This window comes from Alexandromys fortis, unplaced genomic scaffold, assembly GCF_014885135.2.
Source record: "Alexandromys fortis isolate MF-2015 unplaced genomic scaffold, M_Fortis_MF-2015_v1.1 scaffold_1, whole genome shotgun sequence".
Classification (NCBI taxonomy): Eukaryota; Metazoa; Chordata; class Mammalia; order Rodentia; family Cricetidae; genus Alexandromys; species Alexandromys fortis.
Window position 1 is genome coordinate 38847844 of NW_026067927.1, and position 106324 is coordinate 38954167.

Here is a 106324-nt window from a genome sequence, read left to right on the forward strand (position 1 = left end):
CAACACCCTATCTTAAAAAAAAAAAAGAAAGAAAGAAAAAAAAAAAAAAAGAAAGAAAGAAGGAAAGAAAAAAGAAAACAAAAACAGCAAAAAACTAAGAGTCCAGGGAACCAGGCCACCTCTCAGAGGAACATGGGAGCGGGGAGCCGGGGCGGGCACTTGTGTATGGTGACCGTTGAATTAACCCAGGCTTTCTCGGAACACAAGCCCCGTGTCACCTGCAGTCTACACCATCCACAGCACACACACTGCACACAAAGGACACTACTTCATCAGAACGTTTATTGGGGGCGATCAATACCATTAATAAGAGACAGATTATTTCTGGGGAAGAAAACCTTTTCCATTGAAATTCTGAGCCAGGATTTTCTGTTCACATAATCGGGACAAGTCTGCCAACACAGTTCCTACAGCAAAGGGCGGTGCCGTCTGAGGAAGTTGCCCAGCTCTCCTTGAAATGACGTTTCGGTGCAGCTCTGGACCCCTGTAGGGTGCGGGCGGGTTAGGCTGTAAAAACACACTTTTCTGGGACTGGCTGACCCTGTCTTCGACCCATCTCTTTTGACCAACAACGGCAGTGGCTTGGTTGTAGGGCCTGGGGCTCGGCGCTTTAGGGTAGGTTGCTTGGTGCTGTAACGGATGCCCCTGGGCTGGCTCTGCCGGGACCCAAGACTGACTCTTTGGCTTCGTTATCACAGGTTTGGTAAGAGGAGAGAAGGGCACAGGATGGCGCATGGTGTCCGCAGCACTTTGCCTGTGCCCCAGTTGCTCCTTGGAGACCTTCCCTGGATCTCTCATGGCTCTCTGAGCTATAGTAGTCCCAGGAGAGGTAGCTCTCCCTTTAAATAGTGCTGGGTCCTGCCCTGGTGATGGTGGGGAAGAGCCTTTTTGTGGGAACGTTTCCTGCACTTTGCCTTTTCTGTCGGGAGAAAGCCACTGCAGGAAGTGTTTGACGTGCTTCCTGAACTGGTGTTCAGGAGGGGTCAGTGCCTTCCCCGGCAGGGGCTGGGTGGGCTTTTCCCCATGACGCCCCTGGGTTGGACTGTCCTGTGCATGGCAGCTCTTCCCACTGGCCTGGAACATCCCAGGCCTGGGAACCCCTGCCCCAAGCTCCTCCATTTTCCTTGGAGCAGGCCACACTCTCTTGACAGATGGAGAGATGTCCTTGTTCTGGTCTTTGCCCAAGATGTGAGGAAGCATCCGGGGCACCTGTCGCTGCACCTGAGAGGCCATCATGGGGCCCCTGGAAGGGCTCCAGTCAGACATGGGGAAATGTCTGTAAGCAAATTCATCTGAGGCAGGGAGCTTGTCACGTGGGGGCCCTAGAGCTTGATTGGGCAGCCTGCTTTCTGGTTTAAATTTCCCTTCCCTGGATACCTGACGATTACTGTCAGATGTCTGACTTTCCTGGGGACCTGTTATTTCTTTCAGGGCCCTTCCAGTTACCAGAGTATTTTGTGTTTTTGTTGTGTTCCCATCTGCCCCTTGAGTACTCTTGCCCTGGTTGGTGTTCAAGATCTTGGTAGGTTGTGGTTGAAGAACACTGAGCTGCCCTCCCTTGACTATGTTACTGATCTTGTCAGATACAAATATGTTTTTGCCATTCGCCTTTGCTCCTTGAAGCCCCAAGACTGTTTTTCCTGAATCCAGGTGCTTCCCCAATGGCGCAGGGGTAGCCTCAGTGGATATTCTGGGCACATCTGGGCTGTGTTTACTGCCCTCTGACTCTTTCATGCTGGTGTTGTGTAAGACCATGGATGCCTGGTGCAGAACAGGCTTTGTCATTGTGTGTGTGCTCTTGGCATGTCTGTCCTTGTCATCAGAACGTGACTGTCTCTGAGCCTCGTGTTCTTCATTTTCCACACGTGAAGTAAAAGGGAGAGGACAGTGCCCTGCTCTGGACGCTGTGCCAGCTCTCTGACCCTTATTGGTTTCATTGAGATGACTCACCAAAGGCTTTTGCAGCGCATTTTTAAGTTTTTCCCGACATTGGCTCACTTGTGAGGTCCCTGAAGGTTTACCTGACAGACTGCCTGGGTGGCATTGTAGGACTGTCTCAGAGTCAGATGGCAGGCCATTATCTGGAGCGTCCTTGGAGTTACCCCATGGATATCTTTGGACAACCTCTGAACTCTGTCCTTGTGCCTCTACCATTTTTCCATCTAGTGAGAGACTCTCTTGGGAGCTTCCAGGCTGGTTCAAGACAGTGTCCTGCCAGTCTTTGCTATCCTGGGGCTGAAAGAGAGAGACCGCTGAGAGCCCAGCGCTGCTCATGGATGACTGCGCGAGGTCAGGATGCACCCACGGCTGAGCCTTGAAAATCCTCTGGGGCAGGTCGTGGTGCTGTAGGATGAGCCTCTTCCGAAGGTGATACTCAAGTTTTTTCCGGAATGAGTCACTCAGGGGGAAGTCTTTAGGAGGAACAGACCTGGCAGCGCACACCTTGGAAGACTGCCTGACTAGTGAGGGCGTGGAAGGTAGGAGACAAACTTTTGTCTGAGATGTTTGGACCTTCATGGGTAAAGCCCACACCCTCTCCTCCTCTGTCGTGACATTCCATTCCAGGTGGCGGATCTCAGATTGCAGCAGAGCCTTTGTCTTGTCGTGGGATGCATGAAAATACACCTTGCAGATCCTAAGCTGAGACTGAGAGGAAGCCGGTGTCACTGGGACTGGAGGCTGAAGACAGACGATCTGGGACTGCGATTGGGCCAAGGTCCGGGATTGGTTTTCAGGCAGGGACAGAGGTGTTGGGTGAGTCAGGACTGAGGAGTGTGGGGTGCTGTTGAACCAGATGCACGTTGAGGAACGAGTCGACAGCGTAGTAACAGTGTTCACAGACTCGCTGTGGAGGTACGGGAGCCCCCAGAAGTGCTGTATAACCCTGGGTTCTAATTGGTCTTCAGAGGTTTGCGTCTGAACGAGCCCCTGATGCACCATCAGCTCCTGGAGCACGCCTTCCCTGCCCCTCAGAGGTAGGGAGACACCTGAGCTCCGCAACCGGGAGGCTGACTCTGAGTTTTCCTTCCAAGTCTTAAGTGTTTCTTTGAATTGAAAAGTTTCTGCTTTTTCTTTCTCATCCCTCAGCTTAAGGAAGTCAGACTGGCTTTGGTCCGGTCTCTCTAGCAGTGCCAGGACTTTGGGTTTGGGAAAAGAGGGTTTTCCAGGCATTGGGAAATAGACGGTGGGTTGTCCCCCCAAAAAAGCTTCAGAAGAGTGACGGTTCACCAAGCATTCCGACTGTGATGGGGGGAACTCTGACACGCCACCACAAGCTTCCTTGTTTGTTGTGGCATTGACGATCTGCTCGCTTGGGCTGCCCACCAGGAATGGAGAGATTTCTAGTTGTAAAGGCTCTTCCGTTTGAGGAAGTGTGGAAAGTGGATGAGGTGGGATGTGGTCCAGCTGCGGCGGCGGTGGCAGTGGTGGCAGAGGCAGAGGCTGCAGGAAGTCCACGCTTGTGAGAAGAACGGGCTCTGATGGCAGGGAGTCACCTTGTGGTGTGCACAAGTGTGTGTCTTCCAAGGGAGCGACCTTGTGAGTTGAGGTAACGGAGGGGGGAGGAGGAGGAGGTGAAAGTGATGAAATCTGACATCCCAGAGGGCTTGGTGAGAGGGGAGGGGACAGAGTAAAGGAGGTCTCAGTCACAGAGGCCGTGGAAGCCACGCTGGATGCAGAGGCAGCGCCATCTTCGGGAATGGCCCCTGAAAGCAGATGACTGACCTTGGCCATGACCCCGTTGCACACGTCACAGCGGGGATCTGGACAAAGCGCTTGTCGGAAGTGGGAGGCGTCATACAGCTGTCCGAAGGGGCTGAGGACAGAGTTCAGAGCTGCGGTCAGGACCTGCGTTCTAGTTAGCGTCAACTGTCAGCTGACACAACCTAGCGTCATCTGAGAGAGCAGCCTCAGCGAGGGATCGCCTAGATGAGTCCTGCCTGTAGAGGGTTGTCTTGGTTGTTAATTCAGCTAGGAAGGCCTAACCCATCGTGAGCAGCACCATCCCTAGGCAGATGGGTACTGACATGGATAAGAAAACTAACGAAACATAAGCGTAGCTACATACTAGCTACCAAACAGCGTTGCTCACAGTTACCACTTCTTGGCTATGAAGCGAGTTCCCTGGTTGCAGACAATGAACTGGCCTGCCTTCAAGTTCCTGCCTTGATTTCCCTCCCCAGCTGACTGTGATCTGGATCTATAGGCTGAAATGAAACTTGTTCCTTAAAGCTACTTTTGGTTGTGGTGTTCATTACAGCAAGGGCAGCGGAATAAGGACATGCAGTCCACATAGAAAGAGGGCACTAGGCCCCCGCAAGGTGTGGACCCCGGAGCCTGTGTGCCTATTCCTTTTGCTCTGTCCTTGGCTACCAGAGAGGCAGCAGCCTCTTCCCACGCCTCCAGTTTACACACTTATCCCTTTGGGTATCCCTGCCATGACAAGAACAGGCTGTGCTAAGTTCCTGGGATGCATTGACCTTGGGGTGGGGATGGGCCCTGAGAGGAAGGGAAGATTGTTACCTTTGCACAACAGACAGCAGCTTCCGCCTCTCCTGGGTTTCTCTGTGTAAGATTCTAAATTCTGGAAAGTATCGGGTGTGGGTTGGATGGAAGAAGAGACGGAGACGTGAGCATCACACGGTCCCTCTGAGGGAAACACCTAGGCTATTGCAGTCTGAACTCATTGAGAGCAGACACGGCGGAGCTGGCACCCACAATGCTAGCGACGCTCAGCTGGGTCGCTTTGTTTACAAGGTCCCTTTGCGGGCATCATCTCACTGTGTACACCGCAGAAGCTCACAAGTCTGAGCCCCACGTGTGAAGTGTACGCATGATAGGAGGCAGGAACTGTGCCTCTGAAACAAACTGTAGTCCTCCCTGGACTCCCCCTGTGCTCACTGTGTGCGCAGCGCCCACTGCCCAGGTCAGGCATCACTGCCTTGTGCCCGTGGGTGAGCAGAGCAGGGCGCATGGCTGGTTCTCAGTCTCCTCGGAGGGAGACAGTGTGTCTAGTAAATTATACCCCCAGATCATGGACCCAGGCTCTCGTGGAAATGACAGTAAGGGAAGACGGGGGTGATACAACCCTCGAGGAAAGAGCCTACCTTTAAAGGATATTCTCCTTCTTTTCCTAGCTTCTCCCTGTTGCTGTGAACAAAAAGAAAAATAACTTTTTTTCTGTTGTTTTTCCTAGAATGCCCAAGAACTCATTAACCAAGAATATTGTAACTTCCAGTCAAGTAAGATTGATTCCAATTTTTTAAAGAACTCACTCTGTAGACCAGGCTGGCCTCAAACTCACAGAGATCCACCTGCCTCTGCCTCCTGAGTGCTGGGATTAAAGGCGTGCACCACCACTGCCTGGTTCCAACTTTTATTATATATTTTCACAAGTGAGAAAAGACTATCAGTTCTTCCTTCTTCGAGAAACCAAAAGAGGATTTTTGTCTGCAAGAGTTGCAGCTGGGGATATCATACGAAGTCCCATGTTGAGCAGCACAGACTGAGACCCTCTGAGATTCTTTGTCCTGGGGACAGGTCTCAAGCTCCAGGCCACATGTGGCCACTACTTGTCTCCCGCAGCACAACTTGGAAGTGAAGGTGAAGGAGCTGAAGAGGCGTTGGACGGGGGATAGGGCCTGGGCGCAAGTGTCAGGAGACACAGTTCTCCTTCAGAAAACCTGACATCTGGAACTAAGCAAGGAAGACCAGGATGGGTGCTTAACGCTGAACCGCGAACACCCAGGGAGGTAGGCTGTGGATTCTCATAGAAACTTGAATTCCTTCCACCCCAGGGTCCGTGCTTTCCCACGGGTCCTAGCTCAGGCACTGCCCCGAGGCAGCCACTCTCCTCCAACAACAGGGGAGCAGAACGACAAAGGAAGACACCCCCCCAGGAGCTCACCCCCTGCCCCAGGAGCACACCACACCCCCTAGGAGCTCACCCCCCCCCCAGGAGCTCATCACACCCCTCTAGGAGCTCACCACATCCCCCTAGGAGCTCACCACACCCCCCAGGAGCTCACCACATCCCCCTAGGAGCTCACCACACCCCCCTAGGAGCTCACCACATCCCCCTAGGAGCTCACCACACCCCACACCGCCTCACCTTTCTGAAGGCTGGATTGCTCCGTGTGGGTAAGGATGGTTTCAGCAGCAGGTACCTCAGGAACAAAAGCAGCACCCCTACTGCACTCAGAAAGATGCACTTGGGGTAAGTGTCCGGGAAGGCTGACGGTAAATGTCCAAGCCTCAACCATGGCTCAGTAGTGCTATTCAGAAAGGAGAGGACCTTCTCCATCCTGTGACTCACAGGCTGCCGAGGCAGCTGAGAGCTGAGGCTGCCTGGGCCTAGCTCTAGTCAGGTCTGCATCACAGAGCAGGGCAGAGTCATAGAGGGTTTGTGAGGGCGGGAAGGAGGGTGAGCCCTCAGCCCCACCCTGCTCCCCTGCCCACCCCGTTCCCCACCCTGACCCCCAGCCCAGCAGAGCCCTCTGCCCCAGCCTTTTGCTCCATTCTTTCTCACAGCTTTCCTCACAGTTTCTTTCTTCTGTGACCCGGACGTCACCTCAGTCCCCTTTACTGCTTGCAGCTCTTGAGCTGGACCCTTGCAATTCTCCTGCCTGGAGAACTGAGGTGGCATCTTCCTGAAAGTGTTTGCTGGGGGTTAGTCTGTCTCTCCAGGACCAATGTCCTTCAGCATATCATATCTACAGGATCATTTTCTCTCACCAAATGAGCTACAAGATAAAATTTCCTTCCCACACATTTAGTTTCTGAATGCCCAATGACTGACTTGTGTTTGAGTCAACTTGACACAACTCCCTTTCTGTCTTCTGAGGGACAGACTAAAATCATAATGCTATCATAAATATAGGGGTGTATATAATTAAAGCTTCAAGCTTCCTTCTGTGTGTGATTATACAGGTTTTTTTTTTTTTTCTTTTTGGTGGTGAGGTAGTAGGAAACCAGATCAGGAAGGAGAAGGGCTAGGCATAGAATGGGGGGGGAGGAGCTTGGTGGTATAGGATAAAGTGGGTAACAGTATCAGATGGCAGGCCAGCCAGCCGCAGAGTCTTAAGGAACCCAGTAAGCTGGGTCTGTGGTTAGCTGGATGGTATCCTGTGTAGACCAGGGTGAGGTGGGGATCCTGGTAGGCAAGCTGAAAAGAAACCGGAGAACTTGCATGAGCTGGGGGATGGAGTTTGGGCAAACAAATGGTTTTTGTGGTTGGTTGCACCGTGTAGAGTGGGACTGAAACTGGGTAGGTAGAAGGAAGCTGAGGGGCAGGACAGTACTTGTCAGATCCTGGGAAACCGCAGGATTGCCGTCATGGCAGTCCACTGTGAACTAAAACTGGGTTGAGGGTCTGCTTGAACAGGGTGAGAGAGAAGCCAAGGCTGCTGTCAAGAGCAGGCTACTATGCAGACTGCCAGGACAGGGACGCACGATACGTTGGTAATGGTATACCTAGTGTGGAATAGGAGCATAGCAGGCTGGCGACCTCGGATGTGACTGGGGTCAGGTGGCACATGTTTAGGGGCAAGGCAGGGTGGCATGCTAGGGAGATGTAGAATAGGGCCTGTAAGCATGCGGGGTCAGCACATGGTCTCCTAAGTCGGCCAGTGAAGTTTGGGGATTGGCTTTCCTGGAAGGTTAGGCAGAGGCTCAGCAGGATGGAGGATGGGATGCAGGTGAGGTGAGGTTCTCGGTGTGAACTGGTGGGCAGATTGGGGCGAGTAGGGTAGCAGGTCAGGCTAGTGCCCACTGTGCGACACTCTAAAGTGTGTCAGGGAACAGGGGACCACCGTGAGCTTGGGCATAGCGGGAGCCCCCTACCCATTCAGTGGGGGCACATACAGACAGAGATGAGGGTGGGCTGGCCATGGTGGGATGGGGTGGTCTGCGGAAGCAGGCGCCCTAGTGGCTCTATTGTGACATTGGGGAAGGGGAGGTTGGCGGGCCGTGTGACATCATAATGAAGGGACTTGGGGGAGAGCTCCATGGTGGACTGAGCTGAGGGGAGAATAGGAGACAGGCTAGTGGTAGCAGACTAGGGTGAGCTGGGGAAGCTGGCTGGCTGGCAGCTCAGGAGATGGGGAGCAGTGGAGGCTGGGTGAGCTGGGAAGCACAAACCACTGGGGGCATCTTGGAAAGGGGGCGATGGGATCATGTGAGCCTGGACAGCAGACAGACTCACCGATCACAGATGAGCCTACGGGGTGCACTGGGATGACTGAGAGCAGTGTGCAGCTTTGGACTAAGCTAGTCAGGCTGCTGTGGGGTCCGGCAGGCTAGGCAGTTGAACTCACTGAGTCTGGGAACACACCAGGCTGGGTGGACCAGGGAAAGATCTGTCAGGGCAGGCAGGGTGGCCACGAATGTCTGGTCGGTATGGTGGCGGCATGTAGGGGCTGCAGTTGGGTGAGATTATTAATGCCTTTTCTCTCCCAACAGCCTGCACAACGCTTTCCTATTTAGAAAATCCTTCCCATTGCCTGGCATGTTGAGATTCTCTTTTTTCTTTTCCATATTTTTTTAATTAAAAAAATTTACTAGCCGGGCAGTGGTGGCGCATCCCTTTAATCCCAGCACTCAGGAGGCAGAAGCAGGTGGATTTCTGTGAGTTTGAGGCCAGCCTGGTCTACAAAAGCTAGTTCCAGGACAGGCTTCAAAACCACAAAGAAACCCTGTCTTGAAAAACCAAAAAAAAAAAAAAAAATTTACTTTTCATTTTACATACCAACCCCAGTTCCTCCTCTCTCGCCCTCCACCTCTCCCCTTCCTAACCCCCATCCACTCCTCAGAGGGAGTAAGGCCTTTCTTGGGGAGTCAACAAGGTCTGGGACACCAACTTGAGGCAGGAACAAGCCCCTTCCCCTCCACCCCCAGTATCAAGGCTGAGCAAGATTTTCTACCATAGAAAATGGGCAAAAAAAAAAAAAAAAGCCAGTTCATGCACTGGGATAGGTCCTGGTGCAACTGCCAGCCCTGCCCCCGCCTCTCCCCCACACAACAGATCAAGCCACATAACTCTCACCCATATTCAGAGGGTATAGTTCGATCTTCTGCAGGCTCCCTCCCTCCTCTCCCTCTATCTCCTCTCTCTCTCTCCCTCTCCCTCCCTCCCCTCCTTTCTCCCTCCCTCCCCTTCTCTCTTCCTCTCTCTCTCTCTCTCTCTCTCTCTCTCTCTCCCCTCTCTCAGATTCATTTATTTATTCTATGTGTATGGGTGCCTCCTCGTCCATGCTGGGTTTTGATTGGTTGATCTTGTGCACACAGTCACAGCCATTGGGAGCTCAACTGTGCTGTCTGGCCTGGCAAATGTTCTCGCTCTGGGGACCTCTGCTCCCTCTGACTTTCTGCTCCTCTTTTGAAATGATCTTGGTGGGGAGGACTGTGCTAAACGCCCCGCAGTCTTGTGTTCTTTGCATGTTGGTCAGTCCTACCTCATTTGTTGTTGTTTTGGGACAGGGATGCACTGTGTGGCTCTGGCTGTCCTAAAATTCACTATGTAGCCCAGGATGGCCCTCTACCTCATTTTTTGAGACAGTCTCTCTCCCCGAACCTGGAGCTCACCTTCAGATACATTAGAACCACTGGGGATCTGGGGAGCCCTGTATACTGTGCACCTCAACGCTTCTGCTGGGACGTGAGAACCACAGATAACCTCTGAGATGGAAAGTGAAAAGTTCTCTAGGTGGCAGAAGTGGACAGCTACCTTGGTTCGCTTTGGAGTCCACACTGCAGGAAGAAGAAACATCCGGCTGGCCACAAGTAAACATTACTGGAAATTATATAAGTGGCGCAGGGCTCGCTAGGGAGGGGGTTTTCCTCTGTCAGCTTGAATACAACCTCCCTGTCACAGTGAAGTCTGGGGCATGGCAGATCATTAGATGGGCGTCTCTGAAGATGATTCAGATAGTGTACTTCCTAGATGTTCTGTGAGTGAGGGTTGTGTCTCATTGCGACCTCTGGTGTTTTCCTGAATGGCAACAAGTAGCTGTGTTTTAAGAACAGCTTGCTTCCTCACCTCAAGCAGCCACTCTTCAGGCATGCGAAAAGCATCCCAGAGTTGGCGGCACAGGCCCTGGAATCCCCTGGAGATGCCTTCCCGCCCGCGGTGAGACCCCTCTCTCTGGTGCTCACACCATGACCGTGATCTCTGAGGTGATGGGCACACCACACTGAATATAGTAGTAAGAGAAGCTAAGCCCGTGTTGACTGCCCTGCTCCTATCGGATCGGCCATCTGTGCAGAAGGGCTTTGCCATTTAGTCCTGTGTCTGCCATATAGAGATGGTTGGGGTTTGAATGAGCCTGCTTCCTAGTGGGTGTGCTGGTGGCAGTGGGACACCAGGTGGCGCTATGAGCTACTTTACCCTTTCCTACATCCACAGAGCAACTCCGGGATCCACTGCACTTGTGTTTAAACACGTCAACATTGCTGACGTATAGTGGGTGAGGATGAGGGTTCCCTGTCACTGGTAACAGAGTTCCCAAGAAGAGCATAAAGTGATGAAAACAATTCTACAAAGGTGCCAACAATCCTGCCTCTGGTATCCACACGCGTGTGTCACGTCATTCCATCATGCATCGGACAAATCTCAGATTTCCTTCTAGCTGGCACGGCAGTGGGAAAGGTTGGCACATCACCTGCATTTCCAGCGTGCAACAAATGGGCATTTCTGCGCATCTAGTAACACACTGACATTTCCATTGTGCAAGCAAAAATCTTCCCTGACCTGGCTTTGATGAAGCAAACTGCCACACGGGGTCCACCCACCTGCCAGGTAGAGGAGGGCTTCGGCCAACAGGTGGCACACGATGGCTTACAATCGACAGCCTCAGCCAGGTGGCCTCAAGGAACCGAACCTGCCAGCAGTTACAGAGCAGACATGGAAATGGGTTGTTCCCCTGTCAAGCGGTTCCAATTCCACCAATGTCAAAGACCCCAAGGCAGAGAATGCAGGTAGAAGTGGCCTGGACTCTCGATTCACAGAGACTCAGGCAATAAATTAGGTTCCTAACCATTGAAATTTAAAGTACCCGTAACACCAATAGGTGATCAATACATTCTGGAATCTCTGTGGCTTTGGGTGAGGAGCAGAGCTGCCCTGAGGAAGGGGAGAAGAGATCCATCCTCCAAGAGTAACAGAGTCAGGCAGCACCCTCAGGCTGTCTGCTTGCTGGAAGAGGTTTCATGGCGAAGCAACAACACCCTGGGCTGGACAGTCCACCTTGTCCTCTGGGGGTCCGGACTGTCACACAGGAGCCGTTGAGAGGATGAGGGAGTGGTGCCCCCTCCTGTTTTCTTCCTTTTCTCCTTCCAATTCTGAGTTTTTGACTCTCCTCAAAACTAGTTTTCTTTATTCTCAAATACTGTATGGCCGTGCAGGCCCTTTTTTTTGAAGCCAGCATCCTAGAGCATTCTCTGGGGTGGGGAAGGCTCTTCTTCCATGTGTCAAGATACCTCCTCTTCAAGTGAAGAATAGGAACAGTGTCATTGCCAGGGAGAGCAGCGTGCCACCATAAAAGCTAGTTCCTGGACCCTGAGCTGGCCCCAAAGCACACAATCTACAAACACACACCTCACACAGGGACCATGACGGTCTGCGGACACACACCTCACACAGGGACCATGACAGTCTGCGGACACACACCTCACACATTGCACACAGTGTCTATTCAGCTCTATGGATACCTCACACAGTGAGTACTCAGCTGTGGAACATTCAAGACAGTATTCTTTAAGAACAGAAGGGTTGGAGGGATGGCTCAGCCATTAAAGGCTAGGCTCACTGCCAAAAATAAAAGAGTTCAGTTCCCAGAACCCACAGCTGTTCCTCCAGCTACCAGGAGAAAAAAAAATAATCCTTTTTTCCAGAAAAATCTTCTTAGCTCTGGGCCCCTTTACAGCAGCAAGTTCTGTCTTCCCTGCGTCTGCGAACAGCAGATAAGGAACGCCTGCCAAACGTCACCCTTCCATTAGTGTTAGATAAAAGCGGGAGCAGGGTTCTCACCGCACCCTTCGTGAAGACAGACAGATGGCTCTCTGAGGTGACTCTCAGTCCTCATGAAGATGACATCAGAGAAGCTGACCTCTGAGCCTTGACTCCACGCTTCCTGGGGCTGCAGGGGACATCTCTGTCTTGAGTGTATCAGAAGGTGCCCTGGGGCTGTAGGGGACATCTCTGTCTTGAGTGTATCAGAAGGTGCCCTGCTCCGAAGCTCTGTTGTGCGCGACAGCAAGGGAGCGAGGTTTCATGTCTGGGTTTTGTAGGGTTTTCTTCACCTGGAATTGCTTGGAGAGACCTCAGAGAATGAGTGTTGCCTCTTACAGAGGTTCCCAGCACCCCGCAGCCATCTGCAGCTCCCTTATAAGGCAGCCTGATGCCCTCCTTGGCCTCCGTGGGCACCCACACATAAACACACACACATAAATAAAGTTTTTAATTTAAAAAAGGCAAGCAGCTATCTGTGAGTTTGATCCTGACCTAGTCTACATAGCAAATTCCATTCCCGTCTTAATGGGGCCATATATGAGACCCTACCTGAAAATAACCAAGTTTTTTAAAAAAATCTGGAAATTTTCGGAATAAGTCTCTGTGTTAAAAACACAAAATGGGTACAAGCATAGATGTTTACAAGGCAATCTCCCAGCTGACCATTGAGCAGAATAAAACAGTATCCTCCAGCCATGGGCTCTTGAACAGCATTACAGTACCAGGCATGAAATTCCCTTCCGTGGGTCACACCTCACAATCCAGCCAGATGTGCGCCAGACCGGACAGCTTGCCTGGCAGGTCCACACTGCAGCACGCAAGCCCAGCGCTGAGACCGTTGGTTCGTTTTCTCCCCCAGCAACCTGCTTAGCCCCTTCCAGCACCGTGAAAGCTGGCCAGCTGCAAGTTTCCCAGTGGTTTTAGACTGATTTCTCCAGGTCCGGTGGTCTGTTACGTGGTGGCTTTAGCAACAGGGTCTTGGCATGTATTTACAGTGGGTAACCGCAGCCGTGGCAACGGCACGTGTGGTTTTGGAGACCTCTGGAGCAAGAACTTGTAAGGAGGTTTCCCAAACCTCCTGCTTCTCTCTGTAGACCTGGGCTGCTCTCAGTCCTGTCAGAGAAACCTCTTTCTGCAGTGGGCAGCATCAGGTGCCGACAGAACCAGGTGAAGTGGTGAGAACAAGAGACAGGTGCTCAGCCCTCAGTGGGTACATCGACACCAGCGCCAAGGCTCGGGTAACAGCGGGGAAGAGGGGCTGGGCAGGCGTGTGCAGAACACAGCCTTGAACTCGTGGTGGCGCACCTGTGACCTGCACAAGGCCCGTACAAGATCCAGCCAGCCACGAGCCCGAGCTGGGTGGGACAGAAAATACCCAGGCCCCACCCCTTACTGAGGAGCAGGGGCCAATTGCTGGGGAGGAAGAGGTGTCCTTTAGGAGACTCAACTATTTACATGTGGTGGGGGGCACAGAGGCCAGAGGACGCCATTTCCCCTGAAGCTGGAGTCACGTGTGTTTTAAGCTAAACTGATGTTACCATGGGAACCAAACCATACTTTGAGCCACTGAGTCACCCCTTTTGAAGATGCAGTTTTCCCACGCCCCAGTGGGTGTCCACTCTTACGCATACGTGGGTAGCGCTATCTGAACCAAGTGAGTTATATATAAAAGCCACGAAGTTGGGAGTGTGTTGGGGGAGACATTTTGGGGAGGATGGGAGTAGATTTCGTTAAATACTGTTTGATAAACCAGTGAAACCAAAAGTTCCAGAATGAAGCTGAAAGGCCACTGTCGAGCACCCTACAAGAACTAGACATCCATTTTAATAGAGCCGTTCTCACTAGGCATGTGGCAAGGAGGCCCACAAAACTCTCAGAAGTTTCGGTAAATAGATTATTCTCATCACAGTGTTTTGCTCTGAAAATATTTTAATTTTTTAAACAAAGACTGGGTTCTATAGCCGAAACTTTCCCCTCACATGTTCCAGTTCTGAGGAAGAGTTGGGTCTCAGGGACACCACCTTTAGCAGATGTGAGGATGGGGGGCGCACAGGACACATCTTCATACACGGAGGGCTTACCTGGGACTAGGGATCCCTGGCCTCCGGGGAAGGTGTATAACTCAAGAATTGTGGCTGCTGCTCAAAAGATACCTGAGGATGTCTCTGTTCAAGACCGAGTGTCTGACTTGGACCTGAAGAGAGGTCTGTCTGGGGACAGCAGCAGCTACTTTCCCCTTCTCCATGGTGGGCGGAAGCAGCCCCATGGGTGGAAGGCTGTCCCTTGGTGGGCTTGAGCGGAGCCTGTAGCCGCTTCTTCTGGGCCCACTCCAAGAATTCCGATTTCTGCCCACACAAGAGCTTATCCTCCAGGAGCTTCCCGAGGGACGCCATGAGCTCGTGGGCTTCGGGAGGTCCATAGCTCATAGAGAGAGCCCTGTCTTTCTCTGATCTGTGTCTTGCGCTGTCTTTGCTGGAATGAAGCCACTGGAAGAATTGTCCTATCTTTTTTCTGAAGTAACCTTCGGGAGGATGTGGCTTGTGGTCTGATTTTCCTTTAACCGGTTGGCTCTTCCTTCCTGCTTTGGATGTCTCTAACCCTGGGGTCTCACTGCTACTGTTTTCTCCTCGGGGTACTGGTGAGGCCAGTCTGTTCTCAGCTGGTGTTAAATTCCTTAATGTATGTTTGAAGGCCCTGGGCTTCTGCCATAGATCCAAACTGATCCCTGGGTTATGTAGGTGGGCGTGGAAGTCCCTGGAAACCGAGACGTCCACACTGGACACACTGTCGGAAGAAGATGGCGAGTAGCCAGTCAGACTGCCCGAGGTTAAGGACACCTTGCTTTCAGAGCTTATAGTCCGGCTCTGGGACTGATTCTCCAACTTCAGCTTCAGTTCCCTAACCAACAGCCTCTTAAAGTCCAGCACTATTGGATCTTCAGGAAGTTGTGCCCTTGATGGGTTGTGCTCTGTGGCCAGACTGGAGGCTACTTTATTCCTGTCTTCATCCCCCTCTGTGGAGCTTCCGAACTTGCTGCTAGAAGCAGACCCCGACAGGGGCGTGCTCACCTCTGGGGCCCTGAGGATCTCGCTGAGCACGCTCCGTGTTATCTTGTACATTGGGTTCCTCTCCACCTTCTGGTCGCCTTTGGGGATTTCTGGGTGAGAAGACGAGCCTGCCATTTCATTCTTCGATTCAGACTCAGCCACTTGGTCCTTCACGGGCGGCTCCTGTCTAGGTCTACTGTGTGGTTCAGCGTCGTCCCGACCTGTGCTGCCCACATTGCTGGGTCTGTCTCCCTCGGCTGTCTGGACCGTGTCTGTAACCTCATACGCAGGGCTGGAGTGTGACTGTCTGAGGGGCTCCCCTCCTTCCCCGTCTGCATGTGGGATGGAGAGGGGAAGGAGGTCTGTGATGGAGGCTAAGTTTGCTGAGTCTCTTTCTATCTTGTCTTCATGAAAAAGGTTAGAGCTTCCTCCGAGGGGAGGGGGGGAGGTATTTTTCAAATCCAGCTCAGAAGTACTGTTGGAAGGGGAGGGGCAATCCGACTGAGGAAGGGGCCATGTTTTGGCTTCTCTCAACATATAGCACTTTATGGATTCAATGACTTTGAGGGGGAGGTCCCACTTCTGACTCATTCGGAACCTGATAAGATGGGTTTCCAGCACCTTCTGAGTCTTGTCGTTGAGAAAAGGTATGCTGGGAATCGCGGTATTGCAGGAAACATTTCTTAGTGCGTCCCAGGGAGGCAAATCTTCAGCCAGCCACGAACAGCACACTTGGAGTGGGATCCGACCCATTGTGATCTGCCAGAGCTTTCTGTTCATGTGTGACCTAAGAAGGCTTCTCAGTTGCCTTTGGTCCAAGCACTTCCTTAAGATGAGGAACCGCTGGCGTTTCGAGCCAGTCCTGGAGTGGCACTCATGATTCTGCTCTGTCTTGGGTACAGCGCTGAGATTTTTCAGGACATAACACTCCGAGATCACTTGTGGGTTGTCTAGGGGGCACCTTCCTAGGATTTGGCTGAGATTCTTGGCTACATCCTTTCTCAGCTGAGGCTGCATTGAGGCCTGCTCACAGAAACTCTCTGACTGGCTTGGTTCTCCAGTCCTGATGTCGCTGCAGTTCTGGCTCCAGTGTACGGAATGTTGAGGTTTAGCACATCTGCAGCCATGGGGAGATGTTCCTGTTGGCTTGGACTGAGGGTTCACCACTTCCGGGACGCCTGTCCTAATGCAGGGCTTATAGCGCCATGATGGGATGGGGCTGTGTGGTCCATAAGGCTCCAGGTTGTTCTGAGGTTCACTGTTGAAATGAAAATGGCCAGTCCTGGGGATGGAGACGTAGGCCTGTGAAGGCTGGCTGACCGAGGGAAAGCTGGGAACTAGAAGACCAAAGACATGTTCATACTGACATTCAGGGACCATGTGCCATAAGCTAGCTGGATGATTCTGCAACAAATGGTATTGAGGATGTCCACTTCCGCTTAAGACTTCAGAGACAGTCCTGGTCTGCGGTGTTTGGAGAGGACTTCCATGGGGCACAGATGATTGCGTGGGAGAGAGTGGAGATTGCATAGGAGCCTGAGGATGGACAGGAGAGAAAGGGACAGTCTGTGGCTGAGGATGTACAAAGGTGAGGGGCACCGGGAGGGGCTGGGGAAGGGCTGGAGATCCGTGGTCCAGTACTGGGGCTGGGCCAGCCTTACAGACCCCGTTGAACAACACAAGGTGAGGTTTTAGGGGCACCAGGAGATTGGCCATGATGGACTCGCTGTGCAGGGAGGGGAGACCCCAGAAGTGTAGACTGTGCTGCGGTTGCCCCAAGTCTTCCCCTGGGGCCTTCACATACAGAGGCTCTTCAGAGACCCCCAAATGTCCTGCTTCCCCTGTGAGATTCCAGTGAGTTTTCGGGCCTGGGGTGTCCTGCCCCAGTGTCTTCCACGGGGGTGTGAATTGACATTCTGACCCCTCGGAGTCCGAAAATGTGTCACCCTGCTCTTCTGTCGTTGCCATTTCATTTGTCTCTACGATTCCTGTATGTGAAGGACAGAGAAAGAAATCGGGCCTGGTCCTGTTTCCAATCCCCAACCCAGGGAAACTTCTTCTGTGAAGAGCCACAGTCTCGTGTGGTGTGCTCCGGGGAGGAGCGTGGGGTACGGCGGGGAACAACAAGAAGAGACAAAGTGGTCCGGTCCAATAACTGAATCACCTTTTTGAGTGTGAAGGACTTTCAGGGAGGGAGGGTGTGCAGTCGGGGTAAGGAATGCTCACTGGAAAGGTCAAACTCCAGGGAGGAGTGGGCTCTAGTGTCGGAGAGCTACTCGGTGGTCAGAGTGGAAGCGTTTCCCGAGGAGGTCCCCTGGTTAGGGGACAGGATGGAGGAGAAAGTAGGAAAAGACGCAGGCAGAGGGCCTAGCGCTGGGGTTCCAAGAAGGGCCAGGGAGGTTGTGCACAGCCACAAGAGCTAAGGAAGCCAAAGGGACCAGAGATGGGGCATTTGTGCTGGTCAGGCACAGCAGGTGACTGACCTTAGCAGGACACCTTAGTTCCTGCAAGTAGCTGCTGTCACGATGCCCACCCACAAAGTGCACATGGAAGGACCAACACAAGGGACGGAAGGCCATGGTGGCCCATCTTAGGTGGGATGACCTGACGCCTATCATGGTCTGTCACATCTCTGACCGACCCAGCGACTATCCCTCCCAGGACCAGGACCGGCTACCCTGAGCACCTACGGCACACAGCTGTGTTACAAGGGGAACAAGGATAAAGACAAATACTTCAGTTATCTTCCAGAGCAGACAGCCTCTCCCCTTCTTCTGTTTCTCTCTGGAAAGCTCTCCAATCTGGGAAATAAAAAGAGTAGTTTCTCTGTAATTGTAAATCTCAGTCGTCGATGTGGTGGGATTTACCATCCTTAAACAAATCCCTGTCATGTCTTCAAGGCACTTTCTACATTAGGCTAGTGACACTGGAGGAGCCACACTACACGGCGGCACTGGTGGAATGGTGTTATATATGTTTTAATAAATAAGGCTTGCCTGAGGATCAGAGAGCAAAGCAGCCACACTAGTCGGCCATAGAGGCCAGGCAGTGGAGGCACACACCTCTAATCCCAGGACTCTGGAGACAGAGGCAGGCAAACATCTGTGAGTTCAAGGCCACCCTGGGCTACACAAAATTGAATCTATCTAAAAGAGAAACAGAGCTCACACAAAGGTGATCCTAGCACTTGGGATCACACACCTTTAATCCCAGCACTGGGGAGGTGGAGACAGGAGCCATATGGCTGGGCAGAGAGGAGAACACATAGGGGAGAAGACAGGAACTTAGTGAAATGTTGAGTTTGAGGATTCATGGAGACAGGTTCTCACCCTTTCGGTCTGAAGATTTGGTACAGGTAAAAGTTCTCTAGTGGCTGACTGCTTTGCTTTTCTGATCTTCAGCTTGAACCCCAACATCTGTCTCTGGGTTTTTATTATTCCTGCTCACTCTGGCTGACGGGCTGGGATCCTGGACTGCACACAGAGGAGAGAGTACGCCGACAGCTCTCATGTATCAGTGCTTCAGATGTGTTGAGAGATATTTGACTACACTGTGAAACTCTGAGACTGTGTCAATCAGACTAACCTTGGATCAGGCTAATCTCCTGATCCAGTGACTGGTCGACAAGAATTAGCCATAAAGAGTACGAAGGACCTGGGAAGACAGGAAGGAGAAGGAAATTTGCAGGCCTTTTTGGTTTGGGACAGCGTGGAAAGAGGTTCTCTTGCAGGGTCTATGGCCAAAAGGGAAGGTCAGCAGGTTGCTTCTCAGCTTCTCTGACCCAGCAGGTTTTCAGCCCAATGTCTGACTCTTGAGGCTTTACTGGTAAATGGGACAACTTAGGTAAAAATCCAGAGTCCTGGGATTAGAGGTGTGTGCCTCCACTGCCTGGCCTCTGTGGCCGGCTAGTGTGGCTGCTTTGCAATAAGTCACACCGAGCCCCTGCTGCCATGATTTCCCCTCCAGGATAGAGTGGACCTTTGAACTATAAACCAAAACAAACTCTTCCTCCAAGTGGCTTTGGTCAGGGCATATTTCATTGTGGCAACATCAAAAGTAAGTAACACAGAAATGAAGATTGAGACATAGACTCCACAGGAGTCCTTTGATGGCAAGCACAGATATTTGAGTACTCGGGAACAAAGCGCTGCACATGATGTCAGGAGATGGATGTCGTGACTCCAAGCAGCCAACAGACCTGGTTAAACCTCTCCCGACCAGAAAGGAGAAGGACCCAGTGCTGAGGTACATTGTTCCAACGACTGCATTTGTTCCTGTTCTGTTGACGTGATAAAACGCCATGACCCAAGCAGCTTGGGGCTTACAGTTCCAGAGAGTTAAGAGCTCACTGGCCACAAGAGCAGCTGACAACTCACATCTGGAGCTTCTGGCAGGAAGCAGAGGGAACAAACTTGAAATGAGGTGGGTCTGAGATCTCATAGCCTGTCCCCAGTGACACCCCCCAACAAGGCCACACCCCCTAAGCCTCCCAAACACCACTACCACCTAGGAACCAAGCACTCAAATGCCTGCGACTACGGGGGTCACCGGGGCTCTGAGGTGTGCTCAGATGTGAACCTGTAAGCATTTTCTCTGAAAATTCCTCCTTAAGAGGCACTGTGTCTAGCAAGTGACATTATCAGATCATGGGCCTGGAAACTCATGGAAGAACAGGAAGGGGCACCTTGAGGGGCTCAGGTTGGACAGGAAGAACCTTGGCTTTAAGTATTAATGTTTTTTTTTTCTTTTTTTTTTGGTCTTCTCTTGGTTCTGCTCTGGGCAGCATTAACTTTTTTTTGTTTTGTTTTGTTTTGTTTTTGCTTTTCAAAACAGGGTTTCTCTGTGTAACAGTAACAGTCCTGGAACTAGCTTTTTTAAAAAATATTTATTTATTTGTTTATTATGTATACAGTATTCTTCCTGCGGGCCTCATTACAGATGGTTGTGAGCCACCATGTGGTTGCTGGGAATTGAACTCAGGACCTTTGGAAGAGCAGACAATACTCTTAACCGCGAGCCATCTCTCCAGTCCCCTAGAACTAGCTCTTGTAGATCAGGCTGGCCTCGAACTCACAGAGATCCGCCTGCCTCTGCCTCCCGAGTGCTGGGATTAAAGGCGTGCACCACCACCTGGCAACTTGTTTCTCTTCTACATCTATTATCCATGAATACTGACCTCAAGTACCAGTTTCCTTCTTATTAACTTTGAAAGACAGTCATTTTTAACTGTTCTTTTTTTGGGAAACTAAAGGAGTTTGCGCGGTCACATTCCAGGCTCTTAGCTCCTGGTCCTCTACTCCAGGCATGGTTCAGGCCAGCAGCCACAGCTCAGGACCTCTGGAGGTCCTATATTTTGGGGACACAGGTTTTGCTCAGAGGCCCTTAGGGACCTCATCCGCTGCCCAGATTAGGAAAGGCCTGGTGAAGGGCAATGAGAGTGAGCAGGGCAGATTAAAGGATTGGGGACACTGCTCTTCAGGGAACTCACCATCTGGAAAGAAGTCAGTGAGACCCCAAATCAGTGCTTGACCCTAGACTATCATGGGACTTCAACTCAGAGAGGTAGGCTGTGGGTCCAGATAAGAACCTTGGTTCTCCTTGAATCCCAGCCCTACCAGGCCTCATGCCCTAGGGCAGCCGAGTTCTCTCCTCTCCTGGGCATCCCCCTTCAGACATCTCTCTGCAACAGCCAAACTCTTTACAGCCCTCCAATAATACGAGGACAGAAATGGGACACATGAGTAGAGAATAATCTATAGGGCTCACCTTTCTGAGGTCTTGGCGTTTCCACAGTGATAAAACGACGTCAGTGTTCCATACACCAGGCACAGGAGAAGCAGCCCCTGCGCTCAGGAAGGTACGGTGGATCAGCATCCAAGAGAGCCCAACCGCGGCCCAGCGGCGGTATTCAGAAAGGAGAAGAGTTTTTCCATCGTGTGAGTCACTAGGCTGGCTGCCTGAGGCAGCTGAGAGCTGAGGCTGCCTGGGCCTTGCTCTAGTCAGGTCTGCATCACAGAGCAGGGCAGAGTCACAGAGGGTTTGTGAGGGCGGGGAGGAGGGTGAGCCCTCAGCCCCTCCCTACTCCCGAAATCCCAGCTTGAGAAGAGCCCAAGCTTGCTGTTCTCTTTCCCACCCCATATTCCTCACTTTGGGCTCCACATGGAGCTTTTCTGTTGGTTCCTTCTGTCTCCAGGGCTCTACCTCAGCCGGCTTTAGGTTTCGCAGCTCTCAATCTACGTGCGATCGGTTTTACAGCTTTGGACTCCAGCAGCCTGCCTGGGCTTCTTGCTTTGGGTTGGATTTTTAATCTCAACAGCACAAATGTCGTCCAGTACATCTTATCTATGGAACGGTTCTATTTTCACTCGGATTAGGAAGAAAAGTTCTCTTGTACTTAGGTCTATAAATGTTGACTAGAACATTCTCATGTTCCAGTCCGTACTTTAACCAGGGGTCGACTCAAATCACCAAACTCAAAGAAATATAAAAAACACTCCGCTAACTGCACACAATCACACCTTCCAGCGTTCTTGCATATAGTTTTATCCCGTTTATTTTTCTGAAACTAGTGAAGCTTCAAGTGGACCAAGACTTTTAAGTCACACACACACACACATGCGCTGTTCGCACGTCTGGGACGAGCTGGTCTTCTCGCCTTCATTTCTCCAACATCATCTTTTGACCCTGACTTCCCCCAACTCTACCTAGAGGGTAGAATCCCGGCCACGCCAGCAACTGCATTGGCATTCCACGATTCAGACTGGGCTGACTGACCATAGGCCCTTGGGATGAGTCCCCAAGTCCTTGGTGACAGGGTGGGACCCAGGCAGAACCTGGGGTCAGGGCTCTCTCTGATTATCCCTGAACTAAACTTGCTATAACCACCTGGTCCCCAAGCTGGAGCCTGCCATTAGTATTTCTTCTCAGGTTTAAATAAATCCAATTCATACCCCACTGTCACCTACAGTGTTCTAGACTTGTCCTCCATCTGCTCATTTCTCACGACTCCCTTCAATGCTAAACCCCATCACTTCCTACTACAGCCCATGCTCATGAGCTGTCCTGTCCTGCTGCGGGACTGACTTGAAGCTAGGCGGAGCCTGTCAGTTAAGCAGGACACGCCCCTGCCCAGAGGACAAGCTCCTCTTCATTGGCTTGCAGCCTCGGGCAGGTCTTCCTTTATTTGTCCGTCCCTGCTGCTTGACTAGGCTTCCCCGCCTGTTTCATTCGGCCTTAAACTAATGGACCTTTGGGAAAGGTGGATAAATAACACTTGGCACCAGTGCCTAGATATTCTCCTGTATAGGCTCGTGCCAAGAGCTCAAGCCTACATGAAGTTTCAGTAACAATTCTTTTCCCAGATCCTACTTTGGTCCATTTTCAGTGTCTCCCAGATGTCCCCGCAAAGCTGAAAGAACGGCTGAGGACTGTGTTCTCCCCAACAAGGGAAACTTCACGAAGGTGCAGCTGCGTCTGTGAGGACATATTTTGGATTGCTAGCAGTGACCTCCACTGATGTCAAGTGATAGAGCGTCCTAACATGCATCCTTCTTACACCAACTGAACTATTGCAAACACAGTTGCTAGCTGACTTGTGGACTCTCAGCAACCCAGTGAAGGAAGCAGGGCAGGTCCTGGGAGTATTTTCCCAATGGATACAACCAAGCAAGCGCAGAGAAGTGAAGTAACCTCTAGGTGGCAGTCAGTCACAAACCTCACAAATTCCTATGTTCTCAATGCATCACTTAAAAAGTGATTTCTTAATAATTAGGTCTGACTGACTGGTTTTGTGTGTCAGTGCGACACTAGAGTCATCAGAGAGGAGGGAGAGATCCAGCTGTAAGGCATTTTCTTAGTGATTGTGGTGGCTTGAATGTCACTGAGCCTCATCATCTCAGGGAGGTGCACTAGTAGGAGGAAGTGTGTCACTGTGGGGGTGTGCTCTGAGGTCTCCTATGCTCAGGATCCTGCCCAAGGTCTCAGTCAACTTCCTGTTGCCTGAAAGATGGAAGAACTCTCAGCTGCTCCTCCAGCACCATGTCTGCTTGCGTACTGCTATGATCCCCACTGTGATGATAATGAATAATTATGGACTGAACCTCAGAAACTGCCAGCTCCCTCAATTAAATGTTTTCCTTATAGGAGTTGCCAATGGTCGTGGCGTCTCTTTGTGGCAATAGAAACCCTAACTAAGGCAGTGATCAACGGTGGACAGCCCGGTCCACGGTGGGTGGGGCCATCCCTGGGCTGGTGGCCCTGGGCTCTAGAAGACAGCAGGCGGGAAGCTATGCGAGTAGCCGGTAAGCAGCTCCCTCCACGGCCTCTGCATCCGCTCCTGCCTCCAGGTTCCTGCTGTTTGAGTTCCTGTCCTGACTTCCTTCAGTGATGGACAGAGCTGTGGGTGTGAAAATGTAAGCTGAACAAACCTTTCCTCCCCAGCCTGCCTTTTGGTCATGGTGCTTCACACAGCAATAGAAACTCTAATGAAGACAAGGTCCTAGTTTTAAAAGGAAAGCAATCTCAAAGCCGAGAATATGACCTAAAACATTGGCCAATTTGTGAGTAGAGTTGTTCTGTGTGCTTGGTCGTCTACTAGGCTCACAGCTCCAGCACCCTCTGCATTCCTGCCTCCTCTCCTGGGAGTAACAGTGTGACATTCTTCTAAACTGAGAGCCAGGTAATGAGAATGGGGTGTGTGAGAACTTTCTGAATGCCTGTCATTCCAACATCAATAAAGGCGGTTTGTAGAAAACAGTACTTTCAAGGTTTGTATGAGTTAAAAAGTGGTGGCTCACGCCTTTAATCCCAGCACTCGGGAGGCAGAGGCAGGCGGATCTCTGTGAGTTCGAGACCAGCCTGGTCTACAGAGCTAGTTCCAGGACAGGCTCCAAAGCTACAGAGAAACCCAGTCTCGGAAAAAAAAAAAAAAAAGCAAATGTACGTTAGCCTCTTCCCTCAAGGCTGGGGATCTACTTGGAAGAGGAAGCAGAAGAAGAGGAAGCAGAAGATTGTAAGAGACAGAGTGACGACCAGAAAACCGTGTCTTCTGGAGACAACAAGATTGATGCACACGTGAACTCAGGAACTGTGACATCATGCGTAAGACCTGCACAGGCTCAGTCAAATCAGAGAAAACCCAGCACAGCTGAGAAGATGGGGCTGCAGGCGAGCCTGTGGGGCATTTCTTTAATTAGAGATTGCTGTGGGAGGGGCCAGCCCACTGTGGGTGGTGCCGCCCCCGGCACGTGGTCCTGGGTTCTCTAAGAAAGCAGGCTGAGCAAGCCACGGGAGCAGACCAGTTCCACGGCCCAGTAAGCCAGCATTCCTCGAGGCATTTGTACCAGCTCCTTGTTGTTTATCACAGCGACGACCCTAAGACAGGAATTGGTGACAGGTTTGTGGGCTATTGCTGTGACAAACCTGGCCATGTTTGGGGAGGGTTGTAGAAGGACTTTGGAACGTTGTCCTAGAGAAGCTGAGTTTTCAAAGCTCAGTTGTGAAACCTGGAAAACGAGAGGATAATGCTGGGAGCAACACAGTCGAGGGGAACCCGGCCTGTGATGTTGCAGGGGAAGCGAAGATGTCTATCAGGGCCATTTGCTACTTTGAATTAAGACTCTGTGGTTCTGGTCAGCCAGCTCAGGCTAAAGAATCAGCTGTGAGTAGTAACAAGATTCCAGAACCCCTGAGGTAGAAGCTTTGTGGTTCTGGGACACTTCTGCTGCTTAGTTAAGAAATTATCGGTGCTTAAGGAGAGACCAACATCACCGAGGTCAAATCTTCTGGGGGTGTTTTCGCAGGGTCAGCACACAGAAGCTGTGTTCCAGGGGGCCTGAAGTTGCACCTCGCGCTGGCGGCTTGAAGTTGCACCTCGCGCTGGCGGCTGCACTTGGGAGTGTAAGCTCCATCCAGGTGGTGCTGGTTTGGAGGCAGAACAGGGTCAGGAAGAACTGCTGAGTCACGGCACTGCGGGCACTGTGTGGCGGAACCAGAGTCCCTGAAGGGGATTAGAACAGGGGCATCGGTGAAAGGACAGGTCAGTTGCGGCAGAGACTCCAGCGTTTCGGAGATGCCGGTACCAGGAATGATCCCCAGGGACAGCAGCAGTGGGGAGTGGAGCGAGCCGGAGCCTAGAAGACAAGCTGTGTGCTGCAGAGGGCAGAGGGGAGAAGCAGCAACCCGAGCCCTCAGGAGGAGCCCTGAGCATTTGAGTTAATCGCAGCCTCCCGGACGCTGAGGTATTCACACCGTTAGAGCTGCTTTTGCTCTGTTCAGATTGTGACCGTGCCCTGGTTCTTCCCCTTGAAGTAAGAGAGTATTTAACTTAATTTTTATTTTTCTAGGAGGCCACAGTTGGGAGACTTTGAACTTTTAAGGACATTTTGGAGTTTTGCAGAGACTTTGAATGTTTTTGAAGGAGATTTAACGTCTAAAGTGATTAACTTTATAAAGATGGCTGGACACTTAAGTTTTCAATGTACTTTTATAATATATTAATATTCATGAGATCCTGGGGACAAATGATAAACAAAAGTTCTAGTTGAAAAGTGACAGGTTGGGCTGGAGAGATGGCTCAGTGGTTAAGAGTGTTGCCTGCTCTTCCAAAGGTCCTGAGTTCAATTCCCAGCAACCACATGGTGGCTCACAACCATCTGTAATGAGATCTGGTGCCCTCTTCTGGCCTGCAGGCATATACACAGAATATTGTATCCATAATAAATAAATAAATTAAAAAAAAAGAAAAGTGACAGGTTGTCTATCAAGTTGATGACAGAGATTATCATCTTGACACAAGCTAGAGCCACCTGAGAGGTGGGAACCTCAGCTGAAAAAAAAAAACCATCAGATTGGCCTATAGGGAAGTTTGTAAGGCATTTTATTAATAATTGATGTGGGAGGGCCCAGGCCCGTGGGAGGTACTACCTCTGGGCAGGTGTTCATGACAGAAAAACTCTCCCTCAATAACTGTCCGGGAGTTTTGATGGGGATGTGTAGCTTTCTTGTCAGATTTTCTTTGGTCTGCCGGCCCGCAAATAATGATATGGAGATTTACTGTTAATGTTTGGTCTTAGCTTAGGTTTATCCCACTGCCTCTTAGAACTTAAATTAACCCATTCCTATTAATCTACATCCTGCTACGTGGCTCTTCACCTCCCCCATTAACGCATGTCTGACTTCCTTTGTGTCTCACTGGTGTTTCTTGATGTGCCAGATTCACCCCCCTGATCCTCTCTCTGCCTGGAAGTCCCACCTAACCTCTTCCTGCTTTGGAACTGAATAGTTCCTTTGGACTAGTCCACTCTTTATCAATCACAAGACTCATCTTTACACAGTGCACAATAAGAATATCCCCCAACAGGACCGCTTGGGATTTCTAGACCACTGGGGATAGGATGGTCATTGTCACGATATTGATTCCTCTTGCCCGAGGGCATGGGATCTTTCCCTTTAGTGTCTTCAACATTAATGTTTTTATTGAAGAGGTCCTTGATTTTCCCAGTTCGGTTTATTCCAGGACATATTTTTGTGGCTATCATGATTGAGATTGCTTCCTTGACGTTGGTTATGTTTGGTGTGTTTGTAGGAGTGGAGGAAGCTGACCCTGTCAGCACATTCCTGACTGAGCTCTAGAAACTCCATCACTGTACTAAGCACACCATGGCCCAGCACACCCCTCACCTCATGAAGAAATTGGCTCTGGGAAGTTGATTCGTGGAGCCCACTGAAACTCCAAAGACAGGTGAACATCGCACAGTCTGCAGGATGGAGGCTTCCCAACACACTGAGGCTTTCCTCAGGAGATCATGAGGTCCTAGGGATTAGGGAGGAAGGTGCCCTCTTGTTCACCGATAGACTATTATGTGAGAGTCACTAATATAGTCTCTGCAAACATGAAAGGATGCCTGTTCCTGAGGACACATCAGGGTGATCTACTCCTTGGCAGTATATCAGAGCTGCCTTGGTCCTGACTCCAGCATGTGAGTGTATGTGATTGTGCGACCATGTGTGCACGTGCCTGTGTATGTGTGTATGTATGTGCATGCCTGTGCACGTGTGTTTGTGTGTGCTTGCCCCGTGAACTACTTTAAAGATGTAGTTGATAAAGTTCTTGAACATTTTGCCTCCCATTAGGTATTTGTATGCTCAGAGGGCAACTTTAGAGTTCAGAGTCCCTTAAAACCCGAGTCACGATTCTCTAAAAGCAAAACTTGAGACACGATGCGTGATGACCCAACTTTACGGAGCACAGGACGTCAGTTCTGCAATTAACCTGGACCTCTTCCCAAACGCTCGGGAAATTGCTGTTCCAGTTCCGAGAGTTGTGGACACCAGCTGCCATGTCTATTTCTGTTTTACAATTTCGGTTGCTCTGAGCTTTGCAATGATGAGGTTGAGGCAGTTTCTAAGTGCGTCTACTCACAGCCTCTCCAGCCTCAGCTGGAGGGTGATGGAGCTCTCCTGTGCTCACATTCGAGAATCTGCAAAGCAAGTGTCACTTTCTGTGGTGGTTTGAATGAGACTGGCCCCCATGGGTGGACAGATTTGCAGGCATCGTCCCCAGCTGATGAAGTGTCAGGGGCGGAGTCGGAGGTGTGGCCTTGCTGGTGGAGGTGTGGCCGCATTGGAGGAGATGTGGTTTGTTCAAAGAGGTGCGTCACTGTGGGTGCACACTGAAGTTTCAAAAGCCCCCAGCAGGCCCAGTGTCTCCCGCTCCGTGGATCAGGATGTAGCTCAGCCGCTCTCCAGCCCCATGCCTGCCTGCCACAGTAATGACAATGGACTAAACCTCTGAAACTTTAAGAAAGCCCCCAACTAAATGCTGTATAAGAGTCATCTTGGTCATCGTGATATCGCTTCCCAGCAATAGAACAGCGACCAAGACATCATTTCATGGCCTGAGGATCCTGCACAGCCTAAGCCAAAGCAAACAGTGGAGCCGGCTATGGTTGGCCTGCGTGTTCCCTAAAGAACGTAAACTCACTGAACTGCTCTGCGTGTCACTAACTTCTGGGTGCTACACGGAGGGTGAAGGCGGCACCCTGAGAGGGCCTGCGGGACTCCCGGCTGCTCTCCACCACAGCAGATCTTTCACTCACCAGGTAACGATTTTCTCTGTTCACAGGCCTCGTATATAATAGGGGTTGCCTAGGTATTTTTCTAATTGAATAGATCAATGGATAACCAGTTTCCATGCAATGAATGGGGCTGGAAAAACTGCATATGCCCAAGAGGCAAGGCGATGTTGAGAGAAGCATGCTATGATCATAATTATTATATGATATTGAAAATATGTAGCAACTAATAATAATAATAGAATAACAGTCCTAAATGGCATTTCCTTGCAGAGCAGAGTTCCTCAAAGTGTGGCCTCTTGTATCCAGTCATTTGGGTGAAAGTTGATGTCTACTTCCCGAGGCTCGTTTGAGTTTTGGTAAGTGAACCCTGAGGTATAGTTTTATACTGTTGTTTTCTTAAGTCAGGGTTGGTTTAGCCCTGGTTAGTCTGGAATTCTGACCCTGAATTCACAGAGATCCGCCTGCCTCAGCCTCCCAAGTACTAGGATAAAAGTATGTCCCATCATGCCTTGCCAGGATATGCATTTTATCAAATTTCTTTGGGTAATTAAAAAACTTTTTAAAAAATTTATTTATGTGTATAAGTGTTTGGCCTGCACATCTGTCTGTGCATGTGTGTGCAGTGTCTTTGGAGGCCAGAAGAGGGGGTCAGTTCCTCTGGAAATGGGATTACAGATGGCTGTGAGCTGTCAGGTGAGCTCGCTGGAGGAGCAGCCAGGACTCTCAGCTGCTGAGCCACCTCTGTAGCGCCACGCCTTAGGTGACTTTAATTCACTGAAGTTTGGAGATCGCTGGCATGGTGCTTTTGCCTTAGGAAAACCACACTAGACCTCAAGTCCCCCACTTATGGACAGACTGCCTGAATCTGCAATGTTCCTCAGGGGCACGTGTCTTACTGTAGGCTGACTCTCAGTTGAAAGGCGGTATACAGCTTAAGAGGCAGGGACTAATGAAGTCGTCTGTCACTGGGGCCTTTGAAGGTCATTTAGCCCATGGTCTCCTTTTCTCTTTCATTCTGTGACACCAACTGAATGGGCCCCCACTGACGCTTTTTTAATTTCCTTCCTGTTTTAACTTTGTTTGTTTGCCTCCCGAGTGCTGGGATTAAAGGCGTGTGCCACCACTGCCCAGCCTCGAGTCTATCTTATATTATGTTTTATAGAAACCAGACATGGCATCCATGTTTACTTATCAGGGAAGGGGCAACACTGTACTGAGTTGGTTGTGACGCTGTGATTTACTGTGGACAGGGCTTAGTGTAACACTGGCTCTAAGTATTTGGTCTGGGGATGTAGCTCAGTAGTGCGCTGGGGTCGAGTGCCCGCCCAATGGGCATAGGGCTTGCTCTTCAAAGCTTGGTGATTAAGTTAGGAAGCGCCCAGTAAATGTTGGGATTAACTCATAGGGAACGGAGCATTTTACATTACTTAGGAAAATCTTCAACTGTGGAAGTGTTTTGAATCTTTTTATCTTTGGCAATTTCATACATTAACCCCTTGATAACGCTTCATAACTACCTCCCACTGACACCCTCCCTCCCTCCTTCCCCCTCCTCTGAGTCCAGTAAGGGCCGCCTTCCGCAGTCAGTGTTCTCAGCTTCGTCCCCTGCGGGTCTTGTAATGAGTTCCTGGGCACCACAGCCACACCCAGAAGATGGTATTTACACTGCGTCTCCTCTGGCTTTTACATTCTGTTTGCTCTTAGGCTTGTGTCCCTGAGCCTTGGGCAGGGCTTACTGGTGTTGATAAAGATGTCTCAGACAGGACAGAGCATCCAACAGTCACTTCTTGTAAGCCCTTGACCAGTTAAAGTCACTCTTGAGGAACCAGGGAGGTTTGGAGGTCCGTTCCAGCTGTAGTGTGTGTGCCTTTAGTCAGTCTCATCATCTAGTTCTGGTTGTCAGCCGAGAGCAATGGCAGGCAACAATAGCTTGTCTTGTTTTAGGGGCCCTTTCTGATTAGTTCCTCGTGGAACTAGCACTGAAAATTTCATTTAATTACTCATGTCTCTAGGGAAGAACCTTCTGTCTATCCGTGTAGGGTACCTGTTTTTGAACCTTTACAAAATTCTACTTTTAATCAGATGCAGAGGTGAATTTTTATAAAGGAATTTTGTATATGGTTAACCCACACTCAATTCCTTTCCTCCATCCCCTGCCTCACTTAAACCTTCAACCCCCAGTACTTCCCAATTTTCACAGCATCTGAGTTCTAATCCTTCAGCCCTTAAGGCCTCATCCCTCTGCTCCTCTTGGACCGTTTCTGGTTTTGTAAACACACAGTCTGAAAGCTCAAAGCCAGGATCCACATTAGAACACAGCACAATGTCATTTGGTCCACTTTCCTGCGGTTGCTTAACTTCATTTTTCTTTGATTGAGTAAAACTCGACCACATTTCCATTGTCTGTCAGGCTGATTCCAGGAGCGAAGGCCACGGATGAGCAGGCGTTTTTGTAGGACGGTACTGAATCCTTTTGTATATGCCCAAGTTCTATTGCAGGTTTTTGAGAGACCTCCCCGCTGATTTCCACAGTGGCTACACCAATTCACGCTCACACCAACAGCGAACAAGTGTTCTTTCCTTGCCAGCATCACTGTGGTGTTCTTGACTGTCATTGGTATCAGGGGGACATGGAATCCCAAAGTCGTTTAAATTTGCATCTTCCTGATAGCTAATAATTTGAACCCTTTAAAAGATGTTTATTAACCATTTATTTCTTCTTTTGGTAATTCTGTGTACAGCTCCAGGGCCTATTTTCTAATTGGGTTATTTTTATTTTCTTGACATTTAGTCTGAGTTCTCTGTATAGATACTAACCCTATGTTGGATAAACTCCTGGCCAAGATTTTCCCCCACTCTTAAAACTGTCTCTTCATTGGATGTCTTTGTGAAGACACTTTCATGAGATCCCATGTGCCAGTTACTGGTTTTCTTTCACGTGGGATTTGAACCCTATCAGAAAGCATTCGGTTCTGAGAACCTATCTGAAGACTTAAGAATTGATTCATGCTATTTCACTGAAGAAATCAGTTTCATTCAAGAGTCAGTTAGGGTTTGTGCACAGGATGCAATGGCTGACGTCAGCCTAGTGATGGATACTAAATACAGGAGCTGATGCTGTGGTAATTTGTGTTATTTCCATAGACAGAATCGAGACTCGCCCATGAGCTAGGCCTCTGTGTGTGCCTGTATGGGGTTTCTCATGTGGAGGTGGGAAACCTGCTTACTGTGATGGTGCCTCCCCAGGTTGGCTCCTGGGCGGTGTAAGTGGAGAATGGGAGCCTGGCAGCCACTGCATCCATCCCTCTCTCTGCTGCTTTACTGCAAATGCATTGCGCCTAGCTGCCTCAACTTCCAACCATTGGGACTGCTCCATAAAAATGAACATGTGACCTTGAACTGAGCTGAAGGAAACCCCATCCCCCTAAGTTGCTTTTGCAGAGTTATTTTTATCACAGGGTCAGAAAAGAGACCAAGATGGATGCAACAGCAGATGAATTCCGCCAGCATTTCTCAGTGACATGCAAGGCAAAGACGACCACATGGCCCTTCCAGAATCAGGACATGGTTACGACATCTTATTTGCATGCACCGTGTTTCTCAACAGTGTTCTTCTTAGGCACAAAACTGGACAATCCTGGACCTATGCGGATCATTCTTGCTGTTTCCTGTCGGCCGGAGCTGTGGGGTGTCCAGTACGCGCACCTGGCTTGTTCTCCCTGTTGTTGAGACCTGCACTGCTAGGTGAGATGCAGAGGTGAGGTCACTACGGGGAGGGCCGTGGGCTACAGCAGCCACCCTTTCTCTATACAGAGTTCAGCTTGCTCTGCAGCGCGGTGGGACTAAGTGTATTGCAAAGTAGAGAGCAAGCCCCAAAAGGTAAGGGGTTTAGGGGCACAGGCTCAATTGTGCTACGATAGCCCAAGATTCTCATATTTGGCAGTCAGCATGTACTACACTGATGTCACAAACCTCCCCAAGCCAGGCACCTTAAAACAACAGAAATCTAGTCTATGTGTCTGGAAAGTAGACATTCAAGATGAAGGTTGTCGGTAAGCCCACGTGTCCCCCCCTCCCCCCTCCGAAGGCTGCAGGAAAGACCTTCTGTATGCTTCTCCTAGCAAACCCCGGCATTTTGGGCTACTGGCTCAGGACCTCAACATGCCTGTGCAGTCACAAGGCTGTCTGTGCTCCTCTTCTGAGAACACTGGCTAAGGTCAGGAGTAGATGGATCTTCCTCCTTTCTTCCAAGGGATCAAAACCGGGTTAGTTTTCATTTCTAGACCACCATGCCCGAGGCTGCTTGTGTTTGTGCTGATTCTGGGCTAAGCCTGTCACTGATACCCCAGGGTTTAAATGAGTGCTCACAGCTTAGACGAACATCACAGACGTTTCCTGATGGCTCACACATCAAAACATGACAAGAAAGGCTATTTTTGAGGTATTTCCTGCTGAATCAATCCTAGGAAGTAGTATCTTAGGGATCCCCCCAATCTTGTTCCTCCTCCCTCCCCAATCTCCTATCCCATTTCCTGTTTGAGGAAAAAAAAAAAGCCATTCTAGTAGGTGCAGGGGTGGGGATGTTCAGAACAATGAGGCCCACAGGCTGGCCTTCTGAAACGCATTAAGGAGTGTGTAACCACAGTGGCCTGAACCACTCAACTCAGAGCTTCCTAACCGGGACAGGGACGTTTTTAACTGGTTATATGAAGAAAGAGATTTGCCACCTCGTGAGGCTGCTGGCTCGTCACTTGGCGATGCCACAGGGCTGGAGTGGGTGAGAACCTCTGGGTTGCGCTCCCTCTCTACCTCTTCTAGGCCACTTTGTTGCGGGAGCACTGGACTGACACCTCTGCATGCTCTTCTCTGGCAGTCTTCCGTTTGTAACTTTTCAGGTGGGGTCTTGTCACCTACCTCCCCTCCCCTCCCCTCCCCCCCACTCCCACCCCCCAGCCCGTGCAGGGCTCACAGATTTGTGTCAAGGTCTCCCACCTTGTCTTTTTCAGGGCATAGCTTCCTCTACAGTTTTCAAACCAATTAGTTTTGTTCTTTCTCCCCTTTTCTCTACATTTCTTGTCCTTAAAAACTCAGCTCAGGGCTGGAGAGGTGGCTCAGAGGGTAAGAGCACTGGCTGCTCTTCCAGAGGTCCTGAGTTCAATTCCCAGCAACCACATGGTGGCTCACAACCATCTGTAATGAGACCTGGTGCCTTCCATGCCAGCAGTACATTGTATGCTTAATAAATAATTAAATATTAAAAAAAAAAAAAACTCAGCTCAGAGGACATAACCTTGAGGCCACTTTCCGCTGGCCTCCCACCCCTAGAGGTCATCAAAATATGCAGTATTTGCTGTACCTGTTCAGAGCACAGGGGTTATCTGGACCAGGCCATGTGTAATTTAATTAGATAAAGTACTGTACTCAAGTCATGTTTTAGATTCTCACGTATGAAAAGGATGCAGTCAGAACAGTTCTGGCGCGCACCCCACACACAGCAGTTACAGTGCCGACAGCCTTCAGTGCGTTCATCTCACTGGATCTGAACTGCAAAGACCCTTCTGGAAGGAGAGAAGCTGAAGCTCAGACAAGGGAAAAGCATCCGGAGAGCAGATGACACTCTCTCCTGAGGAGGACTGGAGGCATCTATGTCAGATGAGGGATGGTGTGCACACACACCTGTGTCAAATGAGATGGTGTGGTGACATACACACACGCGAGAGACACACTACAGTCCACACACACACGAGACACACTACAGTCCACACACGAGACACACTACAGTCTACACACACACATATCACACACACAGTCAGCTGGAGAGATGGTATGGACACATACAGTACACACACACACACACAGTCAGCTGGAGAGATGGTATGGACACATACAGTACACACACACACACACACACTACAGTCTACACATACACACACACAGTCAGCTGGAGAGATGGTATGGACACATACAGTACACACACACACTACAGTCTACACATACACACACACACTCAGCTGGAGAGACAGCGTGATGGGCTATGTGTGCGGCACACACAGGCAGCATCTCCAGTGTGCGCTCAGGCTTCTGGAGACAGCAGCATAACCGACGGTGGTTTAGTAGCTAACTACCCAAAATCCTCTCCCCCAACAAGAAAAGACAATATTAGGATCACAGAGAGGTGAGTTTTTTAATTGATACTCAATCTCTACATACAATATTGCACAAATTAAAGATGTATCAACAATTCTATTCATGATAAACTTATAACAATCATATAAAACTACAAGGTGGTGCATTTTGGTGGTAGGAATTTTAGTAAATAGCGCAAATATGAAACTCAGCTACTTTGTGAAAAACAGCCTTCCACAAAAGAACTCACAGGTTACTTAAGATGACAAACACAGGTCAAGTTAAGATCACTTTTAAGAAAAACTTGGGATTCAGGTATGGTGGCTCATATCTCAGAAGGCTGAAGCAGGAGGGTCGCCAGTCAGGATGGCCTACACTATACAGCAAAATGATGACTCAAAAAACTGGTGTTAAAAAATATTAAAACTTCAGCAATTTCATTTAGGAACCAGGAAATATATGAGTATTGGGAACTAAGAAGACACCTCCATGTCTGCTCCATAGGCACTGTGCTCCAAGAGTAAATTCTTCTGCTGCAGGATCTCTGTAAGAAACTATGGTTTCAAAGCTCTGAACAAGCAAGATGGCCATTCAAACAAAAGAGCTTAAATAGGACTCTTCCATTCAGAGGAAAACAAATGCAGTCTATAAATTAAGGTCTTATCAAAATGCTGCCCAGGAATGGAAGGCAGGCACCACTCACCTCCTGAGTGTCTCATACAGTACTGGGGTCACCTGTGAGGAAGGGAGAGCTGGGTACGGTCCTAGCTCTCTAACTTACCAGGGTTAAGTGTGGTGAGCTAGCTGGCTGATTGTCACAGCTTCCAATGGAAAGGTCTAAACCAACCATCTCGAAGCATGCCCTAGGGGATGGGTCGAGACCAGGTCTGGCAGCTCCCACCTTCTGACACCATCACTCAGAAATCTGGAACTACTGAAGGGCGGGAAGAAGGCGTCCGATGATCATATTTCTAATAAAGTGTAAAAGGCCATGGCAAATGTGAGGGAAATGAGGGACCACTATGCTGTTACCCACAGCTGTCCTGCCTGGGAGATGAGAAGGGGGCGAGGAGATGACGTCTCAATCCACTCACTAGGATTTTTGGGTGCACACCTGTTACCCATTCCCTCAGCTCCCGGCAAAGCAATGGCCACGAAGTTGGTCCTAGAACAAAGAACAAAGCTACAGAGTTAAGAGCAGCGCAGGGGTTTTCTGTACAGAACAGGAGAATGACCTAAAGAAAACAATGTTTTCCCAGTTTCTGGGCTTTACAGACAACACAGATACCAGCTTTTCGGGATTAGCACAGTGCCTGCATCACTTTATTCCCCCCTGAGGTGGCCGCACATCATAAACTCTGAAACATGACAGTCACATTTCTTCAGTAAGCTCCCAGGTAGATCCCGGCTCTCCCGGAGCTTGGAGTCCTGAGGTTTCAAATGTTAAAGCTTTCACCACAGCCACAAGTTCCTTTGATGTTGGGGTTATTGAAAACAAACTCACTGGATAGTTTGTCTTCCACATAGTCCATTTCTGTTCCTAAAAGTGTTAACTGTGCTTTCTTTTCGATGAACACTCTGACTCCTTGGGAAAAAGAAACACATGTCACATAAAGCCTGTGGTATGCAGAACCTGCAGTGAATTTCCAGTCTGTGCCACCAGCACCCACAGCTTCTGGGCAAGTCCAGGGCTCCCTTAGAGGAAGCACACCACTTCCCACCAGTCCAGCCCGTGCCTAACCCCAACCAATTATAACAAGGAAGACTTTACATATGGAAATTCCACGGCATTTCTGCAAAACTGGTTTGCCTTTCACTCATCCCTCACCCCAATCTTTTATGGGAAAACGTGCAATTCTGTGAGCTTTTAATGACGGCATTCACGAGATTCTGGGAACATCTGTCCTGACCCTGTCAGCTACAAGCGCCCACAGTACTGTTCCATGGTACATTCTAACCAGACCATATAAACCAAGACCACACAATGAGACATGGAATTCAGAGAATGCCCATGGGACCCAGAGCTGTAATCTGCTGCTAGCCTTATAAATGAGTACCATTCCCTAGTCACTGGGAAGGAGAGACCAACCTCTCGAAAATGCAAAACGTGCTTTTCCTCAAAAGACATCACTTGAACATGAACATACTCTATAGGCCTTTCCTTTGTAGGGGGCAACTGCAGCTTATACTTCTGAATTGATGTTATTTTTTAAGATTTTTCATGTGCATGGTGTTTTCCCTGTAGATACGTGTGCAATGCCTGTGGCAGCCAGAAGATGGTGTTGAAACAAAAGTTACAGATGGCTGTGAGCCACCATGTGGGTGCTGGGAACTGAGCCCAGGTCCTCTGGAAGAGTTGAAAGTACTTAACCTCTAAACATCTCTCCAGCTCCATTTTTTTTATAACTTAAGAAGGCTTTTATCGGTTAATTATTTCAGCTAAATATGATGGAAGCTGGGAATACAACTTCCTGCTTGTCTCACGCCAGAATGGCTCCAATATACTAACAATATCTAGTGGTGGTTATTACCTTACGTAGGATCTTATTAGCCCAGGCTGGCCTGACCTGATCTTGAACCCAACACTTAAGATTCCAATCCCAGTATTAAGCCTGAGCCAGTGTACCTCAGTCTTTGGTAGATTTTGCAAGATGACAGGGGCTGGTATCAAATGCAGGAGCTGGGTCTGGAGAGCTTGTACTGCTCTTGCAGAGGACCCCGCCTGGTTCCCAGAAGCCATCTTAGGCAGCTTACAACTGCCTGTCCTTCCTGCTACAGAGGACCCAACCCCTCTGTCTCCACAGAACTAAGAATGTGCACTAATACACCCACATAAAACTGGTTCAGCAGAAATGGCTGGATGGTTCAACTGATGGTCTTAAAATCTGTGTGTGGTGAGTAGATGCCTGACTACCCAGAACCCACGGACTCAGGAGAGAACCAACTCTCAAAAGCTGTACTCTGACTTCACACACTAATACAGCTTTTAAAACCTGCGAGGATGAGCTTGATCCTCAGCCACTGTCTAATTCCAGCACCAGGATGTGTGGGAAGGAAGAATCATAGTGAAGCTCTGGCCTCAAAACAAACCAAACCAGGACCAGGAAAAACAAGCCAACAAGCCTAAACTGTTGGCTGTGATGACCATTTAGAGCTGAGACAAAACGTAACTCCCCGAACCCTTAGAATGGATTGGGTTCAAAGCTTCACTAGGTCCTTTGACTGTGAGCCCCTGGGCTTCCCAGCTACTGAGTCTCTCCTTGCACCAGGTTCTCCAACAGAAGCCAGGGAACTGTCGCCTCTCTCCATTCAGTGGAGCACATGGCAAAGCCTGTCTGCCAGTGCTGGGGTAACAAGCACCACTCAGAGGATCCCTAACCCAGCAGTCTTACATCAGTTTCCACAAGTTTTCATCAGGAAAAAGTGACCACAAAATGTTAACAACGACAAAACCTGTCCATTGCTCACCAGAGCCAAGTGTGGGTGCTTACTCATACCCCAACCCCACCACTGGGGGGCAGAGCAGGAATTAATGTCATCCCTACATCCAGCTACATAAGAGTTCAGGGCTAGCCTGGGCTACAAAAGGATCTGTCTCAAAAAGACAAGGGAGCTTACCATCTTGAATAACTTCTTCATCAGAATCTCCTTTTGTCTTTGAATACTCCAGGGTGTAAGAGAGGCCATTACAGCCCCTGGTTCGCACGCCAACTTTCAGACCCACCTGAAAAGAATTGAGAAGATAAACTGTGATGACCTACACCTTGAATCCCAGCACCGACATGAAATTCTCCTCTGTATGCTGTGAATAAGTTTTATTACCATTGGTTAATAAAGAAGCTGCTTTGGGCCTATGGCAGCCCAGAATAGAGCAAGGTGGGAACTCCAAGCAGAGAAAGGAGAAAATAAGGCGGAGTCAGGGAGACACTATGTAGCCATTGAAGGAGACCGACACTGGACGGAACCTTACTGGTAGGCCACAGCTCCATGGCAATACACAGATTAATAGAAATGGGTTAATTTAAGATATAAGAGTTAGCCAGAAACATGTCTAAGTCATTGGCCAAGCACTGTTGTAATTAATATAGTTCTGTGTGATTATTTTGGGTCTGGGCGGCCAGGAAATGAACAGGGAGCCTCCGCCCACACAGTACCTGCTTGGGAGGTTGAAGTACAAGGACTGTGATATAGCAGTATATTATTTGTGTTTTAATAAATAAAGCTTGCCTGAAGATCAGAGAGCAAAGCAGTCATACTAGACAGCCATAAAGGACTGGGACACCTTTAATCCCAGAAGTGGGAAGGCAGAGGGGTCTGTTAGTTCAAGGTCACCCTGGGCTATAAGATTGAATCTAAAAGAGAAACGGAGCTCACACAAAGGTGATTCCAGCACTAGGGAGGTGGAGACAGGAGTGATATGGCTGGGATGTAAGGGGAAGAGAGGAACTCAGTGGAGAGTGGAGTGTGTGGTGCAAAGTTTCAGGATTCATGGAGACAGGATCTTGCCCATTTTTGGTCTGAAGTAGAGGTAAGAGCCAGTGGCTGGTTGCTTTGCTTTTCTGATCTTCAGGATGAACCCCAACATCTGTCGCTGGGTTTCTATTATTCATGCTACACTGGCAGGCTGGAGCCAGCCCAGGTAAGGTGCACATGGTCTTGTGACAGTCAGTGCGGGTTCCACTAGTAAAGGGCACAAGAGCCTGCAGCAGATTCCTAGAGTCCAGATGAAAAGGCCCGGCACAGTGACACATGTCTGTACCCACTCTGGGGAGGGGCGCAGATGGGCCACTTCTGCACCTTGCTGACCAGTCTAGTCCACCTCCTCAAGTCCAGACCTGTGAGAAACTGTGTCTCCAGTCAGGATGGGTGACCCCTGAGGTTGACCTCGGCCTCAGACACATGCACACAAACACGAAGGTACTAATAGAAATGCATGCTTACATACAGGATAGCAAGCAAATTAAAAGACAGAAAGCAACCTTTGATATTACCACTATTCATTTTCTCGTAAACTCAGTGGTAAGCAACAGGTTCCTTGTTATAAGATGCCCCTATAGGAAGAACAAATGTCACGGAACAAGCACTTAGGACAACACAGAAAAAGTGCACAGGAAGGACTGCACAAGCCCCGCAGTGCAGGAAGGTGGCTTTTCTGTCTCTCCAGTCCTGGCTGTGTCTGCAGTTTTACTCTATCTAGGCCTTTGCACAGTGACAGTGTTTGCTTTCTTAACTATAGTTTGGAAGTAATGGGAGCACAGTGCTCTCTCCTTAGCCATCAATATTCCTTTTTTTGAAGTACAGGAGGGCCACAAACCCACCTGTTTCATCTTTCAAAGTGCTGGGATTGCAAGGGCACTGCCATAACTGGCTTTTCCTTTACTTCTTAAACACAGGGTCCACAAATGGCGCCAACCTGCTGTGTAGCCAGCTTCTACCTCCAAAGGCTGAGGCGATGAGCTCAGGCACCACCACATCTGGCTTTGTCTTTTCTCCTTTTGGTTTTTTGAGACAGGGTTTCTCTTTGTAGCCCTGGCTGTCCTGGAACTCGATCTGTAGACCAGGCTGGCCTAGAAATCAGAGACTCACCTGCCTCTACCTCTAAAATGCTGGGTCACCTTTTTTTTTTTTTTTTTTTTTTTTTTTAAAGGGCATTTGATGGTAGATTGCCTTTAAAACCTGGGATTCCTTTAAGAGGTTTTGCTCCACTTTGTTTGTTCTGTGAGGTACTTTCTGGAGGCTTCCATGGTTAGTGAGCACTGAGGTTCGTCTTCTCACCTGGTTCCAGTTCAGGAGCTTCCTTTCTAAGGCAATCTGGACCCAAAAGACCAGGAAGCCAAAGATCATAGGAGTTTAAAATGTGTGTGTAGTGGGGGAGGGGGGTGAGAGGGGATAGAAGGGCGGCAGGAGCTGATGCAGAGGCTGTACAGGGTGCTGCTTACTGTCTTGCTTTGGTCCTTACTTTCTTATAGTACTTATGACAACCAGGCTGGGGATACAACCACCAAAATTGGCTACCCTGCCCCTCAACTAATCACCAATGAAGAAAATGCCTCACTGGCCTGCCTATAGCCAGATCTTATGGAGGCATTTTCTCAACTGAGGCTCCCTCCACTCAGATGACTCCAGCTTGAGTCAAGTTGATGTGGAACTAGCCAACACAGCGCATGACTGGTTTTCTAACATTATCTACTACACTCGCAGTCTTGGCCCCTGCCCTTTAAGTGAACAATCAAGCCCTACTACCCTCAGTCCTGTCCCACCAGGGCACTGCAATCCTGAGAAACCCTGTCAGGTGTGCTTGCTTCATGAGCTTGATTGCAAAGCTTAGACTGAGGGGATTCCATTACTCTGAATGCATGAATTTCTGGGGTGCAGGTTTAGTTTGTCTCTGTGATCAGGAAGTCCTTAAGAGAACAGGAGCCCACACATTAGAGTGTGCAGATAGGGCGCGGGGTGCAGCTCCGCATCAGGTTTGCCTAGCATGTCTGAAGTCCTGAAACTCCCAGAAACACAAAAAGCAAAAGCAAACAGAAACCCTCTCCAGTCTCTGAAATCCAGTTTTCAGCAGGCATGGCAGCTCACACCTGCAACCCCCAGCACTCACAAGGAAGAGAGGGTGGATTACCCATGAATTCAAAAGTAGCCTAGTTTCCATAGGGATTGTTAATGCTGTAAATTACACTTATACACCAATGAGAACAAATATCTTACAATCCTACAAGGCTAATTTTAGTTTTTGGTCAATTTATGTGCTAGAAAGTTCAGAGTCAGAACACTGACACCTGGCAGCATTTAACAGCCTTTAGGATGGAGTATAAAAAGTCTGGTCATGAAGTATAAGAGAATCCGGAAAACAGTACCAGGACCACCATCCACAGGCCACAGCCAGAAGCGACTGCATGCAGGGATGACCCCGTGGGCATGGTAACCCAGGCTTCCAGGTCTGACACTGGGCCTGACTCACTTCACCGACAGCTGGTAAACTATGTCTGCGGCTGACAGCAAAACCTAGATAGCTTTCACACAGAGGATCAGTTGAACACATCAAACCTGCTCAGGGGAATACATGCAGTCATGAAAGAGGGAGGGGACCTTTACCAAATGATCCGGAGACTGAATTATTAGGTAAAACCAAGTGTAACCAAGCACGTGCTGCATGCTGTCATCTACGGAAGAAGCGAGAGAGATAGACCATGCAGGCCAGTGGTTCCCGAGGAGAACTCCAGAACATCCTCCAGCCACCTTAAGGCATGCAGTAGAGGCAGGGGAATGCCCAGCTAGTGAGCACACAGCCGACCTCAGGCTGCATCTGGCTTAAGAGTGACAACGTGGAATCTTAGATGTCTAGAGCTTTGAGCAGTGAGAAGCTGCTTTCTATGGAAAAACTCCCTGCGTGATTTAAGAATTTGGGTGCAGCTCCCTGTACTTGCCTGGCATGAGTGAGGCCAGGAAGTTGACACCTTAGCAATGTAAAAACTAACAAAAAATGATTTAATTAATGAAAGTATACTATTTGCAACAAAATACATTTGACCTGAGACTACAACTTTTAGTTCTGCTAACCCTTCTGTAAGCTTACATGTTACTTACATGCTCTGGCTTGTCTTTAAGAAGTTGTTTTATCTTGTTCACAGCTGAGGGGGTCTGGAATAAAGAAACAGCTGTTAGGCTCATCCTCTGACGCACAGATGGGCAGATGCCCCCTCCAGAGGCTGGTGTAGTGCATGCCTGCAAGTCTTCCCAGAGAACCAGGTGGGTTCCATCCCATAAAGGCACCACCGCGAAAACACACTCCCGCCCTGACAGAAGCCCACCTTTTCTTGTGAGACCATATTCTGTGTGCATCTACTGAATGGCCTGTAACAAGGACAGTGCCAGGCACAAATGCTCATGAATAGCCCATCAGCGGAAAAGTCAACTTTTGGGTGTTCCCCTGTTGGTTCAATCCCTTCAAACCCATCTGAATGCACGGCTGGAGAGTTGCTCCTGGGCACAGATTTGCACTGTGGGTAACACATACCTGGACAACTAGGTGAGCAGCCATGCCCCTCAGTGACAGCTGAGGATGCAATTCAACCTAGCCTAGTGTCTTCAGCAGGAGAAGTGTCCCTATGTAGGTGTTCTCAGGCCGGTGTCACCAGTCCCACCGTCCTGTAGAGGGCGCTGGGAACCTATTCTGATCTGCACTGCTCCTGGACTGCTTCCTGGCTATGTCCCAAAGGCAGACACTTTAAACAGTTTTTCCTAACGTTTAGGAGGGATAATGCCCTTTCCTAGGATTCCTGTGAAGACTAATACTGAATACAGGGAGGGCGGCCTGGAGAGGGTGGGGCACAGGGTGGGGAACCATGTTCTCCATACTTGTGTTTATTGCTGAGACGACAGATCACAGGCCTGGCCCGAGACCAGATCTGACTTAGAGGCCTGGACAGATGATGAAGTACAAACACAGTGTGGAACCAAATCCAGAGTCACAGAAACAATGCAGAAAGTACAGAACCAACAATGAAGGAAGAAGCTGTGCACTGCAGGCCGGGAAGGCGGCTCAGCTGGTAAAGAGCTTGCTTTGCAGCCACGAGGACGCGAGTTCAATCTCCATAAAACAAAACAACAAGTAGGGATAAGGAGGGGAGTGGGCAGGCAGCCATGTCCACTTGGGAAGTTTCCCGTCAGTGGGAGACCCTTTCTCAAGACTAAGAAAGGTGGAAAGCTCCTGAGGAATGGAGAATACTGGAGATGCCCTTCAGCCTCCACACATGCGCATACATGAAACATGTACCAGCACCCCGCACATACGAAAAGAAAGCAACACGGCATGCTTAAAACAAAAAGATGCTGTTTAGGGAACTATTGTAAGTCAGTGTGGGCTGTAAAGTCCTGACTCTCAGTTAAGTGCAGACAGACTGAACTGGCACACAGACACAATGTGAAGGGTAGAAGAAAGGAATGCCAACCTCAGGGAGTTAACAAAAACACTCATTAAAATCAACCACAAGCGGGGAGTGGTCCATCCTTTAATCCCAGCACTTAAGAGGCAGAGACAGGTGGATCCCTAAGTTAAAAGCCAGCCTGACCTACAAAAATGAGTTCCAGGACAGCCAGGACCACATCTGTCTCAAAAACAAACAGCCAGGCGGTGGTGGTTCACAAGCCTCAGGAGGCAGAGGCTGGTGGATGTCTGAGTTCAAGGCCAGCCTGGTCTACAAGAGCTAGTTCCAGGACAGGCTCCAAAGTTACAGAGAAAGCCATCTCAAAAAAACAAAACAAGAAAACGAACACACACTCCTAACTGTAATGCCCAGCAGACTGAGCTATAAGACTTTGAACTTCTGTCTGGTTATTTGGCAGCTTCTAATTACCACAAAGCAAGCTAATTACAGGTGATTTTATTACATCTTGCCATTACTTGTATTTCTCATAAAGTAAGGCTACACGAATAAGACATTTAGAGAGAAAGCCAAATAAAAGCTACTAAAATAATAAGGAGCATAAGGCAACAAGAGAAACTGATAGGCAAGCCCATGCTTCTAAATCCCTGAGATTTGAGTATTGGTGAAACGAAGCTCCATGAACTTCAATGGAGCAAGAGGAAGGAGAGACCTTGCCTTTGCTCCATAACTGTCAGGCTGCTTTTCTCAGGAAAAGCCACTGTGCACAAGGGACCAACTCAGGGTACTGCTATCCAGTGACAGCGTATGTCAGAATACACCAATATTCGCTGTTTCACATTTGAAGTGGTTGCTCTACAATATGGCCCCAGAAAAGAATTTTTATTTTTTCTATTTTTCTAATATTTATTTATTTATTATGTATACAATATTCTGTCTGTGTGTGTGTCTGCAGACCAGAAGAGGGCACCAGACCTATTTAAAGATGGTTGTGAGCCACCATGTGGTAGATGGGAATTGAACTCAGGACCTTTGGAAGAGCAGGCAATGCTCTTAACCACTGAGCCATCTCTCCAGCCCCCAGAAAAGAATTTTTAAATGTGAACTTATTTGGGAATTAAATAGTTACGCAGATTTTAAAGATGCTAATACATTTTTAAATTATCTAAACTTAATTTCAGAAAGAAAACCATTTTAGTAAAAGTAAAAGGTTTATCAAAGATAAATAGAACTTTAAAAATATGCTTATTTATTACACTTCCAGGCAGCTGCCCACAGCCCTTACTTCCCAGTCTTCCAGCCGTACACTTTCACAGGCACATTTTCTATGAAAGTGCTGAGGGGACAAACCTAGTCTTTGTCAACACAACAGGACTTAGAGGACTCACTAGCTGTCCTTGCAGAGGACCTGACTTTGATTCCCAGCAACCACACGGGGGACCAGCACCATGTAACTTCAGTTTCAGGGAATCCATTGCCCTCTTCTGACCCCTGGGGACACCAGGTACTCATGGCACATATACATATATACACATATACATACAAACACAGACATTAAACAAAAAGCTTAGGAAATGCATGGCCTAGAAAGAAGCATTTGTTGGAGCAAGAACGTGAAGGAGAGCCTGAATTTCAAGCGCACAGGCCAAGGTGACAAGAAAGCCTATACTATACTGCGTGATGTGAGCATGCACATTCTTTTTGATTAACTGGACCTGAGTTTTATTCCCATAAAGATTTCTAAGTTACCTAGATTGGTTTTATAAATTAGTAGGTTTTCCTCTCTTCTCACGTCTTAGAAAACATTTAAACAGTAGCTGCTTATACTCCTGGCTAATGGGAAGCTGAGGCAGGAGGATCATGAATTTGAGATCAGCTTGATCCACACTGCTAGGTTTTCCTCAAAACAAGTTCAACATAGCAAGTAAAAGCAAGGCATGTAGAACCACACGGGCATTGGGCTGCTAACACGCAAGGGAGAAAAGACATTAAAAGGACCCAAATGTTTTTGAGCCGCTATCAAAGGACCAAAACAGATCCTAACTTTGCTGTCCCTCCTTGGGGAGCTATTACTAAGGAGTTCTCAGCTAAGAGGGACGGACAGCTGAAACTGGCAAGTGACTATCCTGACTTTGCCTTGTTTTGGAGACAGACACTCAACTATGTATTCCAGGCTGGTCTTAACACTCGACCCTCACGCCCCTGCCTGAGTGGGGCGAACAGCCATTGTTCAGCTGAAGGAACTATTCTGGTCAGTTAAAAGAACTGAATGGGGCTGACTGTTGCTGGGGTGGAGCTGCCCCTTTCTGTTCTAGATATAGCACTGTATTTGGCCCTAGATAGAAGGTAAGTGACTCCCTTGACTCTCGTCCTGGCAATGATGAGGTCTCTCCTGAAGCCCACTGCAAAACTGGCAGTTCCCTACTGAGTCTGCACCCCCTAGACCAGCTCAACCTGACCTCCCCAAGAAATTCCCCAACAAGTAAGGACTCAGAATTCAGATTACTGAAATACCCTAAAATCTAGCAATGTCTCTGGTCAGCTCCCGTGTACACCATAGGAACATGGTTACTTACAGGGACAACATCTTGAAGATGTTTACCAGGTAAAAGAGCGTGCCTCCACATTGAGGACCACACGATGGGAGACTAGAAATGTCTGTCTGACCACACAATCCCCAAGGCGCACCTGCCCACATACACCTTAAATAAGTCTAACTTTAAAATATTCAAAACCACAAACCAAAAATTGTTTCAAGGCCGCCTTTGCCGTCAGAATGCTGGGAAATCCATCCAAGTGCCGTCTCAGCTCAGCTCCACAGGAGGGAGCCCAGACCATCCTGCTCCCAGCCCAGCACTGGGAGTACAAGCGCACACCACCCCCAACCCTAGCTGTTTCTATCAGGAACTGGAGAGGAAACTCTGGCCCTCATGCTTCAGAGCTGTCTGCCAGCTGACCCGCCTCCCCCACCCCGGGGTTTGTTACCCATCATGCATTTAGTCTTACAGTTCTGTAGTTTAGGTATAAATATTTGCAGGGGCTGCTAAATTAATGATGCGAGAATTAACGACTGAAAATTTTCAAAAAAATCACTTTGCATGGAGTATATAATCCTTTGGTAAAAGGCTCTCTTCCTTCTCTGACCCTAGCAGCTGCTCTGCCGCTGGACGCTGTAGTTCTCCTGGTAAGCTTCTGACAGCATGCACGCGCCAGCTGCTGTCCCAAAGGTCTCTGGGTCCTACTCCAGAGAAGTAACAGGTCCATACATGTGTCCCTCAGGCCCTCAGTCAGGCAGCACCTGGGAGCTAACGGTGAACGAGCTTCTCTGCACACACTGATCCGGCCCCATCATTTACTCGCAAGTTGAGCGTTGGGCGGCACGAGGCTCTGGTCATAAGAGAGCTGCACTAGCTCTGTCTTGTGCACCGACGGAGATCGGGCTGCCTGTCAGCCAGCACGTGTTTAAGTCACAGCTCACTCTGGTCCCTACAAACTCAAGTCTACTTAGTAACCCCTGGAAATACGGGGTGGAAGGAGCCCATGCTCCCTGGATGTCCTCTGCAAGCACCCAAGGGTCCTTGCACTAACCGGCGAGCTGGAGCTCGTTTGTAGATAGTAGCCGTCACCAGCCTCACCCCACCCCATGCCAGCCCATCAATTCCCTCCGTGGTTAACAACTGCAAGAGCTAAGTGGTGCCCACATTTCCATGTTACACCTGCCCTCGCCGAGGCGAGCCTCGAGTGGACTCTGGAGCACTCCTCCCCTGTCGGAGGACGCGGCCGGCAGAACCTAACGCTATCCTATCAGTTTACTTTGGTTTGCTAGTGTCGCCCTCCCGAGCTTTCCGCCTGTGTTCATCACGCGGCTTTTGCATGTTACATGCTAGGGTTCAAATGTTTACCAAGCACATGAAACACAGGTGCAGCCTGCACACCAGCCAACAGGCGGTGGGGCTGCTCCTCAGCCGCTCCGCCGAGGAAGGACGGGATGACTGCCTACAGCTGAGACAGGGAACGCGGAGAGGCTGTCAACTGCGATCTGCTGTGACCAATCATAGGGAGCGGAGCACAAACGGACAGAGCCAGGATCTGTGCAAACGAGGCGACATTTCGGGTAAGACTGGGCTACGCAGGGCGGGACCCAGGCAGCTCACTTATTTGTCACAAAACAGCAAGGCTTGATAATGTGTGCTGAAAAGGTAGGCATGGGGAAGAAAGAGGGCACCTCGAAAATTCCCAGGTAACAGGTAACATTGCCAAGGGAAAAGCCTGCCTGGGCACTGACTTTTTGGAGGATTCTGCTCTGAGTGAGAGGAGACACAGCCGGATTCCATGGTGTAACCTTGCGGAAACAGAAACGAGCCGACTCTAGGAAAAGCAACAGAGCGCAGTGTAACTGAGACTAACTGGGGGGCCGACACTGACCGAGCACAGAAAGACTCCCCACTTGGTCCCGGGTCCCTTCTATTTTACTTCACTTATTTGTTAGGACCCTGGACGGAGCAGATTCCCCGCCTCACGCGGGGAGGACGCTAAGCCCGCCTCCCGGCTGCCTCTGCTGGCCCGCCAGCCTCCGCGGCGCCTTCCCCGCGTGACCTTCCTCCTGGACGCCGTGACCTCCGCGGTTGCCGCCCGGGTCAGCGCGCCGCCCGCCGGGCTGGAGCGAGCACTGGTCTGCGGGCCAGGCCCGCCCGGCGCCCCGGGCCGCCGCCGCGTCCCGCCGCCGCGACTCACCAGCGTGAGCGCCGCCCGCGTGGGCTGCAGCTTCCTCTTGCTCACGGCCCGCACGGTGGCGCGGACCAACGACGCCGACATGGTCACGGCGCGGCGCCCGCAGCCTCGGGCCGGAGCGTGACCCCTCAGCCTCGCTCCATGGACACGGCTGGCTCTTTGACGCCACAAGCTCCTGCGCAGGCGCCGCAGGCCCCGCCCCGCGCCGCCATTGGACAGCCGGGTGAGTGACGGGCTGTTCCGCACGCCGTCAGCGCTGACGCGGCGCGGGCGGTGACCCGTGACCTAGCGGGCTTCGCGGTCTCCGTGCTGCCGGAAGTGGAACGGCTTCTTCCGCGGGGCGCCCGCTGACGGGAGGCGGCGGAACCCAAGACGGAAGCCGCTCCGACGGCAGACGAGCCAGTCGAGACGCCGTGCCACAGTTTCCGTTATTGAAAACCCGAGCACATGACCTAGCATCCTCGCGACCGACGGTCCCGGTCAGCTAGCCTGCTTTCCTGCAGGCGGTTTCCATCTGACCAGCCGCACGCACGTAAACACAGCTTCCCTCTGGGCCTGTGAGCTGAGCTCTCATCTTTTATCTCGGGGCAGCAGCTGCCCTGGGGCTGGCACTGGGAGGGCGTGGGGCGTGCTGGAGGAGTTGGCCAGCTCGCACCACCCTCCGGGTTCCTGGAAGGCTGAGTGCGGCCTCTGATCTGACTAGAGGGGCGGTTTCCTTTTCCAGGCTGGAAACCCAATGGCCCACCCTAACGGGGCTTTGCCAGTAAGGTGTTCTGCCTGGGAGCAAAGAGTGGGCACACCATGGTCGACTATTTTTAATGCCCGTAACACCGAACGACACTAATCTATCTTGAGAGGGTCTGTTCCACTTGGAATAGAAGCCACCTATCAAGCAAAAGACAAAACAGACTGAAGTTTTTAAGGACACTGAAAAAAAAATCTTTTACCATAAAGCCTGCCAGTGCTATCCACAGTGAGCAAGACTGCTAACGACTGAAGATCGAGTTTCCAGGACTCCTGCTGTAAAAGCTGGATTCTGAGTTTCTGTTGTTTACGAAAGAACACAGCGCGGGCACTGAGATCACTTGTAAAGACAGCTTTGACAGACAGGGCTGCTGCCTGTCCTGGGCACTATTCTGCCATCTGCTGGCACACACGCCTCACTATCCAACCGAATCTCTTTTAAGAATCAAAACAAAATGTAAGAAACCTTTGTAAGGATAGATGAAAACATGGCAATTGTTTCCTAACCTTAGGGATAAGTTAAAATACACACACACAAAGCTAACAAAAACCCCAAGTAGGAAATAACTGCCAGGGACAAATGCTGGTCTGCTTGCACATTCCTTTTCTGCTGTAAGGGCAGAGAGCCAACACAGAGCTGTTCCAGGAAGGTGTGGCTGTCAGGGACAGAGTGGCATGCTGTCACTTCACAGCAGGAGACAGGGACAGCAGCTGCTCCTCCTGTAGCAGGTCGCTGCGTAACAGCTCTCTAGTTTGGTGGTCACCGTTTTTGTTTACCATGATTTCCAATTTCTCAAAGACTTCATTTTGTCACGACTCTTCCATAGTTAGAATAGAAACAAAGTGCACATGCATGCATCTTCCAAGTCCTTCCAGTCGTGGGGATATCCTCAGCAAGCGCTCCCAGCCCCCAGTCTCCTGCCTCTGCAGCTCAGACCCAGCACACACAGCTACAACCCCGGAGACAAAAGGGCACCTCAGAGGCATCATGTTAAGGACATTTGTACTGTCCCAGATCCTTGATTGACTTTTCTAATGAGGCTTCTTTTATATAATATAATAAAATAATGTGGATAAAATTACAGGTTGAAAGTTCGATTTTATTTTAAAATGATAAATAAACCGAGGCATAGTTTGACTATGTACTATTTCAGAAAGGCTTGTGAAGTTAGAGAAACAGTTCAGAGAGGGCTCCAGTCAGACCCAGAAGGATGCCAATCAAACTTGTGACTGACAGACACGAGACAGCCTCTTTGATCTTCAGAGGTTTGTAATAGATCTCCACCCTAATTTCTGAGTATCAAAGAAAGTAAAAAGCACTTTTATTCTGTCAGTCATTTTCCCCTTGTAATTTTTTTTTTTAACTGGCAAACAGGATTACTTGTTTTCATGACTTCATTTTTATGAGCACAGCAGTTCTGTGCGGATTGACGTAGAGAAGGAAGCCCCGGAGGGAGATGTCCAGCAGTACTGCCATCCATTGAGGCCTGTGTCCACGTCCATAGGGCCTGCATCCTGTGTTAGCACTTCTTCAGAGAACCATGAAGAATGCTTGTAGACCCCAAGTAGAGCAGCACAGTCCACACCAGGACCCAGCAACAAACAGAATCCCTCTTGGGAAGGAAAGGGATATATGGGGAAAGGAGGCTAATTCCTCCTGTGAGCAGCACACACTACTTTAGTGTGCTCTGAAAGAATTAAAAACCATGACACTGTTGCCATTGAATACTGGCCCACAGTTATATTTTTTCTTTTAACTTGGCTTAAATACCTCATGGCTTTCTATTAAAAGCTTCAGATCTCTGGGGGTTGATGTTAAGACTGTATTAAAATTTTTCTTTTCCTCATTTAACAATTTCATTTAAATTTTTAAAATTCCGACATTTCCCTCAACTGTTACGTTGAAGCCTGATCTGTGTTGCTATGTCCTGTGAAGTGAACCTAATTTTCCACGTGGATAGGGACATCTCAGTGCCATTTCCAGGGCTGCATTTCCTTCCCTCATGATTCTTGCTGGGTCCTCTTCACCGAGGCTTTCCCCTGAGTCATGTATTTACTGGAAAGGCTACCTAGGAGGGAAAACAAAATCTGACATAAATTAAAGAGCCTTACTTGATCGAAGTCATACAACACTTACTGTCAGCTACACAAGTGTCCCACTAGACAGGGCACTTGCCCTGGATCAGTGGTTGAGCTAGACATAAACAAGTCCACAGACAGGCATTAGACCGTGCTAGTCCCTGCTGTGAGGATGTTTAACGCAGCTTCAGGCTATATTCCCAGGCTGGTGCTGAGCTCAGGTGGAAGAAATCCATCTCTGAAAGTTCCTTACAAAAGTCCCTCTTTTCATCTGCAACCAAACATGACAAAGTTCTCTGGCCAGAAATTAGTATCTCATACCATTCCCTTTATAAGTCTAGTAATACCTTATGGATGTACAAGCAGGAAATACAATTCACTGTGCGTACAGGTGAAGGACAAGAATGAGAACTTGAGACAGCCTCCATAACTACTACTGTATAAGGAAGGCTCTATTCAGACGAATGAGAGGACACAAAGCATTTAGAAACTGGTATCCTGTCAACTACTTTTGTTTTACCTCTTTTTTTTTTTTTTTTTTTTTCCTTTTTGATGGCCTGGAACCCAAGGAGTTCCTTTGCCTCTGAGTGCTGGGATTAAAGGACTGTGCATGCCACCACTACCACCAGCGTACCTAACTCAAACACATAACTTTTGAAGGATAAAAGGAAGCTTTCAAAATTGCCACCCCGTCACTCATTTCCAAATGGATCACAGACTTAAATGCCAGTAAAAGGAAAAACAATATGTAAAGAAGAAAACACAGCTCCGTGCTTAACCCTCGCTGCCATTTTGAGCAGATTCAGAAGCACTCAGGAGATGTCGGTGTGTTTGTGAGGGAGAAACTCAACTGAAGGAAGCCCCACCATAAACACTGATGGTGCTGGAGTTTACACACATTTCTTGAAGGCGCAAGTGTGAGAATGTCTCTTAAGAAATGGCTTTTCACACTGTTCCTACAACAAGCTCAGCTCCATGGACACAACTGACTCCACTTCCCATGGCACTTTTCATGACGCTTAAGGCAACGGGGGAAGCAAACAAAATGCTGCCATTTGTGGCAATGTGAATGTCTCTAAGTCCCCCACTGATGTGTGTAATCATGAAAAATATCACACCATCAACAATGAGCTCAGTTGAGTGGCACTGCTGTAAAAATACATGTGCCTGAGGTGGTGGCGCACGCCTTTAATCCCAACACTTGGGAAGCAGTGGCAGGCGGGTCTCTTAGACCATCAGAAAACACAGATATTTATACGATTCATAACACTAGCAAAATTATAGTTATGAAGTAGCAACAAAATAATTTTATGGCAGGGGGCTCACCACATTAAAGGGTTCCAGCATTGGGAAGGTTGAGAACCAGGACTTTTAAGTAAGTCTACTGCTTCTTGTTTGCTGTCGTTCAGACTATTTGGATTTCTCAGTGTGTTTACAAACCAAGATATAAGGAATTCACACACACACACACACACACAGTAATTAATGCTTATCCAAAGATAAGAGGAAGTATCCTATCTTATTATTTGGAAGCCATTTTTAGTAAGTGCATAAAATGTAACTTTTAATCAAATTTTGTAATATTTATTTTGACCATTTATATAGTCAAAATAAAAAAAACAGGAAATTTTTATAGCTTGAAGTTTAATAAAAAGTCTTAAAATCTAATTCATAAATGCTTTTGTTGTAGTTAAGAATGGCAGGGTAGTCAACAGGGACTATTAATGAATAATATAGTCATATAAGAGGATTTCAAGACATTTGTATAAAAAATGGCCTACCACAAGCTTTTTCTCTATTTCCTATGACTTGAAGTTTTAAAAATCAGAGATATTTTAAGAGGTTGGTAGTTATCTTTCTTCCTTTATGTTTATGTATATACATATATACTTTATCATTGAACAGAATTTTAAAACCGAATGGAAACAAACCAATCAACCCTGTGTTGTCCCCCATGTATATGTTTGTATGATAAAGTTTCATGTTTATGCATGTTCATATGTGTTTGGACACGTTGTGTATGTGTGTATCCACATATGGAGACAGGTTGATATTAGGTACCTTCCTCATAGTTTTTCTCCTTCTCTACTGAGGCAGGATTAGTTAGCTCTGCAGCCTGCTCTGCCTCCTGTGTGATGGATGACAAGCAGGCTGCCACATCCTCCCAGCATTTACATGGATGCCAGGATCCACACTCACGAAGGAAACCACAGCAGAGAGACTCAGACACCTGCAAGTGACAGCTAAGTCTGGCGGCTATCACTAACTTACTTCATGGGTTATTTCATGGGCAAGGACAAACCTTAGCCATCTATAATTTTTCTTGTAGAAAGCAAAATATAATTTGTAATAAAATTTCCCCATAATAAATTAAGTTAGTAAGCTTTTCAGTAAGAGGATTTTTACCCAGAAGGTAAGTACTAACGTCTTTATAACTAAATTAATGTCAGCTGGCCATGCCACTTCTAGATCACTAACACCTGCAGTTTTCTTCCACTGTTTTACAACTTGTAAAATTATAGTCAAATGCCACTTTCAAGATATGTAGACTTGTAAGCTGAGTGCAGCCTTGGGGACAGTGTAGGAATGAGGTCAGTGACATCACCATCAGAAACCTTTTCTCTGACTCCCAGTGTTCACAACTGGGCTCCTCAGCAGCCTTAGCAGCCAGCTGTTATTCTCTTGGTCTTTGGCTGAGACCTGAGGTGTGTGTGCAGGACACCTGGCATCCCTAGCAAATGAAGGTAACCAGACCCAGGCGGTACACTGCAGAACAGGTGTTTATACCCTGTGCTCCTTCATATGCCTGGCATCAGGAACAGTGGGATTCTTCCTATGTAAAATGTTCTGAGGATGTCTGTTTATACGTGGTACATCTGTGTACGTCCAAACTCCCAGATCCACAGGGAACACATTCCACTGACCAGTGGTGTCAGTTGTCCATACCATTCTATAATGGGGAGGGGGGTCATCTGAAAGCCAGCATGGTTATAACAGAGCCCATTTCTCCTCCCCACCCAGCATCGGCTTAACTGCAGGGTGCCACCCTCTCACTTTTGTCTACTGGATTTGGAGGGGACCCAACAGAACTCTTATTTTGAAATGCTGTGTTCCATGGAGAACAATTACAAATCTTCCTGAGGACTACTGGAGCTCATGTTCTCTTAAGCTTCCTCCTGCTTATTTGCCACGTACAATGTTCTCCTTCAGGTCTAAGTGCGGTTAAGAATTGAAGAATTCTGTTTGTTTCTTTTTTTAAATTAATCTACACATCAACCTCAACTCCATGAACATAAGATTTTGTGTACAGAGACCTTGTACCACAGCTGGGCGGTCACGTAGACAGTGGACTGCTTGCTTGCCTACCATACATGTAGCTCATCCTCAGCTACACAGTAAATTTAAAGCCAGCCTTGGCTACATGAGATACTAGCTTAAAAAAAAGGGGGGGGGAGGGGGTGATCTGATATAATTTAAATGTTTCCTCTCCACACTCTTAAAAAAAAAGTACAATAACTGCAAATACTTGAGATAACACCTCTTGGTACTTAACAAAACCCAAGGCAAACATACTAACAATGGCACCATTCTCCTCCCTAACAGCATCATAGTGGAGAACAGACATTCCTAGCCCAGAGCATCCTCAGCATTCCCAGAGCGTGGTCAGTATCCTTGCCTTGACAGAAGAGGCCAGAAAGTCAAGGAAAGACAGCTCGTCCTTCTGTGGGGCAGGGACTGTCATGGTCTGATCTTAGCTAAAACATCTCACTCTACCAGTCTCTCCAAGCTAAAAAGTCAGCACTTTGTTCCTAGCATTAGGATGTCATTCCAGGGCTCCCCAGAGGATGCTTCAAACTGCAGCCAATCCGAGCTTGTTCTTATCTTACCCTCGCTGTGACAGTCTAATGCATAACAGACACTGCCGAAGCAAAAGTTACATAAGCTGTCATCTTGAAAAATTTCGACTCAGTAGTTAAGAGCATTTGTTGCTCCAGCAGGAGCCAGGTTTGATTCCCAGCACTCACATCACAGCCTAGAACATCTCTAACTCTAGCTCCAGGGGACTCGACACCCTCTCCCGGCCTCCACAGGCACCACTCACACATGAGGCACACACAGGCAAAACACTCATATACATAAAGACCCCCCCCCCCCGTTCTTTTTTTAAAATAAAAAAGGCAAGAACTTAGAAGAGGCTGATTGTTCACGCTCTTCTCTTCCTTCTTAGGGTTCTTCCTTTAGCCTCCCTGTAAAGAGGGAGGGCCCAGGATGGGCCGACGAGGCCATCTCCTGGCCAGGACTCTGCTGTTTACATCACTTTTTATACTTTTATTACTTTCTACAATAATGCTGAAGAAGTCACTTTTCCTTGACCTCAATTTCGTCCTCTCTTTTTCATCTTGCCTTGGTAATCCACCATGTTCTTTTTAGCATCCCTCTACAGGCCTGGGGCATGGCAGGAGGGACCCTGCCCTTGATACCACAGACAAGGCTAAGCAGACTCCAATTCCTTTCCATGCAGGCCTGAACCTTATTCCAAAGAAAAAAGCTCTTTGCAGAGGCTTCAGAGAGGCCAGGTGCCAAGCCCAGGGCTGCGCTCAACCTGCACCCAAACTGCAGGCAGTGTCCACAAAGCACTGCATTTGCTGTAGTCTGAGACCCAGCTCTGGCTCCTTCCAGAATCACCTTTCTCTTGGCCTTCCTTACTCCCAGGGTCCACACACTTCCCTTTGCTCCGTGTGCTTTACTTGCTGGGAGATCTCCCTAGCACAGGGGCTTAAAATGCAATCTCCACACCGACAACACTTACACTCCTTTCTGCAGCCTGGACCAATTAAATGCCAGGCTCATATATTCAACTGGCTACTCGACACCCCTGCCCTGGAATTCCACAGCTACCACCATGAAGCAGACCTTTCCCCAGCACAACAAAGCTCTCCTTTGTTCTTCCAGTTCTCAGAGACTGCGTGACATGAGCCTCACTGGGTCTTCATATCAGTGCCCAGAATATCCACACCCAACCGCCCTCCCTGACACTCCACTCGAACCTGTGACCACCTTGGTTACTACCCCATGGCTGCAGTGCTCCTGTCCTGGCCTTTACAAGACTTCAGACAGCACTGTTCCTCTAAGGTCCAGCACCGCCCATCTCACTGAGCAAACCTTCCGGGCCCTGCTGTAACGCGGGAGTCTCAGGGCACTAGCCTTCAAGTCCTGCCGCTCTCCCATGCTCTCGGGCTGAAGAGCAGGAACCGTCTCCTCTCCACCTGACCCTCACTTCCTATGACTCGGCTGACTTGAGATGATATTGTAGCGGAGGGGGTACCACCATGCTCAGCATCATTTTGTGATTTCCCTGCTTAAAGCATCTGTTGCCTTATGGCTGTCTGTCCCTGACAGGAAGGCAGAGGAGGGGCTTTGCTTCTCACTGGGGTACATTCAGTGCTGAGGCCGCTGCCGGGTAGTTAGACTCTCAACAGATGTTTGCTGAGGGGTAAATAAGTGAAGCAGTTGTCTGGTTGCAGAGTGGAGAGCTCAAGTTATGACTTTCTTTCCTTCTGGAGTACGGCAGGTAATCTCCACAAGACATGGCAATGCCACAGCAGTCACAAGAGGCACAAGAAAAGCCTCCATGGTTGAGGGTAGCAGTTCTTCCCCAGGGGAGGGAAGTCACCTGCAATATCTGAAAACTACACAGGCCGCACTACCCACTGGGCAGTCAGACGAAGGATGTGAGGTGGAAGCAGAGCAAGAGGGTTTTTTGTTTTGTTTAAGTTTCCTTGAGAGGTTCTGATATCCCTCTGTCAGCACCACAAGGCACAGGAAGGCTCTCAAAAGGCATGTGGTAAAATATTCAGAGAAGAAAAACAACACATATCTGACCCTTTAAAAACCACATACCTGACTGGGGACTCAAAAATATGGTTGTTTTTTGTTTCTTTTTGTCTTCATGTAAAAGCACTGCCTAAAAAATGAAATAAATGGTTTACAAAAACTGAAGGTAAAAGCAACAGAAACAGCCTCAAATTGTATCCAAGAGCCGGAAGAGGCAGTAGCGGCAGAGGTTTGCACGTTAGTGGGAATGACAGACATGTATGCAGGAAGTCATCCAGCAAGCCCCTGCTACCAGGGCCCAACAAGCCTTACCACACAGTACATGGGGCACAGGAGGAGGAAGCACACAGGCCAGCCAGGAGGGCCCAGCACACAGCTTCAAGCACTCCAGAAGACTCTGGGGAGTGAGCAGGACAGAGTGAACAGGGCTCCCTTCTCAGGTTTGGGCTGGCTTTTACCTGAGCAACTGGTCTCAAAGGGCTAGGTGAAGACTGACACAAACCTACAGAAAGAAGGGAACACTTTTCGTTCCTATTTTAAATTTAAAGCCATGGCCCTATTCGCCAATGTTTTAAGGAAACTTTCCTGTTGGTGTGATGGGACTCCACCCAGCCCACTGAAGGAGTGACAAGGTGGCATTCACCGTGCTCTGCCCCCCCCCCCCCCCCCCCCCCCCCCCCCCCCCCCCCCCCCTCCCTCCCCCCCCCCCCCCCCCCCCCCCCCCCCCCCCCCCCCCCGCGTCCCTCTGCTCTCGTGCTGACGTGGACATTAGCTGTAAAGACTACATGGGTCGGTTTCTAGACCAGGGCTTTTCCTTATGGCTGCTAATCCCTCTGCTAGCCAGGTGCCCTGTTGGGCTGCCAGAAATGCCACTCTTACACTTGTGTGTGTGTGCACGTGCGCGTGTATGTGCACATGCAAATGTATGGGTGTGTGAGCCTGTATCTGAGTTCATTCAAGAGCAGTTCATTCTGGTTTTGGGGCAGGGTCTCTCACTGGAACCTTAGTTGGGCTATGCTAGCTGGTTAGTGAGCCCAAAGATCTACCTGTCTCTGCATCCCCAGCACAGGACTACAGCATCCACTGCAATGCCCTGCTTTCATGGCCACACTGGGAACAGAACGCAGGTCTTGAGCAAGCATTTTCCTAACTGTGCATTTCCTCGGCCTCACCCTAACAGTTCTGAGACACCGGTGGGTCAGTAACTTACAGCCTGCTGCTGGGCGAAGGAGCACAGCTGAGGGGTGGTATAAGGTGACCACGCTGGAGGAGGGGAAAAGGGGACCACAAAGGTCTGCTTCATTTTGTTTGTAAACACAACCTTGAGTCTTCATCAAATACAGAGCAGAAGAGTAATTTTGAGAAAACTATGTTAAATTGTGTCTATATTGTCTAGCTCCAACTAGGATGAAGAAGGCTATTGTCAGACCTAAATGAGATCATCTTTAACTATACTTAACTTTGAAATGGTGCCTGATTGACTTTTAGCATGTTGACTGAATGTTAACATGTCATTATTTTAATTCCTTTAAGTCTCATCTCCTTCTTATAAAGGGAAACCAAGGCAGATGTTGGGGTTTAGTTCTGACCTTCTTAGAAGAACAAGGCTAACTCAGGCCATGGAAGTCAGCCAAAGCTGGACCATTCACAGTCAAGCATCAGTTAGAAGACGATGTTAAAACTCTTTCTATCTAATAAGGATGAGTGGGCACGACAGCACAATCACGTAATCCCAGGACTCAGGAGGCGGTGAAGCCAGCTGGAACTACATAGCAAATTATAGGCTGGCTTTGACTACAATAGTTGAGTCTCTGTCTCAAAAACCCAAAGGGGGAACAAAAAACACCTAAAGTTTCAGTCTTAAACACCAAGAGACTCTGCCTGGAAGACCTGCTATCTAAAATGGAAGCATGCATCGGCGCTGCCAGCACCCAGGGTGTTTGAGGGAAGGATTTACAGAGCTGCCTCAGCAAATGGGCAGTCACAGTTGCTCTCTAGGGCTCCTGTCTACACTTATCCAGCTTCACCCACACTTATTCTAAGAACCAGTACAGTCTATAAGTTGTTCTGAAGACCATAACTTACACAGATTAAAGGTGTCCGGACTATTAAAAAGGTGTTGATGATGGACACAACCTACTCAGTAAAAATGACCAACTCACACCCAGCTGTAACATAAAGGTCAGTATTAGGGGGTGGTTTGATTGTGTGCTCACGACAGGTCACACTATGCTGCCTAGGCTGGTGTCACTCCCCTGCTTCAGCCTCCTATGTAACTCTGACCACAGACATGGAGAAGATCTGCACATGACTCTGAATTGTGGGCTATCAAGACATTTTCCTCTTCATCTCAGAGTCACTATGGCCATTGACAGAAAGGTGTTCAAATAAGGGCTAAAGACGAAACCCTCCACAGTTCTCTGCAGCACTGCCGACATCCTTCTGTTCTTGGCTCATCTGCACCTCCGCTACCGCCTCCTGGGTGTCTCGGCAATGCTTTGAGTCACAAGCACACACGGGGAGCAGCCTCTCACTGTAACTTGTTTACTGGCTACAGAGACGATGTGTATGAGGATTGGAGATGAGCAAACTGCCATTTCATTGGTAATCTTAGACTTTCCTAAGACTAAGTAAACCGAGGAACAAGCAGTTAAGTCACACCTAGGGACAGCATGTAAGGCATGTGTAAGGGGGGGGGTGTCATTTCCTTACAGCGCCATCTTTGCCGAGCATATATTCTTTAAGGAAACAAAAGTGTGAAAAACTCTAAGAGGTTAACATCAAGGTCTCTGGAGAGGTATCTGTACCTGGAGAGCCTTTGAACTGTGAGCATTCCTTCTTAATGTGTCCTTCTCTTCCACAAAGGAAACAACGTTTTTCTCTCAAGTCTTTGTCATCCTGTCTCTTCCATTTTTCCACTGGTGTCCTGAGAATCTTCTCCCGCCCCAGGTCCCCAACTGGCCTCGCTGGCTTCGCTTTCACAGCTGCGCACTGTGTGGGCTTATCTTCTTTTGCCGACACTTCCTTTTCTGTGTACTTGTTCTGAATTTCTTTGTCCTCTTTGCTCCGTTTTTCTTTGCTCTCAGAGTATCTTTGGTTCGGGGTATCTTCCTGGTCTCGCCGCCGCCTCACTCTATAAAAGATAAGATACTATAGGAAAAGTGTCTACAGAAACTGACCAAGTTACATCCACATGTAGAGACAGCCAGGACCAGAGTGTGAACAGGAAACCTTGAATTTGACAAGTGTGGCTTCTCTATTATGATTTCTACAGTTCTTCAGCATCCAAACTCACAGCTGCCCAGGTCCTTACAGAACATGGTGTACTATAAGCACAACCCACATCCCCCTCTGACAGTTACACCGTACTGTGGAGTGAACAACCAGAAACCCAAATCTGTATATGTTCAACCCAGGTGCACTAGACTCCATACAGCCTGTTTGCAGTTGGCTGAATTTTCAATTGCTGAGCCCTGGGCACGGAGCCTGTCTGTCACAGTGCTGGAAACCAGTGCTTACTGCTGAGACCAGGCCTTGGGCCCAGTCATGCCCGTGCTGCTGTGCTGGCGGCCTCCTGGTGAATTAGCTTTCACTAAGCAGGGACAGTTTAAACTGCAAAACCTGAATTTCACAGAAAACTTCTAATCATGATTTTAAAGAGGTTTATCTTAAAAAATGTCAGTCACTTTTATTTTAGTTTTTAGAAGTGATTTTATTTCCTGTATATGTATGTGTACCATACATATACCAGTGTCCACAGAGGCCCTGGAATTGGTGTTACAGGGGGCTATGAGCCACAAGATGCAGGTGCTAGGGATGGCACTAGGGTCCTCTGCATGAGCAGTAAGTGCTCTTAACTACTGAGTCATCATCTCTTTAGCCCCACTGACTTTATTTTTTGAGACAATGTTACATATAGCCCAGGATGACTTCATACCCTTTGTAGCTAAGGCTGGCCTTGAGATCCTGATTCTCCTGCCTCAGCCTCCCAAGTGCAGAAAGTACTGGTAAATGGCACCCAGGCATCAAGATCATTTCTTTCTGCCCTACTGATCACTAGTCGGTAAATTCCAGATTGTGACCTCCTTTGCTTAAGTGTATTCTGAAATGGGAACAGCACTGTAAGCCAAAAGAACAATGACTCAAGCAGACTGTAGAAAACACCCCTGCTTCCCACTGTACCATCACCAGGGGACAGCACAGTGCCTAAGCACTTGATCTGCTCAAGGTAATCAGTAATGATTACACTAAAAGCCACGCCCACGTGGAAGCTGAGCGACCAGCGTGGAAGGCAGAAGGCCGTCCTCACGTAAGCGGCCTCAGCATCTGCAGTCAGCCACATGGGATCACTGCATTTTCATTTTTTTATATATAAGAGCTCTGATGCCCTCTCCTGCTTTTTTTTTTAAGATTTTATTTATTATGTATACACTATTCTGTTTGCATGTGTGTCTGAAGGCCAGAAGAGGGCATCAGATCTCATTATAGATGGTTGTGAGCCACTATGTGGTTGCTGGGAATTGAACTCATGATCTCTGGAAGAGCAGACAGTGCTCTAACCTCTGAGCCATCTTTCCAGCCCCACATTTTCATTTTTTTAAAAAAAGATCTTAAATGTATATGAAAAATGCTCGATCTCAGAGGCTTATTTGATTTTCCCTGTACGGCACAAGGAGATAAGATGAGGCTGCCCCTCCGGACACGCGCTTACTTTCTCCTCATGGGGCAGTCCTTCATGAAGTGTCCGATTTTTCCACAAATTCGGCAACACCTGTCATTCGGAGCCAGTTCTCCCTCAGTTAGAACATCTGGATCAAAAAAGTATTCCTACAAGAATACAGCCGTGTAAAAGAAACTGCGAACAAGATCATGGCACACCAGAGACCCATGCAGAACAGATTGGTTTGTTAATATTGGTGCTGTTCATCCCAAACAAGACCTTACAGCCAGTGAGAGGCATAGCTGATAGACTGACCTAAACCTATTTCTTTTATTTCTTGAAGTTGGAGGACACTGACAACACATGCACACAAGTGGCTTCAACACAAAAGGAGAAGCCATGGCCACATAGAGGGCATCAGGAAACAAAATGGCTAAACGGCAATGAACTGAGGAACACAGTCAACACTGAGGCAAACTGAGAAGCTGCACGCTAGTACTGGTGCTGCTGTGTGGCTTAAGAGTCTGCTGCAGGGGTCGGGGATGCTGCACCGCACCTGCACACCACTGAAGAGAGCACCTATCTGAACAGATGCGGGCGAAGGAGTTCTTCAACAAGCGTGAGAAGGACCACTGTAGATGTCAGCAATGATACACTCAAAGCACCTCTATGCCCACATGGAAAAGTTGCATCAGTCTTCCTGAGGGTGGGGGCGGGAAGGAATGGGAAGCTGCTGTTCAAAGGGGATAACGTTCTGGATAGAGAGAAAAGGAGTATAGGCCTGGGGAGACCTGTTGCCAAGTAGGGGCTACGGTCAATAATATGTATTTCAAAATAACTGCATATATTTCGAAAGCCACACTACAAAATGACACTGGAGAAGACAGATTTGCTAAGCAGCTTGACTGAACTATCCCTTACTGCACACTTATTGTGACTAAGACGTGTGCCTTATTGGCTCTCTAGCATTTCCACAAAACTCACCATTTTTGAGGGGTAGTCCTTTGGAAATCCTTTTACCGGAATTCCAAATACTCTTCTACCATTGATAAAAGCTTTCATTATAAAATTTGTCACTATAAAGAAAAAAGTAAAAATTCAATTACATGCATTAAAAGAACAAGAGATGCCACCAAGTTTACAAACAAGAGTAACTTACTTTTCCTTGATAATCCAGCACCAAGATTATGATTCAAATCAAAAGGATCTGAGTAAGGAAAATGAAAGAGACAAAAAGATAATTAAGTAGGATATACAGCACCATCCATCCCATAGCCTAGGTCCATACAACAAGAAGAAAGCATCACCTCTTTGCTGAGTAGTAAGAGGTGTGCTCGGCTAAGCAACAGAGAAGCCCAAATAGAAGGCAAGGCCCCCAAAGCATTGATTAGAAAAGACCACTGTGTCATCTTTACCATCTTTATAAGTCCTTCATATTACACTGGTTGACCACTTCTGGAAAAAGTACTGAGAAGACTCATTAACCAGGTGACTTAATGATGTCCGTTTGTGTTCATGTTAGGAGTCACAAGCATAAATGAACAAACCAAGGGTGGGACAAGACCTGAGTAGGAGTCACAAGAACACAAACAGCAGGTGCCGTGGTGGACTGGTGCAGGGAGGCAGGTGTGACAGGCATGGCTGTGAGGAACTGCGCTATAACACAGTGCTACTGAGCACTGCTTCTACACTAAATAGTATTTTATAGAGGATTTAAAATGCTATATACACATATATACTAATATACATACACACACACACACACACACTAATGATCTGGTCATCAGATGAAGATAGATATCATTTTCTCCCTGCCTAAGACAGTAGTGAAGAAGGCAAAGGAAGCCCTCCCCAGGGACCTAAAGGAGACATATGCACAGCAGGAGGAGGAGCCAGAGAAGCGAGGCACCAGGGGGCAAGCACTAAGCTGGGGAGTGACATCAGACGTTCCTGTCAGCTGGAGCACAGAGCCCTTCCTTTGTGCTCCTCTTGCAATAAGTGCAATGAGACTATCATCCCAGTTAGACCAGTCTTGCTCTCTTCTGTTGTGTGTGTGAGTGTGTATGTATGAGTGTGTTGTACTTTGGTTGTTTGCTGTAACTCTAGTGCTTGAGAAGCTGCGGCACTGCTCTGGGGTGGTAGGTCTGTCTCTCAGTGCTGAGATTACAGATATGGGCTCCCATGCTCTCAATTCACTTAGTACGCTAGACAACAACAAAAGACATGGTAATAAGAGAAGATCCCTTCCCCACTAATTCTGCGTTGACAGAAGCATCCAAAATGCTAAATCCCCACCCACAGCCCAGGCTGAAGTGCACAGCCCTTCATCCAACACTACCCAAAGAAATGAAGGAATCATAAAGTCTCCACACCATTTAGACATCAGTGCACAGTAAGAACATGGATCCCATGAGACCAAGAAGACATTTCCTCAGCCACTTCCTAGCTCACTAAAGCATTTAACCTTCATTTTATTTTTAAAAATTAAATTCCCATCAGTTATGAACAACTAACTGTAAACATCAATGGCTCCAATGGATTCCTTGAGTCAGGTGGGGTGACCTGCGCTCCCACACGGGTCCGACATTAGTGGAAGGTTATTCTGCTGAACAAAGATTCTGAACTCATGGCCTCACTTGGAGGTACTAGGAACTTAAAAATGAACCTGTAGGGTGGTATGGGCCGCAACAGGACTGCTGCACTGCACACTATGGGCAATGGTTCAGTGACTGCCCCACAGAAGCTGTGTGCCGGAAGAGCCAGGAGGGGCCCATGGTTTAGAGTCGACGTCCAACTTGAAAGGCTCTTTACATCACCCCTCAAACTTGATAGGCCATCAGCTCATTTCTAATTTGACTTCATTCATACCTTCAATAACGATGTATTTTGAGGTCCACTGTTTCTTAAAAGTCGTCAGCAGACCTTTTCTTCTGATGCTGATTACATGCTCCTTAAAATCAAACTCCTCTGTGTAGAAGCGGAGAAGTCCCAACCACAGCTGCCCAACAGATTCTGTATTTTTTCCATATTCTGGCCAACAAGTGGGCTAGAGAGAGAAGGGAACGAGAGATACCGCTCCATTACAAAGGGCTAACAGCAGTATGTCTGCACACCAGGAGGACGGTCTGGACAAGTTAACTGGCTTACACACACAAGATGTAATAAGTTCTCATTCACATTTTTTGTTTTGTTTTGTTTTTTTGAGACAGAGTTTCTCTGTGTAGCTTGGCTGTCTTGGATCTCGCTTTGCAGACCAAGATGGCATTGAACTCACAGAGATCCACCTGCCTCTGCCTCCCAAGCACTGGGATTAAAGGTGTGCACCACCACACCTGGCTTTCATTTATGTTTTCAAACAGCATTTACACGAGTCTATTAACCGCTACTCTGACTTGGACGTAGAAACAATTCAAGAGTTTTCAACAATGTATCATCTCAGAATATGAAGGTGAGAATCTGTGGAGAAGCTTGAGAGCTGTGCAGTCAGGACAGAACTAGCGCAAATCTACAAAGTCTCAGGAAGAACAGCCATGCAACAAAAACGTGTTCCCTTGGAAGAGCCAGTGGACATTGATGAAACTCTGGTGCAGTGCCTGTAAATGCACTTAGCTTAAGAAAAGAGAACCCTCAAGAATGTCTTTACTGTCCTAACAGACAGACGTCAGCTGTACACCATGGTCATCTACAGCACAGAGCAGGACAACTTTTAGCCAAATCTTTACCTAAAATACTCACCAGTTCATCTATTTGATCAAAAAAGTAAATATTCCAGCCATCAACAAGTATTTCTGGTTTCTTTTCACCTTTGTATATCTGAAATTAATTTAAAAAGTTATTAGTATAGAATGAAAAACTAATGTGTTGATACCAACACACCTTGGAAACTTAACGACAGAACTACAGCACGCTAGCAGAGGCAGAGGCTCAGAGACAGCCCAGTTCTGCAGAGGACACAGGCCCTGAGGGTACCTCTTGGAGCACAGGGATGACAGGTGGAGACCTCTGCTGAAGAAAGTATAGCACCATAAGAGTGTAGGCATAGGAGGACAAGCTGCCTCGGGACGCGTCACCGATGTCACACATCTAGAGGGAGGAGACAGCACTGTGAATGCCATTTCTACGCAGCTCGCAGTCACCCAGCACCACTACCTCATCTGAGGAACTAATACAAAAATCACATTTTCAAAATGAAAATATGTCAACTAAAGCAACCAACCCAACCTAGATCAAACTGAACTCAAGAAAGTAGTGCACTGTTAGTCACAACAGGGTTATTATGAAAAACTAAAACACATCAATAATAGATGTGGTGGCTCATGCCTTTAATCCTAGTACTTAGGAAGCAGAGGCAGGAGGATCTCAGTGAGTTTGAGACCAGCCTGATCTGTACAGTGAGTTCCAATATAGCCCACTGTGTGTGCAAGGTGGGAGTGTCACACTTATGCTTTCAAAAGGATTTGAAAACACGGAACAATTTCCAACTAAGCCACAAGCAGCAGCACCCACCTTTGTAAACACTTTCATGGTGTAGCACAGATATTTCACTCTGGGGTCAATGGCGGAGTATGCAGATAAGAGTCTTGTGTTATGAAGAGCCTGTTGGAAAGGAAAGGGCACCATGAGGCTCGACAACATTCTGACCTACAAGGGTTCACCTGCAACACAGTTTAGATAACAACAAATACTTCTGATTTCATTAACAAATCTTTAGTCTGCATAAACTGAAAAAAAAAAGCCATTTAAATAAACAAGCATGTTAGTAGGTGTGGTTGTTGTGATTTAGAAAAAGCAGCATGTGAGAGAAAGATGCCCTGTGACAGAGTTCACGGGAGGGGTTTTTACTAGGGGAAAGGGAATGGAAAAGGAGGGAAGAGGAGGGGGAGACCGACCTCTGGAGACAGGAGTGGCAGAAGAGAAGAGCACAGAGGGGAGAGAGAGAGAGACAGAGAGAGAGACAGAGACGGCAGGTGGGTAGGTCCTCTGAAGAGATAATGCAGCTACTGTGCACAGGTGGTGCTCTTAGTGGCTACAGCTGAGGACACACACCCCAAGGTCAGGACAGTTCAGATGTCTGAATACTAACAGTGGTGACATAGGCCTGCCATCCTAGCACTCAGAAGATGGATTTCCTCTAAGCAGATGTAAGACTTTCCCTTTCCCTGTGGCATCATTTGAGTCAAATGTTTTCAGGCCCCAGTGGGTCTGGGAGCAGCAATATGTGAGGCCAACGAGAAGGGACACAGCACACAAACCAAATCACAGTCAAGTTCAAGCCAGGGAGACAAACGTGCTGCTCTGACCTCATCTGAAGTGCATCTATGTGCGCGCATGCGCGCGCACTCTCTCTATCTCCCTCGCTCTCTCTGATGCACACATACACGTGCACACATGCAAACAACTCTCACACTGAAACTGATGAGCATTTGACCAACTCCCTGACAACAGGGTAGGGATGGAAGGAGTGTAGGCAAACACCCTACTACTGAGCTCCATCCTTAGCTCCTGTGGATATGAGTAGCTACTGAATTCTCCACAGCCCACCCGCAGAATATTACAAGACACACATCAAGCACCCAAATAATTCCCAGTGACAGAGGAAAACAAGGGCAGAGAGCTGCCTTAGCTACTGGGGTTAAGGCCAAGCAGCCAAACAGATGGGGTAAGGAAGATGAAACGAATGTCTCATTTCACTGATTTACTTATTTTTAAAGAGACACTCATTCCTCTTGATCTCTCTAAAGAAAATGCCTGAAACACCAGGCGCAGTAATGTCTGTTTGTAATCTTAGTACTTGTGGGGTGGAGCCAGGAAGACTAGAAATTCAAGGTCATGGCTAGCCTCAGCATTGTGAAACCCTGTCTCAACCCCCCCACTCCCAGCCCCTGCAAAAACAAAGGCTGGATGGGAGGAAGCAAGCAAACAGGAAGCTTTAAAAAAAAAAAGTACTCAAAAGGAACCAAACTAGGAGGTTTACTACATGCCAAGTGAGAGGTCAGACTGGGGTAGGTTAGTCTTTGAGACTCTTAAGAAAATGAGAAAGCAAGCTAGGCTGGCCGAACCCTAGGAATCTTACCAGTGTGTTATACAAGCTGATGTCGACCTCTAGACCACTTCTTAGATGGAAGAATTTCACAATGGGCACCTTGGCTGTTGTGATGGGCAGGATATTCCTCAGGCCTAAGAGGGAGTAAGACACAGGATTACACACACTGGGCAGAGGCGATTCTCATGCTGGTGGCTCCATGATAAACAAAACCTGACTTGAGCTGCCCCACTGAATTCATCATAACTAATCAACAAAGTTTGCTATGAATAACTAACTGACTTCATCTATTAAACACACTGATATTTGAATCACAAGAACCAAAAAGTCCACTGTCCTTCACAAACCAACTGACCCATGAGAAGCTGCAAGTATGTGCGTCCTGGGGGGGGGGGGGCGTTTCCACAGAGGAGCTACTGGAGCTTGCATTCACGAGTCCCACTACCCTGTCCATCTGATTACTGTGTCCATGCTTGACACAGTCGTCACCACAGAGCTAGAAACGACAGCTGGAAAGGAGGAATGACTTTCAGCAGAGCTACACTTTGGAACGCTGAAGTAGGGGAGTGGAGGGCATTTACCTGTCAAGGAAAGTGGCACAGAAAGGCTTCAGGGCCCTTCCATGGCACTATGTGGACTGGAAAATGTGTTATAAGAAACAGGAGGAAACTGAGCAGAACTGTCCTTGAGGACAAAGCAGTCAACGAGCGGACGTAAGTACTGGAGAATCATGGACCACAGAGTTGAACCATGTTCCTGGAGAACAACCAGAGGCACAGGGATAGAGGCAGGGTGACCCCTCTATAGAAATGACTCTACAGAGTTATTTCTGTCCTAATGACAACCACTGAACATGGTTTGTCTTACAAAATATATACTGAGGATGCTTAGGACAGGACAGTCTACCTCAACCCAGGTGATCAGAAGACTGAGAGCAAGCAAGGGTGAGTTTACAGTCATCGTCAAAGTCCAACTCAGTCCTGAAAATTAAAAACTGGCCGGGCGATGGTGGTGCACGCCTTTAATCCCAGCACTCGGGAGGCAGAGGCAGGCAGATCTCTGTGAGTTCGAGACCAGCCTGGTCTACAGAGCTAGTTCCAGGACAGGCTCCAAAGCCACAGGGAACCCGTGTCTCGAAAAACAAAACAAAACAAAAAAAACCTGTCAAATCTAGGAACTTTGGTTTCTTTGCATAATCTGAGAATCCAAACAAAACTAATCACTAGAGATGGACTCTTACTTAAAGAAAGTATCTTCTCAATATACATAGGAAATTGTATCTTTATGTGTGTGCACACCCATGAGTGTGTCCACAAGAACAGGGGCCATGTTGCTCACCCTCATTCCTTACTATTAGAACACAAGTTTAAGAGATTAAATAAATGTTTAAAGAAAGTATTGTGTCAAGTGTGGTGGCTTGCACCTGCAATCCTAGGCAGTCAGGAGGCTGAGGCAAGAGTTTTGTTCAAGGCTATATTAGACCCTGTCTCAAAAACAAGAACTCCTCCCAAACAAACTCAACCAAAACTAACCAATTAATCAGCTAAGCACTCCACCCAGCAAACAGCCAGGCACGATGGTGCCTATCCATAATCCCAGAGTGAGTTTGAGGCTAGCCTGGGTTACATGTTTAAGACAGCTCTAATATTGGACTGCAGTGGTTGGTAGAGTGCTTGCCTCTGATAATCAAGGCCTCAGACTCTATCCCACCAACAGACAAGCGAGCAGACAAACATAGACTTTCACTATTTGGGTCCACAGCTGTCCCCAAGAGCATTTCTGGTTTGTATGTCATTACACATTCTATTGCTCTATTGGAAACTACCTACAACAGACTTCTATAGCTGTGATGAGAATCAGGCTATGTTAAGCATCTTGTTTACAGTTCAGTTTGTTGTGCAGAGGGGAAGCAGAGTCAGTTCACGAGGTCTGTATGCGCTTTACCATATGTCTACAGTTGGATTCACATGTAAGGCAAAATGACCTAAATCCCCCACCTGCCTTGAATATGTTTTGATCAAAACAAGATAATTAGCATCACCCACGCAGGCATTACTACCAGTTCTCTTCCATATTAGACTAGAGAATATTTTAATGACACTAACATTACATATATTTACAAATGAGAAGGCATACTTTCTCATTGGACGAATAAATTCTAAGTATATATAACACAAAAGAAAAAAAGGACTTTTAAAAAATTTCAAGTTACCTGAATGCTTTCTGAGGACTCTGGCCAGCTCTTCAATAGTTCGTACACAGTCTAACCCCTGCAGCAAAGGCACAAAAAAGGAAGCTAAATCAGAAAACAAGCTGGTCTGCTGGCACATACCTGTAATCTTAGCTACTTGGGAGACTGAGGTAAGACAGTCAACAACAATTATAGGGCTGTCTGGGCTGCATAGTAAATTCAAAGCCAGCCTGGGTAACTTAGTAAGACTCGGGGGAAGGAACTCAGGGCTAGAGTGCTTCTCTAGCTTGTGTGTGGTTCTAGGTCAGACCCAAAGCAAAGCAGCAAGCAGGAGGTAAGGTCCTGCACTGTGACAGTTTCTATCCCCTTCAGAGACAGGGAGGGGCATTTCCAACCATTTTCCTTCTGACTTTTATTTGTGTGCACACACGCGCCAGGACTTTACATGTGTGACTGAGAGCATGCATGTCAGAAAACAACTTTGCAAGAGTCAGCTTCCTTTTCCACTGTGGGATTCAGGCACTGAACTTGAGACAAACTTTTAAGTTGCTGAGCTGTCTCATCGATTTCAGATGGAGTGTCAATTACTACACACAAAACACCCTAAAGATATGCAAACCTCTAAACATGTCTTAATTGCTTTTGGATGTACAACAAAAACCCATCTGCACACAGTTTAACTGAGAACTGATGGCTTGCTGTGGACAGTGAGTTCAGGTCACTAGTCCCCTGTGGGACTAGTCAAGATTAAAGTCATACGGTAATCTGGATGGTATTCTGGCCAAGTCATACTTCATGTTTGTGTTGTTTTCCAGACCAAGTCCCTCTATGCAGCCCCGGCTGATCTCAGATTCAAGGCCTTCCTGTCTGTGGGATGCAAGCACATACCACTGTACCTTGTGGTCCTGTCTGTGTGAGTTCTTCTGGTTATACAGACCCTACAACATACTTAGGGCTTCAGAAATACTGTCAAAAGTAGTGTCTAAAACACATTAATGACAGTCAACATTGAGGAGACACAGCGGGCCAGTCCATATGGTAGACCTAATCTCCCTTCACACCAGCACCAAACTCCAGGCAGACCGACTTTGGGCTATTTTCCTGGAGTCAGAGACGCCCTGGAATGCAGACTCAGAACAAAGAGATGGACAGAGCTCCTGAGCAGCAGTGCAGCAGTAGTGCAGCAGCAGCTATGCCACCACTGTTCCCACAGAGTGCCTCTGTGCACGGCCCTTCTCAGACTGTGATCAGAGAGAGCGCACAAACAGGACTGGGTGTGGCAGGGTGCTAATAAAACAGTGAAAATGGGCTGTCAGAGTGGCACCAAGGCACAGGCCGTAACCCCAGGATTCAGAGACCGAGGCAGGAGGATCCAGGCTAGCCTGAACTAGACAGTAGACCCCCATCTTCAAAAGGAGGGGGGAGTCAACAACAACAAACCAGGCTCTAAGCTGGACTTCAGAATAAGGGGTATACTGTGCTGTCTCTGGACACCAATCCAAGTCACAGGGGGAACAGAAATTATTACTGCCTACCAAAATACACGTTTCGTACTGATAAGACCAACTCTGTCTCAAATCTAGGACCTGTACTATAAAGTCAGTACTCACCATGTATAAGCAAACCAACACCACAGGCAACTCTAGGAGGATGGGTGTGCTGGTCTAGTGGCTAAGCAAACGGGTACTGGTGAAGGCGGGAGGCGGTCTGGCTCCACAGCATCCAGAATGATCTGTGCTATGCGGGAAAGCCCCCTCAAAGCTATCTAGCCAATGTGCGTGCTCTGCTTTTTTTTTCCTTTTTTTTTTTGCTATACAGCCCAGGCTGACCTTGAACTTCTAGCAGTCCTCCTTCCTCAGGCTCCCAGGTGCTGGGATGACAGGTGTGCACCACCCATGCCCAGCCAGAGCTTTCTACTCTTCACATCCCCTCCAAGCGGGCCAGTGCAGTGTCAGAGGCTGTGCTGTGTGGTGCACTGCATGTGGAATGCTCCGGCACATTCCAGATGCCTCACAATTCTGCCAGTGAGGACGGCGCTAACCACATGTTCACAGCGCATGTGTGTTCACGTGGCAACCGTACCTCAGCAGTTTCATGTCCGTTAATTGTCATACAGACGTCAAGGTCACTCTGTTTGAACCCAAATCCATTTTTGGAGGAGCCAAACAAGCTCAACTTAGTTCCTGTTAGGGACAGATGACAAGTAATAGCTCATTACCTGAGTACATTTAATTGTTGTTTTAATGAATCCAAAATACCAATTGCTAACTATCCTATCTCATAGTTAAGGTCTTTAAATGTTTTTATGACATTTATTTAGTTATTTACTGTGTCTGTGTGCACATCTGGAAGGCAGAGGACAATACGTAGGAGCTGGTTTTTCCTTCCACCATGTGGGTCCTGAACTCAGGGCATCAGCTTGACATGAAGGTCATTTATCTGTTGAGCCATCTCGCCAGCCCCAATGTCTTCTTAACTACACATTTATTCTTAATGATTCCCTCAGTTTACTTAAAAACACATGCTGTATATGACATAAAAGATTAGTGGATACCACTTTATACCAAAATGCAAGGATGTTTCAAGGAAAAATGTGGACCATTTACTACGGTAAGAGCAATGCTTGCAGTGTGCCTTAAAAGACTGACTTTCCCCTCTTGTGTGTGTCTACACACTCTAGTCATACGTCCGCAGAGACCAGCGGTGCCAGATCCCCTGAAGTCGGTCTGCAAGAGCAGCATGTGCTCCTAATGGCTAAGCTAGCTCTCTAGCCCCTAGAAAGACGTGGGATTGACTGCCCTCACGTGTGCTGGGTGATCTGCACTGTTATAAACCATGTGTGGTGGACCAAAGCCCACCCTAGACACACAGACTACCTCACCTGACCCTGCCCACCACAAGGTCTTCCAGTTGCTGCTGCAGTTAATGTGCCTGTGATACACGTGATCGTTCATCAGCTTTCCTTTCCTAAACATAAAAAGATACTCACCTGGAAAGTCCTGTTTTATGAAACTTTCTAGATTTTGCCGGATATGTTCGCGAGCCTGATCGTCTACAAGAGTTGGAGAAAAATCCTCTGTTTGGAAACAAATAGACACAAATGAGCGGGGAGTGGTTTAAAAGAGTTGACACCGCTAGAAAACCTGAAAAGATAGTTTTGAAAAAAGAAAACTTACAAGCTTCAAAAACTAGATTTGATGCCTTCTCAGCAGACAGTGCTAGCAATAAAAAGCAGACGAACAACATCTGTCAAGCTAGGCCTGTGGGACACAGATGTAATGCCAAGCAGAGGGAGGGAGATAAGAGGGTCACTTCAGGGTCCACAGCAGCCAGGGCCACTCAGGGAGACCCTGCCTCAGGAAGTCTATCCCCGAGAACTGCCCTCGAGACAGAAGCTAACTGGGATGGGGCTCAAAATCTGAGCGGATAGAATCCTCTAGAATTCCAGCAGAAATGTCTGTGGGCTGATAGAATCCTCTAGAATTCCAGCAGAAATGTCTGTGGGCTGTTTTGTTTTTAACTGGGAGCCTGGTTTTCTTTTTTACTATCTGAAAAAGTTTAACAAAATGAAAATGCCATTGACAGCTGGACAATCCTGGGTATTTGGGAGGTTAAGGTGGAGGAGGATTGCATGAATCCAAGAATTCAATAACATGATGAAACCGTATCAGAGAGGGAAGGCAGGATTAACCTGGGCATGATAGCCCTGCCTATAATCCTAGTACCCTGGAGGCAAAGGCAGGAGGTCAGCGAGTTCAGTGGCAGCTTCAGTTACAGAGAGGGCCATAGGGGAAGCTCCTTAAAATGTCAATGTGGAGTACTGAGTACATCCAGTCTAAGCAGCAGCCAGCTTCTTGTGGAAATAGAAACCGAGACCCCTCGATACCAGTGCTTCCCCAAACGACTGTTCCTTAAAGAGCTTGCACGAGGGCAGTTCATTAGTGTTCAATGAAGTGTGAACCTCAAGGCTCTGGGACCGTCCCAGAGAAGGGAGAGCCTGAGGCTCCAGAACATCAGACCAAAGCAGTCGATATTCCAGCGTGGATGGGCTAAGTAGCCCTCACGCTAACTGAGGAGCTGACAGCGGTAGCTGTCTGGGAGAAGGAGAGGTAGCTTTCTTTATGGATGTGAATCCAGTGGATGGCCCCACAGGAGGAGTCTATGGGAAGCACAGACTGGATCAGTGAGAGGTGGGGAGTGGATGCAGGAGTTGGGGAGGAGCGGTCAGGGAACATGACCACAACACAGTATGGATTCTCACAGGACTACCTGCAAGGCTGACAGGGCACATCAGGGGAACACAGAAGACTTACTGTAACACTGGATGCAAACTTGGTCTAAGATATTTGAGAACTTGGGTGTCAGTGGTGGCAGAGGGTCCAGTTGGATTCTCTTGAAGTCCTCAGGACAGTCCTTCTTTAGATGGCCTTCTCGCTTACACAAGCTACACACTACTGTGGGAGACTGCGGGGATACGGAAAACCAGAGCAAGTGTGAGTGAGAATCTTTGCTAAATAAAGGGCGCTAGAAAAAAATTAGCTACACATATACCCTAATTTAAGCTACTCCACATGGCCTGAAAGATGGGACGTGGTGCTGGTGACGTCAGGAGAGATGTGAACTGTCTGTGTCCTATGCACTTCTAAAGGAGGGACATGAATCAAGTGGTGTGAAATGGATCAGAATGTGTGAAACCACAACCAGATGGGAAGCTGCCGTTCTAGTGCACAGACATGGAAACCAGGCTGACAAACAGCTCAGCTGGGAAACAGAGCCTGCAGCCAAGCCTGGTGACCCGACCTCAATTCCTAGGACCCACACAGTGAAGGAGAGAACTGCCTGCCACATGCAGGCAAACGGCGCACATGCCTCTTCCTCACAGGAGATAAAGGGGCAGGTGTAATAGAAGAACACCAGTAATGGTGTTCATTACAGTTATCCAGAATCCCCAGACCTAAGACCACCAGCGACCATTACCTTGCCTTTGGTGAAGGCCAGTTTTCTAAATTCATAGAAGAAGTCAGACTGGTCCCTGGGTGAATTTTCCTCAGGAAAGCTTTTCTCGTTAAGACTTATTCTGTTTAGGTCTATGAGTAAAGTCCCATCCATGGGTTCTCCACACGCGTCGAGATCTTTGTTCTTAGCAGGCTCAGCCAAGTCATCCTCTTCAGAGAAGACATCCTCCTCACCCGACCCAGTGTGCCTGTTGTCCTCCTGGTGTTCACTAACAACCCCCTCCTCATCCTCTGTGTGGTTCATGCTGAGCCCGGGCTCTTCATCCTCCTCCTCATCGTCGTCATCATCGAAGTGCATGACTGCTGAGGCCTGGCCCTGGACTCCCGGGGAAAAGCGGTTCAGAGACTCCTCCAGTTCATCAGCGCCGTCCGTGTGTCCTTCATTTACGTCAGCCTTGTCATCCAAGGAGGCGCAGCTGTCCCGCTCCTTGGCTCCAGGGCTCCGGAGCCCGACTAACTCCAGGGTGTTGTCTGCCTGGAGACCACACAGGCCGCCACAGTTCTGAAGTTCTGGATGCTTGCTGCAGCTTAAGCTGTGATCATCAGTGCTCCAAAGACGCCCGGTCTTCCTTCTGACTTTCTCGTTGCCACTTTCTGTTTCTTGATGCTGTGCCATGGCATCCTCACAGCCCTCGCAATGGACCTCTGTCTGGTGTATCTCCTTTGGTGGGCTTCCCAACTGCTCAGGGGTACTTTTAAGAATAAGCGGTTGTGCCTTGCAGGCTTCTGAAGTGGGCGCACCAGGACCTTGGGCCACAGCTGCTTTCCCCGGTTTATCAGTTTCTGTAGCTTGGAGCTTCGGGCCACAATTCCTTGCTCCTTTATCTGGGTCTGAAACATGGGTAACGGGACTAGGAGGCTTTGTGAGGTTGGGTTTTGTGACTCTATGTGGAAGAGCAAAATATTTGTATGTTGTCCTCAAACAATGAAGTATGTACTCAAACACGGGTTGGTTATTCAGGGTCCTCGCCACATTTCTTTTAACAGAATAGGGGTCTGTAACAGGGGGAAAAAAGAGAGGAAAAAAAGAGAGAGAAAGCCACCACTTCATACTCTTTTATTTCACCATGCTTAAAACTAGACTTTCAAAGGTAACACAGGTAACAACAGTAAAATGGATCATGCACCTTACATGCTTTAGTACATTTAAAAACAGCTTGGGTGGGAGTGAGGGCGGCAGTTTAAGAGCTGAAAGCAATGCTCCTGAGTCTCCTGCTCTCCGCTGAGAACCCCGGGAACTGGTTCCCTTCCCTAGCTGCTCAGTGACTGGAGGGAGGAAAGATATCACTACCATGGCTCTGGGGAACTCAGACTTCCCGACAGGCTTTGTGACCGAGCGCTCTGCACCCTGCTCAGCCAGCCTTGCAGTGTGTCGAGCTTACCTCCACTCTTCCGCCCTGGGAGGCCCCATCACTGAAGTGGCTGGCCTGAGTTTCAGGGGCGAGAGGGAGGCACCAGGAGGAGACACCACTTCTCTCAATCTTTTCTCCTCCCCTAGAACTCCAGCAGGTTAGGCAATTGGCCAGAAGAGCTGAGCCACAGAAACTGCAGGGGAGGGTTTAAAATGTGAGATTCCCTAAGACTGCACATAGAATTTATGCAAAAAGAAAAAAAAAAAAAAACCTTACGCAACATAAAGCTTGAAAAAAAAAAATCAAGCAAAACCAAGATTTCCGTGTAGGAGTTTTGCTGTTGCTCTTAGGTTAAAGGAGCAGAGCTAAGATTTCTAGACGGTTCCAACCTCCTGACTCTGCAAAGCTGAGAGGAGTTCATCCATTCAGTGACGCCAACAGGACATCACTGTCTGGCTGACTCTGCAAAGTGACAGCCTTCACTAGGACGTGGTCATGACGAAGCTACAGTTTTCTGCTTCAAAAATAACTCTCTGTTCCCTCCACTGGAGTCAACCAACATTAAGAACAGTGCTTTTCACGAGAAAAATATTTCACTCATCTTGGTAAACTAATCCTCAAAAGGAATTCCTGAGATGGTAGAAGTGAGGACAGTGAGGAGAACGGCGTAAAAACCACAGGAACACTGAGAGAGCTACGTTCCCACACACCTTACAAAGCAGGGACTCAGGCACCTTTAACCAGTCACTTGCTAATTAAAACACTGTACCTTAGGGTAAGCCCTTGGTCCCTCAACCCAGTGCAGTGCATGCAGGGGCCTAGTGTTATTTTACCTTCAGACCAGGCCTACCTCTGGCGGCAACTGTGAAGAGAAATGTGATAAAAGTGGGCTGTTGGTTGGCACCATGTAAAAAGTAACCGAACATTATTACCTTCAATAGCGATGCGCTTTTTGGGCCAGTCCTTTGATTCCCGGGATATCAATTCTTTGACGCGAATACTGATCACTAAATCAGCCAGATTAAACTCTAAAGCATAGAACCGCAGCAATTCCACCCAGAGCTGCCCAACTGGCACTGAAGGCTGGTGTTTTATATTAAATGTCAATGGCACCTATGGATGATAAGGAACACAGAGGTTAATTTAGATGCCAGCTCAACCTGAAAAGTCAGAGATCACTCAAACTTAAGTGAAAAATCTGAAGACTTCAGAAAAGCATGAGCTGGACAGTCCATCTAGGTAATCTTTGTGAGTTCTGTGAGCTGGACAGTCCATCTAGGTAATCTTTGTAAGTTCTATTTGGTCAGAGGCGAACAGTCCTGCACCCTGGGGTTCGAGTGTGTTAACACTCAGCCATTGTCCCCAGAACGTCACCACAGGAGCGGACAGCACTAGGTGTGAGGCCCCTGAGGAAGGCTGCTGGTGTGCTCAGGAAAGGCCTCCTGCTGCTGCTGCTGCTGCTGCTGGCAGAGGCACCTGTGCAGGTGGGGTACTGCTGAGGCAGGGGAGGAGGAAGAACTCACCCTATCTGCCAAGTGGTACTGCATCTTAAGTCAGATAACATTAATATCAGAAACTGACACGTGTGTGTCATCACAGACTCTGACAAGTCAAACAACATACGTGACAAAATCAAAGTCCATAGGACCTAGGATGGAAGGGAGCAGGGGAGAGTCCCTCCGTGACTGCCAGCGCACAGCTCTTAGCTACTCTGCGACTCACTTTCTCCACTCTAGGAGAACTGGCTGTGTGACAAGTCTAGTTTAAAACCCACACTCTGCCAGGTACTAGCTGTGATGACCTTGGTCAAGGTCTATAGCCTGTCTAAGACTTGAATTCCTCATCTGGAAAATGGGGATAGCAGTACCCACCTCATAGGGTTGTTGGGAAGACTGAGTGAGATAGTGTCTGTAAAGGGCTTAGCACAGTGCCTGGCAGACAGTGTTCAAAAAATGGTCGCTATCATTATCTGCAGAGAAGGGATGGTACACCTATAACACAGGACAGCGATGAGGATTAAATCAGCACCGAGGGAAAGCAGCTGGCAGATGTGGCTACTCTCGCACTCTTTCTCAGGAGCTATCTTTGGAAGAATGCAAACGTCACTGAAACACGTCACACTGTAAGATGCTCTTTAGAGGTAACTCAGTTCAATGCCCAAGTGCTACAAGAAGGACCTGAAAGGCGCTTCCATGATTGGTTGGTGACACTGCTTAGCAGGAAGAGTCAGGAGAGGCTAAGCATGCCACTGCTCTGAAGTTAAGGATGTTCTCTAGATGTCCTTAACCTCTCAAAATATCAGTTTTAAAATGAAGCATTAAATGGACATATAACAGTGGGTTCACATTTTTCTCTACTACACAACGAATAAAACATTTTCAATATATAATATATAAATTTGTCTACAATCACATTTCTAATACCACGCTTCAAAATAAGCAGTGTGATACTACATTAATTAGTAACCCTCAGGCACACAGATTCTGCCAATCATGAAAGACCATGCTGCGATTCCTGACTGGAACGGGCATGGTCTAAGTACCACACATTGTACCTGAGGACAAAGAAAGCCTGAGAGCCTTGCTGAATTGTACCTCTTTATCCACAGCCATTTGTCTCTCATGAAGGATTTTTAAGTCTCTCACTTAAGCCTTCAAAGCTTCACAGCAAGGAGCTTAGAAGATGTAAAGTGTCTACACCACTGTGTTAACCTTTTTTCCATAGAGAGTGTTCCTCTCCAAACAGGAGCAGCATAGTGCTGCCCATCGCACCACATCCCCAGCACTGAGCTAAACTCTCTAGGAGTCACTGACTGCTGGAGAGGGCACCGAGATCCCTTGTGGGGAGGAAGCCGTGGCACGGGAGAGTTAAGGGACCTAAGGACACACAGCTGGGAAGGCAGAGCTGGACACAAGAGCCTAGGCTGCTGCCCACAAACAAGTCTGCAGCTCACCACTGCTCCATAAACCATGGACTAGAGGAGTGACATGACTTTTTAGTATACACTGGACTTAGAACCACAAACCCCAGCCTTAGAAGTATTTTATGGCTAGTACAGTCATCTTATATCAAAGAATTCTTCTACTCAGTATCTTTAAAAGGTCTCTGCACATAGAAGAAGCCATATAAATAAATGGATTCGTGATGTCAGTTGTTCAACCTTTCTCATTACTTGTTTATTCAAGAGGCGGGATAGACAAGGAAATGAAACAGTCATGAACTAATGTATTAATACGTGAGCTCCTTAAGAAATAAACAGGGCCAACCATATGACCCAGACCTACACTCAAAGTCAGCTTACCATAGAGAAGCTGCACACCCATGTTTGCCAGTGCAGTCCTCACACAGGTCATGCTATGGAGTCAGTCTACAAACCCACATGGATGAAAACAATAGGTCTCTCTAAATGACATGAAATCTTATTTGTCCATAAAAAGGAAATTATGTTGTTGGCATGAAAATATATGGAATTAGAGATTATCACACTAAAATAAGGCAGTCTCACAAATATGGGAATCCCATTTTGTCTCATATGCAGAGCAGAAGAGCGGAATCAGGTAGGTCAGTAAAAAGGGGTCTATTCGGGATACGGAGAAGGAACAGTGGTAGGGGACAGGTGGACCAAGAAATGGTAGCAGAGGAACGAAGAAGATCAAAACAGATTACAATCACGCAGAGAAACGGCATTTGTAGTGAGACCCACTCCTAGGTACAATGAACTGGTCACGATAAAGCCACGTCTGGCAGCTTTGAGAGGCTGAGGCCGGAAGACTGCCACGAACTCCAGACCACCCTGGGCTACAGAGCAAGACCCTGTTTCCAAAACCCAAACCAACGTAAACAAAAGAGAGTGAGGACAAACAAGACTGGGGACAGACTGATGCGTGAACACCACAGCGACACCAGGGAGAACAGACCTGCCCCATCTTCCTGGGCGTCTCTTTGGGGGCCTCCTCTTTTGTAGTGCTGGCGCCCCCTGTGGTGTCATCGGTGTACTCCCAGACCACGGAGTCTTTCTCAATGTCTTTAAGGCTGAAATTTCCTAATTTATTTAATGAGAATTCTTCAATCTAGAAAAAAATAATTAGACATATCTTATTATATAGTATGAACAATTCTGATACAGAGGGTATCAAAATATTCATAGGAGTAAAAATTCAACACACACAACAGTTCACTGAACATAAAATTGGGGATGGCAAGATAGGTCAGTGGGTAAAAGGCCTAACGATCTGAGGTCAATCCCAAGGTAGAATGGAGTAGGGGGTTCTTGAAAGTTGTTCTCTGACTTCTACACACAATAATGAAAAAAATTACAAAAATAAAAAACCAAATCAGTTCACCAACTACCTTTAAGATTTGATAATTTGAGTATCTTTTCAGGGTAAAGAGCAGGGTTTTGATTTGCAAAAGCCATGGTGACTTTGCAAATTAAGTTTTCAGTATCCTGGCATGTCTGAGACCTGTCACAAAACTGGAAACAAACAAAACCCTTGGAGAAAACAAAATAGCCTAACAAGTATTTGAAGCTGCTGGTTCTAAAAGTAGAACTGACACTTTAGCCTTGGCTCCCTCTAGCTATGTGCCCTTGAGAGTCTGAGGCATCTCTCTAGGCCTCAGCATCCTGAGAAGTGGAGTCCCGTTACGAAGTACTGGTGCTATTATTTATCTGCTAATGGCACAATGTTCAAAAAATTTCAAAGGAGGCCAGGAATTGCTCCTATCAGCACTGTGAGGATATGCAACTATCATCTAGACCCCCCTCATTACAGAACAGTCTTCCGGGGGTGGGTGGTGTACCTGGACACACATGGAGTCCAAGCTTCTCAGCGAAAAGCAGGAGTTCAAGGAGAATCCAGTCAGCTTGGCAAGATTGGCTCAAAGACAAACAGGGCTGGAGAGACGGCTCAGTGTCTGAGAGCACTGGTTTCTCTTCCAGGACACAGGTTTGATTCCTAGCACCCATGTGATAGTTCACAACCACCGGTAACTACAGCTCCAGAGGATCTGATGCCTCTGGCCTCTGTAGGCGCCTACATGCATGCATGCCTGCATGCACACACACAGAGGCTAGGGAGACGCTGTGGCAGAGCATTTGTGATGGTAGCATGTTTGAGACCCTTAGTTTAATTCCCAGAATTACTACCCCATAAAACATTAGATATCACAAATTCTTATTAAGTCAAAAAGTATTTATGTATATTTTTTACATTACTAATGAAAATGTCAGTGCATTGCAGAAGAAAAGGTTTGGGGTGCTAAGCTCAGAGAGGCACTATGGAGCGCTGGACAGTTCTCTCCCTACACAATGTGGGGTTCATCAGTCATAGTGCCTGGGCTACTTTTCCTACCACTGAAAGAAGCAACGTGAGTAACAACATGTTTATTCTAGCTCATAGTCGATCATGGCAGGGAAGTGAAGGTAGCTTTCTCCTTCAACCCATATCAACCTGATGAAGACAACCCCTCTAAGCATGCCTAGAAGCTTGTCTTCCAGGTGATTCCAGATTCTGTCAAGTTGACAACACAACCATCACATGTAATCAACAAGTTAATGAACACACTAAGATGTGGATTGTTCCCAAATGTACACCTACTGGTTGTCAATCAATGGCTTAGCTGACAGCAATCCTACTGAAGAGTTAGAGCTCTCCTGCCTGTCCTGTTTTCCTCTCTACCCAAGAAGTCAGTCTTTTCCTGGCCTTCCTAACACCTCTATTCCCAGTGCCAGACTCCACCCCTTTTCTCTAAAGGCCTCCCCTTGCCACCCCCTCATTTCTCAAAGACACCATAACCTGACAGACATGCACTAGAACATGAGAAAGACCTCACCCAGTGGGCATGCACGTTTATGACATGCATTGTTTGGTTTGCTGTTCTAACACAGCACCCAGAATGGTTGGAGAGGGCAGTGCTCTATAACGATTCTCCCAGAAACACTTTGGAAGACAGGGAGTGATACTGTGTCTTCGTTAGATGCATTTTTAGAACTTAAAATGTTTACTAATTTTTAAAAAATATTTATTTATTTATTATGTATACAATATTTTGTCTGTGTGTGTGCCTGCAGGCCAGAAGAGGGCACCAGACCCCATTACAGATGGTTGTGAGCCACCATGTGGTTGCTGGGAATTGAACTCAGGACCTCTGGAAGAGCAGGCAATGCTCTTAACCTCTGAGCCATCTCTCCAGCCCCTAATTTTTAAACTTAATATAGATTATAGTTTTAGTTTTCTTAGAAACTCTTACTATGAAGACTTCACTTCTGAGCATTCCAGTTTTGACTTTCCGTAGGTGTCTGACCCATTCTGAGGTAACTGGGGAGTATAGGGGCTTAATGTTTGCCTTTTCCCCATGGATATTTGTTTTTTCTTGGTATTTCTTAAAAAGACATGTTGTAATCAAACACTAATATTTCGGTAACTTAAGTATGGTAGAATAATCAGATACTTCAGATCTGGTTAAGTGTTTAGATTTTTTTCAGAAGTAATTTAATAAGATCACTATTAGGCAAAACCAGAAAGTGTCATACCCATGATCCTAGATAAACTGGCAAGAGAGGGTCTTTCCTTTGCTGAAGAAAGAAAACGGCCATCAGAGCAAACACGTATGGCGGCAGGCCTCCTTCTTCAGGGCGGTCGATGCTACAAAGCTGCAACAAATCAAACCCACATTAGTGACACTTGTTTGGGGGTGGCTGAAGACTAAACCCATAGCCAACTTGTACTAGCAAACTCTGTCCTGAGCTACACCCCAGCTCCTGTAAGGTTTTTCCAATTCACCAAGTTAAAAATGGGGAACCCTAGCTGGGCGGTGGTGGCGCACGCCTTTAATCCCAGCACTTGGGAGGCAGAGAAACCCTGTCTCGAAAAACCAAAAAAAAAAAAAAAGGGGGGGGGGACCCTGTTTATCCCAGATTTAATGGCTATACCTGAATGAACCCTCTGTTTTTAACTGGGTATTTTATTCCTGGGCTGTCTTTTTGAGACAGGGTCTTGGTATGTAGTAGCTCAGGCTCCTGTCTCAGCCTCCTTAGCGCTGAGACTATCGATATGTGCTAACACCCGGCCAGCCATGATGTGATCTTCGTTTGGGGCTGCTGCTGACACTGCAACCCAACAACTTATCTAGAAGAACTGCAGGACAACTACAGTACTTCCGTCTTTCTGGAGTCTCTGACATGTTTCTGAAAATAGTCTAAGAAGTTTTATGTCGGGGCTGGAGAGATGGCTCAGCGGTTAAGAGCACTGACTGCTCTTCCAGAGGTCCTGAGTTCAATTCCCAGCAACCACATGGTGGCTCACAGCCATCTGTAATGAGACCTGGGGCCCCCTTCTGGCTTGCGGGCACATATGGAAGGAATGCTGCATACAAAATAAATAAATAAATAAATAAATAAATAAATAAATAAATAAATAAATTTTTTTTTAAAAAGAAGCTTTATGTCAAATAGAATAAAGAAGTTAAAATAGAACTTCTTTGGTTATTTATATTTAATAACCAAATATTACAAATATTAAATTTGTCCCAAATCTGATTTTTTTTCTTTTCTTTCTTTTTTTTCCCTTTGGTTTTTCAAGCTAGGGTTTCTCTGTGTAGCCCTGGCAGTCTGGAACTCATAGGGATCCACCTGTGTGCCCTGCGTGCTGGGATTAAAGGTGTGTGCCACCACTACCGCTTAGCTCCAAATCTGATTTTTAATAAGCATTATAATTCATTTTATCTTCTGAGGAATAATGTCACACTGAAGTAGAACTGCCGAGCTTTTCTTCTGTGTATGTTCAAGTTTCTAGTAAATATTCTGACATCCACTCTCTTGATGCCTGTAAATACATGTCTGACATCAGGCACGGTGACACATATCTGTAATTTCAGCACTCGGGAAGCAGAGACAGGAGGATAGCTGCAAGTTTGGGGACAGCCTGGATTATGTAGTGAGTTCCAGGCTAGCCAGGGCTGCCAAAACTAAACAAAAACAATCAAACAAACCCAACAAAATCCAAACAAACAAAACCAAAACAGATACTCACACACAAAATCCCCCCAATCCTACCTTTGCCCAGTATCTAAATGCAATCACCAGAGGAACCAGCCTTGGCTCTAGTTTTCCAAGCGCCATTAGGTGCTTTGTGGTCAGACACGCATTTTCATTTCCTGCACTCACTTTACAAAGAAGACCACTAGTGGGGGAAGGAGGAGGATGGGAGGGAAAAGAGAAAAACCTGTGTTAAATAGGGATACGTCAACAAATTTACACCAACAATAAAACCTAAAGACGAGCATAAAATCATGAGCATCTTCATTAAGACGCTAGATTTCAAAAAAAGGAGTTTTATTTTATGCATGTGACTATCTTGTCTAAATGTAAGTATATTGTGTGCCGTGCACATGTATGGTACCCTAGAAAGTCAGAAGAGGGCTCTGATTCCTGGAACTGGAATCCCTGGTTCCTGTAAGCTACCAAGTGGATGCTGGTCATCAAACCCAGCTCCTCTGCAGGAACAGCCAGTGCTCTTAACCTCTGAGCATCTCACCAACCCCAAAACTGGATTTAAAAAAAAAATGGCAGCTATTTTTGAGTATTAAAAGTATCTTGGAAAGAGCATAAGAACAGAGAAGTATTATCCAAGGCCTGCTTTGCCCATCCTAGTAGTACAAGAGTGTCCTGAGAGTCAAAGGGATTTGCCGGTAAGTGGCAGTGTCCGTGCTTTCCACACTGATCCTTAGCTCAGATGCACAAATGCTACTGAAGACAATGGCAAAGGTAATCAGGCCAGGTTAGCTGAAATCTGTTAAGATACTTCCAACACTTTATTTTCCTTTTCTTCTAAAATTAAAAGGACAGGGAAGATGCCAGCAAGTACAAGTATCAGCCAGGTTAGGAACTTACCTGGTTAGGAAGTTAAGCCTGAGATTTAATCAAGTACTTGTGACTTTGGTGATCTGAGGAGCTGGGCATAGTGGTACATTCCTGTGATCCCAGCACAGAAGCAAGCACACAGCCACAAGCTGGAGGCCATCCTCAGCTACATAGTAATTCAAGGCCATCCTGGGCTACATATTGTTAGACTGTATCTCAAAATAAACCCAAATACAATAAATCATATAAAATAGCTTAAAGACACGAGACCTTTGCTTATCTCTGCACACCACCACGGGCACCCGGGCGTGGAAGTCAGCGTCCACGTCAGTGAAGGAGTCTGAGGAAAGAGGAAAAGCAATCAAGCCGGTTAATTCAAACCTTTGAAATGCAGAACTGGGAAAGCTCAAGAGCAGTGTGGGCCTGAGGCCACTACACAAACCACCCTCAGGTGACTTAGGAAGAGAGAGCACTGTGTCCAAGAAGGCCCTAATCTTTCACAGCTAGTGTTTGACCAGGACTGCAGCATTGAAGCAGCATTTAAATGCTATGTGGACAACATAATTAGAAATATGCACAGAGATTAAAGACAAAGTGATGCGAAAGCTACTAAACCATAGTGTCAAATATGTAGCGACTGAAACAAGATGAAATGTTTAAATGTCTCTTATAACAAACCGAAAGAATAAGAACACCTAACTTAAGGGAAGGTACCATCCCCGAAGAGGCCTAGCTACTGAGAAAAAGCCATCAGCCCCAAGGGGGACATTGTATTGGACAAGACAACTGATGAGCCCATTTGGGAACAATTGTCTTTGAGTTCATTAATCCGGATGGGGCCATACCTATTCACCACTTGAAAGGCTGGTTTAAACCACACAATGAAGCAGATCACTATGCCTTTATTCCCAACAGTAAATACCACAGATTTTTGAATTTTTCACTCAGTCTAGGGCTCACTAATCCTGAATGCTGTCAACCTAACCACTGGCTGACTGCTGGTCCTGCAGAGTGTGCTAGCTGGACTCTAGCTAATAATTCAAGGGCGTTTACTTTTATTTTTGCTTTGGATTTTACCCATGTAAGTAATTTTTAAAAGTGAAATTCCTACTTGCAGTTTGGTAGTAAGATATATTCAAATTTATAGACAGAAGACAAAATCAGAAGCAAAATGTGGAAGAATTTGGCCTTACCACTGTTCTTTAAACATTCTTGAACAAGTAAGAGGACATCTGGCTGAGACATCTAGGAAATAAATGAATGAATACATGAAATAATCCCTGAGTATTTTTGTTTTTCTGGTATAATACAGTTTGAAGTTCCCCAAATTGCTTTCCAAATAAGAAATGCACATTGCTACAGGTGAAGAGAATAGTCATTAGCCTGTGTGTAAAGCCAACCAAGAGTCCGTGAGGAGGCATGGGTGTGGGTAAAGGACTGGCTAACTATGTAGAAACTCGTTCCTGAGGTAGTGATCCCCTAGCTGTCTCAATGGCGGTTGGAAGGTGTTCTACTGCAACAATGTTCCTCTCACTCTGAAACACTGTTGCAAAACACAGCTACACGTTCCAATATCAATATCCCTTTCTCTAATCTTTGTTCCACATCGGACCCAAACCCTTCAAGATTCTCCAATGGATCCTTTAAATTTGTTTCTTATGTTGTTGGTTTGAGGTGTTTTATTTTTAGATTTGTGTGTGTGTGTGTGTGTGTGTGTGTCCCTGAAGAGATCAGAAGAGGGTGTCAAATCCTCAGAACAGGAGGCATCTGGCAGTTGTAAACAGGAGGCAGGTGTAGGCAGTAGCAAACACAGGTACTCTGGAAGCAGCATCAACACTGAACAGCTGAGCTGTCACTCTAGCCTTTTTCCGACCAGGTCTTGTTCTACAGCTGAGCCTGGCCTCAAATCATAGGAATCCTTCCACTGCCTCTCGAATGCTGGGATTACAGGTGTGAGCCACCTTCCCAATTCATAGGTTCTTAAAATACTTGCTAATATCATACTGTTGTTAGGTCAAGGTCAAAGTTTGACTACACAGTCTTCAAGATCCTGTACAACTGGCCCAGGTCTCTACAGGCTAAGCAGAGTTCTGTGGAAATGTGCCCTCTTTGAGGAAGCTAAGTCTGTTCCCAGAGCTTGACCCTGAGTCCTGCTTCTTTGCACAGTGGTCACTGAAGAAACAGCATATGTCCTGACTAGCTACAAGTGCCAGAGAGCCAGGCCTATCTTGTCCTTTACAAACTAGCACAGTGCCCACATGCAACAGGGACTTAGTGAAAATTTGCTTTATCAATGATACCAGATCAAAATAACTATTATGGATTTACTCTGATAAATCACTTAGAATTTGAAACTTAAAAAACTATTAAGATTGGGGCTATAGATGGCTCAGCAGTTAAGAGCACATACTGCTCTTCCAGAGGACCTGAGTTCAGTTCCTAGTGCCCACATTAGGCAGCTCACAACCACTTGTAACTCCAGTTCCTAAGGGGAATCTAATACCTCTGGCCTCTGAAGGCACACCTACACTCACGCGCCTATACCTACATGAAGACGACAGGCAGACAAACACAGACAAACACACACTCTAAAATAAAGTTTTAAAAAAGAAGTAAAATTTATGGGTTACCTAATCAGGTAGCTATAGAATCAAGCACAGCAAGGAATGAGAGACTATGAGCAAGACCATCAAGGAATCCAACCTCAGAATCTGGTTGTTGTTTCAAAGACAGGGTCTTACTAAGTAACCCTGGCTGACCTGAAACTTCACTATATAGACTGGGCTGGCCTCATACTCACAGAGACTCACCTGCCTCTAGGACCAAAGGCATGTGCCACTGGCCTCAGAATCTGTATTTTTAACAAACAGCATAGACCAGTTGTGAAAAAGACAGTGGGAACCAGAGTGGGCAAACGGATAATCTAAGTTTTTTCTGGGCTTAAAGTTCTGACTTTATCCATGTCTTTGGGAATCACATTTTACCAAAACGAAGGCTTAGGTAGCTAGTTTGCGAGTGTGTGTGTGTGTGTGTGTGTGTGTGTGTGTGGTCCTCACTTTATGCTTGCCTCCAGCTTGCTTTGTCTGAGGCTAGCCTTGAACTCCTGACCTTCTTGCCTCCAGTTCTCTAGTACTAGGATTACAGGATTCCATCATAAGGTTGTTTTAAAAAGCCTATTTTTTAAATTGCATGTATGCATTGTTCCTATGTGTGGGGACATACATACATGTGGCCAGAGGACAGTTTGTGGCGCCAGACATGGAGCTCCAGTCATCAGGCTTGGGTCAAGCACTTTTACCCACTGAGCCATCTCTCTGGTCCATCACTATTTTATTATTATTATTACTACTACTATTAATAATACATAAAAGGGGAACTGGGAGCTAATTAGGTTTCCAGACCATGTTTTCAAACATACACTATTTGAATCTCTGCCTTCCTGTCATAGAAAGTTTGGTTTTATGAGGGGAATTTAAACCTTCTGAATTCATAGACACATACACACCCTCGCAAGATCCATACACCTCAAAAGTAAGTAGAAAAGATCTGTAGAAAAATAAACATGAAAATCTGTAAAGTAAAACAATAAAATTCTGAAGCTGCAGACAGACAGAAGACATAAAAATGAAAATTCTCAGGGAAAGCTGTCATGGCCACACTTTAAGCCTCAAAATATATTCACATCCAGGTCACATTGGAAAGAATTTACACTTTTTGCCATCAGACAGCCAAGAGTCTGGAGCACGCTCTCTGGAAAAGCCTATGCCACTGTGCACCACAGCAGGCTGACACCAGCCAAAGCTAAAGTCCTAGAAAGGAACACGGTGACAAAATGGCTTCGTGAGGCCTGATTTCCTCACAATCCATATGAGCCCTAGGGACTCGCTCATCAGCAATCAAATCCTGAGAATTCTCAGATCTAAAAGCCTTGCCCCTAATGTCCCCAAGAGCACCCACCACTCCATTAAGAAAGTGGCTTCTGCCAGGTGCACGCCTTTAATCCCAGCACCAGCGAGGCAGAGGCGGGTGGATCTCCGCGAGTTCAAGGCCAGCCTGATCTACAAGAGCTAGTCCTAAGACAGGCTTCAAGCTTTCAAGAAACCCTGTCACAGAAAAACAAAACAAAGAAGAAAGTGACTTCTGTGTACATTTTGAGAGGAACAGAAAAGATAAGGACACCAACTGGCTTGATATTCTAAGACCAAGCAGGTCTGCCCAGCCAAATGAAAATACACACAAATGTGGCCAAGTTCTCCGCAATAAAACAAGCTTAAAATAAAGACAGGGCCGCAGGAGTTAAAGCACTTCTTCTGGAGGACCAGAGTTCAGATCCCAGCACTCACACCAGGTGGCTCACAAGCTCCAGGGGATCTGATGCTCTCTCTGGCTTCCATGGACACCTACACACATGGCATTCATGCACATGCATGCACACGCGCGCGCGTGTACACACACACACACACACACACAGAGTAGGAAGGGCACGTGAGTGAGTTCATACCAGCATGTAAACATAAAACCTTTCTTAAAGCTAAACAAATAAGAGAATTCTTGATGACTGCAAAGTCCAGCACATCATTTTGTACTTACGATAGCTGGAAACTGAACATCAATGTTCACATCTGAGTCTTTGAAGCCGAGTCTGCTACAGGAAGATCCATACAGCCTAAGAGAACAGTCTAGAAACAAGTAAGTATATGGGAGTCACAGTTAAAATCTCTCAAAAGCTGTAACCAAACACTGCTGTTTAAAACCCAAAACTATCAAAGCTGCGCCCAGAAGCAAGACCATCCGAGCCCAGATACTCGCAGAGGAGGACTACAAAGCCATTGCTCAGCCTTTTGACTCCAGCCACCCTGCCACAGGCTCTGAAGCATCTAATGATCACATTATGATCACGATCACATTTTAAAATCCTGATGTGGAATGTGGAAAGTCCCCTGGTTTTAGAACCTCAGTACATCGTGAGCTACTACAAGCATTTCTTTCTAGTGTCAGAATGCACAGGGAGCTCTGACTTAGTATATGGAGTAGGTTTCACTAAAAAGTAAGGGTTCTTGCTGTTGTTCAGGTTTGCCTTTGTAGTGATACTGTGTTTGTTTTAAAAAATAAAGCTTGCCTGAAAATCAGAGCACAGAGCTAAGCCACTAGAGTCCAGGCAATGTTGGCACACACCTTTAATCCTAGTACTTGGGAGTTCCACACCTTTAATTTCAGCACTAGGGAGATAGAAACAGAAAGGGAGATGGCTGGGCTGAGGGAGGAATATGAGGGAGGACACAAGAGCTCACTGGAGTCTGAGATTTGGTGGAGACAGATGCAGTCTGGAGATGCAGTCTGAGGACAGGATCAGCCCTTTGGTCTGAGCACTGGTAGAGGTAAAAGAATTCTCTAGTGGCTGGCACTTTGCTGCTTCTCTGATCTTCAGCATTAACCCTATATCTGACTCTAGGTTTTTGTTATTAACACCAGTTAGAGTTTGTGCTACATGCCTTGATCCTGGGGCAATCATTTTGCTGCATCCTCCCAAAAGCTGGAACCCCAGGCTTGTCTACTACACCCAGCTAACAGTGTCATTTTTGTGAGGGAACAGGTCTTTGAGGCAAGGCCTCAAGTAGCCCTGTTGGCACCTAACTACCTCTGTAGCCGAGAATAACTGTGAACTTCTGATGCCCCTGCCCCCACCTCCTCCCAGGCGTTAGAACTGCCACCACATGAAGCTCTGAAGTGACTTTTCAGTAGGAATCACCACAGCATGAACAAACGCCTTGAGCAGAACACAACCACTTCTGAAAATCATTTGCAAAATACTACAGAATAATTTAAACTGTGACAAGCTGGGTGTGGTGAGGCTCACACCCAAGTCCCCACATTTGGAAGGTTGAGGAGAGAGATGGAGTTTACTCATCCCCTCATGAGGGCATCTCCTGGTCATTTGTAACTTTAGTAAATTTTATTTGTAAAATTGAATATACTTTGTTATGGAAAACCGGTGAAACCCAAGAAGTCACTCAAATCATTTAATTTTTTTTTAAAATGATAAAGCTCCCCTTGATGGGGAAAGTCTTTTAGGCACAGTGGAAGAAGCATTGAAATTAACGCTATAAACGCACACAGGTGACTCACGTCTGCACCCACACCTTGCTAAAAGAGCAGTGTGCCGGGCGGGGTGGGGCACGCCTTTAGTTCCAGCACCTGGGAGGAAGTGGGCAGCTCTCTGAGTCTGAGGCCAGCCTGGTCTACAGAGTGAGTTTCAATCCAAACAGGGCTACACAGTGAGACCTTGTCTCGGGGGAAAAACAAAAGAGGAAGTGCTTTTAATTTTGGTTGCTTGTTATGACCGTCATGTGCATAACTTCGGTATGAGTAGTTCAGAGTCGTGATGTAATTAAGCCATGACTCCAGCTCTCTTCCCTCCCTCAGCCTGCAGCTCACTAAGCAGCCCCAGGTAGCCTGGACCTCATGATCCTCTTGCATCAGCCTTCCAAGTGCTGGGGCCTTGTGGGATTTTTGGACGGGGTTGTCTGCTATTCACTGGCAATTCTGCCACACAGGAAAGACTCCGGAGCCGACTAAGCTCCTCAGTCACTTGCCTACAGAGGCCCAGCCAGTGTGTGGGTGAGTCTGCTGCTGTGCAGGACCGGACAATGACTGTCAGGCAGTAACTGCCCCAGCCTTAAATGTTACAGACAGCTTGCCCCTCGAAAGTTAACCCCATAACTCGATGACTCTAAAATTAAAGAGGCAGCCGGGCAATGGTGGCGCACGCCTTTAATCCCAGCACTCGGGAGGCAGAGGCAGGCAGATCGAGACCAGCCTGGTCTACAGAGCTAGTTCCAGGACAGGCTCCAAAGCCACAGAGAAACCCTATCTCGAAAAACCAAAAAAANAAAAAAAAAAAAAAAAAAAAAAAAAAAAAAAAAAAAAAAAAAAAAGGCAAAAGACAGACACAACTTGGAAATCATTGCAAGAGTAAACAAAACAATAGCACATAATATACACTAGGCTTCAAAACCCAGTTTCTATACAATTCTTTCATGTACATTTAAATATAATTCTATTTTGACACATATAACTTAAAAATTACTTCAGGATACCCTTTCGATGAACTGGGCTAGGGCTCAGTATAGTGGAATTTCCTAGTATGTATGAGGTTCTAGATTTCATCTCTAGTGCTATAAAAATAGTCTAATAAATAAGGCTAGTTAAAAAATAAGAGCTGGGGATGTGGCTCAGCCAATATCAAAGCACATGTCTAACATTTGCAAAAGGCTCTGTGTTTGCTTTCAGCACTGTAAAACAAACAAACAAACTAAAAACCCCTATGCTAATTTAGATCAAAAGTAACCAAACATACACAGACCTCATAGCTTCTCAATAATACAGGGTATTTAACTGTATTTAGCCACACAATAAAATGTATAATGGAAAGAGACATATAATGACAGTGCATGTAAGTTGTCTGTTACCTTGGGAAAAGTCAGAAACACATATATACACACACACTAGAGCTAGATGTGATAGCACGTGCCTGTAATTCCAGCCCACGAGAAACTAAGGGAGGGGATTCATGAGTTCAAGATCACCCTGGACTGAATAGCAAATTTCAGACCAGACCAATCCACTAGAATAAAGAAGGGAAACAAAACAAAATGAACACTACCCCTCCTCTACCCCACTGCCCACACATACCAAAACACCACCAACACCAGAACACTAAAAAGGGGCCTTTTCTGATGTAGCAAAAAAAGTCCTAGTAATGCCTTGTTTCTGGAGATGGGGTTGGCTATGTAGTCCAGGCTGGCCTCAAGCTTGGGACCACTGACCTGAGCCTTGGTAAGCTGGTATTATAGGCAGCAGCCCAGTGCCTAGGCCATAAGTTAATTCTCTCCCCGCCCCTCACCCCAAGACAGGGTTTCTATGTGTACCTTTGGAGCCTGCCCTGGAACTCACTCTGTAGACCAGGCTGGCCTCAAACTCACAGAGATCCTCCTGCCTCTGCCTCTCAAGTGCTGGGACTAAAGGCGAGCACCCCCATCGCCTGGCCCAAGTTAATTCTTATTAGGTGAAGTAACGTTAACTGTGAGGTACTCTTGCTAAACAGAAAAAATGAATCTAGAAAATACCTGGTAGTTTGTGCTGGAAGACACTTTCCATGACATGCTTGATTTCTAGCCTCTGATCCAGGTTTTCATTGTGTAAACCGAACTCCTGCACCACTCTGTCAACGGCACTGCCAACTGCATTTATCTGGGAGGGTGTGGGCGGGGGCAGTGTAGTGAGCAACTCTTCCTCCTGCTTTTCCTGTAACGTCAATGGTAAGATTAAAAACTCATATGTACTCTGGCCTTTCACTTCTCACTGAGACAGTAGCTTGCAGAATTTTTTGTGCTTTCCTTATCTTAGACATGGTGGTCTTCAGCCTACCACATCCACACTCAGGCACGCACCATGTAGTTAATATGGATAGGAAGGAGCAGGCAGGAATAAGGAGACAAGAACATGGATGAACAACAGACATCATGTGCCTCCTGCCAGTGGCTTCCTACATCCTGACTCAGTACTGGGGAAATGCACAGGGCTACTCTGCAAACACAGGGAGCAGTGGAGCAGTCTCTGGGGTGTAAGGAAGCCAGACTCACCCTGAGGTTCTTCTTGTGCCTCTTCTCCTTGATATGCTTATGAGCAAACGGGATGGAGTCCATCAGAGCATCACACAGCTTGCAGGTGTATTTTGCTGTAGGGCAATTTCTTGGTCGCTACAGTTTGAAAAGATTGAAAAAAAGGTGTATCTCCAAACATTTACAGAAACAAAATTAGCCAGAAGAATGGTTTCCCCCATCACTTCAAAACTGAACATCATTCTTGCCTACCTACAATGGTGGTGACTCTTGATTTTCTTAAACCACACTGAATGTCTATCCCTTAACATACAGACTTACACAAGGATAAAGAAGTGGAAACCCAATCCACTGAGGCAAATGTTGCAAATACTAAGAGTGTAAAGTGAAGCAGATATGACCCAGAAAATGTATGCACAAATATGTTACCCTTTTTAGCCTGTGGATGCAGTCTCTCTTCAGCCGTTCCTCGGCCTGATGTAAGCCCAGAAGCTCCTTTGTTGAAAGTACAGACTCGTCAATCACAGGCCCCTCCAACTCTCCATCCTGCTCACTCTCTTCATTTCTAGTCCTCCGTGGCTTCCGAGGTCTGGACCGCTGTTTCTTGTTTTCTTAAGTTAGGGGACAACAGTGGCAGTGGTGAGTACCATCACTTGGAGTAAGAAGTACAACTTTCTTCCTTTGCACTCACTTGCTTACACACAGCCCTGGGGACTGAGCCCAGGTCCTAACATATGCTGGCAAGTGCTAGACCCCGTGCTCTCCCCCAGCCCACAGGAACTTACTCCAGTGATGGGCAAGTGACGCCTGAACACTGAACAATGGAGAAAGCACTCTCTACATTCACCCAACCACAAAAATCACTGCATTACGCTGCTGAGCACAATCATGCAACAGTCAAAGTCTCCCGCTGAGCAGATGTAACTGTAGTTCCAATACACTTGATATATAATGTACGCATACAGTATTTTCAACCAAACTGTAAGTGCACCAGGTGTTCATATTTGTTTTGTTTTAAGTGAAGACTCCCAGCGGAGAAGGACACCACTGCATGGACTTGAAGAGCTCAGAAATTGATCATTTTCTTATGTGACTGCATGAAATCATTTAGATACAAATTTAGCCTTCAATCACAATTGGGTTTCTTCATTAAGAAGAAAAAATTCAAGCCAAAGTTTTACTGAGAACACACAGTTCCCACTTTACTTTGGCTTTAGTTTTTTAAAATACCACCGGCACATTGAGCACATTCCACAGGGGAAAAACTGGCAGACAAAAAAAAAAAAAAAAAAAAAAAAAAAAAAAAAAAAAAAAAAAAAAAAAAAAAAAAAAAAAAAAAAATCAAAGTTCAGATGAAATAAAGTTATGAATTTTTTGTTAGTTCTATAATCCTTAGAACAAATAAACAAATTCAAGCTAACTACTTTTCAACCTGTGAAGCATACAATTGTGGGACTGAACTTTAAAAACACGGGGCGTGGCCTTGGGGCTATCAGGTTCTGAAAGACAATGCATGCTAAGCATAACGTGGGGCTAAGATAATATTTATACCCGAGCTAAGCCTCTGAATGAGGGCTGGAGAGATGGCTCGCTGGAAGGAGCTCCTGCAGAGACCTGGGGTCTGCTCCCAGCACCATAGAGCTTATGCAGGCATGGACAATGCACAAACCCACATAAACAATAATACAAATCTATTTTATAAATAATAAAATAAATCTATTTAAAAATTCTGATTAAATAGATGGAATGGTTGTTATTGACTTTTCATAAATTAGTGCTTGGGAGAGATTTTGCATAAAGCAACCTCTCTCTGGCCTTCAGAGGAACTCATGACCAGTATAGCAATTGCAATGCACTAGCTAATTTCAGAAGGGAATTCTGGATAGAAAAGGAAATGCAGGACTTCCAATCTTAAAGAATACCACTGCTGGGGCTAGAGACGGCTCAGCAGTTAAGAAGGCTCACAGTCATCAGTAAGTCAAGTTCCAGGGGACCTGATGCCCTCTCTGTCCACCACGGGCTGCTATATATGGATGGTGTACAGACAGCCATCCAGGTGTGCACACACATTCACATCTTACAAAAATAAAGAATGCCACTGCCAGATTGGGAACTTAGCTAGGTGGCAGAACACTTGCCCAACATGCACGCGGGCACCGAAGACCTCACGATGTGCAGCCTGGGGAAGACAACCCACCAACCGACAATAATCAGCTACGGCTGTGATCAGCTGTGCACTCTGCTACACTGGGACACCGAGGCAAGGGAGAGCTGAAGAAAGGGCTGGGTGATGGCAACAGCAAGCATCACCATCTCATTCCATGGTGGAGGGAAAACGCAAGTGCTTTTATGTGCCCTGCCTCCTGTGATCGCTACAGTAATCCCCTCATCAGTGCTGAGATTACCCCATCGTGCAGTTGGTGACAAGAGCCGACTCAGAGAACTATGCAACTTGCTAAGGACACAGGGCCAAGGTAAAATAAAGATCTAAACTGCAACTTAAAATATACCAGAAATGAGCTTTGTACCTCCCAGTATGCAAAATGAAGAGAAATCCCCACAAGGCCCCTGTGGTACACACCGTTCCACATCAGGAACAGACAGAACTGACAGGGCCATCGAGGCTTGCAGTATCAACTGTGAGGAAAGCTCCCTGGAGCAGCAAAACAGCCAAGAAGGCTCCTCTACCACTGACAAGATTTCATGCTCCCTGAGTGTCAACCCCAGCTGTCTGTGAGCATTCCAAGTCCCTCACTTCTTATTTGCATACGGACATCAACCCAGTCACAGAGGACATTTGAATGGATGCCTCCAGTCAGCCTATGAATGACTTTGCCCCAAATACTTTACACTGACAATTAGACATTTGAAGGCTAAGGGAGGGGGCAATAATGTAGAATTAAAAAAAAAAAATCAGTACTTAAAAAGTTTTAAAAATCAACTTTAATATATTTTTTTTTTTATCACATCTCATAGTTTGATTGATCCTTATTGTTGCAGGCCATGGTGGTGTACCCCTTTAATACTGGAACAAAGGAGGCAGAGGAAGGTGGATCTCTATGAGTTTGAGGTGGCCTTATCTACATAGAGCATTCCAGACCCACCAATGGATATAACAGAAGACCCTGCCTCAAAAGGGAAAATTTCAATTTCTTCACTTGGGAACTTAAAACTCACGCCTGGACTTCATACATACATATAAACATACATACTTAAATGAGCTTCTGCAAATGCAGGGACAATGTACCCCACTTTGCACCTGCTGAGGCGCCTCCCTAGTTATTCCTAAAAAGGGGGTGAGCATGTGTAAGAGGGTTTAGGTCTGCACTCAGCCCCTTTAATATTTCTAGTTGCAAAACACTGATCCATAACTGTATCAGCAGCAGCAGCAGTAGTGATTTTAGACAGGGTCTCACTAAGCAGCCTTGGCTGGCTCACTAGGTAGACCAGGCTGACCTCAAATTCACAGATCTGCTAGCCTCTGTCTCTTGCACTCTGAGAATAACAGTGACACTCAGCTTGGCTTAACACTCACCTTTTAAGGTGGGTCATCCAGCCCAGTCTCAGTAGGGTACGAGACTCTAAAAGTCCCTTTCCCTGCCCTTTTTTTTTTATTTTGTTTTCAGGATGGTCCTGCCCTTTTTTTTATTTGTTTGCTTTATTTTTTCTTGAAACCTAGACTGGCCTGGCTACCACACCTGGCCTAAAAAAGACTCTTAACCGTCCCCTCTCCAAGGTCTTGTCATGTAGTCCAGGCTGGCCTCAAATTCTCCATCCTCCCGCCTTGTCCTCCCTACTTCTGAGATTGCAGGAATGTGATACACACATCTTAATGTTATAGTTTCTGTAAGACAAATGTAATTTAGTGTCCACATCTACATGAATGCTATAATATAGAAATACTTAAGTATGCAAAAAATTATTAAAAAAGAAACAAACAAATCAAAATACCAATAAATATTCCATTTCCTTCTCAGGACTCCAGGTCCTACAAGACTGAGGGAATGGCCAGAGTGACAGAATGAACACCCAATTTGTTTCAGTTTGAGTTTCACTTTCTCACCCAGCACTGTATAAACAAGTCTGCACAGTCTGACCTCTCCAGTCTGCACAACTTCCAACAACAGCCTTTCTAGTTTGCCCAGCTCTAATATTTGTAGGCTATGGTTCTTTTTATGGTGTGTGTGTGTGTTTTGTTTTTGAGACAGGGCTCTTTAAACCTTAGCCCAGGAAGAAGCAGGAGGATCGCTGTCAGGCCAGTCTGGTCTACATAGAAAGTTCCAGGTCAGTTAGCACTACACATTAAGACACTTGTCTTTAAAAAAAACAATTTTAAGCTGGGCGATGGTGGCGCACGCCTTTAATCCCAGCACTCGGGAGGCAGAGGCAGGCGGATCTCTGTGAGTTCGAGACCAGCCTGGTCTACAGAGCTAGTTCCAGGACAGGCTCCAAAGCCACAGAGAAACCCTGTCTCGAAAAACCAAAAAATAAATAAATAAATAAATAAATAAAAATAAAAAAAGCAATTTTAGTCCACTCTCATACTATAAACAGTTTTCACATTTTTGCATCCAATTTACGACTTTTATTTCACATCAGTAAATACATCAATTAAATAAATAACTTTCTTGTTTTGAGGAATAATTGCTACACAACATCTACTTGCACCTTTTAGAAAAATGTACAACCATTTGTATAATTATTATAAAGCATGTGAAGTTAGCTCTGACTACATGAAACTCTCAGAAAAAGAAACAGATTTTGATTTTTCTGAATGGGAGCAGCACTGTTTTTATCTGCATTCTGGGCCTCTAAATACCCATTTTCAAATTCTGTCATAATGCTTGTATTCCAACTTCCCAGGCCCCACATGGCTTTGTTTAACAGCAGCTCAGCTTCCCTTTTCTCCCCAAACCTTCTCTTTCCCCACCACTACCTCTTTTTTTTTTTTTTTTTTTTTTGATTTTCAAGACAGGGTTTCTCTGTAGCTTTTGGTTCCTGTCCTGGAACTAGCTCTTGTAGACCAGGCTGGCCTCGAACTCACAGGGATCCGCCTGCCTCTGCCTCCCAAGTGCTGGGATTAAAGGCGTGCACCACCACCGCCTGGCTGCACCACTACCTCTTCCACCCTCTCTTTGGAATATATGCAGCCTATACTGTCTTCACATTAAATATTTTAGTTTGAAATTGTCATGTACATTATGAACACATTTTAAAGTTAAAATTATGAACATAAAAATACATATACATTACTCAGAAATTACAGTGTGACCTCCAAGGTCATATGACCCCCCTCATCTATAAAGTGTTTACTAATAATGTAAAATGGACCTTACTTTTTTTGAGTTTTGGGGGACAGTACCCTGGCGGCCCAGCCTGGATTTGAGCTTGTGACAGTCCAACGTCTGAAATATGTTGAGTTACCCAAGTATAGCACTATAAACCCTAACATAATCACATTAAATAGCTCATTACTGAAAATAACAAAACTAATTTGGATGAAAAAAGAATACAGACACGTAACCTAGAGACGTGAAGCATACCAGGGCTTCCTGCTTCCATCTCTGACATGGCTTCCAGGCCGGTGATGTCCTTCTGAAACAGCCTTCTGGCTGCTCTGCAGCCTCTGCCGTCCGGCCACCTGTAGCACTCGTCACTTTCTTGAAAGGAGTCTTTCCTTGACCGGCTTATGGTGGGAATCCTAGGTCCCGGCTTGAGCTCTCTCCAGCTATCTGCATTACCAGCAAGTTCATCTGGCAGCCATCTCTTATTTTGATCTTTGTGGTTGTCATTCATCCAAGCAGGCTGGCTGTACATTGGGTTTTTAAATGCATATGGATTGCTGGAAACCGCATATGGTCCTTTCCTGGGGGTGTTCCCATAGTTCCCGGGCGCTATCTTTTTTTTGGGAAGGCCTTTTTCCATTTTACTGCCGTGGCCTTTAGCATAATCATCCATTATTAAATAATCTTGTTGGGGATGACCCCTTCTGAAATCATCATCATCAGTAATTCCACGGTCTTTAGTGCGCTTCACAAAGTAAGGTTTTGCTGTATCTCCCATGGTCTTTGACTTCAACTTTCTTACTTTGTACCTGGAAGAAGGCATTGTGGCAGAAACAAAATGATGTCATACCAAATACTCTAACGCATCTCCATTAAAAAAATAAAACTGCTACACATTCCTAATAATTAGTGCATTCCTGAAGTTAGGAGGCTTAGCCCTTTAGTGTCCACAAAAACCAGTCTTTAATGTTCCGACCAAACTTGAAGATGCTTCTATAACCTCACAAACTAAGGTAGCAACTTGGTTAGCTTCTATGTAGCAAAAAAACACCTCTCGTCAAAGTAAACATCCTAAGTCAACAATGTTACAAAACTCCCCCAAGTCTATTAAAAAAAAAAGTTGGCAATTACTTTCAAGTGTCAAAGTAGCCGAAACTATGTGAACAGATTTAGACCAAGCCCTCTCTCGGCTCTCCTTTTCACTTCAGACCCGGCGCGACGGCCGGGCGAAGGAAGGAGCAACACTCCCCAGCAAGGTACCACAGTCTCAGGGCCGGGCTCCCGACCGAGGGGCAACGCCAGCTGACTTACCCGATTGCTTAGCCCAGCCCCGGACAAGTCCGGTTTCGACACCAACCACAATCTTCCGCGGAATGACACTCCTTTTCCTTCCCCATTCGGCTGCCCCACCCCTGTGTGCCTCAGTTTCCACAAGCGGAGTCCCCAGGCGATGGAGGCAGCGGCCCCGCACTACCGGCGACGAAGGCGCCGTGGGGACTGGGAAGCAGGAAGCGCCCGGCCATTGACAAGGTTCCGGGGGTCCCTTCGGGGCCAGGGCCGGAGCCCCGACACAAAGTGAAGACACGGACTCGAACCCGAGGGCTCCGGGCGCGCAGCCGGGCTGAGGCGGCCCGAGAAGGACGGCGCCAACGTACCTCGGGGCGGGGCAGACGGGCTCTTCGGGGCCCGGGGTAAGCCACGGGCCCAGCCCGGAGGCTAGTCCGGGAGGGACGCGACGAGACGGCGCCCCGGAGCACTCACCGAGCTCCGCTGCGGTCCCCCGCCGCTTCCTGTCCGGGCCGGGCTCCTCTCCGTGTTTTCCTTCGGCCCCACTTCCGGCGCTCAGCGCCGTCTCATTGTGCGCGATTGGAGGCCGGCGGTGCTCCGCCCCGCGCTCCGCCGCGGGCCGGAAGCGCGCACCGGAAGTACGCGCCGCCCTGGTTCCGCCCAGCGACGGGCGCGCGCAGCGGGTGCGGCCCGAAGGGTCCGGGTGGCTCTCTTCTTGCGGGCTCTGCTACCGAGCGCTCTCGGACGGGATCCCCTGAGGCCCCTTTGTGGCTTCCGGGGAGACTGAGCCAAACTGTTCCTAGTGACTCAAGGTGTGAGCGAAGGCTTCGTGGCCGACCTTGAAGAAAGACCGGCGACCTAAGCCTCTGGCTTACCCAGCTCTCATGCTCCAGGGTACACTCCTCCTCTTTTCTTTCTGTTTCATGTGATTTAGTTTGACTTTTATGAAAAGTCACATTTTGGCGGAGACAGACAGGAGAATCTCTGAGCTCGAGGCCAGTCCAGTCTACATTGGGGAACCCTGTCTCAAAAACAAAACAAAACAAAAAGGTTCTATTTTGAGGAATACATGTATTGGTCAATTTGTTTTCTAGCCCAGCATTCATTGTTATCCGAAGTGTTCTAAATGCCTCAAAAACATCAAGCAACTAATACATAGGAAGTGTTGGAAAAAATAAAGCCGTTTTTATTTATATGCTTACCACATAACAAATTTAAATCCATTGGTTCTGTAGCCAATAGTCTTAAAATGAGGAACATATACCAGCCTTGGCTATTCCAAGACTCTGTCTTGGAAACTTTGTACATAAATATTAACTCAATCCTACTGATTTAGGGCGTCAGGATCATGATACAATGTTGCAAAGCAAAGGGACACGCTAAGTGGTAGGTGTTCTACAAACAACTTGTCGGAGTTGGTTTTCTCCTTCCGATCTGTGGATCTTGGCAATCATCTGCGCCCGTCCGCGCTTTTACTGAGCCATTTCCAGGGGCCCACAAAGTCAGTACCTGGTCTGCTAACATAAATCGGGTGTTCCTGTCACTCTGTAAAAGTTACACCCACTGGAATGTGACCACCAAGCAACCTAGAGTATGCCTCTGTTAGATGCGGTTAAGGAACGAAGTGGCCGAGGGAATGAGAGCCGTAGCTGGTGTTGCAGAGGACCAATGTTCACTTCCCACCACCCACAGTGGGTTGCTCACAACCATCTATGACTTCATCCCAAGGGGATCTGACACTCTATTGGATTCCATCAACACCTGCATGCCACAACACACACATGCAAGCACGTACAGACACACACAATCTTTTAAAAATGAGGAAAGAACAATTCTAGGGGAAACCCAATTATTCCCATTTTTGAGATGGCAAAGCTTAGCCCTTAAAGAGACCTGACTGAAATCCAAACCTTCAACAGCTGGAAGTTTTTATGTAGCTGTGTGTGACTTGAAACACACTCTTAAAAATTTGTGATAGTCTCTTATGTAGACGTTTTGGTTCTGAAAATTCATGGGAGCCGAACTAATAATCTGTTTGCCAGGCAGACAGTGGCATTTCATTACATTTATTATGGGCCACTGTAGCGTCACCACGCCCAGGTGAGTAATCCCTGTAAGCCAGCTGTTCCTGGAATCCTAGAGGAAGGACACAGCATACACAGTTTTCAGGATTTAAAATACGTTTATCTGCATTTTCTTTAATTTATTTCACATATTCTTTTCCTATTCTAAATAGTTGCTTTTAAGCTCCTGAGTGCTAGATAGATGGCTCAATGGTTAAGAGAATGAGTAACTCTTGCAAAAGTCCAGGTTCGATTCCCAGCACCCACACGTCAATTTATGACTGCCCATACCTCTAGTTCCAGGGTCTCCAAGACCCTCTTCTGGCTTCCATGGGCACCAGACACACATGTGTATAGACATACATATGACCAAAACACTCACATAAAAAATAAATCTTAAAAGAAGGAAAGGTTCATCTTCAGGGACTGGAGAAGTGACTCAGCAGTTAAGAGTAGTGGCTGTTTTTGCAGAGGACTCAAGTTCACCCGTGTTGGGTGGCTCACAGTCACCTGTACTCCAGCTCCAGAAGGATCCGATGTCTCTGGCCACTGAGGGCAACTACACTCACCTGCACATGCATGCACACGCACACTAAACATAAACAAATTCTTACAAACATCATTCATTTGAGGATGCAGCTCAGTTGGAAGAATGCTTTTGATTCCTTCCCAGCACTCAAAAAAAAAAACATATTGAGGAAAAAAACATATTGAGGACCTAGTACTAATCCAAAATTATTACTGACAGCAAAATAAACCTGTCAGAATATATTGGAGATTTATATTGGTCATGGAAATTCTAATGTAGTTGAAATGTTTGGTTTGGATTTTTTTTTTTGGGGGGGGGAAGTCCTTGGGAGGAAATCTGAATTTCTTGGAATATTTGTGGCATTACTTCAGTAACCTGGAGAAGAAACGTGGGGGCAGGAGACAGTAAATGTTCCAGAACTGTTCTTAGAATAGGGACACTGCTCTTCATGTTACACTGTATCTTCTGTCGGGAAGGGAAGTGGTTTCCTGAGATACATCTGTAACAAACCCAGTGCCCTTTGTTCTGTAGCTCCATGGCATCAGAAGTGCAGCTGTTAGCTTCATAGTTTTATCAGTTAGGACGTTTCTCTCTTTCTCTCCAGGCTTTTTGTCCACTTTGTTAGCAAATTAGGGCCACTATTACTTAAATACACCCAGGAAAGGAAACCAAAAGAAAGGTAAACACATCCAGAGTCCAGTGACTTCTTACATCTCCAGCCTGAAACCTGGTGCGACTCTGTCAGTCATCTGGCTGGCTTGGCTGGCTTGCCTCAGGCAGTAACTTCCAGAGAGTTATGGCTTGTGTTACTTTCTTGTTGCTTCTAAGAGTAAACACAGGTTCTTAAAATGTCCACATAGCTCCATTTACCTTTAGATACACATTCACTACTCTTGTGAAGATAAAACATGGCCTGTATTTGGCTTTTTTTTTTCATTTTTCCAGACAGGGTTTCTCTGTGGCTTTGGAGCCTGTCCTGGCACTAGCTCTGTAGACCAGGCTGGTCTCGAACTCACAGAGATCCGCCTGCCTCTGCCTCCTGAGTGCTGGGATTAAAGGCGTGTGCCACCACCACCCGGCTGTATTTGGCTTTTGTTTCCTGCCCTGTTTTGCTTTTCTTTATAGGTTGATAAGATGAAAACAAATCAGAAAGGTCAAAAAGATTTTTAATACAAGCAGGCCATACAGACATTAAGACATTTCAAGACAGTTTTCATGGTGTATACCTGTATGTGCTCACAGGCTCTGCCTATACATACCTATATGCTTGGCACTCAGGAAGCTGAGGCAGGAGAATTCTGTGAGTTTGAGGACATTCTGGGAAACACACACACACACACACCCCACACATGTGCACACACAGATATAATTCCAGCACTTGAGATTGGAGGATTACTATAAATTCAAGGACAGTTTGGTCTGCAGAACAAGTATCAGGCTATTCAGGCCTGTAAGATCCTATCTCAAAAAGAAAAGAAAGTTTAAAACAAAATTGTTTGATCATAAATGTGGTTTACAGCTTTCTTTGAGAGCTTTGAAGAAGAGTACAGGTTTACATAAGGAAGGGGAAATGTTAAACTTAACAGACACACATGTTTTTACCTTAAGTAGTGCATTAGTAGTCACAAAAAAGTTTTTGTTAGTTGTGTGAAAGTTGACTTTCAGCCAACAAGTAAGATGTTCCTTCCCATGTCCCTTAAAGTCCCATATTTCTGTCCTGTCTCAATCTTCCTTTGGTATTTAGTCCACATCCTCTTGGCCTTTTTTATTTTTACTCAAAAATCATGTTTCATTGCAGTCCCCTCTGAATCTCCCCGCCCCTGTGTGTGCACGTGCATGTGTGCGTACGTGTGTGCTTGGAGATACACAACTCAGGTAAACCAGATTCTTTTTTAAAAAATTGTTTTTAATGAGCTATATGTTTTCCTCCACTGCCCTCTTTCCCTCTCCTCTCCCCTTCTACCTTCTCCTGTGACCCCCATGCTCTCAATTTACTCTGGAGATCTTGTCTTTTTCTCCTTCCTATGTAGATGTATGTACGTCTATCTTAGGGTCCTCTTTGTTGTTAAACCAGAATTCTTATTGCCTAACTATAGTTCCTATCCCTGGATACTCATTTTTTGTTTGTTTTGAGACAGGGTCTCAAAATAGCTCTGACTGGCCTAGGACTCACTCTGTGGCCCAGGCAGGCCTCAAACTCCTAGCAGTCCTCCTGCCTCAAGCTTCCTGAGTGCTGAGATTGGGGCTTGGGATCAAACCCACATTGTGTTAGGTGTATAGTACAGGGTCTGAGCTCTTTACCCATCTGTATTGCTTTCCTAGTCCTATTCATTACCATGTTTCTCTAGTCTCACTTGTTACCATGTTTCTCTCGTCTCACTTGTTACCATGTTTCTCTCGTCTCACTTGTTACCATGTTTCTCTAGTCTCACTTGTTACCATGTTTCTCTCTTGGAGCACTTCAAGTGCTTATCATACTCTTCAGTTAATCATTAAAATTATTTTCTGTCATTGATTTCAATTGTAATTGATTCAATTAACAGAATATTAATTTTGAAATGTCAGAGACTCTCCTATTTTGCTTAAAAAAATACATCAGCAGGGTCATGGCATTCCCTAGGAAGATTTGTGGGAGGAATGGAAGTTACAGAGCAAGGCGGTTTCTGCTCAGTGGTTCTTATGCTCATTTGTGTGGTGGTTTGAATGTAACTGGCCCCCATAATCACACAGGGAGTGGCACTAGTAGGAGGTGTGGCTTTGTTGGAGTGGGTGTGGCCTCATTGGAGGAAGTGTGTCACTGTGGAGGTGGGCTTTGGAGTTCCGGGTAGTTGTGAGCCACTCAATGTGGGTCCTGGGAACTCAGGTTCTCTGCGAGAGCAATGGACTCCCTTCTTACCTGATGAGCTAGCTGTCCCTCCAGCTCTGGTTTGTCTTTTAAGCCCAGCCTCTCTTCGTGTTGTGCTCTTTGCTCCCTGGATCTGAGCTTGTCCAGCCCCCTAGTTTGCATCCACTGTCTTGGACTCATCCTTCACAGAATGTTATCAACATCCCTCTTGGAGTCTGGCTGCAGCTCAGCGGTGATTTTTGTCAGGATTGTCATCATTTTGTCTCGGTTGTGACAATTTCTGGCTACTTTGCCTTTGGTCTTTCTTGGCACCAAAAAGAAGCTAGAAACACCTGGACTTCTTCTGAGGACATGTGGATTCTCAAATTGTCATGAGCCATCTTTTTGAGGTGATTTCTGCTGCGATCCTAGCAGGGGTGGGTTCATATATTCCAGGGTAGGGGTGTGAGGATTTGAAATGTTGGAAGAACAGAGATAAGAAACAAACACAGAGACACAGAATAGTACCAGGTGGGCAACTCAACAGCTCCTGAAACCTGAAGTTTTTGCCCACATTCATTTTCCATACACTTTTACACCCCAGATATAAAGGGGGGTGGGAAGAAGGCAAAAGACTGCTTTGACAAGACACAAAAGACAACCAGAACAGTTACTTGTTTTAATACTTGAGACATCAAGCCTTTAACTCCTGATTTGATACTTGGTGCAGTGGAAACATCCTAGACCAAGTAAGTATCCTGAAGGCAGCCACTCCCTGTGTCAAACCTCCTATTTCAAAAGGAGGGTCAGGAGTTTGCTTGAATTCTCTGACCTTTGGTCAGGGTGGAGCAGGTCTACCTCATTGACGTTCAAAACTAGTAACCACACCCTAGGTCATCCTGTCTTGTTTTGTAGCCACACCTGTTGTAAACAACTTTGAAAAAGCAAAAATAAGCTCAAACTCTCTGACCTTTAGACAAGGTAGAATAGGCTCATGTTTTTCTTTTTCTTTTTCTTTTCTCTCTCTCTCTCTCTCTCTTTTTTTTTTTTTTTTTTTTTTTTTT

General features: G+C 47.2%; 3 protein-coding genes and 1 long non-coding RNA gene across 13 annotated transcripts; 1 reads left to right on the forward strand and 3 right to left on the reverse strand.

Annotated features, from left to right (window-relative positions):
• Positions 1-318: 318 nt before the first annotated feature.
• Positions 319-6570, reverse strand: LOC126502612 (spermatogenesis-associated protein 31D4-like). The gene is made up of 4 exons (XM_050143771.1): positions 6110-6570; positions 5106-5142; positions 4522-4582; positions 319-3814 (listed from the first exon to the last, which is right to left on the reverse strand). The coding sequence occupies exons 1-4, from the start codon at positions 6299-6301 to the stop codon at positions 319-321; spliced, it is 3786 nt and encodes a 1261-aa protein (XP_049999728.1). The 5' UTR covers positions 6302-6570.
• Positions 6571-24334: 17764 nt separating this feature from the next.
• LOC126502810 (uncharacterized) lies at positions 24335-33368 on the forward strand. Of its 2 annotated transcripts, XR_007592060.1 has the most exons (6): positions 24335-24445; positions 24852-25289; positions 26636-26791; positions 27184-28151; positions 28398-28483; positions 31747-33368. It is a non-coding gene; the product is annotated as an uncharacterized lncRNA (long non-coding RNA). The 2 variants fall into 2 exon arrangements; XR_007592059.1 differs by lacking the exon at positions 26636-26791.
• Positions 33369-34286: 918 nt separating this feature from the next.
• Positions 34287-49559, reverse strand: Isca1 (iron-sulfur cluster assembly 1). Of its 2 annotated transcripts, XM_050144527.1 has the most exons (4): positions 47876-49559; positions 41844-41897; positions 37872-37977; positions 34287-35838 (listed from the first exon to the last, which is right to left on the reverse strand). In XM_050144527.1, exons 1-4 carry the CDS (start codon positions 47954-47956, stop codon positions 35690-35692), a joined length of 390 nt encoding a protein of 129 aa, XP_050000484.1. In that variant the 5' UTR covers positions 47957-49559; the 3' UTR covers positions 34287-35689. The 2 variants fall into 2 exon arrangements, with proteins under 2 accessions (XP_050000484.1, XP_050000485.1); XM_050144528.1 differs by lacking the exon at positions 41844-41897.
• Positions 49560-49695: 136 nt separating this feature from the next.
• Positions 49696-100419, reverse strand: Tut7 (terminal uridylyl transferase 7). 8 transcript variants are annotated; one of them, XM_050144520.1, is made up of 29 exons: positions 100319-100419; positions 98816-99366; positions 93702-93883; positions 93294-93410; positions 92778-92955; positions 89242-89330; positions 85845-85896; positions 84922-84991; positions 83845-83971; positions 82324-82443; positions 79709-79861; positions 76724-76904; positions 74402-75435; positions 73738-73888; positions 72414-72500; positions 71507-71607; positions 69446-69503; positions 67264-67367; positions 65697-65786; positions 65160-65273; positions 64926-65003; positions 64059-64236; positions 62350-62397; positions 62175-62266; positions 61242-61357; positions 59338-59663; positions 56843-57032; positions 56597-56660; positions 49696-50685 (listed from the first exon to the last, which is right to left on the reverse strand). In XM_050144520.1, exons 2-28 carry the CDS (start codon positions 99333-99335, stop codon positions 56609-56611), a joined length of 4608 nt encoding a protein of 1535 aa, XP_050000477.1. In that variant the 5' UTR covers positions 99336-99366; positions 100319-100419; the 3' UTR covers positions 49696-50685; positions 56597-56608. The 8 variants fall into 8 exon arrangements, with proteins under 8 accessions (XP_050000477.1, XP_050000476.1, XP_050000475.1 ...); XM_050144519.1 differs by having other exon boundaries at positions 100213-100353; XM_050144518.1 differs by having other exon boundaries at positions 99869-100330.
• Positions 100420-106324: the final 5905 nt, after the last annotated feature.

What these genes read in the sequence shown, in the direction of transcription:
- LOC126502612 (XM_050143771.1), bottom strand. Translation starts at nt 6,301, where the DNA reads ATGGAGAAGGTCCTCTCCTTTCTGAATAGCACTACTGAGCCATGGTTG. An exon ending in GCAATCCAGCCTTCAGAAAG is followed by an intron (nt 5,143 to 6,109) that starts GTGAGGCGGTGT and finishes TCACAGCAACAG; the next exon opens with GGAGAAGCTAGGAAAAGAAG. An exon ending in AAGGAGAATATCCTTTAAAG is followed by an intron (nt 4,583 to 5,105) that starts GTAGGCTCTTTC and finishes GATACTTTCCAG; the next exon opens with AATTTAGAATCTTACACAGA.
- Isca1 (XM_050144527.1), bottom strand. Translation starts at nt 47,956, where the DNA reads ATGTCGGCGTCGTTGGTCCGCGCCACCGTGCGGGCCGTGAGCAAGAGG. An exon ending in CGCGGGCGGCGCTCACGCTG is followed by an intron (nt 41,898 to 47,875) that starts GTGAGTCGCGGC and finishes TCTTTATTCCAG; the next exon opens with ACCCCCTCAGCTGTGAACAA. An exon ending in TGAAGAAGTTATTCAAGATG is followed by an intron (nt 35,839 to 37,871) that starts GTAAGCTCCCTT and finishes CTTTTTCCCAAG; the next exon opens with GAGTCAGAGTGTTCATCGAA.
- Tut7 (XM_050144520.1), bottom strand. Translation starts at nt 99,335, where the DNA reads ATGGGAGATACAGCAAAACCTTACTTTGTGAAGCGCACTAAAGACCGT. An exon ending in TCATCCCTGTGCTCCAAGAG is followed by an intron (nt 65,004 to 65,159) that starts GTACCCTCAGGG and finishes AATTAATTTCAG; the next exon opens with ATATACAAAGGTGAAAAGAA. An exon ending in AAAATACATCGTTATTGAAG is followed by an intron (nt 62,398 to 64,058) that starts GTATGAATGAAG and finishes TTCCTTACTCAG; the next exon opens with ATCCTTTTGATTTGAATCAT.